Source organism: Coptis chinensis, chromosome 6 (assembly GCF_015680905.1).
Source record: "Coptis chinensis isolate HL-2020 chromosome 6, ASM1568090v1, whole genome shotgun sequence".
NCBI lineage: Eukaryota > Viridiplantae > Streptophyta > Magnoliopsida > Ranunculales > Ranunculaceae > Coptis > Coptis chinensis.
Genome location: NC_141461.1, coordinates 88,213,528 through 88,357,706, shown reverse-complemented (window position 1 = coordinate 88,357,706; position 144,179 = coordinate 88,213,528). Strand labels below are relative to the sequence as shown.

At 37.7% G+C, this 144,179-nt stretch overlaps 8 protein-coding genes and 4 long non-coding RNA genes across 20 annotated transcripts; 4 read left to right on the top strand and 8 right to left on the bottom strand.

Annotated features, from left to right (window-relative positions):
* The first annotated feature begins 22,644 nt into the window (after positions 1-22,644).
* Positions 22,645-24,323, top strand: LOC147495204 (ethylene-responsive transcription factor CRF4-like). The gene has a single exon (XM_086563809.1). The coding sequence runs from the start codon at positions 23,020-23,022 to the stop codon at positions 24,118-24,120; it is 1,101 nt and encodes a 366-aa protein (XP_086419935.1). The 5' UTR covers positions 22,645-23,019; the 3' UTR covers positions 24,121-24,323.
* Positions 24,324-33,119: 8,796 nt separating this feature from the next.
* Positions 33,120-35,017, bottom strand: LOC147495203 (uncharacterized). The gene has a single exon (XM_086563807.1). The coding sequence runs from the start codon at positions 34,435-34,437 to the stop codon at positions 33,469-33,471; it is 969 nt and encodes a 322-aa protein (XP_086419933.1). The 5' UTR covers positions 34,438-35,017; the 3' UTR covers positions 33,120-33,468.
* A 1,705-nt stretch (positions 35,018-36,722) lies between these two features.
* On the bottom strand, positions 36,723-40,575 carry PDV1 (plastid division1). Its single transcript, XM_086563808.1, has 2 exons — positions 40,094-40,575; positions 36,723-37,447 (listed from the first exon to the last, which is right to left on the bottom strand). The coding sequence occupies exons 1-2, from the start codon at positions 40,394-40,396 to the stop codon at positions 36,923-36,925; spliced, it is 828 nt and encodes a 275-aa protein (XP_086419934.1). The 5' UTR covers positions 40,397-40,575; the 3' UTR covers positions 36,723-36,922.
* Positions 40,576-59,262: 18,687 nt separating this feature from the next.
* Positions 59,263-59,871, bottom strand: LOC147495201 (uncharacterized). The gene has a single exon (XM_086568330.1). It carries the CDS (start codon positions 59,869-59,871, stop codon positions 59,263-59,265), a length of 609 nt encoding a protein of 202 aa, XP_086424456.1.
* Positions 59,872-64,504: 4,633 nt separating this feature from the next.
* LOC147495200 (mitochondrial carrier protein MTM1-like) lies at positions 64,505-81,964 on the bottom strand. 2 transcript variants are annotated; one of them, XM_086563805.1, is made up of 10 exons: positions 81,697-81,964; positions 81,246-81,335; positions 81,089-81,130; positions 80,617-80,676; positions 73,610-73,780; positions 73,220-73,313; positions 71,764-71,855; positions 71,524-71,673; positions 70,711-70,786; positions 64,505-64,936 (listed from the first exon to the last, which is right to left on the bottom strand). In XM_086563805.1, the coding sequence occupies exons 1-9, from the start codon at positions 81,871-81,873 to the stop codon at positions 70,748-70,750; spliced, it is 915 nt and encodes a 304-aa protein (XP_086419931.1). In that variant the 5' UTR covers positions 81,874-81,964; the 3' UTR covers positions 64,505-64,936; positions 70,711-70,747. The 2 variants fall into 2 exon arrangements, with proteins under 2 accessions (XP_086419931.1, XP_086419930.1); XM_086563804.1 differs by having other exon boundaries at positions 70,711-70,769.
* A 140-nt stretch (positions 81,965-82,104) lies between these two features.
* On the bottom strand, positions 82,105-84,107 carry LOC147495199 (low affinity inorganic phosphate transporter 4-like). Its single transcript, XM_086563802.1, has 2 exons — positions 83,544-84,107; positions 82,105-83,351 (listed from the first exon to the last, which is right to left on the bottom strand). The coding sequence occupies exons 1-2, from the start codon at positions 84,057-84,059 to the stop codon at positions 82,284-82,286; spliced, it is 1,584 nt and encodes a 527-aa protein (XP_086419928.1). The 5' UTR covers positions 84,060-84,107; the 3' UTR covers positions 82,105-82,283.
* A 32-nt stretch (positions 84,108-84,139) lies between these two features.
* LOC147495195 (uncharacterized) lies at positions 84,140-131,364 on the top strand. 2 transcript variants are annotated; one of them, XR_015197347.1, is made up of 3 exons: positions 84,140-84,267; positions 129,200-129,414; positions 130,904-131,364. It is a non-coding gene; the product is annotated as an uncharacterized LOC147495195 (long non-coding RNA). The 2 variants fall into 2 exon arrangements; XR_015197346.1 differs by lacking the exon at positions 84,140-84,267 and adding an exon at positions 128,778-129,010.
* On the bottom strand, positions 85,651-88,650 carry LOC147495198 (uncharacterized). 2 transcript variants are annotated; one of them, XR_015197345.1, is made up of 4 exons: positions 88,437-88,650; positions 86,795-86,853; positions 86,133-86,214; positions 85,651-85,774 (listed from the first exon to the last, which is right to left on the bottom strand). It is a non-coding gene; the product is annotated as an uncharacterized LOC147495198 (long non-coding RNA). The 2 variants fall into 2 exon arrangements; XR_015197344.1 differs by lacking the exon at positions 88,437-88,650 and having other exon boundaries at positions 86,795-86,919.
* LOC147495197 (uncharacterized) lies at positions 112,861-116,103 on the top strand. Of its 2 annotated transcripts, none has more exons than XR_015198945.1 (5): positions 112,861-113,235; positions 113,378-113,463; positions 113,672-113,802; positions 113,941-114,009; positions 116,044-116,103. It is a non-coding gene; the product is annotated as an uncharacterized LOC147495197 (long non-coding RNA). The 2 variants fall into 2 exon arrangements; XR_015198946.1 differs by lacking the exon at positions 116,044-116,103 and adding an exon at positions 114,097-114,132.
* Positions 116,343-119,109, top strand: LOC147495196 (uncharacterized). 5 transcript variants are annotated; one of them, XR_015197343.1, is made up of 3 exons: positions 116,343-117,970; positions 118,332-118,445; positions 118,555-119,109. It is a non-coding gene; the product is annotated as an uncharacterized LOC147495196 (long non-coding RNA). The 5 variants fall into 5 exon arrangements; XR_015197339.1 differs by having other exon boundaries at positions 118,542-119,109; XR_015197341.1 differs by having other exon boundaries at positions 118,332-118,734; positions 118,886-119,109.
* Positions 129,042-135,695, bottom strand: LOC147495194 (uncharacterized). Its single transcript, XM_086563803.1, has 11 exons — positions 135,651-135,695; positions 135,188-135,270; positions 135,038-135,100; positions 134,591-134,710; positions 134,207-134,352; positions 133,973-134,123; positions 133,802-133,885; positions 132,336-132,451; positions 130,415-130,473; positions 129,757-129,838; positions 129,042-129,397 (listed from the first exon to the last, which is right to left on the bottom strand). The coding sequence occupies exons 2-11, from the start codon at positions 135,255-135,257 to the stop codon at positions 129,170-129,172; spliced, it is 1,119 nt and encodes a 372-aa protein (XP_086419929.1). The 5' UTR covers positions 135,258-135,270; positions 135,651-135,695; the 3' UTR covers positions 129,042-129,169.
* A 4,926-nt stretch (positions 135,696-140,621) lies between these two features.
* Positions 140,622-141,275, bottom strand: LOC147495193 (uncharacterized). The gene has a single exon (XM_086568329.1). The coding sequence runs from the start codon at positions 141,273-141,275 to the stop codon at positions 140,622-140,624; it is 654 nt and encodes a 217-aa protein (XP_086424455.1).
* Between the last annotated feature and the right edge of the window lie 2,904 nt (positions 141,276-144,179).

Genomic DNA, 144,179 nt, shown 5'->3' with positions numbered 1-144,179 from the left:
ACACATAGGCTGAAAAAATATTCCAATGTTTCGACATTTTTTTTTTTTTGGCTAAAGGGTTTTAATATTAATAACAAAAATTGTTCTGAGCTTAAAAGCGTTTGTAAATTCTAGATTGGGAATATAATTGTCATGTTTACGCTTTCTCAAAAATCTATAGTGGGTAAGCAAAATTTGGATTTTCAAACTAGCTTGTTTTTATTTATTCCCACCATTGTTTTAAACCGTAACCGATTACATTTTTTTTGTCAAATTTTAATTGTTTTTTTTTGTTTTTTCATTTAAAGATTCAAAAGTAAATTTAACAATTTTATCAACAAATTAAAATTGTAATGGACTCAAGTATCGTCCCTGAATTGGTACAAAAATTGAATTATAACTAATCTAATTTATTATAAAAAAACTTTTCTCAAAGAGATTGGGGAATTAAGGTTTAGAAAACATACCAATAAACATACATATGAATTATTGGGACCTGAGATTTGAAAATGTTAATGTTATTTTTTCTTTTCATCTTTTTGTTTTTTCCAACAAGAAAAACACTTGCCAAAAGTGTTGTTTCTCAAAATACATAAAATTAGAAATTGTTCAAATTAGTTACCAAATTACCCATTAATTTTGGTCGAATGAGTCGTAACAAAATCATTTTCATATAAATAGTAGTCATTTTTTGGAAGAAATTGAGGGTGAGCCGTATGCACTGGCCCCCCGTTTTGTCGATCGACGACAAGTTTTGTCGTCCAATATTTATTCTTTTTTTTTTTAAATAAAAAATTCAAATGGCTCGATTTTGTACTGTTGGGCTTTTGTACCGTTGGGCTTGAAGGGATATATTTAGATCCGTTGGTCTTGTGGCCTATATATATTGTTTCACTATTTCACTTATTTTTCACCAATTCACTTAATCTTTTTCTCATCTTTCTTATTTCATTAAATGGATCACCAATTCAATAATCTTTCTCTTGCCAATTCACAAAATATAGAGCGCCATCCTCGTCTAAGACATAATTTGGAATTCATCCCTGCTGAAGATGAATTATTGTGTCGAGCACATATGGTTGCACTTGAAGGAATGAAGCGTAATATTGTGTTGTCAAATTATGGACCTAGGCGAGTTATTTGGAATACAACTTGTGAAATATTTAGACAGAACGACAATCGTGGAGGTAGAACCAATAATGTTTTATTAGAACAATTTGAGAGGATTTGTAAAAATTGTAAGAAATATCTTACCTTGCAGCGTGCACTTAGGATTGTTGGTGTTTTCAATAGCGATGAAGAGCGAAAAACTACGGCGAAACGTGTGTTTCTAGAAATTAAAGAAGTTGAATTTGTTTAAGAACGTTGTTTGGATATTCTTGGACATGTACTTGACTGGTATTAGATTATATTTTAGCGTACTAATTTATTTAAGTTTTATGTTGTAATATGTTTTTATTGTTTACGTGTATGTTTTTCTTTAAATAAAATTGTATTTTGTTTTAATGAAAGTATATTTTATTGAAAAAATGTGTTTGTTTATAAGTTGAAATTAAAAACAAATCAACTCAACTAGAAATGAAAAATATTACAACTTAATTTGAAATAATAACACAAAACATCTTATAAAATTCTACGGAATTAAAAACACATGCAAAACAATTAAAGACAATACACTACGGAATTAAACAACGTACAAATATTATATATCCAACACTTAAATTCTAAGAGGTACGACTTGTTTCTCCACCACACATTGAAGAATTGCATTGATCGCACAAGCCACACCTAGGGCAGAAATCTACTACTTCCTTGCAAAAATGACATACAGGTATGTCAACCTTTTTTGAATGATAGATGTTGATATTTGAGGGACAATTATCAACATCACACTTTAGAAATTTGTCTTTCAATATTCCATCATCATTGCTAGCTATGACCACTATCATCATGCCGTTGCATTCAGGTTTTATGGGCATTTGATATTAATGTATGGACATGAAGTAGCGTAATGACCAACTTCCTTACATTACTGACAAATCTTAGGTGTAGAAATGTGGACAATATTTGATCCGCCCATATTGGTAGTTGAAGTTGAGATAGAAATTGAAGTCGAGAAAGATTAGAGAATGAAAATGAGAAACTGAAGTGAATGAAAATGGAATGAAAATGACTTTGAATATATCCATTGGAAATAAATTCAACGGATAGAAATATATCCATTGGAAATAAATTCCAACGGATAGAAATATATCAATTGGGAATAATGCCAATGGATATAAATTGATCCCTTTATTTTAGTGTTATATAAACACGAAACATGCTTGTCTCGATCGGGAGCCAACGTCGGATGATCAACAATACTCAATCTTTGTAGAAAATTGAAATTATTTTTCGGTACGAGTTCACTCTCATTTTCCCGAGGATTTGAACTCCCCGACCCACGCATGAAGACTTCTTACGTCCAGCGCAACGGCGTTGATCCATTGCAAAAAACATAAACAAATTTGGTTGAAAAACGAAGTTTTATTTGGTGATTGAAGGGATGGGTTTTGAGTTTATCTCGCTGCTCCTATAAGGGGAAATGGTACTTGAAGCTTGTGATGAGAATTTGCGTGTTTAAAAAAAAAATTGTTTTAACATGGACGGGACAACTTTTGCCATGTAAAAAAAAATTAATTCAACACAAGACAACTATTCCCGTCCGAAATAAAAATCAAATTTTGTCCAAAACGCACTGGTTCTTCACTTGTTTTTAGAAATTTTGATGTACAAAAAATGATGAGGTGTCACAACAAAAAATAGAAATATACGTTGATGATGCTCTAAGTGATGATAAGAAATGCAATATATCCAGTTTAGTTTCATATATATTTGATGTAACGAATTTTCAAGACAACTAAATATACATTCAAATTTCTCAAACTCGACCTAAATACATAATTATCCCTTGTAAAAAAAATAGAGATACACACTAACTAAAACCCTAAGCCAATCAAAACATAATCTTTCAACCCCCACCTACATGGCAAATGTCCATTGATAGGGCTTTACTCTTTATTTGTTTAATCGATAGGGCTAATGCCTAAATTTACAATATCATAATATCATGGATCAATGTACATGCCCATTAACTAATATGTACGTCTAAAGTTGAACCTTAACTGCATGGTTTGCTATTAACGTACATTAATTTATGTCTAGATTTATTTCTTAGCAAAGAGACTCTACACATATAAATACCAAACTATTTTTTATAAAGAACTACGTTCCTGAGACTTGATCCCGTCTGATATTTGGGTACGTAGACAACCACAAGATACAGTCTCATCATTCTCTCGATCACTAACTCCACGCCTTTCTCACTATTTTTCTACAATATTCATCTTTTCATCACCACTTAGTGTTTTGATCTTATTTGGTCAAAACATAATTGGCGTCGTCTATGGCTCTAACTCGAAATCCTCGATCACATTCTAAAGAAGTCATCGACGTGATGTGGTCGTCAAATCTATAGAAGCACAGAATCATCTTATTGATTTGCAAACTGCTTTTAACAAACTCTCTAGATTCAACATGTGTTTGAATCCGACTAAGTGTTCGTTTGCATTGTTGTCTGGAAAATTCAAAAGATACATGGTGACTACACTCGAAATTGACACAAATCTAGATCAGATTCGATCTATATTTTCAAAATGCAATCAAAATTAAGTGCAAAAATCGTGTTGCCTCACAAAATAGGAAAGTTACTTTAGTGCTTATAACATTGTTTTTGAAACTCGTACAATTGAAAAGGGACATGTTTTGGCTTCGCTAATGGCCTATTTTCCATTGATCAACAACTTATGTTGTCAAATGATCTAATGAGTTTCGCACTGATAATGTCTCAGTACCTACCGATGAAGATTATGAAGCTGGCAATACTCTGGAAGTTCCTAATAAATGGCAAAGTTTCCCGCTTGTGCCTTTTGATGATGATTGGCACCTTCCAATTATATCACATATTTACATAACAACATCTTGCATCAAGACTAAGAAGTTTGTATTCATGTCAAACACGAATTTTGGAAGTATTGTATCATCTCAATGTTTGAGCAAAATAGAAAGTTTACTAGTCCTTAATGAAAGTCATCTAGGACTATATATATGAGAACCACAACCGGGGGCGAAGTCTCTCTCACAGAGTAATTACCCAAAGGTACTGGTGGCCATATATGCAAAAATATGCTAAGCATTTGTCCGAAAAGTGTGTATGTACCTTGTCAAAAAAATGATAATATGCACAAAACTTCCTGCGATGAAGCTTCATACAATCCTTAGCCTTGGGTCATTTGCAAAATGGGGTCTTGAGACTGTTGGTCTACTTTTGACAGCCCCTGACAATATTCATTTTTTACTAGTCACAATTGATTATTTTACAAAGTGGGCAGAAGTTATGCCTCTAGTACATAAATCAATGATTCAGACTTTGACAAGTTCTTATGGCGTGACATTCTTATTATCGCTACAACATAATTCGACGATATTTTTATCACTACGCAATATTTGATAATATTAATATCTCCACGATAAAATATGACTAAGCAAGTTACTATGTTTAGCCTAGTAAGTCTAAGTTTATACGTTTTTACTCTCGCTTAGTACATCGCTATCGCCACGAAAAAATCTAACTAAGTTACCACGTTTAACTTATTCAGTCTAAGTTTGAATGCTTTTACGCTCGCTAAATACATCGTTATTGCCACGACAAAATCTGACTAAGTTACAATGTTTAAGTTATTCAGTCTAAGTTTGAATGTTTTTACACTCGCTTAATACATTACTATCGCTATTGTTACGACAAAATCTGACTAAGTTACCACATTTAACTTATTCAGTCTAAGTTTAAACGCTTTTACACTTGCTTAGTACAATAGTATCGTCACGACAAAATCTGATTAAGTTACCACATTTAACTTATTCAGTCTAAGTTAGAACGTTTTTTTACGTTCATTTAGTATAATATTATCGCTACAACAAAATCTGACAAAGTTACCATATTTAACTTATTCAGTCTAAGTTTTAACACTTTTACATTTGCTTAGTACATTTCCAATTCATTAAAATAATTTTTCTTGTCGGTTCGAACAATGGTCACTAAGACTTCATTACATCCGCTTTCATCACAATATATATTTCTACAAATTTTCCGAGGAAATGATCCCTAACCGGTCACCATCAATTCCAATTCAATTATGGGAGATGTTTCTCCTTTACATTTTTTTATGCTATGCAATTATGCCAGACCTCGTTTTTTGGCTACATTATTATACATTGTTCAACTTTGCCACACACTTTTCTCTGACTTTTTACAACTTAGTTATCATTGGGGGTGTCCCTTTCTATTCATTTTAGCTACAGAAATTAACAACATTGTCAGTTTTCCACAGGTATGTTTTCTAATACAATGACAATATTCGATAGCAAACACATACTCTATTTTTCTTTTTCATCAAAAGTGTTATTTGATGTATGATATAACAATCACACAATCATTGGTTAGGGAAAATTCTATGGTTCTTTACCAGTTTTTCGCTTATACAACTAGTACAAATCTTTGTAATTTATTTTTTTGTTTTCTAGTTCTTCTCCCATTTCTGTTAAACTTTATGTCAGTTCTTTTACGAATGATTCACAATGTGCCATTTGCATATCATCTTGGCCAAGTCTCTCGTTTAAATCTTTAATTAGCCTATTATTTTTCCCTAACTCTTTTTGCGCTCATTTCAAATCCTGATCTTTAGTCGCGTGATCAACTTCAATTTTTATTACCTATGCCTTTAAGTGTTGGGGTGTTGAGGTTCTTCCATTATATCGTAGCTCTTCCTAAATTCATCAAAAGATCTATAATCCGTCTCTTTAGTTCGCTTCGATTAAATATTCGTTTTCTTATTCTATGTCTTCATTGGTTTCGCTAAACACTTTATTTTGTTTTGCCAATTTTCAAAAAATGTCTTTATCTCACTACACCATAACTGGCTATTACTAACGGCAAAAAACCATTACTACTAATTTTCGCGAATGCTTAAAATGCGTTACAAATAGGGCGTGGGTAAAGTGTTAGAAATGTTTGCAACGGCTAAAAAACGTTGCAAACAAAGGATTCCAACGGTTATTAATCGTTGCAAATATTATTTGTAACACTTTTTAATTTATACCTATTTCATATAAATTTAAAACTTTTGCAACGGTTTTTAATTTCACAAACGCGTTGTGAACGTTAGTAATTTGTTAAAAATAGTACCAACGTTTCTTAACCGTTGCAAAGTGGTAAGCTAAATTTTTAATGAAATTTCAGTTTGTTCTGCCTATTTGTTTGTAACGGTTATGAACCGTTGTTGATGGGTTGCTGATAAAAAATAATAATTTATCATATTTTGTAGCGACCATCTAAATCTACAAAAAGATGCCCCTCTTGCACCATTTACAGAAATCCTGAATTCTTATTTAAGCCAAATTTATCCTTTACACAATGCATTTTCATATCATTTTACAAAAACACCATAATATACATTGGAAAAAAAACTTATAAAGTACAAAACTAATCCAACCATATACATTCATAACTTTGAGCGATTTTCTAGACCTCACAAATTAAACTTATTGTTGGACTATCACCATAAAAGAATCTATCGTACCATGATCCTAAACAAGATATAACAGCTTGCGTTGTTGAAAACCCTACGCCCATTTACTTCCACAAATGCTCCAAAAGAGGTCCTAGCATTAAGGTAAAATAGTCAACAAAGAAGAGATCATGAAACAAATAATAAGGGGATTAAGACCAATTCAAAAACTAAATACTGATAATCTAAGGTATAGTGGGTTGAGCTTAACAGAAAAGAAAGACTATCTTCTTTATTTCTTCTAAAGACCTCATCCAATTTGTCTGAGCGAAACTTTCTGAGCTAAACTTTTCTGTAACTTCTTCTAAGATATTGTGGTGATATTTCTTAGCAAACTTTTTCGACAACTTCATTACTTTTTTAAGGCATTGAACCGATCATCCTTTTGAGAGAACTATCACCTTCATTATTTTTGCTAAGGCTGATCTTTTTAAGAGAAATTTTCCGAGTGAAATTTTTTTTTGACAACTTTATTATTTTTTCTAAGGCATTCGCCCTATCTTTTTGAAGAAAAATTTTCGACATATTCATTATTTTTTCTAGGGCATTGTCCCGCTCTTTTTGAGAGAAATTTTTCGAGCGATAATTTTCGAAAGTTTCATTGTTTTTTCTAAGACATTGCGCCGATCTTTTCAAAAGAAATTTTATGAGCAAAAATTTTTCGACTGCTTCTTTATTTTTTTAATACATTGCCCAAATCTTTTCTAGGGAAATTTTCCAAATGAAAATTTCTGACAGCTTCATTATTTATTTTTTTCTAAGGCATTACCTCGATCTTTCGAAACGAAATTTCCGACAGATTTATTATATTTTTCAAGGCATTGCGCCGATCTTTCTTAGCGAAACTTCTTTAGCTTCATTTATTTTTCTAAGGCATTGCACCGATCTTTCTTAGCGGAACTTTTCAAGCGACACTTTCCAACAACTTCTTAATTTTTTGAGGCATTGCGCCTCCGATTTTTCAGAGTGAAACTTTCTGACAGGTTCGTTATTTTTTCTAAGGAATTTCATTGATCTTTCTGAGCGAAATTTTTCGAGCGACGTTTTTCTTCAACTTCTTTATTTTTTCTAAGACATTACAGCGATCATTCTGAGCGAACCCCGATCTTCCTTATTTATTTTTACTCACTTTTATTTTCCTGATCATATCCTTGTTGGTCATTTCACTACTACAGAATAACACATTTACCACGGTAAGGAAGAAGTTTTATACCACTGTTCTACCAAAAATAGTGGCTAATATGGTTATACCACGGTCGAAATTTTGTTTGTTATTTGTTTATTAGTTTACACCACTGTTTCGTGTAAACCGTGGGGTCTAGTTTGCCATAAGCCATGGTTCCAATTATTTATGTATTTTAAACTACATAACCCTACTGTTTCCCTCAAACAGTGATTTATAACTTTTTTTTATTTTGGACAAAATAATTAGCTACCGTGGCTTTTGAAGTTTTACACCAAAAAACCTCACTCTCTCAGAACCGCCTTGCGCTATTCACTCTCCATTTCTCCAACTTCTACTATTCTTTTTAGAAACCATTTTAATTTAACTGTGTTGAGCATCTTTCAATCGTCGATTGAAGTGGTTCTGGAGAGACGAAAGTAGAGGCTTGAATCCCACTAATTTAATTTACCTCTCAACTGGAGCTTCAAAGTGAATCAGAAAAGAATTGAATCGGTTAAGCCTTATATCTCGAACTCGATTTCTATCTCAAATTCTCTTCCGCCAAGGCAAGCTATTCTGGGTTTCTCGTTTCTAAATTCATATTTGTTTTTTTTTTAATTGTGATTATAAAGTCTATCTATTAAATTTCTGAATTTTACCTCAAAATTCATGCTTATTTGTTCTTTTGAGGAAACCTCATGAGTCTTCTTAGCAGTTAAATTAAATAGGGTTGGACACTTAATTAGGGTGGGTTTTCTCTCTGTTCTTCCTTGTTGCTTTCTAATGATTTATTTTAGCTATACCAATCTGCAAGTTTGATTATATGTACTCTAAGTTGCTTGCCTTAAACTGTTTGATTGAACGAGTATGTTGGTTGGATGATGTGTCTCGAAGCAGGCAACAACAACCAAGTAGCAGCTTATATCTGTGTTTTCGGTTTATTGGTTTTCGGTTTATTGTCGATATATAAAGTGTTTGATAAAATGTCGCAATAATGGGGATTTTATTAAGGGTTAATAAATTGTCTCCCCAAGGTATTTGATTAATCATTTCAGCACAAATTTAGAAGCAAGATTTAATCAATGGTTTAATTATCTTTGATACTAGTATTGTTTTGCATAAAGCTTTCGCTTTGCATCGTAAATTTTTATATGGATATAGTAGCTCAATGAAATAAAATCTACTAGCATATCAACTTTGCCTAGGATGATAACCTATTACTTGTCGGTTTCGTCTTTATACCTTTTGCGCCTCTATTACATTTGACTAGAAATGGCCCCACTTATAATTGATTTTGGCATGTAGAAGCCCACCTGTGCTCATTGTTAGCCAATATTGTAATTGCTTAGGATTAGACTATATAAAGTATTTAATTTCTTTGGAGTTAAGGTTATGTAGTTTAAAATCTAAGTTGGTAGATTTGTGTCTTAGCATGTGGTATTAGTGTTTTTGTTAATCATTGGTATTAACATAAAGGCTTTTAGCTGTAAAAGTAAATCACTTCACCTGTTTAGTTTAACTGAAACTAATTATGGAACTTCACTATTTTTTTAAGCAATTTCACAAATACCTTTAACTGGTTATCTTATTGTTACTTTAGATTGTTCCTCTTGTTACCTCGATCTATCCTTGTGTATCTTGTACTTAAGCATAGTATAAATTGCTTTGGGAATGTCTAAGCGACTTCCTTGCAGTATGCATTTGGCTATGTGGCTTGCATTTTGCAGATAGAGGTACGTGAAGTGTTATTGGATTTCCTTTCCCTTTCATCAGTATCTTTACTGTTTTCTGGTTTTTATTTTTTGTAGTACCTGTATAAGCTCGACCTTTGTGATACTTGTATCTATGCAGAACTTGAAGGTTCACGAAAACAAAAGGCAATTGTTTTCCTCTTCTGCTTCAAAAGATTCCGCAAGTCCTTTTGTTCGACAACGTCCACTGGCGGCCAAGACAGTTGCAAATGCCTTAAACCCCCCTCCTCCCCCATGGGCCTATGGGTCAATGTCATCATCCAATTAATTATTTCTCAGGTAAGTGCATGTTCTTTCCTTTTAAATATTTTAGTAGATATTAGCAACTAATGAGAAAGTATCTTCTGTTCTTAGTTTTAATTGAGCCATTTGAGGGTTGTAGAGGACTAGGACCACTTTATCAGTAAGTAATCTTGATACATATGACTTTGGTTAGTTGCGACTTTGGTTAATCTATATTACAAGTACATATGGCTGTAGGCTGCTGGTAATTGGTATGTGTGTTGTGTTGTGTAGTGCTGGTGGAGGTGCAAGTGCAGGTGTGTTGTGCTTGCGAAGGAAGAATTTGTCCACATTCTTCATCGCCATGCATAGCACTGGATTCGCAAGGGGGAGCTCCAAATACAGAGGTGTCACGCTTCACAAATGTGGTCGTTGGGAAGCTCGTATGGGGCGGTTCCTCAAGAAGTAAGAAATCTCCAACTCAACTCCATACATTTACAGAATGTCTGTATGTAGCTATTAGGCCTAGCTATTGGGCCAGTTAGCAATAAAAGAGGGGTTTTGTTCTTGGTGTTGTTCTTGGTGGGATAAAAAATAAGAAGGAAATGGAGTTCTTGCAAAATACTAGAATTTCATTTGTGGGTATTGTTGTATGTAGCTGTTGTTGCAATTGTTGCTGGTGCTTATTATTTCCACTTTTCCAATTCAAAGGTATATAAAACCACTATTCTTGAGCTTAATGTTGTTATTTCCTTATTTTGGTTTGTTGAAATGTTGTGTATGGTAGCTAGAATTTTGAATGTGTTTTTTATTCAATTAATTAATTGCATTTGCAAAGATTACCTTTCGTTTGGGGAATTTTATTTTATTTTTTTTTAAGAAATCGATAGACTATATAGGCTATGGACAATTTGTTTTGAAGTCTCATTATGAAATTATGCAAACTCATTCTAAACTTTATCGCAACTTTCCAAGCATTAAACTACAAATAACTTAGTTTTCCCCACCATGCGCTTTACTTTTAAGTGAGATTTTATACTAAGAAATGACCACGCACTTAACCCCCTGGAAATAATCTATTACTTTATACTAAGCCTATAGGAATTGAATTTATAGGCTCTCGAAAGACGGGATACTAAGCCTATAGGAATTGAATCTCAAGAGTACACGTAGGTATTACATAACTCTTTCGTTGTCAGTGTTTTTTTACTGGTTATATGTTGTGACTTGCCTTGTTATAAATCATTAAGGCCTTTCTTGTATTTAATTTTGTGGTGCAGATGGCAACTTGGATAGAGATGAAGGATACTTGAAGCAATTAGTAGTCGGCTAGGGTATACGTAATCCCCCTGGTTAGTGTTTTCTCTTAGCTATCTGATTCATGCCTGGATGGAGGACAAGGTAAAAAAAAAAGATTAGCTGATCACGGTAGTGTACGCGAGCCCTTGTTTGCTATGTAAGTTTTTTGCAGTCTTATGTTTTTTCAGTGGCATTTTTCTGGTCAAGTATGTTGTGATGAGCTCGGCAGCATCAATTTTTTATAGTGCTGGCCTGGTTGTGCTTTCTTTTTAAGATATATTGTTGCTAATAGAGCAGGTTTGTTTTAGCTTCCATCTGCAAATTAAACTACTTAACCGAAACTTAGGGGGTGCTTAATATATTTTCTTAACCCATGCAAACATTGCATACAGTTGCGATAGCAAATCTCGTGAGTGCAACTTCTTGTATACAATATCTTGTTCTTGCTTCTTTGGACCACGACTTCTCTTCATATTATTTAATTCTGTCCTTTCTTTTATATTCAGCAGAAGAGACTACCATATGCATCCAAGAGCTTCGTATGTTGTTTTTAAATTTATGAGAATCTGGCGTACTAAGTCTTAGTGTTGTAGTGATCTCATTTTGCAAACCGGTTACTTAACTACTCTGGCATTGGTCGAGACGGTTAAGTTAAGTAGCCGGGTTAATCAATGAGAAGTATATATATTAAATTTTCAGGTTATGACATGATTTTTATTTATGAAATGTTGAAAATACTGAGAGGAGATTCTCGCTAAAAAAATTTTCCGAAAAAGTCATGTATCTTAGGTATATATAGTTGTTTGAGATTTGGGGCGTGACACTTTCCTAGCTCGACAGATCATTTTGTTGTCGTTGAGTGTGTTGTGTAGGGAATCAATTCGATGAAGGGGGAAAAGCAATAAGACCAAAAAAAAAAAAAAAATTGCATGCTCTCAATCTGACGATCATCAATATATTTGAGTAAGGTATTATCCGGGTTCTTTATGCTTATATTATCCGAGCTCTATGTACTTGTAGCATATTTATTTATATCATGCATTCACTTACCTTCGTCTGTTAGAAAGGTGTCAAATGCTGCATTTTTTTTGTAAGCTTGCTTGTTAAAGAGTCCACAGGGGGGTAAATTCCTTGAATGAATATATGCCACCGATTTTAATTGTTTTGATCCTTGAATGGGTACTTTTTTATTTTATTTTTTTAATCACTTACTATTTTTTTTGTAGGGTGACCAAATTTTGTTTAATCTTGGCTGAATGTTCTTGGGACGAGAATGCCAACATAGAGGAGGATGTTCTTGGTGAAGTTATTTCGAATACAAAACAAAATAGAATAAGTTGGTTTGGAGGTTTTTTATACTATATTTGTATTGATTATAATTTGGATTTTCGATTGGGAATGGATTGTTTTCAAATTGTGTTAGCAATTCAATGTCTTTGTGTTGGATGTGTAAATTTATTTATTTTGTTTGTATTGCACTATGAATTGTTTATTTGAGCAATGTGTTTTTAAATCCAGTGTGGATATATATGGTGAAAATGGGCAGGTTGCAGGTTGAATAAATATGATTAGAATCAAATAATTAGGGGTTTTAAAAAAAAAAAAAAAAAAAAAAAAAAACTATAAACCACGGTTTGATAAGAACCGAGGTATAAGCAATTTATATAACCCACGGTTTGATAAGAATCGAGGTATAATCAGTTTATATAACCTACAGTTTGTATCAAACTATCGTATATATTATCACTATTTCCCACAGTTTGTAAATATAAAACCAAACTTTTCGGACTATTAACCACGGTTTGTAAATCCTAATACCACTGTTTTACTTAAAACCGTGGTATATAAGAGGTACTTTTCCCCACGGTTTTGTTAGAAGTATTTGTCACGGTGGTTGTTACCACGGTATAAAAACAGTGGCTAAAGGCTTTTTACCACTGTAAATAACAGTGGTATATGAGCTTTTTCTCTGTAGTAGTGTTTATTTTTACTCACTTTCATTTTCTTAGTCCAACTCCTTATTCTAATTTCTCTGCACCATCAATTCCAACTTTAAGTTCAACAATCTTTCAATTATTTCCACACTGCATGTCTACATACACACAAATTAGTTTGCGACTCTTTCTTTTTTCATCCTTACTTCTTTATTTTCATTTTTATGTCATTATTTTTCCCTCTCACTGCCACATTAACTTCTTATTTGGCGCCAATATTTCATCTACCGCCTTGCAAATCATTTTTATTTGCTAATTTTATTACAATTTTCCTTTACCTTTTTCTCTTCTTTGCCTTACAGACTTTGTCCAAATGTCAAAGAGGGGGCAATGTTTCGACCCCTAGCCACCTACGTCCATTGGTAGAAGTTTACTCTTTGTTTGCTTAATCAATAGGGCTAAGGCCCAAATTTACAATATCATGGATCATTGTACATGCTCATTAACTCATGTGTCTAAGGTTGAACCCTAGCCACATGACTTACTATTAACATACATTAATTTATGTCAAGATTTATTCCTTAGCAAAGAGATAATCATCAATTAATAATCATATTCAATTATAATTATTTGAGCTGCGCTATAAGAACTCTCTACTATACAAATATAAATACTAAACTATTTTTCATCATAAATAACTACGTTCCTGGATACTTGATCTCATTTTCTACTTGGGTACGTAGACAATGCAGAGTACAGTCTCATCATTCTCTCAATCACCAACACCTTTCTTACTACTTTTCTACATTATTCATTTTTTTATCACCACTTAGCTAGTATTTTGATCTTATTTGGTCGAAACACATAACCCAACCATTTGCTCGATTTACAAATATTATAGGAACAAAACAAAATTAATATTCTTACCACGTGTTCATATAGATAACCATTTTTTGTTACATCAAACCTCTTGAAATGGTATGTACATGCAATAAGTCCAAACAATTACAATGTACAATAAGAACCCCTAAAAAAATCAAATTATAAACAAAACATCATTCTCCAACAAGTGCACTATCCTCAACTCGATCATTCTTGAGTAATGCATTTACTCACCCAGGGTTTTAGTACAAAGCTTATGTGAGTGGATTATTATTATTATTATTGGGTAAAATTGAACTAGGATTAATAAATTTCTAAAACCCTAAAACTTGGGTTTGTAGAGTTCGATGTTAATATAAAAGAATTGATGTATTGTTATGTTAAATAGCATATTAACGTAGTTTTGTTTGTCTTTTTCCTATTTGATTTGTTGCGCTGATCAGACTGTGTGAATTTATGAGTAGGAATTAGGGTTTGAGGCCTAAATAGAAGTTGTTGAGTTTATTATTTTAGGTACGAATATTATTTTAGTTTCAATCCTATAATATTTGTAGAGCTAATAGTTGGGTTTTGTTTTGATCGGCCTAGGGTTTAGGTGGTGTCCTTTTCTTTATGATATCCTGTCTTTAGGATAACTAGGTGTGTATTTAGATAGATCAAGTTTGAGAAATTTGACTGGATATTTAGTTGTCTTGAAAATGTGGTTCTTGCATTGATGTACGACTAAACCAACACAAAATAATATCCTATCACAATTCTATCCACCACTTTAAAAGTGTGTCGTCTTCAGCTCTGATACCAATTTGTAACGACATATCATATAACAATAATCAATATTGTTCCTATTTACCCAAATGCCCAAACTTAGTGGTGCCCATCCATCGGTGTGAGGTCTTCTTAGAAGATATTGACACAAGCAAGGCAGATCTATTCATAGACCAGATAGGGCCTAGGCCCCACCTGAACTTTGGATTAAGAAAAAAATAGTAGTATTAAATTGTGCACAGTCTACAGTCCAAAGCCCTAAACAAGAAAGAAAAAGGGAAAAGCAAGTGCAAAGAGAAATTTTTTTGCTCTTACATTATTGTCCTATAGGAACTAAACACATAGCAACTATTTTGCAAATCTTAGTAACGTGACTAACGTAAACAGAGACAAACGTCTGAGGAGAGAGAGAATATATCTCCATAAAATAAATAACAAATTAAAAAGAAACTCATTGAAAAGAAAATAAATTTAGGAAAATACCTCAAAAGTACTTCGAATTTTCCCTGTATTCTTCTCTATTTGTTATCATCAATTGTCCATTAACCCCAATTTTTATACTCATTTGCAAATTTTCATCAATATTCTTGACAACAACAAGAAAAGAAGTTCATATTTATGCAAATCAAATGAATGGTTTGGACATTGTAAATAATTTCTACTCAACAATTTCAATTGGTATAGCACATTTCATGGTGTCCTACTTAGGTGAAATTCCTAGCTCCGCCACTGGACACAAGTGGTGAATCATACAGTACATATATCTAGACTCTAAAACAATAATTCTAATTTGATTTTTTGGTAATTTGATGTGAGGCTAACCCGGTATCCCAATTCCAGCAATAGCTAGGAGCGGATTACATGATGAAATCTTCACATATCTTAAACAAAGTTCAAGCGCACATTTCTCTTGATTATTTCTCTTGATTATTTGTATGTGTCAATCCAAAGTGACATTTTCCTCTAATTTTTGTGAAATTCGTTATGTATTTTTTTAGCTACGTATGCCATCCTTGAAATATATAACAAATCAATCGTTCAGAACAAATCAATCCCTACTATGACATCTTGCCAACCGTGCAAGGGCAACAAAACGAGAACTTGAATGAGCCTACCATTGCAAAACAACAAAGGATGCATACACATGCACAGTCACGTACGAACACCGCTCATTTACACGTAGAAATTTGGCTTATAGGACTTGATGCAATATTTGATCAATAGTGTATGATTAGTAGTAATGACAAGTGAAAAGGCCATCTAGGACTTAATGCTTTAATTTGATAAATAAGCCTAAAGCCTAGACACAACTTGCTACATACTATATAAAATATGTTTAAGAAGCCAATGAAACGTCACTATCGTTGCTATATACTTGAACAAAAACCAACCACAGGTTTGTCGAGCTCGATGTACTTCTTCACTTGTTTCATTTGTTTATATTTCATGCACAAAGCTTTAGGGTGCCATAAGTCCAGGAGAGATACAGCTTTGATTTGTCTTTGTTGATCCACATATAATACAACATTTACAACCATCTTCTACTTAGCATATCTAATTAGTCACACTTCTCCATAAGTTGAAAAAATGATTATTTTTCAATTAGTTATCTAAGGAAGCTAGACCTCGTTTGTAGTACACATCATAAAGGATTTTCCTCATAGTTCCCCTATCTCAAGGTAATATTGGTCTTAGTGAAATGTATACATATATAACGAAATTATTCTTTAATTGATTTGAGAGCTACTTCGAAGCGGTTACCCTTCACCGAAAACATGATAGAAGAAACCTCTTCTATATGTCTACATAGAAAACCGTATATATTTTTTACAATATCAACTTGATTGCATTGTGAGGGCCATGTGGCACACTACTTGCTAAAATGCCTAGGATGAACAAATTTTATCAGCCATAAAACAAAATTTCTTCTAAGAGAGTAATTTCGGAATCTACAAAATTCGAACAATTAAGCTGGAATTATAAAGTTTTCACCAAACTTTGATAATATATAGTTACAAGTTTAGTATAGTGAAAAGAAGATCTATAGGTTTATCGATGCGAGTACCCCGCCGAGCATCCACTACTCCTGCTATAACCAAGAAATGGTGCTATAACCAAGAAATGGGGCTCAGCTCCTTGGTTTTAATCCGGATGAGTGTAAACCCCTTCATATCGGCCCATACCACATAATCTCTCTATTTATCAGCTCATATCACAAAAACTCCCTGCTTTCCAATATCAGCGAAATTCCAGTCCGATTTTTATTTCCTATTTTATTTTATTATCTTTTTTACCCTTCTTCCATATTTGGATCAGATCTCATTGCTTGAAGCTTCTCATCCAAATTAAAAACCTCCTTCTCCATTTCAATCGACCTCTTCAAAGATCATTTTTCGCTTCCAACTTCTCAACAAATTTCGCATCCAACTTCACAAATGTAATCGTCATCACCACTTATGATCACCGTGACTCACGCGATTTGAACAAGCCAATTATAACACCAAGAAGAGAAGGCCAAGCATGAGGAGTACCGTGTGCTTTAAGAGCGCACTTTGTTAAGGTTAATAGGACACATCATGAATTTCAACAAAGAAGGTAAATCTTCCTCAAGTTTACCAGTATTACTAGGCCAATTAATCAAATTGGGTGATAAGGAAGCGAATAGTGTCGGTAATGTCTTTAGCAGAAGGAGGAGTTGGTTTGTTAAAATAAAGTTTGGAATATAACGAAAGATAATTTCTTATAGTACGAATGGCAGAAGATTGGTAAGACCGGGTCGAAGAATGGAACGTTAGACATACAACCAAGTGAAGATGACGGACGATTGGTACCGTAACTGGCATCGGAATCTCGGTTACTAGAAACGATATATTGACTAGGAGTTTCTTGTTTTATCTTTAGATTGAGTCTAGAGAGAAGATCTCTGAAAGTGACCAGAGTTGTGAACTGAGACAGATTGCTGCTCATGTGGATACCTTTGTTAAAGAAGAGATTCGGACTCCATAAATAGAAAATGTAACCAATGCTATCTCTTTTTCTGCTAATGAAGAGACAGAGAGAGAAATTAAGAATGGACAGCCTGATACTTCAGTTGTAGCTGAATCGGAAGAAAAAGATTCTTGTAACTTACATGTTCCTGACGCCAGTGTGAACATTGATGAAGGCTATAGTAGTCAGGATGTGGTCAAGGAGCCTGAAGTGCTGGAAATTCAGGATAAACAAAAGAAAGAAGAGTCTCATTCAATTGGGGAATTGCACGATTCTGGTTTAAATAGGAACCCCGAAATTCTACCCGCCAGAGAACACCGTTTTCAAGCTCCTCTTTCTCGTCGTCCGGGTGGCCTTGGTGGCGCCGCTCCATTGATTGATCATTTTGATGTTATATAGACACATTTTGTAAAACTATATTTACATCCACCTAATTTTTATAGATGTTTTTTGACATTTGAACCAGTCTAACCAGAAATATGAATTTACATATGGGTTATGGAAATATGAATTTACATATGCAAATATGAAATTTCATAGACGTTTTTTCTGACATCTGACAGGTGACACAAGTTATGTAAATATGAATTTTCATATGTAAATATAAATTTACATAGGATGACGTTAGCCCGGTTTGTCCTTAAGTCGAAATTATAAGTAAAGATTGATGACGTCAGCCCGGTTTTTATAGGGGTATTTTGGTCTGTTTTGGCTTTAATGTTATGTTTTAAATAATATGGAGGTTTTATGCATGTGTTCGGTTAGAGGGGTTTTTATGCTGGTTATGTATCAACTAGGGAGATTAAACCCAAAATCTATGCTATAACAGTGTCTTCCGGACTTCGTTAAATATCTAAATATCGTGGAAAATATTTATTTTTCCGAAAATTTTCAATTATTAAAATATATTGCTACAAATTTGTCAAAACTGCTTAGACGTTAGACCTACTTTATGCAACTAACTCTAATAAGCAACACAAAACAAAAACTAGAACTATGGTGAAGATTTTAAAGAAGTTTCTATGGAATATCATGTAAAATTAAAACTTTAAAAGTAAGTATTTTTTATTTGTTCATTTATGTAACAAAAATATTTTGTATCATTGACTGCAATAATGTTGTTATTGACCTGCCTGCCTACAATTGTTCAAATTTGCTTGTATGTATCTACAAAAGTTATTGTCAGCTAATTAGAATCAGAACAACCTTAAAATAAATTCAATGGAGACAGAGATGCATATGAGAACTAGAAAACGGGTAATAAACCAAGAACCAAGTAAAGAACAAACCGGCAAATGATACGAAACGAACCTAATTCTTGTTCTATTCTACAACGATAACTTGTCAACCAACTTTCGATGCGGAGAGCTTACCCACCAATCATTGAGTGACACGTACGCCATCTTTGGACGGACAAGAAGTTTTGAAGTCTCGTTCTAACTTCTAACTCCTAAGTATAGCGCGGCATTTTTTAAATAAATTAACCTCATTCAAAGTTGTATGTGGGTTGAAACACAACACGAGACGCACCCCAGAATATCAGAATATGGCTCTTAGCCCCTTGATAGGCAGCAAGGTCTTTAAGTTAAAACCTTTAAAGTACGCACCTCCTAACACGGACACGGCATAGACGCGCGTCGAACGTGGTCAACAGAGTTAAGATGCAGTCAATTAAATCGGACGCGGATCAAAACACAGTCAGGACGCAGATTTTGGCTTAAAAAAATAAAAAATAAATCAAAATAATATTAAAAAACTCATTTTTTTATTTTTTGTTTTGTTAAGACTTATAACATATTTTTAAAGTTTGATTAGAAAATATTAAATTTAATTTTGTAGTTATATATATTTAATAGTTTTGAATTTATGAATGTTGATACATTTAATTTAGTTTTAAAATTTTAATTTATATAAAATAAAATTATAAATATTAATTAATTTCTGCGTTCTATGCCGCGTCTGCAACCTATTTTTAAAATATAACCGAGTCACTACATCAGTGTCCACGTCTGTGTCCGTACAACATAGGTTAAAACTATTATTAGGCATTTAGGCCTAGCAGCAGTTTGGATAGCAAATAAGCTCCACTGCGTATGGAAATAACAGTATCATCACGCTATCACGTTTCGCTCTAGACGAGTGTCAAAAACCACGAACCATCACGAGCGAGCCAGAAGGCACTAGCCAAAGACCCAAAGCCCACAAGCCCCACCAATTAGTATTATTATTTTATAAAAATCTTATAGCCATACCTTATGTACGGAATACAGTATATATCTTTGTATCTTTGTACTGTCAAGCAACACTTGTTGAGAAAAGACATATGGGTGTTAGCTTCCCTGGCCTACATACCACATCATACGTTGAAAACATTAAAAAGAGGAGGCAAGGCAAGTGGGCTGGGAGTGGGGAACTGTAAATCTGCCACAAAGCCCTGAGTCGTACAAAAAACAACTTATAAATGGCGGCAAATTCAAGAGTATTCCCAGGGAAATCTTAGCTGTAAATCGAAAGGTAAAAATAGTAAACCAAATCACGGTAACTTTTGGCAAAATATCCTCCAAAATCTTTTAGCCAACCCCACATCGTTACTGTCACCCATATGCTGAATAACCATTATACCCTTGGTAATTAATTAAACTACGACATGAGTAATTAATTGGACGAGTCACCCAACGATTTGACCGACTTGTTTAAGTCACGAGTTCACGTGACCTACTGCATTGCTGAATCAGCTTCGAATTTAATAAATTATTATATGCCACGTGTAGCAATCCTGATAAACATCTAAATGCGGCGAATGGTAAAGAATCTCCCGTTGTGGACCAAAACATGGGTAAGGAGTTGTACCATAAAAGTCCAAATACATAAATTCAAATAAATTCTATTAAGATTCTAATTGTATTTGGGGCAATGATTCACTGCAATCTCATTTGAAAGCGGTAATCTTACTAACGTGCAAAATTCTACTTCATTTTTTTTGCTACTTTTTATTTGCAATTATTTTGTAAAATTGATGTTAAATTAGTACTATATTATGATTATTATCTCTAAGGTCTCTCAAAATTTTAATGTGATACTACTTAATTGTAGAGTTTTAAAAGGTGGAGTATTTGTTTCAAGAGACCAGCTATGGGTAATAAGGTACTGAGACCATATACCTATCCATCTATTTAACACACTAACGCGTTGTTTTTTATTTAACAAACAAAAACACCCAAATATAAACTAAATCTTCGTAAAATCATATCGTCTTCCTCCAAAGTCTCAAACTCAAAATAATATAATATTTTTTCATCTTAATATCCAAAATCAAACCTATGAAGAGGACAAAGGAACTACTACACCAAAAAAAACTCCCTAAACTAAAAAAAACAACTTAAACGGCAGTAATTGAACAACCTAAGACAATATTTGGTGGGTATCGAATATATAGACTAATACAATATCTCTTTACTCATCAAAATTCGTATTGAGCTCATATTTGACATTCATGGTTTCTAGCCATCAAATTCTTAGACTCATATAGCAACATAAAAGTCGGATGCAATCAAAACTTATAAATAAATGACAAACGATCTTAAATTAAAGCCTTAAACTTATGGGTGTCTTACTTTCCAGTAATGTGCGTGAATTTCATTTGTTCTCAATCACTCATTACATTATATTGTTTTATCTAAAAAATCCATTTTGTTAGAGGAGAAAGATGAAGATGTTTTGGGTTTGTTTTGGAGAGAGACATTTGGGGATTTATGTGTTTTGTTTAGTTCGTGAGAATGCTGAATGTAGCATATTTATTTATTAATTTTTTAATTAAGTAAACAAAGAGATAAAGAAATAGAAAAGCGGGAGTAACGTCTGTTAAATGTATAGACAAGTGTACGGTAGATTAATGCGGTTATTGAGATTTGATCTTAGTATCCGGTTATTGCATAGGCGAACTCTTATTTCAATGTCAACCATATTAGCTTCAGATAGTAAAGCAATTGGCATCAACAAGCTACTCTCCTCTAATTATACAACCCAACACAATATTTTTTGAGCAACATACATTGAACGTAAAAAATTAGTGGCTCTCTACGTTATAAATAGTGGAGTGCTCTTGATGGCCAAATAATTTAACATTTTTACCTATAATGCCGCATAATTTTTATCATTTACAAAAACTATTTTTTCCAACTAATATGTTATGTGTATTGATAAGATAAATGTATAAGTACAATCAATTAATACTATTTAATATTAAATTTGTACTTTTAATTTGGTTAAAAAAAAAAAAAGATTCGCTAGTCAATTTGGTCATTGAAACGTTAAACATTTATTCTTTGACAGAACATTTGCTGGAATACTTTTTTTTTTTTGGAAACCTGTCATGCCTTTTTCTCTCACGAGATTTTTTTTCCAACTAATACATTGTGATAAAAAAAAAATGTCCGTTTAATATTGTATGATTATTAAAATACTATATGACAATAAATAGTGCAATCTTAAATGAACGTTCAAAAGTAAAATTAGACACGTTGACGCTAATTTCACATTGTTTTTATTTAGCAACAAAATATTCGTTAATACATCTGGCCATCTAAAATTTAAACGAGGTTCTTTTCTGACAAAAACATTAGCTGGAAAATTCATTTTCTTTAGAAGATTTGTCAAGAAAAACGTGTTTTCCAGCTAATATGCTATGTGTTAAAGATTGACCGTTTAAACTTTTATTTTCTTTCTCATTTAAATGATAATAAATACTAAAAATTAAATAAAGATTAGGAAAAAAAAAATGCAGAAATTTATGTTGATTATAGAAACTAGTGTACTTCTACATATCTCAATATCTATCAAAGGCAGTCTTAACTTTCTTCCAGTGAGGTAGGTCTTCCAGATCACTCCTTAATAATTTTCTTAAGAAAAAATTTGTAGATATTTAGAAAATAATAAAAAATATTATTCCATAAATTTCGATTTCGGCTGTTGGGATCCTATAAAACAGCCGTTTCTCTCAGTGTTTTGGTCTCCACTGAACTCTCTTTCATTCATCATCTCTTGAAACAACTGTTTCTCTCCTCAAACTCTATCTCCTTCCATTTGATTCAAAGCAGAAACCAACATCAAACAAGAAAGAAACCTTTGAACCTTACTCCATTTAGAATATATTCATTTCTATTCTTCTTCCTTTGTTGACAACGAAACCTCACTCTCCCCATTTGGAAAGATTTCACACTTTCCTCTTTCTCTATATACAACTTTTCTTCTAAAATCAAAACTTCCCCTTTATTTCTCACCGCTCCTTGTTGGCTCTCCCTCAAATCTAGAATAAATTTCTTGCTTTCATCCTCTTTGTCTTGAAATCTCTGATGTGAAGATACCCAACCATGGAGACAAGCTTTTATCCACCTATCAAATACACAGAACACAAAAACATTACAAAGAAACTCATCAAACCTTCTGTTAAAAGAAGCCCAATCACAGATTCATCTAGTCTTTCTAGTAAAAGAGTTGTTAGATTTTCAGTAACCGATAACAACGCAACAGATTCGTCTAGTGATGAAGAAGACGAGTTCTTTACTCGACATAGAGTCAAACGTTACATAAACGAAATCGATATTGAGTCTTGTACTCCCGAACCAGCTAAAGTGAATGTTGGTTTGAAGAGTAGATCAAAGAAGAGTCTTGAAAACAAAGCAAATAAAAGAACGAAGCTAGTTACTACTGGTGGTGTTGAAGGTGGTGTGGTGAAGAAGTATAGAGGAGTACGACAACGTCCATGGGGTAAATGGGCAGCTGAGATTAGAGATCCTGCAAGGCGAGTACGTTTATGGCTTGGTACTTTTGATACAGCAGAACAAGCTGCTTTGGTTTACGATAAGCATGCGATTAAGTTACGAGGACCTGATGCTTTGACCAATTTCGGCCCCAACAGTCAACAACAACATCAGAACCTAGTACAAGAACATGAGCAAGAGAAGAAGAGGAAGAAGAAGAAAACATCAACAACAACGACAACAACATCTTCTGTTGTTGTTAAACCAGAGATAAACCTTTCTTCAGTTTCTGGTTACGACTCTTCAGAAGAGTCTCACAACATTTCATCACCAACGTCTGTTCTTCGTTTTCGATATTCTTCTTCTTCTTCAACTTTAAAAGAAGATGGAGAACATCAACATTTGAGTACACTGAAAGAAGTGAAGAAAGAAGTACAAGAGTTTCAAGATGAGACTACTGCAAATAGTTCGGATGGTGGGTTCGTTGGCGATTATTTGCCGTTAGATGTGCCGTATTTTAACGATTTATTCGATTTTGGACCACCTCTAGGAGATGAGTTTTTTGGTGATTTGAGTTTACCACATCTTGAAGATAATTTTGTGGGTGATAATAACATTTATTCTGGGTACAAGGAAGATTTCAAGATATCAAGTATACGAGTTGAAGATTATTTCGATGATGTTTTTCCTTATGAGAATGTATTAGCTTGACCGATTTATCGGCAAACAGTTTTGTACCGACGGGAAGAGTGAGATATCGGTAGCATTTTTGTTTCCATGTTTCTATTTAGTAATTAGTATATATAGTTTAGTATTATTTATGCCAATTTTTTTGTTAGTGTTCTCTATTGAAATTAATAGAGAACAGAGTGTTTGAAATTTTTGGAATAGAAAGAGCGTGGTTATCTTTTTTTGATCTTGTGTTGGTTGATAATTTTGTGGTGTGTCATTAGGCGCGAGAATCAAGTGTGAATAAGTCATGTTTTTCTTTAATTTTGCTGTTCTTTGCCTTTCGGCAATTTTAACTTTTTGTTCAACGTTTTTCTAAACAAGTTGTTGCTGCACGCGGCCATAGATAGAAGGTACTGAAATCTCTTGCCGTGGAATGCGTTACACAAAGTAGGCAATAAATCAAGCCATTAGTTGGATGTTAATTGGAAAATAATATTACTTTGACTTGTAAAGTTGTGTTTCTATTTTTGGTTTGATACTGTTGGATGTTGTTGTCTTGCATCTTTATGAATCTAAATCAGTAAATCAATCCTTGTTCCTCAAAAGTAACCATGGCTTCAGTTTTGTTTGACTGAGAGTCAACTTAGTCGTGGCTGCGACGAAGCAATTACCAACTTAAAAGAAAAAAAACAAGCGAAAAAGCCACATGAAATGGCTATATATATGTGAAGAAAAATTTGCGTGTACAAATTCCAATGTACAAATTCGTTTCCAAATTCCAATGTAAAATTTCGATGATTTTGCAAATCAAATCAGAATGGTGCACATGTTTTTGTGGAGAAAATCAAATCAAGGAATGGCAGCCAGATTTTCAGTAGTACGTGTGATGATACGATGGTAGAATAGACTATAGAACTTACAATTACAAGTTTATTTTTATTATGGAAAAAATAATAATAATAGAAATTACAAGTGAACTTCGGTAGTTATTACCCTTCTTCATAAAGTAGTTTCTACTAGAATGGTACAACCAAACAACAGTCGGCAGCACTGAACCAATCTTAGTTGTAATTTAGTTGTAAAAAGAGTTGACTGTTAGCAACTCAGTATCAACTATCACATATCAATGTATCAAATCGGATATGAACGAAAGAAGTAGTTCTCATTTTGACCAAATACTAGATCCCATGGCATGCTAATGTAAGGCCCATTCAGCTACGGGCCTCTCAAACCAAAATCCTATTAGTCTAACTAAACTAAGCGAAGTCAAACCTCAAAAGAGCTATTGTTATATAAAAGATACCCAGAGACCATGAGTGTGAATTCCTATCATGGTCATCATTGGTGATTTGCTGCTGAAATCTCTTGAAGTCGAAATGGTACTCATAACTAATTATCGACAACACCTTCCTCCCATATCCGTGTAAGAGTTGAAAAATATTTGAATAATTATACGTCAGAGTGCGACAGTGGCACTCCTTTCCTTCTAATTAGAATTGGGCAGGCAGACTTTTGTTCAGGTATGGTGACGAAGGACCCCAATGTGAGCTGGTCGGTTGGTAGAATTTTGGAGAAAAGGGAACCTGAGTTGCTAAATTTTCCCATATGGGTTAAAGGGAACCTGAGTTGCTAAATTTTCCCATATGGGTTAAAATTTATTGGTGTGAGTTGGGGTCTCAAAAAAATAATTTGTGCGACATTAGTAGTAACTGACTAGGTCACGCGTATGAAAAACAAACCTGTTTTTGCTCAAATGCCTTTTAAAATCGATTACCTCTCTTTCTTCAAAAGAATGGCATTGCTCTTACTATGTTTCCTATTGATTTATTTTTGGAATTTTTCTATATGCTGTATACACATTTATTTACGTTTTTCCTTCTTAATCAGGCATGTTTAGCACTTTATATTATTGTCTAGTGAGTTTTATTGTACATTAATCAGACATGTTTAGCACTCCACGAGTATCTAATCTGTTCTGTTCTGTTCTGTTCTGACTTCTGAGTCTTTTTGGTAATAACTGTAATGAACATATCCGTTTTCCACAAATTTGGTCTTCTTAGTAATAAATATGTTACAACAGCGTGTTGCAAATTGCAATAGTACCTTACTACCTTTGATCAAAATCAATTTTGGAAGAAGAAAAATAACCACATCTGGAGTGCGCCGTTTGTTTGGGGGTGCTGAAGGCACGGACAACTCCTATACCACAGTATACAAAATTCTGTTGAGCCGTACAGAACTACAGTTGTTTCACCCCAAAAATGAGAACATCAAAAAGATTATGTACTGCTTCAAATTGAATTTTGACTGCAATCCATATCTTATTCTTAACTCAGTAAGAAGAAAAGAAGGAATGCACTATGTTTTCAGCTTATCAAATGGAACTTAAACACGTGCATTTTTAGTTATGAAAGAAATGATAGCATAGCATGAGAAGATCTGCAGACATTAGCAAATGCTAATCATCAAGAAATGATTTTAGGTATGTGTAAGGTTATTTAATAAGTTATCCACTTCAATGTTGTTCCTCTATTGGTTGGTTTTAATGATGCATACCTTCACATGAACGATTTCTTCACATGAAACACTTGGATAGTTTGATGTCTTTCTCTGTTCCAAGAGCCATTTTCACCAAGAACAAAGTCAAAACAATAATAATTGTGGTCGAAACTGACCACTTTTGGCAATTTGTTTTAAATCAATTTTGTCCCCCATGCCATTTTGTAAATAACGTCACTGCACTCATGGATCACCATTTTGGACCCATACTAGTAAAACCAAGGGCCACTACTTGGTGCATCCGACACAAAGGTTTAAATTGAACAGTCATGCGTTGTCACCATCTCTATGCGGTTCTCATGTCGCCCAATTTCTAACATTTGTGTTAAGAACATTAGTAACGAATTTGGTGAGTCAGTTTCATGTACGTCTTGAATTAATTTGCTATTTTTCAGTTTTTAAGTGATTCTTACCATGGATCGACAATCATAATCAAAGAAGTCTTCAAGATTGGGTAAGATCTTTCAATTGCTAAACCATTTTAAGGCAAATGCTTCATATAAATATAAATTATAGAACTTGGTGGTTTTAGATATATTTTACTAGTCTGATATGTATTTTTGTGCCAACTAGTAAAGTTAGTAAAACTTTTGAGTGATGATACCAAATATTTGATAAAATCCTGCAGGAGTTATTGATCTCATTTTTAGCTAATGATGACATGGTAATTTTATAAAATGTTATCAACATTCTCTGTAGACATTGTGCTCAAGGGGTTTAAGATTTTAAGCATCTTTTTTTCGTCCATGTTGAACTACAACTCTGCAACTAACTTATTCGTTGGGCTGTATTTGAGGTAACAGTTGGGCTTCTGTCCAACTTTTTTTTTTTTTGATAAATTGCTTCTGTCCAACTTTAGTAGTTCTACACTGTATTTTTTTTTTCGCTAGAAAATTCTACACTGGAATAAATATCTTATGTTCGGGGTTTAGGAAATGTCATTTTCAGTAAACTTAAAAGCTAAAAAAGATGTTGGTAATGTGCAGGCTTTAGAATAGAGAAACGGTGGCTATATGAAATCAGACCTCCACTTGCAAGGCCTGCAAACTTGGTCATACTCTGAGCACTTGTCTTAAACCAAATTTAATGAACAACGACAACACCTGAACTTACTTCAATATATTTGGTTCATTGGTTGATTCTCTGGGTCTTAATTTCATGGGATCTAAATTATGGGTTTTGGGACCACATCAGATGCAAAAGAGGTCCCATTCTTAGAGCCATGCTAACTATCAGCTCCACCATTCAACAAACGTTCAAACCAGACAAAATTTTCTAGCTGTCTGTCTTTCTTATTTGGTTTGCCAAACTTTCATACTTAAGGGAAGGATTCTGAGACCCATTATTTGACTTGTTTCAACCATACTCCAAAGTGTTATACATGCCGAAATAAATGCCAGTCCTTAAAATCTCAGATTCTCAGAACACACCAATATCCCAATAACATGAAATCAACATAATGATTATTGTTTAGACAGACATTTTTAAGTGAGGAAATTCATTTTCATCAGCTCCTCTATTGTGCAAGTTCTGATGTCTCTTTGATTTGGGTTTGACTTGTATTTTTGAGGAAGTCCAGTTGCAGGCCTTGGGGATTGGGCCTATACCAAACTCCAAATGCAAATATGACTTTCAAATTGGATCGTAGTCATCTAGAATTCTAGATCCGGACATTGATTGTTGCAAAATGCAAATTGATGGGGAAAGTTGGAGTTCATGTGACATTTTAAAAGAGCTAAGGTATATCATTCTCAATCGAGGAGTTCATATGCTGAGATGCATAATTTCTTCCACAAATACTTGGATCCAGTTCATCATAAAAGGTCTCTAATCCTTTTTTAGCAGACTCCACCTTCTGACCCATTTCTCATTCAATTTTTTTCAAACTTTTTATGAAGCCATCAGAAGCACTGCTAAGTCCTGACTTATTGCCTCACTTCCTTTGCATAATATTTTGTTTATCTCAAGAAAAAGGTACATTCAATTGGGCCGTGAAATTGACCCATTTAGTTTGATAGTTAGATACATTGATAATTGATTCAATTCAAACGGGAAAGTTGGGCTTAGAAAAACTAACAAATTTAAATCCTTGTTTGGAATTTCAAATTGTATTTGGGCCAGTACGCTAGCTGAATACGTTTTTGGGTTTTAGAAGCTGTTACAACTTACAACTTACAAGTTGCATTTGGGTTTTGAGTTTTGACGTCTTTCACTCCGCGTTTGGGCTTTAGAAGCTACTAGCCTCTTTTATGAGTAATCCATCCCAATAATTTCCATTTTTTTTCCATTTAGTGGATCTACCTAATTTAGTTTATTTTTCTTTAATAATTTATAGATGTAAAAGTACAATTTAACCCCTTCAAAAAAGACAATATAAAAATAAAACCAAAATAGCATAAACTGTAATATTGGTGTTTGGCAAGAAGCAAAATAGGAAAAAAAAAATTTAATGTCGTAATGAATTTTACTGTAGAGCCCCGTTTTCTTTTTAAAGTAAGATTTATTACTATTTCGGGTAATTTACGATGAGTTGGTCTATAATTTTACCGATTGTCACCATTCATTAGCATCGTGGCCCTTCTCAATTTATATAGCATTCGAATAGGTGCTTAACCACTGGTCTGGTCTGGTCTGGTCCCAACTCCATCATCACTCATCAGACAAGTGCAAAGCTTTTGGTAGCATTCTTTAATTTCCTAATTCGGCCGTTTCAGAGTTGACGCCAAATGAATCGGCTTATGGGCTTTAGACGCACTGAATGGGTCCAAAAGCTATTTCAAAATTCAAAATGGGCGGGACAAGCGTACAATTTGAGTTTCAAGCTTCCAATGAATTTCAGTTTGGGCCTTGGGGCTTAAATTTTACTGAATTGGGTTGCAAAAGCCCGGCACATTGACCACTTGCACTTTACAGTGGCCTCTATACGGATGTGGCTGAGTAACTCCATGGAAGAGACTAAATCAAAGCCCAACGCTTGTTTTGGCTTTCTACGTAGTACGTTCTGCTGGTTTTCTTCTCGAGTTCCATGGGGTTTAGAACTTCAGCCGTTGTTAATACTTCTCTTTTCTTACCCCTTTCTTGCTAAAGCTTTCCTTAAGCAGTCTTCCAAGTTCCAACATTACTAAAGGCTTTATTGTAATGAGGAGGAACTATTTTTTTTTTTGATAGAATGAGGAACTAGGAACCTTCTTTTGATTGAGTTATCATATCCAATAGGAACCTTTATGTCTGAAATTCGTATTTATCCGTATAGGAATTTCATATTCTACACAAGAAAAGTAAACTACGAAAAGCAAAAATTAAAAACCCAACCCCTAACTCGTGAATAAAGTTGAGTATGTTTTTGCATTCCACAGGCCATAAGAAAGAACTTGTTTTATAAGCAAGGGGATTTGTGGTGCAATTCCTAAAGGAGAACTCATTGGACGATACCTCCAAAAATGCCACTGTAACAATCCTTTTGGTAGACGTTGAGGCAAGAACCACAGTAATAGTCATTTCGGAACTATGGTGTATAAGTAGTCGAGTATCTAACTTTCAAATGAATCACCTCTAGGAAGTATCCAACAAGTACTATATTGCACCGGAATTTAAACTATTTATAGCTTTCATCTGTTGCCTTGATTCACACATTTCTACGATCGGATTTCTAAAAATATACTGCATCACATGTTACAAAGGTTTGAAAAGGTAGAATTCGTGAAGAGTTGGATACTAGCATTCCGTATATTCGTGACAATTTCCTTTGTCCATCAATGATAAAAAGAGGTAATAGCTCCTAACTACTCTCAACGTAAACAACACTCATCACATTCTTGATTCTGAATAGACTGATATAGCTTAAGAGATGTTAGACCAATTAATCATGTCCAAGAGTGTGGGCCTCCCCGAATTGAATAGGCTCACTTCAGCAGTTCAGCCATGGTTTATGAAGGATCCATATTGTGCTTCTTGTTCGTAAAGTTTTTAAAATGGACAGCCGTGTGAGTAGGTCAGAGGCATGAATGAGCACTCCAAGATTCTCTCAAGCTGTATATATACCATACTATTTTTTCTTTAATATTCCTATATTTTCAAAATTTTCCACTAGATGCATATAGAACTGCCAATTGGTCTACTAGTCTGGACTCTGGTCTTTCGGTTCCAGCACCATTATTCCTTATTCCAACTGTCTTGTCTCCTACCGATTTTGCTTTCAAAAGTGAAGTACCTACCTCTATATATATTTCTCTGAGATCAATAAATATTTATCGACTCTATAGTGGGCTGGTGGTGTTTATATGAACCCCCTGTGCTTGACTACCATCTCAAAAACTTGCCTAAGACCAACCCAGGCATCTGTTGCTTCAAGCTTTGTTTCTTCCCATGCGGAATAAACTGGATACATATGCTGATGCCAAAAGATCTTGTGTTAGATGACCTTAATTATGTTATGTTGTAAAGAGCTTGGGCCCAATACTTCGACACACATTCTTGAGAATCAAATTACGTACCTAAGACTGCAAGCAAAACTCATTCATGGTAGGAGACCCTGGCTTTAAGTTGGTGGGGACTTTGCTACACAGAATTACAGAAGCACCCCTATACAAGTTTATAGAAAGTTCTACGTCCCCACCTGTCTGTCGTTAATGGAAATTCAAGGTACTTACGATAGGCATCAATGTTGGCTCATTGACGAAATCTACAGACGTCTATTATTTTGGAGAATTGTTCCACTCTCCAGGCAATGACATACATTCAGCATATAAGTATGAAACCACTGGAGCAGTCACATCTGGAAAGGTTATTTTTTGTAAGGTTAGTAAACATTACCTGAAGAGTCTCAACTCTCAAGGAACAAAATGGAAATTCAAGGTACTTACAATAGGCATCAATGTTGGCTCATTGAAGAAATCTGCAGATGCCCATTATTTTGGAGAATTGTTCCACTCTCCCTCCCGGCAATGACATACATTCAGCATGTAAGTATGAAACCACTGGGGCTATCAAATCTGGAAAGGTTATTTTTTGTAAGGTCAGTAAACATTGCCAGAAGAGTTTCAACTCTCAAGGAACAAAAAAAGAGAAAGTTAACACAGAACGCGCAATTTCAATAAATCATATAGTATTCAATCAATGTGAAGCATAAACAGCGACTCCTGTGATTAGTACAGAAAAAGGACAAATATCAGCTGCTTACTTTCATATTTGCAAGTTCACCAGGATCATGCTACAATGGCTTCTTTAACCATGTTTTACCAAGCAAAAAAGTTGTGTAGTATACACTTGATAGTGTTTTAATATTCTCTGAAAATTCATCTGTACTGTCTTTGTTCATGGTATAAGCTTATATAAGTAAATAGAGATCATTATTTCAGATAAAAGCTCATAAAAATTTAGTAGAAAATGATTATACCGTCGGAATTCCTCTTGCCCATCCTTCCATGGTTCACAGAAAACCTCCTCCTGGACTCCCGGTATGCTCAAAGTTCTGCATTTACCATTTCAGTAATGGAAACTTCAAAACAGTAAAATTAATAAATAACCAACAGTACATACATATGTACACACATTAGGTACAAATAAGAACAAAGGCTTACTTCGTAGAATGCAGAATTAATTCCCCCATGAGGACTCAAATCCTGCAGTAATATTGGTTACACTGAAACAAATCCAAATCTGCGAAGTGATTTCCTTCTTTGAAAAAGAACATGCCAGTGCCGCTTGTTTCCATGACTGCAGTCCTACTGTACCTTTCCAGAAAGGAAATCCAAAAATATGGTTTTGATTCATTCTATGAGAAATGATCGAGAAACAATTGGGAAAGATCGAGGGATTTACCCGGCACAAATATCTATAGTGGGTGCTTATTGTCCCAATATTGAGAAATTTACCTAATAATATGCAGAAGGAGACAAAGGGAAGGACTGAGTAAGGCGTGCCTATTAGAGGGAGGGACTATTGCCATGGTAGCATGGGACTGCTGATGCCACCCATCTTGGGTGCTTACTGTCCTTCGGTATGTAACAGATGATCTGTAACCCTTTTCCAGAAAAAAACTGATTACCTGCAACCTCTACTTCTGCTTAATATTAACAACAATCTACATAGATTATTCAGATCTACAATCTGTGATAAAGAGAAATGCTAACCCGGCATCTTTAAGGAAACACAGCTTGCATATGTATAGTATATATGCAGCACAGGACCCATTTCTGTTTGGTCAATATAATTACCGTGTAATGACATGAAAAGTTTGTGATTATTTAGCCTTTCACCCCAATATAATTTATGCATGGCTCTTCAAGCACAATGCTCTGGTTTTGCTAATTAGGCAATTAAGTGATGACCCAAAGGAGTGTACATGAGTGATAACACCACAATTCGCATTATGCAACCCTCGAATAAGTTATGTCAAGCAAAACAACCAAATATTTCTAAGTTGACATGAACCTGGTATAAGTTAACAAAAGCAGACTCACCATTTAAACAGGTGTATCTGTGCACAAGTCCACAATTCATCCTTCTTTATTGAATCTTTTGGCATATAGAATGCCTTGTGTACAATGCGAAACCAGAGTAAAAAGTTTACTGGTTTCTACAAAGCAGAAAACAGATGAAGGAACATATGCACATATCAACAAATTCTAACTCAAAAGGCATAGTAGAATGCTAAAAGTTAATTCTTGTACTAAATGTATCATGCTAGCAGAAGCACCAAAACCAAAGAAGATACAGTTGAAGGACACAGGAAGAAATCACAATTTCAAGAATTAAACTGAATATGAATGGTAGGTGGGTTGTACAAAAAGAAAGGGAAAAAGAAAAAAAAAGAAAAGAAAAAAGAATCTAAGGCACATATTCATTCTCCAGTACCGGTTGTGTTCTCGTTCCCATTGCAACTGGGGCTCTTGTATTCCCAACTGAAGCCATGTGAAGAGCTTCCCCCACTTCAGCTGCCTTTTCCATCTGGTGCATCTTCTTTCTGCTCTTATATCTTTGCACCCAAAAGCTCAAGAAACCCAACAATACCAACAATACAAACCCACCAACCACTGAACCCACAATTATCCACACCTTAGACTTGTTTCCCTCATTTCTAGTACCACCAGTTGGCACGTTTGGCACTTCACCAGTAGGTGAAGGAGACACTGGTGCCGGTGACAGGGCAGTTTGCTCAGCCACAATTGCGAAATGCCCCTGATTCAAAGTTGAACAGACATTGCTTGATACTGGTTGAGTGAATTGTGGCAAACCATTAAAATCAATCCAAACACATTGCGCACTTAACCCATCGGGCACTGATTCCACTAGACTAAAATTGATCAAGATTGGCCTACCCCGTGCACTCAAATTCAATTCGGGTAAGTTGACAGCAGATAAATTAATAGCATCATAAGCAAGAACACCCACCACTGGAGTCAAGTAAGTATAACCGGATAACGGATAATAACTCAAAGACAAATTCCCCAAATTTTGATAAACAAGAACAAGCCTTTGAACATAAGGCCTCACAACCACTGCATTTGGAATCTCAAACTCCCAATACCTCACACCTCTGGAATAAAAACTCCCACTCCTAAGCCGCATTGCGGAAATCCTAATACCAGTCAAATTCGAAGGAACTGTCCCATTGTACACATCACCCGTCTTTACCCTCGGACGATCAAATGCCCTATAAGCATAATCCTGTAGAAGTACATCAAGTGACCGACCCGCAACTCCAGAAGTACCAGGTGGAGATTGTGCTCTAACCTCAATTAACCATATCATCCAAAGCAATGAAACAAACATCGAGAGACTCAGTAAAAGCCTCATCGATGACTCTACAATCCCAAATTCAACTCCAAGAAAACAAATTAAACAAAATAATGCTCACCCATCACACTACTCCCAAACTTGTTTAACCACTTTGAATCTAAAGAATATAACAGATCTCAATTTTTTTTACCAACGGCTACTTGAACAATAAAGCAGCTAAAGAACAATGATTCCAAAAGCAAAATAAAAAAATTATCTTTTCTATTTCCAACACAGCATAAAGTTGCACCAACCAACAAATTAGAGTTTACTATAAGATCTGATCAAATGTTAATTTCAGCTACTTACATTTTGGACTAGACCGAAAATCTCTCCCAAGTCCCAACGACAAGTCTAGGGAGTGGAGTGATACAAAGTGTAGAACAACAAACAACTTTTGCTTTACCAGCTACGATTATTATTATTATTATCCAAAAACTAAAAAAAAGAAACACTATATACTCGGAGAAAAATGAATTTTTAGTATTTACAGACTGGCAAAACACACTCGATTTGTTTTGTTGGTGTAGGTGTGTGTGTGTGACTGTGTGTCAGTGTGTGTGTGTGTGCTCAGTTCAGTTCACACAAAATAGTGAATGGAGTGATAAACACCACAAGGAGTTACGGAGGTTTGACTAAAGTACCCTTTTAATTTTTGGGTCAAAGTACCGTGTTACCGTATTCTTGTCTACTAACGTTGTCATTGTCGATGAGTTAAAACTTAAGACTTAAGATTCTTATTGATGACATTAACATTACTCGGGGGGTTCAGTTTTGTTTAATACTTTGATTATGATTAACCGTTTTTTACATTGCGTATGAGAATTGTGTTTACACTCATTGGTGTGGGATCCATATATTGATTTTATATTGATTTTGAAAATCAGAAAATGATTCGGAGTTTAATGTTTTTTCTAAAATGGTCTTTAGGAGTAGTAAAGAGGAAGTATAATTGATCAGTTCAGATATGTTTTTATGGCAATGTAATCAACTTAGTAACAAACTTAGTAAGACTTGAATACTTGTTACGACTGTTAGTCTCAGTTGTGAGTTGTATACTTTCTACTTGTTTTTTGGTCGAATATACTGTATCTTGTAGTTTGCAATTTTGTATACGTGCCCATTGCGCTAACAATAACATTTTCTGATCTAGAGATTTTAATTCTTCTTCTAATACATTCTTTAGAATCTGAAAGCACAAATTATGTCTTTTTAGCCTTAGAAGTTTGATTTGTGTTTTCTTTTCTTTTTCGGTTTCTTATCTCTAAGACTCGAACGAATGTCTGATGTCGTATTTTGTTTCTGTTTACATCAATCAAACTGGGAATATAAACGTGCCAGATCATACTTCATTCTTTTTAAGCACCTTTTTCTTGGTGCACACTTATATATAATATTCCTTCGCAGAGCCATTAAAATATACGAAAGTACAGAACTACAGATTGACATTCTTGGCGTGGGGCGGGCACTATTTTGTTGGGGTATCTGCTTCTATTGACTACTACATTTAAAAAGTTAATGCTTTCATAACTCACATTAATAATTTGGGCCTAGTCATCCAAGGCTCCAAACCAGACCCATTTAAAGGCCTAATGAAATTATTAGTTTATAGTCACTATCATCCTATCTCCATTCTTGGGACATGGAAGCAACTCATTTAGGCAGTTGCGCAAATTTCACCAAACAATCCTACAATAGGACTATAGGAGATGACATCTCGTTGTGCCAACAAAGAAAATCACATGGTCTACCTGTATACTTGATATTTCTATGGTTGTGAATGCTCTGATTTCTTCGGTAGGTAGGACCATTAAGGTATGTACTGTCAGATTGTGAAAAATCAGTTTCATCGAGGTAGCAGTATAGCACCAACTTTATCTCTTTCAGTGTGCTGCGGAGTAGGAGTTCTGACTTTTTAAAATCACATGCGAGCTTGGTCAAGTGAAAACTTGCAGCTATTATTACAAAAGTCCAATTATCAGTCCTTGTCTCCACACCGCAAAAACTTCTTCAAAGATGCCAGTACCCATCCTAACAAAAAGAATAACAGATATACGCATAAAAAAATGTTACGAGACCGAGAAGCAACAACCTTACTAATCTATAGCATGCAACTGTCAACCCAATACTGCAGAGAAACTTCTACCAAGTATCTGGTCTTGCTAGTACTTGAAGAGAATTCTTCTATACTGTGACTCTGTGAGTTCCACTCAGCGTCCACCTAATGTCACTTGAGCAAAAGAATTATACACCTAGAGGGTTTTCGAAGAATGCATTTAAAAATCCATAATGGGGAAAAAGAATTTAACATCAATTATGCCTTCATATCGCTTCGAAATTGGAAGTGTCCTAGACCACAGCACACAATATTTCGTGGTAAAAAAATCCATCAATAACAAGAGTAAACTTCATTTGTACGCAACACAACACTACACCTATCTGTTAAGGTCAAAACAACAAAAACAAGCACAACTTGTCACCAAAAAGAGAAAGGTTTCCTAACTTACCCTCGGGCGGCTAGCACATCCAAATTCTTAACAAAACCATTAGATGAAGAAACCTCCCTCTGAGATATTTTACTACTCTTACCATAAAAGATATCCCCTTCCATCTGTGGAGATTCTACAACAAAACTATTTCTGGAGGATACTTGTTGAAACTGCAACAAAGCAAACATGCTCACAGCCACCAATGCAGCATGGCCTAACACGCCACCCATTTGCTCCAAGTTGAGAGATCTCTTAGCAAAGGTAAAACTAGATGACAGAACTCGCATCAGAATGCTAGACCTCTTCCTCTCGTGACTCTTCGAGATATCACCAGATTGACTTCTAGGTGATTCAAATAGATTTTCTGGTGAAATAAAACGGCCAGCATTTTGTACATCACCCACAAATGCCAGAGCCTCTTCAATGACTTTGTACTTCTTACCATGGTGATCAGCTAGTCTCATTGCAAGAACAATGCGGCTCTGCTCTAACCGTGCAATAGCAGCATCTCTTTCGGCCCGCTGTTGCAACTGAACAGTCTGCACATTATAGAACATTTATACTTAGCGTAGAATCAATACCAAGCCAGAAGAGAATGTAAAGCATTATAGATGTTAAACACTACTACTTGAAGGAAGACCCTGCATTAGAAGCTAACTCTCGCAGCTGTAGCATTGCGTTATAGGCAAGTACTGAGATAAGCTAATACCATGAAAGTAATACGATAGAAAAATAACAACCCCAGGAAACTTAATAACATAGAATGATTAAAGCATGTGATCAATGATACAAAAATTTCTGCCAATGGCCAAGGAAATTACAATTAGTGAACACATAGAAGGAAAAGTGTGAAGGGTAAAAGAAGGGGGTGAAGGAAGAATTGGTAGAATCCTGGTGATGACATGCTTCTTCATATATGAAATAGTAAATTTTGATAATATTTATCTGAAAAATGATATGCAGAACCATCACAAATTTAAACTAAAACACAGGTGCACATATAGTCATCATAAACAAATAGCGCAGTCGCAGATTGGTCATCCAAATTCCAATCAGAAGAAGTCAAATGATGTAGGGTCAACAACCAACTTTTGTTACGTAATAACTAATAAGTACACAACCAGATAACATATGAAGTACTTTGTGTCATGTATTCTCCATAAACACGACTGTGTAAACAATTAAGATCGTTAAAATGAAATATCATTAAAATAATGAAATCAGGTCGACTACAATAAAATAGACTATTGACTATCCAGAAGTTGCATGCATACAGCCTGAATGGGAGCCCAACTACAAGCACTACCGCCTTTACAAGGCAATAAGGAAGCGCTACCGCCTTTACAAGGAAGGTAGAGGCGTAGAGCCCAGGTACACAAAGATGGTACTCCAAATGACAAGAACAAAGAATCCCAACATACACCAAGAAGACACAAAGAAATAACCTAACCAGCTAAGTTTGTGCAGGGAAAAAACTGATTAGTATAATCATAAAGGTGGGATCTGAAACAATCCTGCAAATAATAATTACAACATCATCGTCCTTTAAGATTAAAAAAAAAACATAACTACTCGCCCAATCTGCATCTCATCATAGGAAACACTTAAGCAATTATCTTACCTTTCAACGCACTGAATTACTAAAGATCACTATATCAAGGAAACAGTAATTAAGAGAAAAATCAAGGACTTCCTTCTTCATTCATTAGTCTTAATCTCAAAAGAAGTCTTTCAAAAGATATCAATTACAATATGCAGATAATAACAAGGTTTAACATCAAATTAGATTGTTGATCGTATTCCCTGCGAGAAATATAAAAATTATCATAAACTATGAAGTCCCAAACTCTCAGCATTCTTGTTTATATATTTTTTTCTCATCCTCAAAGGTGGCCTCCAGATATAAAATATCCTCTCTTCTTCTATAGTTTTTTTTTTTGGATAAGTAGATTTCAGTAGAAAGGAAGTGCAATGCACGGTTACAGATAGTGAGTGAGAACATCACAAGTTCTGCAACCAAAAGGAAGCAAACAGATAAAACAAAGAAAATTACATCCCTATAATATAATTCCCCCGGAGTCAACCATTATCACACGAGGGCAATCCAGTACCAAATTCCTGAATTGGTATTGTCGCCTTTCCTCTCTTCTTCTAGTTGTACACAAATTGTAAATGAAGAAAACAAAACGCATGATCTGTAAATAATAGTTGGTCATTAATTTCTTTGCATCTGATGTGCTTACCAAGATTTTCCACTGTCATTTCTTCAAAGTTTACATCAACACCGACTTCATTCAACCCAAAGCGGGTTGAGTGATCAAAAGTGACCCACATCATCATTCATCACTGCACAAAGCTGTGAGAATGTGCATTTCAGGTGTAAAGGAAATCATTTATACTTCTTCTCAAAAAATCTCTAAATACCGTAAGGTTTGATCCAAAAGTTGGGTTCTATTTCTTTTTTATTCACATTTCACAGTAGCACAGACCATTATCCTTGATACAATACAATTGACCCTATGGTAGAAAAGAATTTAACTCTTTCATAATGCAAAATGGCCACTTAAACGCATTCTCTTTTTAAAAAAGGACAGGCATTCTGGAAAGCACCCTTGAAGGTCTTTGAAATGGCACCAAACTATCAATAGAACAAAAGTAGTTTGCTATGTGACTGCTTGAGATGCGGGTAATGCTATAATTGTTTAGGAAATCACCGGATTTCCAGAAGCAACCTAAGGTGCCTCGGCTATCATTTGTTCCATGGACGATCTCAATATTCAAATAAGTTTCTAAAGTTCTAGAGATATGAGCAAACAACCTGATATGCCTTAATTGAGTCGGGAACTCAGGATGCATTTTACAAACTCCAGGAGTACATACAAAAAACTCTAGTTGGGACGATGAAATTATACAAATCATAAAACCTTGGCAATTAATGAAATCATATGCAACTTGATCTGTTAGTTGCTACCAATATAACCGCTGCATTCTTTTTCAGTGGCCAATTAACCAAACCATTCAAACCAGTGATTTTTAAGCACACAATTCTAGACACATACATTTGAATCTATTACAGTAAACACATTCACTACAATAATATCCGACCGCTCATTGAACACACAAAAAGAGCAAGATTTTAAGTACATAAAAAAAAAACAAATGAAGCCTAGAAAGAAAAAACTTACATGAAAAAACTCAAGCTGGTCTTCAAGATTCTCAAGAGCAGTCCTAATAGCATTCAAACTTTTGGCTTCGGCAATTGCTGACTCATCAGCAACCATTCTGACATCTTTCATAAACACATACCCACTACTCCTATCACGAGATTTATTACTTTTATCGGTAAAGAAAATATCGTCGGTTTTTTTAAGGGTTTTGACAGTGTTAAGGAAATGAGATCTTGAAATTGAATGAATTGCATCGCTTAGTTTGTCATGTATGTCCCATATTTTCTCTAACACTGCTTCGATTTCTTCACTTGTTTCCATCTCTACCCCTCGCTATCTAGCTCATAGAGGGGAGAAGGGTTGAGGGGGAAACCGGGATTTGGGAAATGTTTTAGAAAAGTTTGAAGAAGAATGAGTATGGAACTGGGCTTGTTTTTTATTCCTTTTTTTGTTTTTATCTGTTATTAATTACTTAAGAGAGGGCTATGATTTTGTTATCTAAAACTGGAAATTTTTAAACGTTAACAAAATGTTTAGGAAAATCTCGGTTTAGACTTATATCCCGACACCACGAACCCGGTTCCGGCAGATATCGCAATATATCGTACTAGCGAGATACGTATACTTTACGTGGTATAACTACCACTCAAACCACTATTTCTCAGCTTCTAACCTAAACAAACTCGACGTGACTATGTCCCTGAGACCACTCAAACCATTCAATTCATAGGTAGTCCAATCTTTTGTCAACCACCCTATAAAGCCCTCACATGACTAAAGCCCCTATAGAGTTTAGGAGCAATGTTCTGGGCTTAAGATTTTAAAACATAACCGATAAGCCCTAACCAGTGACCCTTTGGAACTTTACATACTATTCACTATAAATCACAATACCATAATGTCCAACTCTTTTTGTTAAATATTTTCAATTAAAATATTTTAACTCATAATTTATCAAGTAAGATCCTGATAACTTGTTTTATATAACAAAAACTTGGATGATAAAAGGAGATGAGCACTCGTTAAAAATAATACTTTTATTCCTTTAATCATCAAGTCAAAGTCCATAACTTATTGTTAACAATTTCTTTTCTCACTTATTTATCTTATAAATTATATTTTTATTCACATCCAAGCCAAGTCTAAAACTAAAGGTTTCCTTCCGTTCCACCACACCAAAAAAGAAAATCTCCAAAACCGACATTTTGTACATATAACCAAAAACACCCTTTGTCGATAAAAAATGACATTTGTAATCTCAAACCTTTCTCCATCACTTGTTCAAAATAATATTTTCATTTCCATATACAAAGGGAATCACTTTTAAATTAGAAGAAAGGTAATATTATATTTGTTTGAATCTATTATAAAAATAATTTATGATATTACAAATAGTTTAACAACTTCCATGACCCTATCAACCAAAACTATTATGTTTTAAATGACCGGATATCTATTACTTATTACAACCTTAAAATGATAATATAATTATTTGTCTATGTATTTCATTAAAAAAATGTAATTTGTTTTAGGTTTGAGTAAAGGAAGAACAAATTCGAACTCTTGTACTTGATTCATTAGATTGTGGATGTGCATTTTAAATTTTTGGACTTATCCAATTATTACTAGAAACTTGGACTTTGAGTTTGTAGATTATTGTTTCCTTTTAGAATATAAATGAGTTTTAAAAGCGATGTAGTAAAAAAAAAATATATAGGCCCGCCCAAAGCCCGACCCTAAAGCCCTTAAAGAGGGCTAGGGTCGTGGTCGAGAAGAGAACACTTGTGACCGACCGATCAATTACAATATCCGAAGGCTTTAAATGTTTAGGGCCGGGCTAGCCCGACCCGGCCCATTGCCCACCCCTAACTCAAACCATTCAATTCATAGGTAGTCCAATCTTTTGTCAACCACCAAAGTATTCCCTTCATGAATTCGCGTATAAATTTCTTTTGGAGCAATGTTCTGGGCTTATTGAGAACCGATAGAAATAGTGACATTTGGAATTCATACAACTATATCTCGAAACATTTGTAAAAGAATATGAATATGAATTTTAACTCATAGATCAAGTAAGATCCTGATCCTAATTGGTGTATGTGGGGATGATAAAGGAGTTAGTGTCGTTATGGGTCTTGAATTAATTTTAGCAGCTAGTGTGAGGGAGTGATATCCTCATTCAGGAATATCAAGCACGTGTCCAGCATAGTGGAAATACCACACCGATTTCTATTCTCGTTATCTGAACTGCCTTCAGAGCAACCTACATCATTAACTCACACACCCGAACTACGAGATCGCTCCAGAATAGATCGACTCGCACATCCTCACACAGAGTGTTCTATCTCGTGACACAACCTATCTTCTAGAAGCAATCATTGCCAAAGCCATACTTACACATTCCATCACTGCAAATTATAAGCCACTGTAACCACTCTCCATCATTATAGAATTCCTACCAACACCATTCCAATACTCCTTCTCAATCTCAACCATATATTTGTGTTTGTCAGTACACGTGTTGGATAGATCTCCACGTTCACCAGTTATAAATACCCCTTACATGAACTACGCCAGACCTAATTATTCTCTCCCCCCAAAATCGAGAGATAGATACGTAGGCAGTTTGCTTAACAACGAACTATGTCTTTCCCATTTCCAAACCCTTTCTTTTCCCTTATCACATTTTGTAAGGGATAACCAAAATGCTCCTTTACATTGGCGTCGTCTGTGGTCTTGATTTCTTGAGAAATCACTTTACAAAAACAAAAATACCCAAGCCCACGAAGCATGGCAAGCCTCGAAGTTCAGATCCAGGGGTTAGCAAATCAGTTAGGAACAATGAATGAGCACATCACCTTGCTTAGGCAGGCGAATGTTGCTTTGAAAGCACAAGTGGACGCACAAACTCCACCTTGCGTTAGCAGAGGACGGTATCAATGAAGTAAATCAGCAGATTAACGAGCTTTCACAAAGAATAGATCAGAGCGCAATCAAGAAGGACGCCACCCAGATCGTTCAGAAGATGTTAAAGACATACCGCGCATCTCTTTTCACAGCTGAGGTACTCAGTAAATCCTCTCCTCCAGATTTCGTCTAACAAAATTTCACAATGTACGATGACAGCACGTGTCTAGGTCAACATTACATTCAGAGCCTCGCCCTCTATAATGCCCAGGAGTTCGATCATCTCTATTGTCGTTTGTTTCCTATCAGCCTGCAAGATGGCGCTCTCGATTGGTTCTTTTCACTCGAGCCAGACTCGATAAAGAACTTCGAGAATCTCACTGACCTATTTGCTAGCCAGTACGTCCATAACAGGCGTAAAAAAACAGATCTAGATTTACTATTCTAGCTTTCACTTGGTGAAAATGAAACAATCCGCGCCTTCTTAGGTTGGTTCAAGACCGAACTACTTGGCATGGAAAGCGGCCTCAAAGAGTCGTTTGCCACATTGGCATTCTCCAACACCTGCCGAGTGCGCAACACAGTGCTATCCAGATCGCTCATGAAAGAGCGACCATAAACTTTGTCTGAGCCGTACGCTCGAATAGACAAGTACATCAAGTTACAAGAATGCCTGAAACGTCATGGTTTAATAGAAGAACAAGAAGTTGCAGCGATCTCTGATGACCACCTAGCTTAAAAAAAGCGACCCAGACAACAATGACAGAAGACTGGGAACAGACCAAGCAACAACCACGAGTTCGCTGTACTCACCCAATCTCCAAGTTACATACTGGACAAGATCAAGAGAGCTGCATATTACCAACCTGACGTACGGCAACCAGGAGATCGACCTGACAAGCCTTACTGTGCCTTCCACCGAGCAAAATGTCATGAGACCGATGAGTGTTGGGGGCTCAAGCACTACCTCCAAGACCTCATCGAATCAGGGCATCTCAACCATTACACCAATATTGCTGATGGCGACCTGCGCCATAAGCTCATGGCTCGCAGGGAACAGAGTAGATCTCCACCTCGCCATAATCGCCTAAGTGTCCAAGCTCGCCCTCATAGCGAGGGGCCCCGCTGGATCAACCGTTTCCGCCATGGCGCAAGTAGCACTTGTCGACGCAGATATAATGACGAGCGATACATATGATCACGTTCGGGGATGATTACATTGCATCCTCTAGAAAAAAGGAGGCGTGGCTTTTTTCAAGAAGTCTACCGTTCTCTTCCGCAGATCGCACCTGCCCGCGCATTCGGTTGTCGTGCTTCGGTGATATAATTTTCACAGAGGCCGACCTCAACAAGGTTTGCCTTCCTCATAATGATGCCCTAGTGGTCCATGTCAAAATCAGTGACTGGACAGTTAAACATGTCCTAATAGATCCTCGTAGTTCGTGTGACATCTTGTTCTACCATACCATCAAAGAGATGAACCTGCCTAAATCAGTCTTCATAGATCCAATAGCTCCTCTCTATAGGTTCAATAGCTCTAAAGCCAACCCAATTGGTGACATTATACTCCCAGTCTCTGTTGGATCCAGGGAGGACAAAGTTAGCTTCAATATACGTTTCAGCGTTCTAGACATCCACTCGTCCTATAATGCCATCTTAGGACGGCGTTGGATCCACCAAATGCAAGCTATACCATCACCACTACATCAGGTACTCCGCTTTCCTAGCCCTAGGGGTATGATAGAGCTTCACAGCAATCAGCTCGAGGCTTATCACTGTAATTAGATGCTCTCAGCGAACAAGTCCACTGACCCGTCTATCAGCACTAGGAGCGAGCCCACCAGCTACACAATGGCCAAAGATTTAATCGCTGAGGTTAAATCCAAAGCACCAAAGCAGAACACTGGGGGATTTATCAAAAAAGTCCATTCGTCAGTCAGGACCCCAGAGGTCGCCCATGTTCCTGTTAATCCACCAGTCAGGACCCCAGGGGTCACCCCAACACTTGTTAGCTCACCAGTACATATTCCAGAGGTCGCACCAGCCCCTGTTGTCATGACCACAGAGGTCATATCAGCCCCTTTTGTCGTAACCACAGAGGTCGCTCCAACTCCTATTGCCAAGACCTCCATTCCTCAAATCGACAAAACACCACCAGAGACCAGTTCCCCAGAGGTTGCCTCATCTTCAAAAGAAGCAGTTCAAATTGAAGAAAAGGAGCGAGTGAACTTAGGAACAGAAGACGGTCCCAAGTTCGTCTATATGGGGGCTAACCTTGACCCTACACTCAAGGCCTATCTTGTAAACTTTTTATCAATGAATAAAGATGTTTTCGCTTGGTCGTATATCGATGTGCCTAGTTTAGATCCTAGTGTTGTATGTCATAGGTTAAATGTCAACCCTAATGCTAGGCCAGTTCGGTAACGACCTCAGAAGTTATCCCTGAGATTTCAAAAAGCAATCAATGATGAGGTCGACAAACTCAAACAAGTCGACTTTATCCGGAAGGTCAACTACCCAGAGTGGATCGCTAACATAGTAGCAGTTCCAAAGAAGAATGACACAGTTCACCTCTGCGTTGACTTTACCAATGTCAACCCAGAAACACCTAAAGATAGCTTCTCTTTACCTAGAATAGACCGACTTGTAGACCAGACCTGCGGCCACGAGCTCCTATCATTTATGGATGCATACAGTGGATACAACCCGATCCCACTCGCTGAAAAAGATCAAGAGAAAACGTCATTCATCACAGAATAGGGAATTTACTACGACACGTCCTCCCGATCGGCCTTAAGAACACTGGAGCGACCTATCAATGACTCGTCACTGACATGTTAGGTGACACCATGGAAGTCTACATAGACGACATGGTGGTCAAGAGCAAGAAAGCGGTTGACCACCTCACTCACCTTGAGCAGACATTCTCCAGATTACGCCGAACTCAGATGAAGCTCAATCCCGAGAAATGCCTTTTTGGAGCTTCCTTCGGAAATTTTCTTAGGTATCAGGTATCACAACGAGGGATCGAGGCCAACCCAGGCCAGATCCGTGCGTTCTTGGAAATGCCCGATCCAAAGACAAAGAAACAAATACATAAACTATCAGGAATGGTTGCAGCACTCAACCGATTCATATCAAGGGAGTCAGACAAATGTCGACCTTTCCTGCAGCTTCTCAAAAAAAGAGAACAGTTCTTGTGGAACAACCAGTGCTACCAGGCGTTCTCTACTCTTAAAGAATACTTGACAACACCGCCTGTCCTAGCAAAATCAATAGACGGGGAAATGTTGGGGCTTTACCTTGTGGTGTCAGACTTTGCTATCAGTTCGGTTCTCTTCAAGGAGGACAACAATTTAGAAAAACTGATCTACTTCACAAGTAAGACATTAACACCAGCTGAAAAAAAACTACTCTTACATTGAAAGAGTAGTACTTGCATTGCTATACTCCGCGAGGAAGTTCAGGCCATATTTTCAAGCACACCCAATCAAAGTACTCACCGACCTTCCCACTAAAGAAAATCCTTCTTAAAGAAAATAAGACAACTCGCATGGCAGTATGGGCAGAAGAGCTCGGGGAACATCACATCGAGTTCGTCCCATGCACTTCTTAGAAAGGACAGGTCATTGCAGACTTTCTAGCAAATTTTTCTATCGATGACCTGAATTGAGAACCAGAAACAGATATCCCATCCATGAAAAAATAGGACAAGTCCATTTGGTCACTCTTTGTGGATGGTTCTAACAACCCCGGAGGAAGTGGAATCAGAGTCGTCTTAGTATCTCCAGATGGAACTATGGTGGAGAAATTAGTTCGCATCGACTTCACGACCTCTAACAACGAGGTAGAGTACGAGTCACTAATCATGGGGTTCAGAATGGCACTACAGCTCGGTGTAGAGGAACTTCAAGTCTTTAGTGACTCGCAACTGGTTGTTCGCCAGATTGCTAAAGAGTACACTACCCATGAAGGTAATCTTTCTAAATACCTTCAAGTTGTTTATCAGTTACTTTCTTCTTTTAAGAAAGCCACCATACACCACTTCTTGTATGACGAGAACCGTCATGTAGACAGTTTAGCTTATCTGGCTACTCAAACACCGAACTGCGCCCCTAGACAATTACTCATCAAAGTAATTGACCGACCTGCTTACCAAACTGAACACATCTTGGAAATCAGCGATCTGTGCCCACTCTCTGATAGTCAGATGAGTCTAACATGGATGCAACCCCTCATAGAGTACATCCAACATGGTACAATCCCAGCAGAATGTAACAAAGCTAGACAAGTTCAATATCAGGCACGTTGTTACTACCTAATCAACAACAAACTATTCAGAAAGTCTGCTGGCGGACCTTACTTGAGGTGCATAAGCCTAGAACAAGGTCAGTTGATTTTTGCAAAAATTCATGAGGGCAAATGCGGGAACCATGCTGGAGGTCACTCCTTGGCTCACAAAGAGATCTCCCAGGGATACTTTTGGCCATGAATGCAGGTAGATGCCAAAAAGTATATGCTCAAATGCATCAAATGCTAGACTTTTGGCCACAATATTATCCAAGTAGCTCGCGAGTTAATCAACATTACCAACCCTTGGCCATTTCGCATGTGGGCTTAGATATCATGGGACCATTCATCCCACAAAAAAACACTGGCTTTTGGTTCGTCTTGGCCGCAACTGATTACTTTACTAAGTGGGTCGAAGCAATCCCCTTAGCTCATGTCAAATAGGCCCATGTCAGAAACTTCATATGGACACACATCATCACCAGATTTGGCTTGCCACACACACTGGTGATGGATAACGGTTCCCAATTCAAGGGAAAAACAGTGAATGAGTTTCTGGCCAAGTGGAAAATCGTTCATGCATTTTCCACTCCCCAGTACGCCCAAAGCAATGGCCAAGCAGAAGCTAGCAACAAAGCAATCCTCAAAAATTTGAAGAAGAAGATTAAAAAGAACAAAAGGCAAGGGCCGAATCAGTTGGAAAACATCTTATGGACTCACCGAACAACAGCTCGCTCTAGTATAGGCGAGTCGCCATTTTCACTATGCTATGGCATGGAGGTTGTTATTCCTACCGAATTGACAGTCACAACGACCCAGTCAGAGCTCGTCGAATCTGGGCAAAATGACTCTGTCCTAGCTCGAGAGGTCGACCTACTGGAAGAATGCCGCGACCTAGCAGCCATCAAAGTGGCATCTTACCATCAGACTCTAAAGAAGTCATACAATAAGCGATTCAATCCTCGATCCTTTTAACCCAGTGACCTAGTTCTGAAAAAGACTCAAGATGACTCTAAGCTAGCACCAACATAGGAGGGTCCGTAGATAGTGGAACGCGTTGTCGGCAATGGAGCATACTGGATCAAGACCCAAGAGGGGAAACCATTACCATGTCCTTGGAACATTTATTTGTTAAAGAAATTTTATCAATAAAAGTGTAATATTTTGCAATCCATGTTTCTATTTACTGCAAATTTTGATATAATTTACTTATGTGTATTATTACAACCTACTCCGTTCAAGCTCATCAACAGACATGGAACTCGCACTGAAAGAGCCACCAGCATACGCGAGCCACAAATACGCTCTTCGCGAACAATACACTTTCTTAAGCTAACACGCTCTCCACGAGCAATACGCTTTCTTAAGCTAACACGCTCTCCGTGAGCAACACACTTTCTTAAGCTAACATTCTCTCCGCGAGCAACACACTTTCTTAAGCTACCACGCTTACTCGAGCTACCAAGTTCCACATCCTAGGCTATGAATACCAATTGGCGTAGCAGAAGTGTTGCATTGTAGATCACGTCTTACAATTCGATTGTTATCCTTGAATCCACAAGGAACACTCTTGACATATCAAGAACAAATAATTTTAAGTTTCTGGAATTTTATTGATAATTGCATAAAAAAAAATCCATTACAATGAGAGTGTCTAGGGACTAAATCACATAAATAACTTACTAGGGACACTTGGCAATCTATTATAGACTGCATTCCTAAAAACAGATAATTCTAACTACTAATAATAACTACGAGTAATTGAATTCTATTAGCAATTAGTCTGCTGATAATTGAATTATGCCTGAATTCAGTCTTAACCTACATCATTGGGTATCCAACACCTTAGGGTGAGACTGGAATCAAACCAACATAGTTATGGGGTTGGCTTTTATAGGCGTTAGGAGTTTGTAGTTGGTAGAATACGTGTGGTGGTATGGACATGTATACTACTAGGATGAGCGACACGTCCTCACAAGGTGATGGTTCCAAGTACGTATTATGTTGTTTGAGCTCGTATAGGAAGAGTGTGGTTAAAAAGATAATGATGGTAGTGATTTGAGTGTTGTAGCGGATAGAGGTCTGATACCAATGATAGCAATGATGAGATAATAGGTGGTAGTGTCACGAGATGGAGTCGAGTGACAGGTCACTAGTAGTGAATTGTTGTCGCCGAGTGTGCGACTGCTTGCATGTCTAGAGTCGAATAACATTGGTGGAGTGTTTGCATGTGTGTGCGTCACGTGCATAAGATGTATTATGAAGTGGTATGTTTGGAGTGGTTATGAGTTGGTGGAGTCATCGTGCATGTTGGGATCGATTTGGAGTAGGAGGTCCCTTACACAGAGCATCAAAAACATTCATATCATTCATGCAAACCCGACAAGCAAGAGATCTGTATACACTGTTATTACAACCTATGAGATCACTTGTTTCTTCTCCTTACTGTTCTCTCTTCTCTTCTCTCTCTCTTCTCTCTCTGTCTTCTTTTCTTTTTTCTCTCCCTCTTTTTCTTCCTCTTTCCTTTTATCTCTCTTTTCTAACCTCCTCCTCCCTGTTCGTTGATCTTCCCTCCATCCAATGTCTCTTCGCTCTCCATGTATCGCGGCAGTTATCTTGCGGTTAGGATTCCACTCTCTCTCTCCACGTCTCGCAGCGGTTCCAAAGCAGTTAGGATATCGCGGATATGATCCCATGCAGCCCGCTTCCCCGTACTATACCACATCCGGTCCATTTGTCACCACTAGCCTTTTAGGTCATGAATATGACCCCTACAGATGTCCTCTCTCGGTCATATTGATGGGCCGCGGACAGCGATGGGGCCGAGAACTACATTTGCTCATTCCATACACCCTTCGCGGCATATCTCTCTTCCTTTCACTGCCACCCCCTATTATTTTACTCTTTTCCCACAATTTCTCTTTCTCAGTACGTGCTCCACGTGCTTCCTCTTTATTGTCACGTGGAAATATGGGCGCACACGCACGCGCATCCAAATCTGCCTCTTCGATTTTCGAGATACCACGTGTCCCAATTTCTCTGGTTCTTATTCTTTCGGTAAATCCCCTTTTGCCCCTCCCTCTTCAAATCCTGCTCAAACTTATTACTTCTCTCAAAACCCCAAACCCTCACTTTCCCTTCAACTTCTCTCCCTTCAACCCTTCCACTTTGTCTCTTCTATTCTTCCCTCCGGTGGATATCTCCAGCTCCGATCGTGCTCTTCACCTTCCTCAATCGCTTTGGCTTCCTCCTATCGCAGGTTTGTTTTTCCCCTTCTGTTCATTTTCTTTTCCTCTCGTTATTTGTTTTAGTATCTTTTGGGTGTTGCTCCATCACTTTCTTCTTTTCTTGCATTGCAATATCTCCCTTTGTGTGAAACCCCCTTTTTGCGCTGATTCCATCATGTCTGGATCGGATCGGCGGCTACCTCCGCCACCAAATCCGGCCGATCTGGATTGACTACCCCCAGATCTAGCCATCCCTCCGTGGACCGATCGGAATCCCCCGCTTCTGACTCCACCAGTCTAGCCACTGTTCCATCTACTTCTGGGAGGAAATCATCTCTTCCTCCCCCGCCGTCGTACTACCGTAGACCCAACTTAGATGCCGTTAAAGCCACTTATGGCATACCCAACGACGTGATTCTAGAACACGTGTATGGTGTCACCCACTTCCCTCACTTGGTAACTCCGTGACCTGGTTATCTCGTCACTACTGTAGGACCAAATAGCGGCAGGTTTGTGTTTTCCCTTAACTCTTCTTGACGTCGAAGTATGTAACCATTTCAACATTCTGCCATGTCAAGGCATAGGTAATTTCTGGCGTGTTATGTACGCCGCCAACCATTACAACGCGACCTACTCCCCCAAAATCCAACTCCGCGATATACTTGCCCATTTTTATATAAAGAAAAGCATTAAACTTGGGAGTGTGGGATACCAATCCTTCTGCACTCGTCCGCAAAAGAAGTCTTTTATTCTTCACATCACCACTTCTGACAAAGTGTGGCACTATTATCCGTTGTATGTGTCTAGGAGTTTTTTATCCACGGACCTCCCTTCGAAAGTTTCTCTGAGGCATCTCCATTTCCTTACAAGCGGTAAGTAATCCATTTAGAGTCGCAATATTTATGTCCAACTTGTTTGTAATTTGCCTTTATTTTTGGTGATCCAGGTTGGAGACCCGATTCGCGATCACAGATATATAGCGACGTTTTTTCAGAGATTTTCCAATCCCTTCGCGATTTGGGGAGTGCCCAGTGTGAAGTCCTCGGTATAGATCCCAAAAAAGCCAATCCTCTCCTACTTGACCCTTCTTTGAAAGACATCGACAAATACCAAGGCCCCCTCTATCGACTGCCGCCCCCCAAAGAAAGAAAGCCAAAACCTTCCCCACCCCAAAAAAGAAAACGTCCAGTTCACCGGTCTTTCAAGTATACCACCAAAATCTCTCACTCTTGTGTTGCTGCTCAATGGGCCACTGCTACCAAGGCCTCGACTACAAAAGTTGTCCCACTTCCTCCTTCATATTCTCATGTGGCTGAGTGGGAAGACGACTTTGCCCACAATCTTGATCCAACTTCTGCCCCCGATATGGATGTAAATAAATACAAGCTTTGGGACAGCGACTCTGATGGCGATGCGCCTATTGAAGTTTCTAATAAGAGTCCTCCCGTGAAAAAGGCCAAAACCACTTCGCATTCCAACACTAGTGCCCGTGCTGAGCCTTCGCGGTCTATTGCTCCCACACGCCGCTCCAGGCAGGATTCAACTCTAGTGAGTCCATTAACATCCGGCCAGGTTGAAGTCTGGCATCCCAAATTCAAGGCTAGAGACCGCGATGTCAACACTCGTGATTCAGCTTTGGAGAACCCAGCTGTCGCAGCATCTCTATTTTTCAGCTCCCATCTCCCTCGGGATCAAGCCTATGGAGACTCTGGCACTGTCGCTTCCCATAGGGCTTCCATATATACTGGTTGGGAAAAGGTGTGTGTTATTAATTTTAATTTCCCATTATTTGTCCTACTACCTTTGATTCCAAATATGTCTCTCGCGGTGAGCACGGATATTGGCTCGTATTAGCGCGACCTAACCAAGATCTTGTGGAGAATCTGGATGCTGCGAAGCAAGAGATTGATTGCTGGAAATCAAAGTATGCTAAGTTGGAGAAGGAAAGGGATGTATCTCAAAGCGCGGCACACAAGTCACAGAAAGAGCTCCAGGTTGCTGAGGATAAGCACCGCGACTACGTAGCGGGGGTAAATTCCAAACTGGAAAGTTTGAAAGAGGCGGAGAAACTTGCCTCTCAAGTTGCTTTGGACAAGGCAGTGAAGGAAGCCGCGGAGAGATTCCGAGGTTTAGCTGGAAAGAAGATTGCTCGTGAATTGCAGCAACAACTTGACCAACTTACCGCGGTTGGACGTCTTCTTCCCCCGCCACCTCCAGTTTCAGATACCCCATTGTTGGTTCCCTCGCCTACGAATCGTGAGACTGCTGAGACGACTACCACTGATATGCCTATCAATCCTGCCAGTGCTGACACCTCCACAATGGAAGTGGATGAAGATGACAACACCGTTGTTAGTGAAGAGGCAAATCCCTCTCAGGAAGAAGTGAATACTGAACCTCAGCAGTAACACATGCCGGCTTTCTTTCTTTGTAGTTGATCCATCAGATTTGTAATATTTTGTGAACAAATACTTTTGCTTGTGTTTGAACGAGTATTTCTCCGAACTAATACATTTGCATTGCAGGTGTCAATCTAAGTTGTTTAATTTTCCCTTAGCACTTTTATTATTGGCTGTTATAATTTTAGATTTTTCCTTTATCAATTCACTATGCCATGAAGTCATTTAATTAGGAACTCTAATCTTGATACTCCTTTCTTAATATTCGTTGGGGCTATTTTGATTTGCCCTAAGTTGATATGGGTTGTCACTACCGTCCACGAAGGTCTCCTCCCCGCTCTCTTTATCCAGCTGTGAAGCTAGTCAGGGTTGCCCCCAGTTTGATTCGGACATACAGTCCGCAAAGGGCTCTCCCCCCCTGATAAAATGATAAAAATGATAGTTTACCTACGAAATGAACGATGAAACTCAAAACATAAGTAAACTAAAACTTATTACGAGTCTATATTTATCAAGTTTTCTACTCTCAATTCTATCGAAATAGAGTGGAGTAACAAATTCGTTCCACTCCTAGTTCTCTAGCATGGAATGATTTCATAGTTAACTAATCGGTCTTAAGTCTAATGAGAGGTTTACGAGGGGAATTCTATACTACGAGGTGAATTAAATTAACAAGTTACGAATAACGAAAAGAGAGAATGCTAAGGGTTTGAATCTAGATAAAGAATTAAAGGGAATTGAATCCACCTTAACTCGACTTAATCCTACTAACAAAGACTCGTCGTGATCCAAATTGAATGCTTAGCATATCAAAAATAGTAATTCTAATCCCTAATTATACATGGCATTTCTACCAATTCATAACTAGCATGTGAGCGATTAAATCCATTCTCATGGTAAATTAATCGTTTCTAGAGTGGAATAATTATCACGATGATTTCTAAGTTTAACAAAGATCAAACGTCATCAAGGCTTCTTCAACCCCTCTAATGGAGGTTTAGCCTTGATTCATACCACTATCATTTCCCATTGATTTAAAACTAAACATCATACCAAAATTCTACTTAGCTAATTTAACTAACAATACTTCAATCTAATTTAACAACTCAGAAATGATACTCAACAAGAATTAAAATTAGATCTATAAATTGAAATGACAAAAATCGAAATTAACAAACTAGCTATTTTATTTATCAATACTAATGAAGAACAATGATTCTAAGAGTTTAATCTAAAACAAGAATATAATTGAATTTAAACTAAACTTAATTTTATTTAATGAAAACTAGATCTAGAATTATCTATTGTTTTAGGTCTAACTCTCCCATTAACAAAGAGCTAAGCTTTTGTTTTTATATGTTCATATCTAAAAATCGTGCATGGGCTTGGAGCCATGTTTTGGGCTAGAGAATCAGGCCCAAAACCCAATTCTTTCAGTCCAAAAAGGCCTCTTCAGCTGCAGTTGGCTTCAACAGACTTTTTGTCCACTTCTGCTCCTCTGATTGGGTCAAAACTTAGACCATTGGAAAGCTCTTTCCGAGCCGGTCGTTTTGACATAAGGTAGGCCCAATTCAGTCCGAGTCCAAAGATACGACCTTCGGAAGTTACTGTCTTCTTTGAGTCTTTGTTTACGCCCGTCGACTTTTCAGCTTTTGACCGGGGGCTTTAGAAAGGCTTTGTCTTCTTGAATCTTGGCCTTTAATCACGAACTCCTTAGTAACCGACCTTTGCTCCTTTATCTCTCTAAAGTGGCACATTTACGCACATAATGGACTTTGAAGCCCGAAATGCATAAAACACGAATCGAGTATTAACTTTTAATTATTACTCACATAATTGGTCTAAAAGTATGGATCATTCTGGGGGTTAAAACTACAGTTTTGGGCTCTTATCCCCCCTGCTCTCTTTAAACAGTTGTGAAGCTATTCAGGTTGCCCCGGTTTGATTCGGACATATAGTCTCGAAGGGCTCCCACGAAGGGCTCCTCCCACGGCTCTCTTTTTATCTGGTGTGAAGCTATTCAGGGTTGCCCCAGTTTGATTCGGACGTATAGTCCGTGAAGAACTCCTCCCCCTCTCTTTATACAGATGTGAAGCTATTCAGGGTTACCCAGTTTGATTCGGACGTCTGATCCCATGAAGAACTCCTCCCCCCCAGGCTCTCTTTATACACAGTATGTGAAGCTTGTTTGGGCAATTATACTCGTTCCAAAATTGATTAGGGTTAGTTAGACTTACCCCCCCAATTTTTACAAAAATATTAGTGATACCCCCAATTGCAAGATCCAACGGTTCTGAGATGATTTTTTTTTTTCAGATGAAGAAATCGTACCGTTGGATCACTCAAATGGGGTATAACACCCGGCTTTTTCTTTTGTTTTCCTAGTATAAAAATAATAAAAATAATAATAAATAATAATAATAATGAAAATAGATAAAATGGATAGATGATAACTATTAGTTAAGGATAAAAGTCCCGTAAGTAATAGATAAGTGTTGTCCTTGTTTTTCGGAGAGTTTTCTCATGTAGAGTTTTTGGGGAAAAACAATGAGAGTTTTATCTGAGAAAAAGCGGGATTTTACTGAAAGAAGAAAAGGAAGGTTTTTCTTGTAGCTGGCTGATAATCCGAGAGCGCCACAGGTGAGTAGATTTTATCTTTCACTAATTTTTATTTTATCGAAAGGTTTCTCTCGAAAACAAAAAGTTTATTGTTTATATAATTATATATAGATACTGTGTAAGGATTAGAAATTTTGAATGCTTAAACTACTGTGGAGAAGTTGTATTCAGTTCTGTGCCATCTCATTGTTCTTATTCTCTATCAAATTATATGCGTGCTGTTAAACAAAAGTGTTGATAACAATTCCAACCACTGGTTTAAGCTAATAGTTATATACTATCGAAAAAAATGTTTATGCGAAATAAATTGAGTTTCGTAGGTTATTATGTTGCAGTTGATTGGGTTGGTTGAATTGGTTGTCGTTGGTGTTAGGTTGATGTTGAGGTGAACTAGTTAAGTATCTATGCGTCTTAGTGAGTTGAATTGACGGCGATTTGTTGGTGTCGCAAGATGGGGCTGTTGAAGCTCAGGAGGAGCGATAATAATGCATGAAACAAAACCAAATTTGTCATGATTTTGATTGTTGGAATGTTTTGTTTTGTTGGTTTTGTTGTAAGGTTAGGCTGTAGCTTTGATTGTTGATTGATTGTTGAAGGGAGATTAGGTACTGGAGAGTGTGAAGGGAAGCTTTTGGAGACATTAATGGCGTAGGTCGCGACTTTTTACAGTATAAGGAAATGGAGAATTGTTGGCATAGGTACATGGGGTTTTTCTCCATGAACCAAACTGCTGGGTTCTTGTTGAATATGGATGGCCGGTGGTGGCTGCATAGGTGGTGGAGGCACTAGTGGAGGTTTTGGTGAGGAAGGAAGATGAACAGTGCGATTTTTGTTTTGTTGGGCTTGGGCCCGAATTTCGTGGGTGGGCTTATGTTTTAAATTTTAGATTTTATTTTTTTAGACTTTGGGCCTTTGACTTTGGGCCTTTGACTTTGGAGGGATTGACTTTAGGACTGGTTGACTGCTGTTGACCCTTGGCAGGTCGACTTTGACTTTGACCAGAGTTGACTTTTGACTAGGATTGACTTTGACCAGTTGACCCATTTTGACTTTTTAACTCGGATTATGATTTGGGTTATTAAGATAGGTCTAGGGCTATTAGCATGCTTGGCTTTAGGCTAAAACCTTTATATATATGTGTGTATGTGTATTAACTACTATGTGATATTTCAGTTTTATACACAACGTTATGACACTTAGACATCGGTAAATTAATAACGCGTAAACCAAAAATACATGAAACAAGATACTTCTACGTTCTCTGAAATAATATATGCAATAAGGTTCAATAATGCGTAAACCAATTTACCACCTCTTTTAGAACTCTCTACGCCTCAAGTTTTGGAATTTAGTTTTATGACTGCTGATGTCATATGGTAGGTGGGCATTTATTGAATTTGCCATAAATGATCCGTTAACGTTATATATGGGTATTCATTGAATGTGCCATGAATGACCAGATTCTTTGGACTGCCCTAGAGAGGAACTAAGGTATTCGCCTTGCGGGTTAGTTGTATTCTTTGATTATGAGAGTGTTTGGGTTTACTTTTGAATACCTAATATAATATCTACATATGTTATATAGAAGTTCTAACTTTCTTTTGCAGGAGGGTAGGACTTAATAACATTTTGTGTAGAGACGCGGTCCTACCTTTATACAGCAGTGGATATCGGTAAGTTTTAATTCAATGATTTAGATATTAAAACAAGTTATTAGAATGAGTTAATATAATGGAAGTTTTGCTTGGGAAGAAACTATGCCGGTTGAAATGACGGAACTACCCGTCTTCCAAGCTGAGAATGATTCAGTAATAGGAAAATATAAAGTGATTGTTTGGATAATTAAAGTATGATAATGTTTATATGTGGTTAGTCTACTCATACCAGCAAATTCCATTTTTGCTGACCAATGTTTGCTTTGTTTTGGTAACGTGGGTGTGTTCTTGGGAACATAGGTGGAAGGCAGTGGAACTGCGGCGTGTGATTTGGATTCTTGCCTGGAGCAGTTCGGGAGGTTATTTTATTAGGTCTGATCTTTTGAAAGTATGTAATAACGTAGTTTTCTTTTGATATGACATGAAAATACGATGTTGAAAACCTGTTATTATATTCTTAGAGTGGTTTGATGTTTTATTGGGACGGAAGATAGATTTTTATAAAGTAATAAAGAGAATTTTTGGAGATTATTTTTGTTGTTAAGATTCTTTTATGATGTGGGTTTTGGTTTTGGCTTCTGTAGTATCCACCTCGTCATAGCCTGGGTTTTTAGACAATTGAATATAGTGATGTTTGAGATATTTATATTTCAAATATTCATTTTTTTAATTGTTTAGAAATTTGGGCTGTGACAGGGGGTATCACTAATATTTTTGAAAACGGGGGGATAACACTAATTGCAACTAGTAATGGGGGGGGGGTTAAGTCTAACTAGCCCAATTGATTATTTATTATCTACTGCTGATTCGATTGAAAGAAGTGCATGTTTATTTCATAGACATAATAATAAACAATACAAATAGTGCGCTATCATAAGCTCTTTCTTAAATCTGCCATACGAAAAGACTAAGCACAAACCCTAGACATGGAACTTTTTCAACATTCTGACATTCCATGGCCTCTTTATCTTTGCCCCTGTCGTAGTCTATAATCCATAAGTTCCAGAGTTACCCTTCTTACTGATAACATAAGGTCCTTCCCAGTTTAGTCCCAACTTTCCTTCGTTTTCTTTCTTGGTGGCAGGAGTAACTCGTCGCAGCACAAGGTCACCCACCGCAAAACTTCGTGGCTTTACTCGTTTATCATACTGTCTCTGTAGAGTCTAATGGTATTCCTCCAACCGAATACGAGCTATCTCTCTTCTTTCTTCGATAAAATTCAAATCCGCAGCTAATATTCTCTCATTCAGTCCTCTTTCAACAGCTTGGGTTCTGGTTGTGGATTCTATCATTTCCACTGGTATGACGGCCTCTACTCCGTACGCCATTGCGAATGGGGATTCATTAGTGGATGTTCTCGGTGTGGTCCGATATGCTCATATCACATGACTTAACTCGTCTGCCCATGCACCCTTCCTCTCCTCCAACTTTCATTTTAAATTGTCCATTATTATTTTGTTAGATGCCTCTGCCTGTCCATTTCCCTCAAGGTTGTAGGGGGCTGAGAACCCTTGCTTTACTTTAAATGCCTAAAGAAACTCTTGCACTTTTCCCCCGGTAAACTGAGTTCCATTGTCCGCGATTACTGTATGTGACAGCCCAAACCTGCATATGATATTCTCCCACAAAAACTTCTTCATGTTTTCTTTTTAACCTTGTTGCAAAGCCATGCCTTCCACCCATTTGGTAAAATAGTCAGTAGCGCCTAACATAAAGCTCCTTTTACCGCTCGCCATGGGTAGCGGTCCTACAATATCCAGTCCCCACATTGCGAACGACCATGGGTTGAACACATTATGCAATGGCTCAGCTGGTGAGTGTGTGAATGAAGCAAATCGTTGGCATTTCTCGCATTTCTTGGCATACTCTATGGCGTCTCTTTTCATATGGGGCAAAAAATACCCTTGTGATATCAACCTATGAGTTGTAATTCGCCCTACGCAATGACTACCGCAATCTCCTTCGTGAACCTCTGCCAGAACCTTTTGCGCCAGCGGCGGACCTATACATTTTAGCAATGGTCCGTTGAAATTTCTCCTGTATAGTGCACCTTCCAGCAATGTGTACCTCTGACTCAACTGTTCCATCCTTCATCTGTCCTGTTTATTCTCTACCTCTACTCCCTTTAAGAAATTCTTTATCGGTGTTATCCAACCCTGATCTCCCTCAGTAATGAGCAAAACCACATCCTCATCTGATGTACTTGGTTTGCTCAACACTTTAACTTCAATATACCGACCCTCTGATCCGGGTAGAACCGCCGCCACATAAGCCAAAGCATCGGCATGTCTATTCTCTCCACGGCCCAGATGAGCAAATTGTATTTTGTCAAACTCGCTTGCCTTTCGCTGTAGGACCTCAAGGTATCTTGCCATCTGAGGGCAGCGAGCCGCAAACCTTCCATTCACCTGACAAACTACCAAATTGGAATATGAGAAAACAGACAACTCCTTCACCCCCAGATCCTTGGCCAAGTCTAATCCAGCTATCACATCTTCATATTCAGATTCATTATTTGAAGCCACGAATCCCAATTTCATAGATAGCTCAAGGCGATTGTTCTGAGGAGTCACTAACACAACCCCTATTCCATTTCCTGTATCTGTAGCAGAACCATCCGCGAAAACTCTCCACCCATTACGCATATCCCAAGGATCCAAAGGATCGCTACTGACCTCCCCTTCAGATTCCATTACCATTTCCTCTCCCCAAGTGGGATCCTCTGCCGGAAATTCAGCCAGAAACTCCACCACGACTTGTGCCTTTTCCGCTGTTCTGACTTGGTATGTAATCTCCTAAGAACTGAGCAATACCGCCCACTTAAGCATCCTACCTGACTTCTCGACCTTCAACGCTTGTCTGAGAGGCAAGTTTGTTACTACCACTACAGAATGTGCTTTAAAGTAAGGCTTCAATTTAAGAGCTGAAAATATCATAGCCAAAGCATACTTTTCAATCCTACTGTGCCAGGTCTCTGCATCCAGTAGGGTTTTGCTTTGAAAGTAAACTGGCCTTTCTATCTTGTCGATCACCCTCACCAGAACTGAACTTATAGTGAACTCGCTAACACCCAGATACAAATGCAGCTTTTCTCCCTGTTCTGGTCGTGATAGCAAGGGTGCCTGCCCTAGGTAGCTTTTCAACTTTTGAAAGGCTCCTTCGCATTCCGCAGTCCAATGGAAATCAGGAGTTTTTCTCAGCAAGCGGTATAGAGGCCGGCATTTGTCCGACGACTTGGAAATGAATCTATTAAGGGTGGCGACTCGTCTAGCCAGTCATTGTACTTCCTTCACATTTTGCGGAGATGACATCTCAATCAACAATCGAATCTGCTCTGGATTTGCCTCTATTCCGCGGTGGGTGACTATGTAGCCCAGAAACTTTCCTGAAGTTACCCCAAATGAGCATTTCTCGGGATTGAGTTTCAGTTTATGCTTGCGCAGTATGCAAAAAGTCTCATGGAGGCCTTCTAAGTGTTCCTTTTCCGACATGCTTTTTTCCACCATGTCGTCAATGTATATTTCTATCCCCTTTCGAATCTTGCCTTCGAACATCTTTTCTCCCAACCGCTAAAAGGTAGCACCCGCATTCTTTAAGCCAAAAGGCATCCTAGTGTAACAATAGGTACCACCCTCCACCACAAAGGTGGTTTTCTCTTGATCTAGCCCGAACATCGCGACCTGATTGTATCCCATCGATGCATCCATAAAGGAAAACACCTTGTATCATGCCGTTCTATCAACTAACTCATCTACCCGGGGAATAGGGTAACAATCTTTCGGGCATTCCTTGTTGAGGTCTGTGAAGTCGACACACATTCTAACCTTGCCGTTCTTTTTCGGTACCGCGGCCATATTAGACAACCACTCTGTAAACTCCACTTCCCTTATTATCCCCGCCCCCTTCAGCTGTATAACCTCTTCGCGAATCCCTTCAGTGTATTTGGGCCTTATGTTTCTCATCTTCTGTCGTATTGGTTTAACATCTTCATTCATATGCAAACGATGACAAACATACTCTGGGTCTAAGCCCGTGATATCCTCGATTACCCATGCAAATATATCGGTATTATCCGTCAGAAATTGCACCAACTTACCCTTCCATTCCTCCGGCAAGTCAGCTCCAACCGATGTAAATTTTTCCTTATCTCCCACCCCAAGGTTCACTACCTCCAACTCATCCAACATTTTCGGTCCCAATGGAGGCTCGTACCCTTCTGTTTCCGCTACCCCCTGTAATTGCTATGCTGATCCTGGTTCGTTTGACGACCCCTCCCCTTTTGTTCTGCGGACTATACTTTTTACAGTAACTTGATGGATATTCTACACTGCTACTTGGTCCCCTTTATTTTGTATGTCCCCCCATTAGTAGGGAAGCGGATCACTTGATAAAATGTCGAGGTGCTTTTAACTGATTTTTTCCGATATTCATCTCCTCCATCACCCCCTTAAATAACAAGTCCACTGAACTGCCGCAGTCTATCAATACTCTCTTTACCAGATAATTGCCCATTGCTATAGTAATTACCAACGCATCCTCATGCAGGAAAATCACTGACTCTAAGTCTTTTGAGGTGAACCTTATGCTTTCTCACCCACTGCTGCTCCGCGAATTAACCGCGGTATGCTTACCACCTCATTCACTTGTTGTAAACTCGTTGTCTTTCTCATCTTTTCTCGGTGTGCATTTCTTCCCAGGGTTTCTCCACTAAAGATGACATTGATGGTACCTAAAATTCTAACCGGAGCTGGCACCCTCTCTTCTTGGTGAACCTCTGCGACAAACTCCCTGAGCATCCCCTTTTCAATCATTCTTTCCACCAACCATTTCAATGCATAACATTCATTAGTGGCGTGATTCATGATTTTATGATATACATAGAATGGTTTCCCTTCTATCTCCACAGGTGTATTTCATGGACTCTCAAAGTACTGCTGCCCCTTAATCAGTGGCAAGATTTCCTCTAAGGGCCTATTGAGCGGAGTTTGTTCGATTTCCCGGTATGGCTTCCTCTCCTGGATATCCCTTCGGTCGCTGTCTCCCGTCCTATCCGGACCTCGGCTCTCTCCTCTGTACGCTCCTTTCTCTTTTTCCTCTATTCTACTTTTTCCCTTGTTGTCATCTCGATCGACGGTCTGCACTGCTTTCCCTGATCTCTTCTATTCCTTCGCATTTCTATGCATTATATCCTCGTAGCGTATGTATTTTCTACCTTTGGATACAGAGCATGCAAAGAAGTGATTTCGATTTTGGAAACCGACTCATGAACTCTAGTTCCCGCCAAAAGCCGTCTTTGAAGGCTATGACATGGTATGTTCCTCCAAATTTTCCACCCGGCAATGTCTCCTCCTTGAACCTACACAGAAACTCTCTCAATGACTCCACGGACCTTTGTTTTATGTTGAACAGAGTTGCAATGTCAACCTCCCTTCTTTTCTGGTGTATGAAGTGATCAACAAACGTGCGCTCCAGTTCTTCAAACCTTTTGATGCTCCACGAAGCCAACTTGTAATACCAATCGGAGGCTCCCCCCTTTAGACTGGCGGGGAACATCATGCAGCGAATCCCATCATATTTATTCTCCTGCCATAACGGCATATGTTGTCGAAAATGGTGCAAGTGATCCGTCGGTCTCCCTTTCCATCATACCTCTTAAATCTTTACTTGGCAAACCTTTTAGGCACTTCCGAATTCCATATCGAATCTGCCAGTGGATTTTTGTTGAGGCTTGCAACCTCCTTCTGCGTAGCACTCTGGTTCGTTTTTTCTGCTGCGCGGTTCATCTCCCTATCTTTCTCAATCATAGCCTGTACTACCTCCAATGTGATACCCACCGTTTGTTCAACCTCCTATGGCGGGTACTCCTCATTCTCCCCGTCCACTTCGCTGCTTCGATGATCATCCCACCCCATTTCACCATGTGTAATCTCTCTCTCTCTTTCCTTAACTCGTCATTCTCAGTCCGCAACCTAACTATCTCCTCCTGGAGAAGTCTGGTAGCGTCCGCCGCCGCGTTAGATACTTCTTCCTCTCCTACCCCTTCTTCTCCTACCCTTTCCACTTCCGTGCTCTCTGTTTCTTCGATCATTTCTCTAACCATTGCTTTCTTAGGTCCCCTTACTCCCCTTTTCACTACAGTAGCCATTTTATCTCAGTTCCCCACAGACGGCGCCAAAATGTATACATTATTATTACAACCTATGAGATCACTTGTCTCTTCTCCTTATTCTTCTCTCTTCTCTTCTCTCTCTATCTTCTTTTCTTTTTTCTCTCCCTCTCTTTTTTTTCCTCTTTCCTTTTATCTCTCTTTTCTAACCTCCTCCTCCCTGTTCGTTGATCTTCCCTCCATCCAATGTCTCTTCGCTCTCCACGTATCGTGGCAGTTATCTTGCGGTTAGGATTCCGCTCTCTCTCTCTACGTCTCGCAGCGGTTCCAAAGCGGTTAGAATATCGCGGATATGATCCCATGCAGCCCGCTTCCCCGTACTATCCGCATCCGGTCCATTTGTCACCACTAACCTTTTAGGGTATGAATATGACCCCTACAAAATCATTCACTATTCTGATAGCATCCGGGCTTGTTGTAGGCTTTTCAAGGGAAAAGTTGTACAAGGATACTTCAATTATTAAACACATTACTTACTCGGGGCTATAGCTTAAATATGTGGATGACATGCAACGCAGTGACTACATCTATTAATTCATTCGTCCTCAATTTTTCATGGAATTCAAAGAAACATCGAAAGGTGGGGAAAAGTGGTTAACATATCGTATGGACCATGTTGTGTGATTTGGTACCAGGTTTGGTGAATCTGACATCAACACATTGGTTTATATACAATTAATTACGAAAAGTGAACGGAGGTGTAGCTCAAACAAAAAAACATAAAAATAAAATAAGGTAACTTCAAATTTGATCAGTGAGGGTTCGACTCCCTCCATCTCCTACATAAAAGTTTTTAATAGAATTTATTTTTTTTATTTTGTTTTTCGATAATCTATTTATAATAGAATTTATTGAAATACACTGGTACGTGCATTTTGACCCAAAAAAAACCGAAAGAAGCCTAAATACGAAAATATTTGTATGACTTAGCGTCAGGAAAAGTAAGCTCCTTGCCTGTTTATTACTCTCTTTAACATTTCTGTTCGTTCTGCTCTTGGCATGTTAGACTAGCTTGGCGCAATCGACTATCCAAATTGTCGAGACCTTCCTCACATTTTAAAATCTTGTCATAAAATTTTGTCGAACATATAACCCTTAATAGTGACCGAACAATAAAACCCTTGAACCACATCAACTATTTAAAGGAACATAATGAAATTCAGAACTCCGATAAAACCATCCGTTTCATTTTTTTTTTTTTTTTTTCTGTAAGTAGTTCGATTAATTTGAGTAACAACTTTCTTGTGGCGAAAAAAGAAGGGGCAGCTTTTAATGAACATATCATATACAAATTCAATGAAATGGAAGAATAAGAAAAATCAAGTCTGCTGCTGCTTCAACCAATATTGCGTTTTGTTGTTCCCCGTCAGACCTTGCAATAGGTCCTTCAAGAAGATTTTCTTCTGTGTGTAAGTTGCCAATTTTATATGAAAATCTAAACGTTAGGTCAAGAAATCTCTTCTGATAAGGAGACTGCGTGCCTTCGATGCAGAACATACTTTACAACCTCGTAAAATGATACAACAAACCCAACTGATGGGCCGGCGCGAGCAACACGCGGTGCCACGCCTGTAAAGAGCCCCTTCATTCTTCCATCCCTGTAACAGTCAAAGAGTTTATGACCACTAGCTTCTCAGGAAAGTCTTAACAACATCAAACTTGCATTACATTTACAAATTCAGATACTACACCCCTCCACATAACTTATATTTCAAAGGAAGAACCGAGGCTTTTATACAGATCTCTGAGACTCTGACATTAACTGACAGGATATAATTAGAAGAAATTGTTGATTTATTACCCTACACTTGACTCTTCCTAGCTTTGTGTATTTATAATGGCATGGGGATAGCAGCAGCATTGGATTGGATTTTGAGCCATAAGGTGCTAAAATGACTTTAACACCTGTTTTAGCATGTGCACCGGACTTGCTCTTAGCAGAGTATTCTAGGGCTCCATCTATCGCTACATAAATTTATTTTCTTGCTTAACAAAGAATGAAAAAAGGGGCAAAGAAAAAGGGCAGAGGGATCTTTTCTTGCTTTCGAGAGAATGCTAGTGAGAATTTGAAGAAACTTATATATGTACATGTAAAAGTATGTAAGATATCCATAAGATAGTAGGTGCCAGCTAACTTGGTTCGTAAAACCTTTGGGTGCTGATACCGGACAGTATTATATTGTTACTGATCTCCTTAAAAATAGGCTTGTCATTCAAAAAAATAAAATGAAATAGAATATGCGTATATCTTGTAAGCAGGGATAGTATTGTTATTTCCTTTTGTTAATCCTGTAATTGCCTTATTGCCCTTCTAGGTTCCTCTTAAATTTGAATAAATAGAAAGTAATGTGAAGAAACTCACACTTCATTTTTCTCCTAAATTAGCTTCTGCATGGTATCAGAGCCAAATTTAATAGCTCCACAACCTCGCTGAGGTTGCGATTGCTTTTTTAATCTGATTCACGCTGCAGCCGCTTTCTCTGGTTTCGTTTTTTCTCAGATTTGTACATCTGTGTCTCATATCTCTAGTAATGTTGTTCTGCTCGCAACCTAAGCTTCCGCACTTTCTTTTTTGTTTGTTTCTTGTTTATTATTGTTGAGGTAATTTAATTTATCGAGATGGCTACTGACGATGTGTCTAGTATCTCGACTATTTCTTCAGTTGGAACGCGTGAAGATGTCCAGTTTTTCCACTATGTTCATGATAATCCGAATCTCAAAATTACCTCACAGCTACTAGATGGCTTGAACTATGTTCGATGGGCATAGTCTGTAAAACTGTTTGTTGGAGGTCGTGGAAAGATAGGCTTTCTTATGGGCACAGAGAAAGCACCTACAAAAACTGATTCTAAGTAGTAAGTATGCTAAGTGGTTCTCAGATTCTATAGTGCGGACTTGGTTGATTAATTCAATGCAACCAACGGTTTCTACTGGCTATTTATTTACAAACACAACACATCTTATTTGGGAATCTCTTCGTAAGGTATACTCTCAGAGACAGAATAATGCAAGGAGTTTCCAACTTTCTAATGAGATTGGAAATTTCAAATAGGGTACCCAATCTATGGGGGCGTACTATGCGAGACTTCGATCTGGTTGGGAAGAATTATCTCATTATGATAGCTTCATTGAATGGCCAACTAGTGCACCGAGTGAAACAGTTCCATCTCCACCTACTGCAGCAGAGATTTATGCAAAGATTGTGAAGAAGAATAGAGTATTTCAATTTCTTGCTGGACTTGATCCTGAGTTTGAGTATGTTGTTGTTCATCTACTCGACAAGTTTCCGTTCCCAACTCTCGAGGAAGCACACACATACTGTCTCTCTAATCAGAGTCGTCGAGCACCTATGCCTCATACTCCTGGTCTTCTGCCCGAGACTTCTGCTATGGCAGTCCGTTATACTTATCTATCACCATTGTCAGTTTCTTCACAAACTTTCCAGGCACCACTATCGAGTCTTTTGCTACTGCCAGCAACCTATGGTAGTTCTCGTCCTCCGCAAAAGAAGTGTGATCATTGTGACAGATTTGGGCATGTAAAGGCAACGTGTTATAACATGGTTATCCTGGTTCTCAACAACGCTCATCATCTCAGTCATCAACACACCTATCTGCTGACTCTAATACACCAGGGTCTTTTGCTTCTGGTGTTCTTTCTCCAGAAGAGATCAGCAGATTCCGACAATTTCTCTCTCTGTCTTCTCAACCGGGGGTTTCTCATGCAGGTAACTTTGCATCTACCAATAGTGCTTCTGCATCCCAGACTTCACCCTGGATTGTTGATTTTGGTGACACTGATAATATGACCGGTATGTCCTCTCTTTTTCGGACTTATGCATCTAGTTCTTGGAAACGGATAGTTTGTCTTGCCAATGGGGCTGAGACTCCTATTGCAGGGAAGGGTTGTATCTCTGTTACTGCTAAGTCAAGAGTTCTTCATGTCCCAAAGTTAACCACCAATCTTATTTCTGTTAGTACACTCACTAGAGATATAAACTATAGTGTAACATTTTATCCATCTTACTGTGTTTTTTAGAATCTGGTGTTGCAGAAGGTGATTGGTAGTAGACGTGAAGAGGGTGGCTTATATGTGCAGGATGGACCTATTTCTTCTGTCTCTCCTCATGCCCTCCAGTTAGAATCTTCGTCTCATACTGAAAATGTCAAGCGGGTGTTACGTTGGCATCACCGCTTAGGTCATATTTCTTTTGAGTATCTACGTTGTTTGTTTCCATCTTTTTTTTCCAAAGTGTCTATGTCAAGTCTATCTTGTGAGACATGTGAACTGGCTAAACATCATTGTAGCCCTTATCCGTTGAGCAATAATAAAACTTCGTCTTTGTTTAATATTGTGCACTCAGATGTTTGTGGTCCTGCCCCAGTCAATTCTATTTTAGGATTTCATTATTTTGTGTTATTTATTGACGACTTCTCTAGGCGTACTTGGGTTTATTTAATGAAATCCAAAGATGAGGTCTCCTCTATTTTTCAAACTTTTACAGCAATGGTTCGTACTCAGTTTGGTACAACAGTTAAAGTCTTTCGTTCCGATTAGGGTGGAGAATTTATGTCTTATTGTCTTCAAAAGTTCTGCGATGCCAATGGTATTTTGCATCAAACCTCTAACACTAAGACTCCACAACAAAATGGCAAGTCAGAAAGGAAAAATCGTCATATTCTTGATCTTGCTCGTGTATGTCTATTGGTATGAATGTTCCTTCGTGTTTCTGGTCTGATGTTGTCCTTACAACGCGGTGTACCTCATTAACCGATCTCCCTCTCGAGCTCTCAGCTTTTGCACCCCGTATTCTATTATTCATCCTGATCGTCTTGCTTTTCAGGTTCCACCTCGTGTCTATGGGTGTGTCTGTTTCGTCCAAGTCACTAGATCTATCTCTAAATTAGATCCTCGTGTCTTTAAATGTGTGCTATTGGGTTACTCTCATACTCAAAAGGGCTATTGGTGTTATCACCCCTCATCGCGTCGAAGTTTCACCTCCATGGATGTTACCTTCTTCGAACACGCTCCGTTCTTTTCAGACGATGTTCTATCTCAGGGGGAGTGTTTTCCAGTTCATCCTTTTCCTACCATGGATTTATCTCTGTGTCCTATTTCCTTACCACTTCTGCTGAGCGTTCAGCCAGAGCCTCTGGTCTCTCCTCTAGTTCTACCTTTGGTTCCACCTCTTTTACAAGTCTATACTAGATGATACCCAGGGCGCCAACCTCTTCCCCCAGACTGTCGGGCCCCTTCTGCCTCTCCAGGTTCACCACTTGCCATTGATTCACCTTTTCCAGGTATTGAGCTCTCTCCTACTCCTACTGTACCAGTTCATATTGATATTGATTTACCAGTTAGTGATAGAATTAATACTCCACCTATTGTTGTTCGGAAAAAGAAGCGCACTGCAGGGCTGCTTGCTAGACATTGTAATACAGTGGTTTATTCTATTATTGATTATACTTCAGATCATCGTTTGTCTCCTAGTTACAGATCTTTTCTGGCATCTCTCTCCTTGGTTGACATACCACGTACAGTGGTAGAGGCGTTGGCCTAACCTCATTGGAAGGCTGCGATGTTGGAGGAATTACATGCCTTGGAGGTTAATCATACTTGGGCATTGGTTTCTCTTCCGCCTGGGCGTAGCGCAATTGGGTGTAAATGGCTTTTCACAGTGAAACAAAATCCAGATAGAACAGTTAGTAGGTACCAAAGCTCTGTTGGTTGCTACGGGGTATGCCCAGATTCATGGGGTTGATTATCAAGAGACATTTGCTCCTGTGGCCAAGATGAATACGATCCGAGTTATCTTTTCTCTTGTTGCATCCAAGTCCTGGCCTCTTTTTCAAATGGATGTGAAAAATGTCTTTCTTAATGGGACTTTACAAGAAGAGGTTTATATGTCTCCACCACCTGGTTTTCGTTTTTCTTCTTTTTCTGCTTCAGGGTTAGTGTGTCGGTTGAAGAAGTCTATCTATGGTCTTAAGCAGTCTCCTCGTACTGGGGCTGATACATTTGCTGCAGCCATAACTGCATATGGATATGTTCAGAGTCAAGCTAACCACACCCTATTTCTTCGACATTCTGGTACGAAATTTGTTGTGTTGCTTGTTTATGTGGACGGCATGGTTATTACCGGCGATGATGTTCAGGGTATTAGTGACTTGAAATCCTATCTCAGTACCCGCTTTCAAGTGAAAGACCTTGGTCCCTTGCATTACTTCCTCAGGATTGAGGTTGCACGCTCTAGTTTTGGTATTTTTATCTCACAGAGAAAGTATATTCTTGATATTCTCTATGCTTCAAGACAACTTGCTTGTCGTCCTGCTGAGACACCTCTTGAACAGAACCATCACCTAGCCGACTACGATGGGGAGTTGTTGGAAGATATTGGTCAGTATCAGCGGCTTCTTGGGAAGCTCTTTTATATTTCTATTACTCGTCCTGATATTACATATGTGGTTAGCGTTCTCAATCAGTTTATGCACAAGCCGCGTCTTCCTCATGTTTAGGTAGCTATTTGTGTGCTCCGTTATCTTAAGGGTTGTCCTGGACGTGGCATCTTATTTCGAGATAATGGCCATTCTCGGGTTGAGGCGTAGATTGATGCTGACTATGCAGGTTGTAGATCTGATCGTCGATCTACTTCTGGATATTGTACCACTATTGGTGGTAATTTGGTTACATAGCGGAGTAGGAAATAAGATGTTGTTTCTAGGTCTAGTGCCCAATCAGAGTATCGGGCAATGGCCTAAGGTATGTGTGAGCTGATATGGCTCAAGCGTCTTCTACGAGATCTCCATCTACATGTCTCTCTTCCTATGACGCTTTACTGTGACAACCAGTCTACTCTTAGAATTTTGGCTAATCCTGTGCAACATGATTGTACCAGACATATTGAGGTAGATTGGTACTTTCTACGTGAGAAGGTGACTTCTGGACAAATTTCTGCTTTATATGTTCCGACGTCTAAGCAGCTTGCAGATTTTCTCACAAAGGCAGTAGTAGTAAACTATTTTATGATGTTTTATCCAAGTTGGGCAGGTGTGATATTCATGGTCGAGCTTGAGGGAGAGTGTAAGCAAGGATAGTATTGTTATTTCCTTTTGTTAATCCTGTAATTACCTTATTGCCCTTCTAGGGTTCCTCTTATATTTGAATAAATAGAAAGTGATGTGAAGAAACTCACACACTTCATTTTTCTCCTAAATTAGCTTCTACATATCTATATATATCTGATACAGCCAAAAGAGGGCCGAAACAAGGTATATACACATTCTATGAAAAAAGTAAGATCTAGAAGTACCAAAAACTAGATAACCAAAAGAATAGTCGGTAAAAAAACAGTTGAGAAGGGAAAGGAATGTACCTCCAGATCTCAACTAATGTTTTCCAGGTTGTCATGCTCAACACTCGAGAAGGATCCTTCTGAAAATCAGCATCCGCTATGAATTAAGAGTATATGGTAAAGGCAAAGTGGAAAGCTCTATCATCTACGAGTTTCTAAAATAACATAAGAACATAGTGGTATCAACATATAACTGGGAAAATAATTTTCCCAAAATATAACTGGACAGGAGAGTGCTAATTACAAACATCCTATCCCTCCCCCCTCCCCCTTCACCTCCAGCACCCCCAAAAGAATAAAACTTTCCATCATTTGTTTGCCATAAATAACATACCCTGCTCTGTGGTGTATAGTTGCACCACCTTGGCTTCCCTTGTTTAAAGTCATGAACTTCATGAGTAGGTTCAATACCATCACATAGAATACAAAGGCCTAAGGCTAGTAGAGTCAACATTCATGGGCTCCAGACAGAGATGCGTTAACAATGGATCTTTGGCACTTTTCAACAGGACACCATCCTTAGATGTTTCTAAGCCTTGTAATCACATACACGTGGTGCTGCACTGCTACAGTTATACATCTTTCTGCAAACCTCACTCAATACGGGTGGAAATGTCGATCAAACTGATTCTTGTGAAGATGATAATTTCCATTTCAAACATATCTTAGGAAGAGAGAGAAAGAGGGGGCAGGGGGTGGGTGGCGCTGTTGGTTGAGGAGGATGAGGATGAGGATGACAAATTAGCATTAGCTCCTCTCTCTATATGAGACATTGGGTGCCATATAAATATCCTAGCTCACATATGTTCATCAATTTCAAATTTAAGGACCAACCTCGATTTGTCTCCTAGTTTTTGCAACATCTAGAGGACAAGTAGCAGCAGCAGCTAGACTTCCAGCAACAAAACCTGCTGAGAAATTAGCCCCAACAATACTTGCAGCATTGGCATCCTCACCCACCAAACCAAGTATCCTTCTCCTGATCTGCATATACCATCACCAAATTGGATTGATTGCAAAAACACGAGAAAGTGCAAATAGTACTCATGAAAGTGCTTCACAATGAAAAATCACCGGCTCAAGGGTTGACCAGCAGATTGCAGAGAATGGAACATCACGAGCTAGTTGAGCTCCAACACCTGTCCATAAAAGGCGGTAGCACTGCACTGGTTGTAGCAACAACATTAGTCAAAATGCAAAAAGATTACACATCAGTCTCGATATAAATATGAATAAGCAGGCTCACATAATATAAATAAGCTACACATTGTGAAATCCCATACTGGTTAACAAAATACCCACATATCTACAAATCTCTACATCCACAGAGAGAGAGAAGCCAGATAAGAGATAATATATGGACCACCTTGGCCTCATTTAATAAAATAACTTTCTGTGGTCTAACTGTCTAAGTGAACTTCCACGATAACTTTTCTCATTTCCAATGGATCTGTCCCAAGAGCTAAATGTTCAAAACCATTGACATGCCCAGTCAAGAAGCAAGTACAGTATGGAGGTTAACACTAGCTGTAATGCAGTAGTAAAAAGGCTACCTATCATTGATACACAACATGCATCTAATGGATATAACCAAGAATCTGTACAGTTAAAAACTCCCCCCCAAAATAAAAAAACACGCACACACATCTGTTCAATAAAACTTCTTCAAAATTCTTTGAATCAGTACAGTATGCATCAAGTGAGAGCCATATGAGAACCTGAACTTCATTTATCATTTTATGCATCCTACCTTACCCTAGGACTCACAGAAGATAAGAGTTTACAAGCTTTCACCTTAGATTAACATCCATGGAAATCCCACCTCCTCCATTACCAAATGATTAATAACCCAACAATATGTATTTCTCTTCAAGGCAAAGAACTTGAAAAGTATCACTCATTATAGCTTAAATCTCTAACTTAGTGTACTAGATTGTGTAAGATAAAGAAACGAAAATAAACTCTATTTGACAGTAAACACGCCTTAGCCCATCCATTGATGCATTACCAAATGAACTTTCCAATTACTCTGCTCATCGCATCTAGTCAACAGTCAACACCATTAAGATTTATATATCCGATATGGCTAGTTCATCCAACTAAGGTTCGCTTTACAAAATGTTCCGAATTTCATCACAACATTGCGAAAGAAGTTCACTTTTAGTATCTCTCTGCCTTAAATCATCCAAAACTGTGACCATCAAACCTCTTGGCCCAATCCAACATAGATGCTAGTCCAGGCTTCCCTGTCCTTATAAATTTTAAAAACATCTAAAACAGTTGAGTCCTCAGCTATGGGTCCTTTTCCCACTTTTGGAGTCCTAATTCTCATATATGATAGTTGGTAAAACCTACAAGAAACGGTATTAAGTGTTGCATGTACCTATTGACTAGTCCAGTAACCATCATCCATATACATGATTAGCACAATACCATTTAATTATAGCTACATTCTATAAAAGAACATGAAAAAATCACAGAAACGTCAAAACTAAACCAAACACAATGTAATCTACCATAATGAACTTACAGTTTTGAATATTATTTGCACTCCTTACAGGAGAAACAACCCCAACTAAAGTTTTCCACACTCCTGGAGGTTTCAAACCAGATTCTTTAAATGCCTGCAATAAGAAAACAACATAGAACATAGGGTGATATCTAGAATTCATCTGGAATCATAGTAGTGATAAAACGAAAATTTAGTCCGAACTTGGAAAACCATCACAAGCATAATAATATTGTAAAGTGAATCTTATCACTATTAAGATTTGGTATGTAACAGGTTATAGAACGTAAACTGACCCATAAGCCTCCAAAATATGTACTAACGCTTATCATCACACACACACACACACACAATGTAAATCAATGTTTGCCAAAAATAATAATCACAACATCAGTGTATAAAGTTAAATACCTGCATGCGTGTTCTTGCAAGCTCAATCGGATAACAAGATATACAAGCTATTGAGCGTGCCAGGGAGCCTGCAACTAAGGGAGCATATGGTGTCATATAAGGAGCATTTTGGATTGTGAAATCCTCAATCCAATTGCGGAAAATGTCATAGCAAGGTAAGTATATCCCCACCTGAGAAAATTGAAACCATTTAAAGAAGCTCCTTAACAGTGTACTAATTGATAAAAAGGTAAATGAATAACAAAAATCGACCCCTTTATGAGTCTCAAAAGTCTGATGGGCTATCACTGCCACCAAGGTGGTGTTGGTTAGGTTTCAGCCTCTTTTTCCTTTTTCTGTTTTTGGCATCTATTGGTCCTGTTAGACTTGTGTTTTCTGTTTCTGTTTCTTCGCTATTTGGGTTTGGTGGTACCTAGGTGGGGGGATACTGGTGTACCAGGATCTTTTGTTGGTCCATGAACAGCAGGCAGTTACTGTTCTTGGTGTTGATGTAAGACCTTCCTTCAGTTCCTTGTATCAATATACTACCTTTTCTTGACCCAAATGCATTAACGCCATAGGCCAGCACAAATAGAACTCACCCACAGGCCATGCAGATTTGAGATCCATCATCCTGGTGTATCCACAAATCAAGTTGGAGCACATGAACTTCATAACATCAGACCAATAGAAAATGATCAAACTATTTCGGTAGGTCTAGCATGCATAACCTAAATATATGTACAGTGCACTCAGTGGAAATGTATTTCACACTTCACCTGTCAACTTGCAAGGAGATGGCACTCCTCTTAAAAGGATAGCTACTAGCATTTTTTGTTAGGAATATCCAACTTAATTGTACTTACTCTTTACCAATTACCAAACTATACAAACCTTTTGTCTTGTAAGTATCTTGTACTTCTTAATTAAATCCGAGCCTAGTGTAGATACACTATGTTCTTAAGACAGATTTTCCCCCTCACGGTGTTTGAAGGTTGATGGGAAACTATCTCCCAAGATAGAACGGATTTCCTTCTATAGAAAGCTAGCACTTCAATTCTATAGACTCAGCGAACACAACATAGTATTTGACTAAGAACAGAGGGAGAAGAGAAAGATCAGAACTCTGTGTGATCTGGTGTCCTTTTCCTCTCCAAATTCATCCACTATTTATAGGTGAGTGGTGCCTTTTCGAAACAACACAGTGACTCTTGGGAAAAAGTAAGCAACTCTTTGAAAAGTCACATGTTTCGAAAGGACACACCATTTCGCATATAGCAATCAACCAAATTATTTCGAAAGGTTGCACCTTTTCGGCATGATACACAAAACCAAAGGCACATTTCGAAAGGTCGCGACCTTTTCGCATAATGCATTGTTTCAAACAAATGCATCATTTTGAAAAGGTTTTTCTCACATTACGCATCGCTTCAAGAAAACCCATTTCATCTTAAGTGGGGTAACTTGGGAGACAAACTACTCATTCATATTTAAATGGATTTGAGCAAATCATTTTTCTAACAATCCCCACATGAATGAAAATTTGGCTTCTTCTATCATAAACATCGGATTTCGCTCTTTTACAAATGAAAAAATACCGCGTTAGGTCAAGTAGCATGGGAGGCCTTGAACTTGCCTTTAGTGAAAGACGATCGGATTTAATCGACGATCGCGACTTTTTTAATGTCCTCAATCACCGCTTGTATAAACCTGAGACAATCATCTTCACGCAGCATCCGCCTCAATCATTGGTTCTCACGCTTTGTGTTCATTTTGGCCTTGAACACTTCTTGGTTTCAGATAGTGCTTTTGAGACATTTGTCTTTAAAATTCTCATAGAAGCGCCCCACTTCTCGCACTAACATAGGTGATTTCTATAAAGAGTATCCCGCAATACTCCACTTGATAACATAACTTTCCAAGATATAGTAAATCATTAAAGCTCGACTTATCCCGGTTCTCATGGCCGGATATGTATCGCCTTTATATAGGAAACGGGTTAGAGTATAATATTACTCTCCGCTAACCGAGTCACAAACATAATTCAGTTGGCCCATCAACCTAGATCTTGGGATCTCCAAGAAACTAGGTTGGTTTTCCATTATGATGACTCTTGGTTGATTATCTCAAAAAAGCTTTAAGCCCATTCCCTTGATAATCTTTCTACTTGCTCTCTTTGTTAAACCTTTTGTAAGCGGATCCGCAATGTTATCTTTTGACCTTTACATAGTCGATTGAGATAACTCCATTTGAGAGCAATTGTCTAATCCATTATGTCTTCACGACGTATATGTCGAGACTTCCCGCTATACATGCTACTGCGGCTCTACCAATAGCAGATTGGGTCACACAAGTATACACACCGCCGTTAATGTGTTTAGCCCATTTTGGAATATCCTCTAAGAAATTTCGCCCACTCGCTTCTTCTCCAAAATTGTCTAATGCTATGAATTCTGATTCCATAGTGGACCTCGCTATGCACGTTTGTTTTGAGGATTTCTAAGAAACAACAAGACTCGAAGTGTAAAGACATATCCACTTGTGACTTTGAGTCTTTAGTGTCGATATATCCACTAAAGATCGCAGCATTCCATCGAACTACCGGATATCTTGTATAGTGTAAACCAAAATTCGAAGTATACTTTAAGTATCCCAAAACTCTCAATATGGCGTCCAATGATCACGCCAGGATTACTCGTGATATCGACTTAGCTTGCTCATTGAGTATGCTATGTCGCCTTGTCACAGCTCATGACATACATTAAATTACCAAGTATACGAGAGTATTCTAGTTGAGATATGCTATCTCCAAAGATTTTTGGCTAAATGAAGATTTACGTCCCATGACCTTTTTGTGTGATGTTATATTTCTTGAACTTGTCAAGAATCGCCTCAATGTAATGAGATTGCGATAAACAAGTCCATCCTCTATCCTGAGATCTTAATTCCTAGAATAACATCAAATGACACCTAAATCTTTCATGTCAAACTTACTAGACAACATTTGTTTGGTAGATTTTATGACATCCATATTACTACCCAAAATTAGCATATCGCCTACATAGAGACAAACAATGACACTTCCCTTTTCGAAGCTTTTTACATGTATTACACACTTGTCACACTCGCTTATTTTGAAACCGCTTTAACAACATTGCATTGTCAAATTTCTCATGCCATTGTTTAGGTGCTTGCTTTAATCCATATAAAGATTTAACAAGCTTGCAAACTTTCCTTTCTTGTCGAGAGCAATAAACCCTTCGGGTTGTTCCATGTATATTTCTTCATCTAACTCACCATTCAAGAATGCCGCCTTTACATCCATTTGATGTATCTCAAATCCATGTATTGATCTTATCAAGTATTAGCATCCTTATGGAAGTTATTCTTGTAACCGGAGAGTAAGTGTCAAAATAATCCAATCCTTCCTTTTGTTTAAAAGCCTTTGACCACAAGTCTAGCTTTTATACTTGTCGATTGATCCATCACTTAAATTTCTTTGTGAATATCCACTTATATCCCAAAAGTCTTGGAACTCCGTGGTAAATCTACCAATTCCCATGTATGATTTTGCATTATGGATTCAATCTTGCTATTTATCGCTTTTTCCAATAAGTAGCTTCGGAGATGACATTGCCTCCTTGAACGTTTGAGGATTATTTTCCAACAAGTATGTTAGAAAATCAGTCCAAAAGACGCGTTGACGTCCTCGACCTTTTGCTACGCGCCTAGGTTCCTCCTCAATTTCGCCAGGTAGATGGTTACTAGTTGTAAGATCTAAAGTTCTCTTTGTTGAACTTGACTCTATACACATGTTATACAAACGCCTTTTCAAAGAATGAAGCATTCCTCGACTCTATAATCAGATTAACATGTATATCTTGAATCTCTAATTTATGAACCGTAAAACGATATGCACTACTATTGTTTGCATATATCCAATGAATACACAATCAATAGTCTTGGGTCCTATCTTCACCTTCTTAGGTTTAGTGGACTTCCACTTTAGCAAGACACCCCCACACTTTTAAGAATTGTAGGAAGTCCTATGACCTTTTCCACAATTCGTATGGTGTTTTAAAGCGTCTTCTTGTTGTTGAATCTTGTTGAGAATGTAATCGCGTAAAAGCAAAAGCTTCCCTCACAAATTTTGGGGTAAACCGTAACTTAACAACATAGGCCATCATCATCTTTTTAGAGTTCGGTTTTTATGCGTTCCAATACCGCTTGATTGAGAATAAGGAGTCAGAGTTTTGATGAATGATTCCATGTTCAAAAACAAACCTTCAAAAGGTGATTCATATTCACCTCCTATCACTCCTTATAGCCTTTAATCTTTTGCTTAGTTGATTTTCAACTTCATTTTATAGTGTTTGAACACTTCAATTGCCTCAATCTTTACTTCTCAACAAGTAAACATAACTATATCTAGTCTATCGTCAATAAAAGTAATGAAATATTTTTACCACCTCTAATCACGCATTTCTAAGATCACATATATTCACAGATATTAAAGTCTAGAGGTTCAAGACTTCTTTCAATGGAATGAAAGGATGATCCGTCAACTCAACTTGATTCTACACAAGTTTCACATTTATGGTGTGGTTCTATTTTTAATTTTGGTATATAGTCCAAATTAATTAATCTACGAAAGTATCATAATTAACATGTCCTAATCTACCATGCCATACATGTGAAGACTCAATCAAGTAAAATGTAAGATTCAACTTTATTGGCGCTTTTGGCGTAATAGTAAAACAAGACATCCTAAAGAGCCCATCCCGAAGATAGCCCTTTTTCCCACCTAATACATCATTCTTAGTTAGTACAAATTTATCGTAAAACAAAGACTAACTTAAAGCCATTCTTGCTTTCAAGAAATGAATCCGTAAACCAAATTCTTGCAATGTCGTGCACATAAAGCACCTCATTCGAGTTAGTTCCTTTCCGTAAGTCAACCTCATCACCACCTTTCCTTTGCCTTCAACCTCGATGTAAGAAGAGTTTCCCATAAATAGTTGTTCTTCCTTTTTCACAAAGATGATAAGTGGTGAACATCGACTTGTTGAGCATATGTGGCGAGTAACACCAAGATCCACCCACCATTCCCTTTCATTTCCAATCATGGACATTAAGAAACCACAAAGCAGATAGGTTCATGTCATTAACATTGTTAGAAAGCGTGTCCATTGTCACATCAAAATTTTTTATACTTATACTTCATGACATTCACTTGCCTTTATGTCCAAATTCTTCCCACAATCAGAAGACTCTCGCCTCAACTTAGTAGCGCATTACTCTCTTTCACCTTGAGCTTTGTCTTGGTGCTTCCTCTTTCCCTTAAGACTATCCTTCCACAACATCGACCTTTGCCACCATGGGATCCTTGCCCTTCTTCCTCGATAGGCGGTTATCTTCCTCTATCCTGACGGACAATCGGGCTTCTTCAAGATTCATATCTTTCGCGTTTATGCTTAAGATAGTTCTTAAAATCCTTCCAAGATGGTGGTAATTTCTCAATCATACAGACTCTTGGAAAGATTCTCCTGTGGTCATTCCTTCAAAGAATGACATCATGGAGGATTACTTGAAGTTCTTGGACTTGGCTTATGACGGGTCTTACTATCCGTCATTTTGAAATCAAGAAATCACAACTATGAATTTCTTCATGCCAAAGATCTTCACTCTTGTATTTCTTGTCCAACTAATCCCAAAGTTCCTTAGCGCTTGAACACACTATACACATTGTATAACGAGTCACCAACCCACTCAAGGACGTAATTTCTACACAAGAAATCGGATGAAACCAAGCATCCTTTTCCAAAACCTTTCTCCTTTGCGGTTTCATCGTGGCTTACATCAAGAGCCTTATCCCATGTAAACCTTGCCAAGTTCAGTGGTAGTCGATAGAAGAGCATCTTCGTTGCCGCTGGAAATCGGTTCCATCAACTTTTCGTGCTTCTCCCAACGAGGAACGTAATGGGAAACAACAAGAGGAACATTAACAAATAGAGTAACTAGTGGTGTTGCCATATTCTCAAATATAACTACACTTTGTTATTTCCTTAAACCAAAAAGAAAAGAAAACAAAACAAATTCGCTCGGTAAAAGAAGAAGAAGAAAAAGAATCATCGTCTTAAGTTGTTAGGAATATCCAACTTAATTGTACTTTACTCTTTACCAATTACCAAACTATACAAACCTTTTGTCTTGTAAGTTGTCTTGTACTTTTAATTAAATCCGAGCCCAAGATAGATACACTATGTCCTTAAGATTTTTTTCCCCACACGGTGCTTGAAGGTTGATGGGAAACTATCTCCCAAGATAGAATGGATTTCCTTCTATAGAAAGCTAAGACTTCAATTCTATGAACTCAAATGAACACATAGTATTTGACTAAGAAACGGAGGAGAGAAAGATCGAACTCGGTGTGATCCGGTGTCATTTTCCTCTCCAAATTCATCCACTATTTATAGGTGAGTGGTGCCTTTTCAAACAACACGGTGACTCTTGGGGAAAAGTAAGCAACTCTTTTGAAAAGTCACATGTTTCGAAAGGACACACCATTTCGCATATAAGATCAAGTTCAACCGATTTTATTTCGAAAAGGTTGCACCTTTTCGCATGATACAATGCTTCAAACCAAAGGCACATTTCGAAGGTCGCGACCTTTTCGATAATGCAATCGCTTCAAACAAATGCATCATTTTGAAAAGGTTTTTCTCACATTACGCATCTTGTTTCAAGAAAAACCCATTTCATCTTAAGTGGGGTAACTTGGGAGACAAACTACTCATTCATATTTAAATGGATTTGAGCAAATCATTTTTTCTAACATTTTTGTCATAGTTACACAGGAAATGAATAATGACCCCCACGCAATGTTTAAGGTGGCAAATGGTTAAGAGAGAGTGAGAGTTAATCCCAAAACTAAGAAAATAACAGAACAAAATGGCAAAAAAAAAAAAAATGTAATTACAAAACAGAAACATAAAAGTATCTTCACCATGGTACGATAGAGGACTCACTGTAGGTATGGCGAGTGCTAAAGCTGCATTTGTGCCTCTCCATAACCTACCATATCCTTCCTGTCCATTGTATCAAATAGAAAATAAAATTTTAGTATTTACTGATAACGTAACAAAATATATTGATCCTATAACAGCTAGTAAAACGGAATTGACGGGCCAACTAAGAATGAAGCCAAAAAGATGTAACTTCTCCAGTATATAGTTTCACTGAAATGAGGTCATTGCAGTAACTTGAATATCAAAGCTGCAGTGATACGCATATCTAATGTCTTTCGAAACCACAGTGGCTACCATATGTATCCTTTTTGACACTGATATCATAATTGCTTCTAAGTTACATGTCCATTACTGATAATGGGTGTCCTAGAAGTATGCATGCAAAATCTCACATCATATCTTGTACATAAGTATATAACCCTCTAGTCAAACTACAAGTTAACTACACGCCGTACAAAAAAAATGTGCAAACCTGTCTAATGATTTTGTAGAAGACATCCAAAGTTCCACTGTACTGAAAAAATCAGGGCAAATTGGTTCACTATTAATAAGAACTTCCACGATAATCAGCAAAAACCAATACCTTACTTTATTGAATATAAAAAGAATGAGAATCGTCATACACTTACCGTGTTAGGTCCAAGAGAGGACAAGTGACCCCTGAAACGATGATGTGAATGTGAATAAGGAACTCCAGCAGCCTCGGCTTGCAACCTAGTCTGTAATATAAACAGGGAAATCATATTATACCAATCACTGCTGGTTAGTAATACTTACAACTTAAGCATCACTCCCGGAAACACACTAGAAAAAAAGGAATCAATGCAACAATATGAGACAACAGTTAAAATGGAATCTAGTAGGTCATAGTTAAAACAAAGAAACAACACATTGCCTTATCATTCCTATTCACATATGAGACTTTGCTATCTTTTTCTCTGAAAATTAGAAGGAAAGGAAAATCTTCATTTCATTTCTAGCTTCCATCATTTAACTAGAGAGAGTAAGCATTTCTGAGAACACCCTTTCAAACATATAAAATTAAAATTTATTACAAATGGGCATCTTCTAGAATCTTACCTTGGCAACATCAAGAGGGTTAACAAGAATAGCAGAAAGAACAGCAGCAGCAGCAGCAGAAACAGAACGCTCTGCAAAACTTAAATGGAAATCCTTAACTGTGGGCAGAGAAGAAGAATTTTGTCCCTCCTTGTTTGTAACCATAATTGAAGGAAGACTATGTCTAGAATCTACCATTATGCCAATTGCCTTTATATATAATATCTCTTTCCAAATGAAGTATATATTAATTATTAGGATCGGATTCTCCTTTTAATGAATAACGGAAAGAAAACTAGAGAGAGAGGGAGGGAGGGAAAGAAACAAAAGATTTATTAGAGATTTTCAGCTGTGGTTATGACACGTGTCGTTATGACAGTAACGAATAATTGCATTATGTATGAAATTTTAGTTTAAAAAGACAAATCATGTCATAATCCTTGTTTAAAAGCTCTCTATTAATTTTATTGGTCTGCAATTACAACAAACAGCCACTTTTGCACACATTTTTATTTGATCAGACCTAGTACAACATACATATATAATATTAGCACAAACCTAAGCATAATAAACTGAACAAACGTAGTACATACAGCACAGCAGTACATCTACTCCCATGGTCTATCCTGTTCCTCTTTATGAGCAGACGTTTCATTTGTAATCTTTCCATCCCCTCCATCCTCACCTGATATCTCCTCCAAAGATCTTCCTTTGGTTTCTGTTACCAAGAAAGTACAAAAGAAACCAAGCATGTTTGTAAACGCCAGAATATACATTGCCTTCTTGATCTTGCTACGCTCTCCTTTCAATGTATAAGATTGCACAACAAAAGCTCCAACCAAGGCACCTGCTTTTCCTGCTGCAGCACTGAAAGCGTGACAGGTCGATCTCACTCGTGTAGGGAACAGTTCAGCCGGAAGAACAAAGGTGGTACTATTTGGACCAAAGTTTGCAAAGAAAAACGTCAAGGCATATAATGCCGCGAACAGTCCATGGTTTGTATCCTTCAAGTAGTCATACTTGACTCCTATAATCAACATGAATAGTGACATCATGAAGAATCCAACAAGTTGGATTCTGAAACGACCGATCTTCTCAATAAAGAAAACTGTGAACCAGTATCCTGGGAATGTGCCGCACAAAGCTATTATGAACATAGCCTTAGATGTTTGGAACACTTCTCTGATTGCATTCAGTGTTTCGGCCGGGTCAGTAAGACCAATCGCGGGGAATATATCTTTCTGGGTTAAATTCTGGCTGTAAAATGCAATGTCTAACAGGAACCAGGTGCTCATGGTACCAATAAGATGTCGACCGTGTCGATTCAAGAACATCATAGAAAGTATCGGGTACTCATTTTGGGCTTTAAACTGTGCTAGCTTCTCTTGATCCGCTTGGATCTCTATGTCAAGTACTTTCCCCATGTCAATTGCTGCTTGTTTTGCATTTCCTTCAATAACGGCAGTGTAACGACCGGTCTCTGGCATTTTCATTCGCCAGTAATATGTTAGTATTGCTGGTAACGCACCAAGCATTAGAACAATCCTCCAAAGAAAATCTCCCTCTTGTTGCGTAGACTTTCCTCGGCTAACCTCATATGCAGGGGCCGGGTAGTAGTGGAGAAAAATTGCAGAAAGGGTCATGGAGACCAATCCTGCTGCAATGATACCAACACCCTGCATGAAAGGCATAAAGTGAGATAGAAGCATATTTCCATATACAAATCCAAGTTTTATCAGTTGTACATGCCTAAAACCACATCTCACCCATCTCCGACCATGTCTAAGCGTAAACATATTGAAAAATAATCAAGATTAGCTAAAAAAGGACTCAAGTGTATAATGTGATCATTTTCCATTATATGGTACCTGCATAGCAAACACTGCAGCAATGAATGCACCACGGGTCTTCTTGTTGGAATACTCCGACATGATTGTTGCTGAGAGGGGATAGTCACCACCTATGCCAAACCCAAGCCAGAATCGGAAGAACAGCAGAGTTCCAATTACAGCTTTCCTGGTAGAACCGAAGGAAAGGCCAGAACAAATAGCACAGATGACCATAAGTATGAGGGTGATCCCATAGACCTTTTTCCTACCAAGCTTGTCGCCTAGCCAACCGAAGACTAGTTGACCCATCAAAGTTCCAATAAGAGCAACCCCTACAACTGCATTGTTGACACCTTGGGGGAGTTTACCTGTCTTACCTTGTGAGACATCTGTGTAGTACAATCGACCTAAGAGTTTGGAAACTGTGGAAATACAGAACAAGTCGTAAGCATCAGTAAAGAAGCCCATTCCAGCAATCACAATAGCTGTGACATGATACCATTGAGTTTTAGCAGTATCAAGTGCATTGAGCACAGCAAGGTTTGATGAGGCCATTGCTTCTCAACCTTACTTATTTAGTTTTGTTGCTGCTATCATATGCTTGGATCAGTTTTATAGTTGTACTTTCGAGGGAAGTATAGGCACAAAAATTAGTTAAACATGGCTATAAAATAAGGGGCGTGTCTATCAATGTTTATGGGAGATAACAAGAGAGAATAGAGGGGTATCAAGGATATCCCTCAAGGTTGTCAAAGAATTTGAGGTATTAACATTTCTCATCCTATTGGTTCATTGGTTATTTCTCTTTCATGTTTTGTTTTGCATATAATGGTTAATTAGGATGAGACAATAAGCTTCGATTAGATGCAAGTTTTTCAAATTGACTTTTTGTGTTTTCATCCCCTTGTTCCAAAAAATATACTGAAAGCCAAACGATATTTGTGTAACTGCTTTTAACTCTTTAAGGGATGAAAATCAGTTCTGAAATCATATATATGTGTACATCTTAAAGTTAATTAATGTACTGTACTTCATCTGTCATATGCAAACACCCAAATGATCTTTGGATATTAATTTCAAGAGATAATAAAACAAGGTCTCAATCCTTCTGTAACATTTTAATCATACGGGTGATTTTGACATCTGAGTGTAACAGCTTTTACAACAATTGTCAACCACTATGGCAATTGTCGCAATAGTGAAAAGAAACAGGGAGAGCCAATTTAGCAGAAGTCTTATCTTTGGAACAAGGACAGAAGGACTGACTACCCCATCGTGTTGATCCAAACTATATAGAAACTTACCATAGGCATGCATTTTATGCTTAACATACAGAGTGATTCCAAGAACAGAGGATGGAAATTTTTGCCGTTTATTATCTTCCTAATTATACTTTCATACTCTATTCTTTTCTGATTCTCCACAAGAACTAAGAAGCTGACCTGTCGAAGCAATAAAGTTAAAAAAATGAGAAAGAAGATAATGTTTGGCCTGACACTTCGTTTCTTTTAACTTGCTATTTCCATCCAAGTCTTATTTAGATAAGGATTAGCTGGGCACATCAGATTAAGGAGTTCTTATACACTAGCATACCTCTACTGTCGAGACGATAACCACCCAGGAAACATGATAAATTCACATTTTCCTCTCTTTTTCACTTCGATTGTCCATGTAGCACTACAACAGAAAAATGCTTTTTATATAGGGATGTAGGCACATTAGAAATGGTTAAACTTGATGCCCTCATTAGGTGTCTATATAAAGTGCCGGGTACAAACTGCAAAGATGTCATTCTATTTACAACGTACAGTACCCATTTAGCACAGATTCACATCTTGTCCTAGACCTAAGCCACCATTAACGGTGACTGATCAAACTTTCAACTGTAAGTTTTACTTGTACTCAAGTACATACCATTTTAACGCAGCATGAATTATCCTTTGATTTACTTGTATATATATCAACATACTGTAATCAAGAAATAACAGAACAGTAAAAGGACAAAATTGCTTCATTTATCTAAATGTATATATGCCTCCTTTAACTAACTGAATTCAGCAATGTCAAACACTAGCACTTGTTTATCTTCTGAACCGAGACAAGAAACTTCCCATTGGAAGAAATAGACAGAGACAGAATGGTCTTGAATGATCGCTGAACGCCTTTACAAGACATCCAGATAAGCTGTCAATTATTAATATTTTCCCATCAGCACAGCCAGTAGCAATGTACTGTGATGCGCCCAACCATACCAGGCAACTTACATGAGCCTGTGACAAAAAACAGGTATTCATTAAAAGAGTTTGTAACTTTCACATTTAGGTTCCATTTGGCATAATTAGGTTTAAATAATTGCTCTAGTGTTTATAGCATGTGATACAATTTATGATGTTTAGACCAGTATATCCCTTTTAAAGAGAACATGACAACTCATCAAGGCCTTAGCTATGAAGGGGTATGATAGGAGAGTAACTTAACTGAAAGGATATTCTTAAACTCCTAAATGAGTTGCATACATTCTAGCTACACCGAATGCTAAAAGCCAAATGACGTGGTACTCCACCAAGTTTGCAAAAACTTATATAAAGAAAACAAGTGCAATTGACAAATTGATACTAAGTAACCAACCTCAAAGACCACACGAAACAAACTATGAGTTATTTCCCAAATTATGAGTTCTTTCCCACCTCCTGTTGCAACCAAAGGTAACCTGCACAAAAAAACAGATATATCTGCAAGTTCAAAATGAAACCAAGGCTGAGGCATACATAGGCATATGCTCGTACATGAGAGCACATCCAATCATCCATGATGAAAATAGCTGTTAGAATTATTTTGGGATTGAAGCCTCAGCTGAATAGGGCATTGCAAGACTTATCTTGTAATGTCCTATTCAACAAAGTGCCTAAATAGATATAACAACTATCATATACTCAACAATGCACACCTGCACTGAATACAAACATGTGGGATCATTATTCTTCTTTTGCTTATATTTTGTAATTAACCTATCCCGATCTAAATATGTTGTGCTTGAGCAAAATGTCAACATTTAAGTTACCACCCAAAAAATTGTTGAAAGAGAACTTTACTAAAAAACATTATGGGTTTAGTTATATACTTATATTTGGACAAAAGCAGAAGAGATTTTTTCTGAGATAATTGTTAAGGCGGCAAAGACACTAATGCAAAGCAAACAAAGAGGAATTAGAGAGAACAGCGTGTGGAAGACATTTCATGCTTTTATTCTCTAAGAAATTATGTAAAGTACTTCAAGGTACTTTCAATACCTTGGTGAAAGTCCAACACATTGAATAAGGTCCTCATGAGAAATCAAAGAATTGACTACCTATATAAAGATCACAACATGAACATTTAGCGCATTTCACTTTAGAGACTATTTAAACCATTAATTACATTACTAAACAAGTAATCTAGATCATATGGATCACAAAGAGATAGAGACAGATGAGACTTGAGAGTTGATCTTAAACAAACTACAAATTAAATAAATAAATAAATAAAAGAGGTGATAGACCACTAGCACAAGTAATATGAGAGTTCAGGAATTTGAGAAACTAGCACAAGTAAAACTTCTACACACGAAAAGGCTGTTGCTAACATTCCATGATGAGACAGCGTCAGCATCAGCAGCATGACCAAGTGAGCCCAGATTCTATGTAACTAACTGTTGGACCCTATAACACCTCCGTAGTCACCACCATTTTGTGCAAGATTTATCTTATAAGTCAATGTTAACAGAATGCTACAACCTCTGCAGCTACTGAGTACTTTGAATGCATGTACACTTTCAACTATCCAACGCATTCCTGGCAGTGGCCTGAATGGATATTAGATTCCTGAACGATGATAATTCTGTGATTTATGATGGTTTCTAATAGTACTTTACTCTGTTGTAGTTGACTTTTTCATCAAAGTATAGTATATGGTTCATTTAAGTTTACAAGTTATATTTGTGTATGATCAGGATGAATTGTGTTAATCATGTGTAGCATTCAGGTCTTTTGCTCGATAATTGTATTGATAAGTTAGAACATAAGATGAGATCAAATGACAAACAGTGGAGGGGATAAAAGAACTTAAAGAAGAACTCTTCAATGGGCATGTGCTTGTCCTACTTTTAAGGGTGTACATTTCCATGTATTTTCGTGTAATTGGGATTCACTTGTTTGAGGGAATGAGATATAATTGTGGCTGTTCCATCCGTTCATCTTTACCACAATGGGGCGAGGAGTGGTCTTTGTTTTGTAAGCAGCTTCGACAACTTTAAAAAAAAAAAAAAAAAAACTTATTAATCTTGATATATTATTGATAAAAAAGCAAATATAAAATTAGACCATCTGTTGCATTCTGTCCCAATTAAGGATTAATCTATATATTCTAATAATTGAGGGAGCCTTGTACGAATGTAACAATAAAATTTAAAAATTGGGAGAACCTAGTACGACCTTGAAACTGAAACTCAACTCTTCTCAAGGTGAAAACACATAGGGTAGGTTGGGATGTCCCCCTTCAAGAGCTCAGCTACTAAGCCAACCTTAGTTCCTAGCCTATAGCATAAGACATATAGAGTGTATGCCCTCATATAGTACCCTATTCTTAGGTAAACCATTAGGTGCAAAACAACCACCTAACCTTTATCCTCGGAGCCTTTCCAACAATAGTGATTTTCCTTCCATACTATATAATTCTTAATGTTTCATGTTTCTTCTTGCTTTTTGTTTGCAGATTAGCTTCTCTTAAACGTGACTTTTTAGTAACTAGAGCCTTACATTTCTTAGTACATATTGGAAAAATTGAAGTATTGACCAAGTGGAGGTAAGGATTTAGACACTGCATAAAAATCAAAATCAAACTAAACCAGGAACCAAAAGTAAACACCAAATGCTAAACTCTTGAAACTTAAGCAACCTGAGATGCTGAGAGCCATTGGTAAACTCATGTCCTTGAACTGTATATATAGTCATATCTTCAGTTTTCACAACCAATAGCAAAATGTTCTAGGGACTTCTTAATATTAGGACTTCAGTAAAACTGTAGATATATTTAGACGTCAATAAAAAAATGTTCTAGCAAAATGTTTTTTGATACCTAAATATTCACCAACATAAGCAGAGGAAGATAAGGCAGAAAAGAAATCATAAACCTAAAAGGTAAAAGGGGTAGAAAAAGGATCCAGACCTCCCCCGGCCCCATTATGTTTACTATACGGACAGAACAATCCGATGAACCAGTAATAGCAAGAGCAGAATCAGGAGTTATCATCAAGCACGTGAGTCCCTTAGTGTGATACGAATGACCTGGAGGAAAAGAAAATATAGAGAACCCAAAACAGTTATGTAAACATGCTTAAAATATCAAATTATTAAGACATGCGATTACTGATTAGCTGTTCATTGGTCTGTTAACATCAACACCATAAGCATAATTCCAGCTTGGTTGTGCTTCTAGTAAAATATAGAGTGGCAAATCCTGAACAGTGTAAATTTATATGGTCCCTGGACAAGCTAACCCCATCTCAATAATAGAGAAAGACTCTTTGGCTTGAGTCTTGGGCATTGGTTGAACAGTTACAGATTATCGTAGACAGTGACTCTGACGGAGGAAGGTTCGAAGAGAGCTAATTATTTAATAAAAAATCCCTTCAGTTGACAAGTATCCATAGTCAACCCCAGATAATTGGGTTGAAGTACGACAACAAGGACACTTGACGATCATTAGCACATCATTCAAGTTAATGCCTCTGGCCATATTAACAGAAGTTGAAACAGTTTTGCAGGCACGGAAATGCTGCATAAACAAGGTATTCAATACCAATATTTAAAGGTGTCCAAAACAAATCTGCCTCACAAGTTATAAACAGCCTATTCTTATCATCTTTATCTGTCCATCGAGTGTCTCCCAAACTATGACAAAACCAATCTGAGAAGTGAAAATGATATAAAGAATCTAAAAGTAGCTCCAAGTAGAACTTGATTAATATCATATAAGATGATTTGGTCATGTACATATGATATATATAACACTACTGCTAACTGAGAATCTAAAATACTTTTCTATATCACGGACCACCCAGGAATTCTGACTACTTCAGTAAACCTCCAGTAAATTTAGTTCCTTCACATCGTTTTAAGCTAAGTAGGTGAGGATACTAACAAAAACAGCATAATAATGAAAGGCACCAAATACAGTTAAAATTCAAAAATTAATAGCTACTTAGTTTACAAAGTGTTCCTTATTCAATGATATCACATTGAAACCCCGGCCCGTCGATTTGATGTCTCTAAGGGTCTGCTTCGCATTCAAAAGATTGCATAGCATAGCATAGCATAGCGAACTTTGACTAATTATTATGTGCTAGGCTTTGAGGGGAATACGGTGCCATCATGTCCTAGTATAAGTTTTACTCGGAATTCAACAGATGGGGGAGATATTTTGTCAGATTCACCAGATCACATTTTTAACTTGAATTTTGTCCAGCATACTTTTATTAAACTTGCATTCATACCAAGTCCATCCTAAAAGAAAATGTATGGTAGAAGAGATACAAGTATCTTCAAGGCCTCCCAAATTCTAGTACTTTTGTGCTATACATATACTTAACATTACCGGAGTCGGGACCTTAGATACAATACAATAACCCAAATGCATACCTTAAACAACATGTATGTTATTTCCATCTTCTGGATTCCATATTAGCGGTGATGCGTCATCAGAACCTGTACAAATTGTGCTAGCTGCAACATTATCAAAAGCTGATTTAACTATACATCCTTAGGTGTAGAACAAAACACAGAACATTTCCCAACACGTAATGAAAGTACCATCTGGGGTAAAATCGCCACAAGTGACACCACATTCGTGACCAAAAACGATATAGATAGGCATCTTCATCAATATCCCACAACCAAACCGTGAAAATCATCCATGGAGCCAGCCAACACAAAGTGGCCTCTTGGATGCCACCTGACCCACTAAGTACATAGATCAATATTACAAATTCAACTATCATGTTCTTTAAATTATGTAACAAACAAACCTACTTTCAGGACCTCACCTCAATATCTTCAGGACCATCGAATGTGCACTTATGACTACTTGAACATATGTCCCACACTTGAACCCGCCCTTGACCCGTTCCACAGGCAAGAAATTTCCCATCAGCACTAAAGGCTACACTAGAAACAGAATCATCGTTCCCTGCAGACATCAAAATTTTGAAAAGTATGTTTTAGCGAAAAACCTTGTCCCTTCGTTGATTAGAATTCAGGAATTGATTTTGATATTATATAAAAAGAGTGGTAAAACAAAAACCAAAACCCACGGGAGAAAAAAAAAATTGGTACTTCAGTTTTAGTCAAGGGAAAGCCGGTAAAAGAGAAATTTGGAACCTTAGATCAACTAAATTGTTAATAGTTATTTTATTATCACTGATATACCTATAATCACTTGGCTGATCTCCTTGATTAATGTTCCACAGAAATGCTCCTGTGCCACTACCTCCCCGCAACCAATGTTGAATCTGTAGGACTACAAGCAACTGCACATATCCCCTGCCACAAATTTAATGCCTTTGATTAGCCAAAGGAGCAACTAATTTCCTTGCAAAATCAAACTACCAAGATTATGCAATATCTATTAGTGCAGGTAGTCGATGAAAAAAAGAAACCGCCTTGTGTTAAGTTGGCCAGTTGGCATTCATTAGTCAATGTTTGCATCAAAACCATTGATAAAAAAAATGAGATGGACTCAAACTCAAAATGATAAATCTCACAATTAGAAGCAGTTCAGTTAAATTGATTTGAACTCAAAACTTCGCCATGAGTAACAAATAACACATTGCATGCATTTTTCCAACTACACGGTTAAATAATTATATTAATGGAGCGTACCAAAATCAGAATCTGAGTCAGATTCAACATCTGAATTTGATTCATCGTCGACTTCAGGAAGTTCTGCACCAAAAGTTAATCATAACAAATAAAGGCGAGTGAGAAATTAAATATGAAGTATACATAAGACGAGTGAAGGGTCGAGCAGACCTTCTTCATCAATGTCTTGTTCGTCAAGAAACACTTCTTCGCACTCGTCTTTGTTTCCCTCACTGTCCATCGTTGTCTTTCTTCTGTGTAGTAGAAAGAGTTTTGTTAAAACTGTAAATAAAAAGAAAATGGCTCTTTTCTTTTAAGAAAGAGTTCATATATAGAGAACAGAGAACTAGAGAGGGAAAAATAATCTGTGTGATCATCATGATTTGCATTGTACCAGTTTTGGCAAGTATTTTTTCGTATTTATGTTTTTTTTTTGGGTCAAAATGCTATTATTTCAATAAATTCTATTATAAATAGATTATGGGAAAAAAAATATTCTATTAAAAAAAAATTATGTAGGAGATGGAGGAAAAAAAAAAAAATCTATTAAAAAGATTTTATGTAGGAGATGGAGGAGTCGAACCCTCAATGATCAAATTTGAAGGTACCTTTTTTTTTTCTTTTTTCCTTTTCGTTTGAGCTACACCTCCGTTCACTTTTCGTAATTAAATATATATAAACTAATTGTGTTGACATTCCATACGAAATGTTTCCCACCTTTCGATGTTTCTTTGAATCCCACGAAAAATTGAGGACGAATGAATTAATAGATGTAGTCACTGCGTTCCACATATTTAAGCTATAGCCCCAAAGTAATGTGTTTAATAATTGAAGTATCATTGAATAGCTTTTTCCTTGAAAAGCCTACAACAAACCCGGATGCTATCAGAATAGTGAATGATCTCTTGCTTGTCGGGTTTGCATGAATGATGTGAATGTTTTTGATGCTCAGTGTAAGGGACCTCCTACTCGAAATCGATCCCGACATCTACGAAGACTCCACCAACTCATAACGACTCGAGACATACCACCTCACAATACATCCTATACACGTGACACGCACACAAGCAAACACTCCGCCAACGTTATTCGACTCTAGACATGCAAGCAGTCGCGCACTCGCCGACAACAATTCACTACTAGTGACTTGTCACTCAACTCCATCTCGTGACATTACCACCTACTACCTTCATCATTGCTATCATTGGTATCAGACATTTATCTGCTGCAACACTCAAATCAAAACCATTATTATCTCTTTAACCACACTCTTCCTACACCAGCTCAAACAACATAATACTTTTAAACCATCACACACGCAACTTGTGAGGGCGTGTCGTTTATCCTAGTAGTACACATGTCCATGCCACCACACGTATTCTACCAACTACACACTCCTAGCGCCTATAAAAGTCAGCCCCAGAACTACGTTGGTTTGATTACAATCTTACCCCAAGGTGTTGGATACCCAATGATGTAGGTTAAGACTGAATTCAGGCAGAATTCAGTTATCTGCAGACTAATTTCTAATAGAATTCAATTACTAGCAGTTATTATTAGTAGTTAGAATTATATGTTTTTAGAATGCAGTCTATAATAAACTATCAAGTGTCCCTGGTAAGTTATTTATGTGAATTAGTGTCTATTATATATAAAGACACTCTCATTGTAATGGATTTTTTTTATGCAATTATCAATAAAATTCCATAAAATTAAATTATTTGTTCTTGATATTTCAAGAGTGTTTCTTGTGGATTCAAGCCTAACAATCGAATTGTAAGACGTGATCTACAATTCAACACTTATGCTACGCCAATTGGTATTCAGAGCCTAGGTTTTCTCCTGGTGTGATGACTTCTAATGGTGGTGAGAGGGTTTCTTCCAACGTGGTTCGAAGAACTCTCGACATGGTTGAGCGGCTAGTAGAGTCTCAAATGCAAACCCAGCGTCAAATTCAGGCTTTGGTGGCGGGTTTAACCAACCTTCCAACACCAGATCTGCGACTACCACAAAGGGGTGTCAATCTTGGAGTTCATAGGGAAGAAGTAAGGAATGAAAATGGAGTTCGTAGGGAAGAAGTAAGGACTGAAAATATACGTGTAGTGTTGTAACGTATGGCGGTGATTCTAGTGATGAGGAATTGAAAATTTTGGCAGAACTTCCGAGAAATCAACGATGGAGGAGGAATTTTCAAAGAGATGATTACTATAGAGAAAGGGGGAGTGAATTCAAAGTGAAGATGGATCTGCCTTCATTTAATGGGCAACTTCACATGGAAGATTTCATTAACTGGTTGTCTGAAGTAGAAAAGTTCTTTGAGTTCAAGGAAATTCTTGATAAAAAGAGAGTGAAGTATGTTGCCTACAAATTGAAGGCTGGCGCTTCAACATGGTGGGATCAAATTTAATTGTCTCGTACTCATGTTGGCAAACCTCCTATTAAAACTTGGATTAAAATGAAACGGATGTTACGTGGTAGATACTTACCTATTGATTATGATCAAGTCTTGTTCTCACAATATCATAATTGTCGACAAGGTTATCACATGGTGGATGAGTATACTACTGAGTTTTATAGATTGGCTTCACGCAATGACCTTAGTGAGTCAGATGCCCAACAAACGCAAAGGTTCATTAGCGGATCAAGTACACTATTCAAGATCGGATCACCTTGCGGATACATTATACCTTGAGTGATGCTGTTAGACTAGCTTTAAGGGCTAAAACCATAATGGAGAGACCAGTAAACCGAAATCCTAGCCTTAGCATACCATATACACCTCCCATTCAATCTAACCTTGACCAAAATCATGGCCCTAGCATGCCATACACACCACTAAATCAACCTCACATTGACCCTAACATTAACAACACCTCCACCTTCCAAAGAATGACCGGGAAAAACACCCATGCAAAGAATCTACTCCACCAACCCAAAAATTTCCAACCAAAATTTACACCGGGACTAGTACTTCGAAACCACCTAACCACTCTACCAATCCATATTCTCAATCATACAATGATAAATGTTATAGGTGTGGACAGCCCGGGGACACCGGTCAAACCATTGTCCCCAAATAGCCCAAGTGACTTTAACCACGCATGACCTAAGAACATGAATTGGATGATGCTGAATTGGAAGAAAAAGAAGAAGTAGTACATGCTTTGATGATGGAGTTTCATTTGTAGTTCGAAATTACTCCTTACCCCACATCATGGATCGCACACCCACAACGCCATAATATTTTCCAAACCAGTGTACAGTTAATGGGCGGGTTTGTAACTTGATCATTGACGGAGGAAGTAGTGAGAATATTGTCTCCAAGGAGATGGTTGATAAGCTGCAATTAGCTACTGGAAAATACCCTTCATCATATTCAATTGGCTGGATCAAGGATGTTGGCGAAACAAGGGTAGATTCTAGGTGTCAGATTTCCTTTTCAATCGGCGGTCGTTATAAGGATGAAGTCCTTTGTGATGTAGTGGACATGAATGCATGTCATATGTTGTTGGGAAGGTTGTGGCAGTATGATGTTGATTCAACCCATAGGGGGAAACATAACACTTTTATATTTTCTAAGAATGGCGTTCGGGTTGTCCTTGCTCCAATGGGAAATCCAGTTGGGTCCAAAGCTTCAAAAGAGAAGGTGCATAATTTCTTAATATCTAGTAATTTCTTGAAATATTCCAAAGAGACTGGAGAAATTTATGCCCTTGTTATCAAAGGAAACAATAAAGCCAATGATGAGCGGTTTACCCGAAAGTTCAGACTATGGTGGAGGAATTTAAGGACTTAGTACCAGAAGATCTTCCAAGTGTTTTACCACCCATGTGGAACATCCAACCCAACATAGACTTGGTACCAGGCTCAAGCTTGCCAAACTTACCACATTATAGAACGAGTCCAAACGAGAATGCAATACTTCAAGTTCATAAGTTGTTGTCCAAGGGTATGATTTGTCCAAGTATGAGCCCATATGCAATATCGACTTTTATTGACTCGAAAAAAGATGGGACTTGGAGAATGTGTATAGATAGTCGCTATCAACAAAATCATAGTTCACTATCAATTTCCTATTCCAAGATTGGATGATATGTTGGATGAGTTAGAAGGTTCACAAGTCTTCTCAAAGATTGATTTGAAGAGTGGGTATCATCAAATCCGTGTTTGGCTTTGGGGATGAATGGAAAACTGCATTTAAAACCAAAGACGGCTTTTGTATTAATGGTTGGTTATGCCATTTGGCCTCTCAAATGCCCCAAGTACTTTCATCGCCTCATGAATCAGGTATTAAAACAATTTATTGGTCTATTTTTGTAGTTGTGTACTTTGATAATATCCTCATTTACAGCCATAACGAAGAGGGCCACTTGTATCATTTGTGGGAAGTTCTCAATGTATTACGTGAGAATATGTTGTATGTAAACCTCAAGAAGTGTAGTTTTCTCACGGATAGCCTAGTCTTTCTTGGAAATGTGGTGTCCTCTACCGTATATATATGAAGAGAAAGTTAGAGTCGTCAAGGCTATAGTATGTGTCGAGCCTTAATCTTGTTTGATACCTTGTTTCCTCGAGATTGAGGACTTACGCTATATGCTGCCATTACTTCATTATTTTGGTCATTCATTAGGACTTTGGTTCTAGATGTCGATACCACCATTTATGATGGGGTTACTTGCTCCGTGCCATAAGCTAATGTAAAAGGAGATTCACCCGTGGTAGTTCGAGGTGTCGTTCTATAAGTCTATAGAACGTTGTTTAATTCATCCACCCAAAGACCTTTCTTGTCTTCCAGTTTCTTCTTGATATTATCTATAATGGTTTTATTTGTTGCTTCTGCTTGCCCGATACCCTGACTATAATATGGCGCAAATGTAAAATGCTTCACCTTGTATGACAAGAAAGCTTTAACTTTTCCTCCTTCAAACTATGGCCCGTTATCTGATATAATGGCATATGGCAATTCATATCGACATATTACTCTTTCGAAAGGAAAGTTTATCACATCTTTCTCCTTTATGTGCTGTAAGGCTATGACCTCTACCTACTTGGTGAAATAATCTGTGACCGCGAGCATGAATCGTCTTTTACCTCTTCCAGGTGCTAGAAGACCAACAATATCCATGCCCCATAGCGTAAAAAACCATGGGTTCGATACACAGTGCAACTCCTCAGCTGGAATTAATGTGTATAGCATTTCCATGTATTTGGCATTGCATACACTTTTTTGCATAACGAAGACAATCTCTTCGCATCTGAGGCCAAAAATATCTTTGCCTCGTTATTTTATTTGCCAATGATCTTCCAGCTTAATGGTTTCCACATTCTCCTTCATGAAGTTCTGCAATGATTAACTGTGCATCCTCATGTGATATACATTTCAGATGCGGACCTCCATGATTCTTTCGATACAGCTCATTATCAATCAATACATATCTTTGCGACCCAGACTTGATTCTTCTGGCTTCATTTTTCTATTCATGTACTTTACCCTCAAATAAGTATGATATATATGCTTCTATCTATGACGCCCCCAGTGTATCGATTTCCATAACCTCTGGTTCTTCGACATCGATGCTTGGCCTCTCTTGGACACTGATGTGCAAAGTGCGGCCCTCCGTGTTTTCTAGCATCGCTGCCACATAAACTAGGGCGTCTACATACCTGTTTTCATTTCTATTGAGGTGTTGAAGCCTTATTTTACTAAAGTCCCTCAACTTAGTTTTTATAAAACTCAAGTAATCCACTATGTTATCACATTTTGCTGAATATCCTTTATTAATCTGGCTGACAATGAGCATTGAATCACTAAATATTGATAATTCTTTCACCTTAAGAGATTTGGCCATCTCGAGTCCGGCGATTAAAGTTTCGTACTCAGCCTCGTTATTCGATGCATGGAACCCTAATGTTACTGCTGTTTCGAGCCTTTGATTTTTAGGTTTAACCAATACAACCCCGATGTCACATCCCTTACTCCCAGATGATCCATCTACAAATAATCTCCAATCATTTGTTCTAGCCCATGGATCATTTGTATCAATAATATCCTTAGGCTCTTGCAACGTTGAGAACTCCTCCTCTTCCATGCCCCAACTAGCATCCTCACACGGAAAATCAGCCAAGAAATCGGGCTAGTACATGACTTTTCTCCGATACTTTCGGGTTTTGATACTTTCGGCGCCAAATTCGTTTATTAATCTTGACCATTTAGACATCCTTCCTGATTTAGCTGTTTTTGCCAGAGTCTACTTTAATGGGAGATTCGTCATCACAGACATAGAGTGTGATTGAAAATACAGCTTCAGCCTCTGAGATGAGAATAACAAATAAAAGCATATTTCTCGGTTTGAATACCGTGTCTCTGCCTTGAGCATTGTTTTGCTTTGAAAATACACTTGTCTTTCAACACCCTTTTCAACTTTTACCAACACTGAACTTATAGCAAATTCTAACACGGCCAAATAGAGAAGCAAACTTTCTCCCTCATCTGGCTTGGTAAGTGTCGGTATTTCTTGAAGATATTTCTTTAATTCCAAAAATGCTTCTTCACATTCTTCATTCCAACAAAATTTAGTATTCTTTTTAAGCAACTTAAAAAGCGGCTTACATCAATCAGAGGTTCTGGAGATGAATCTGTTGAGCGTAGCTATTCTTCCAGTCAACCTTTGTATCTGCTTTCTAGTTGTTGGTGATGGCATTTGCTGAAGTGCTCGTATCTGATCAGGATTAGCATCGATGCCTCGCTTTGTAACAATGTACCCCAAAAATTTGCTAGAGATGACCCCGAAAGTACATTTTTCTGGGTTAAACTACATGTTTAACTCTCGCAATATTCGGAATACAGTGTCGAGGTCCTTCACAAGATCTTCAGCTTTCATGGACTTTATGACCATATTGTCGATATAGACCTCGACAATTCGTTTGATGAACTTCTTAAACATTTTTTGTACTAACCATTGATAAGTGACTCCAATATTTTTCAATCCAAATGGAATTCGGATGAAACAGTATATACCTCCATTAACGATGAACACCGTTTTTAGTTGGTCTATAATAACCATTAAAATCTAAAAATATCCCGAATATCCATCGCAAAAACTGATTAATTCAAAACCAACCGCTTTGATCAACCAACTCATCTATCTATGGCATCTAGGACACTTCTTATTTACATCGGTAAAGTCGTCGCAAATTCGAAATCTACCATCCTTCTTGGGCATTATTACTATGTTTGCCACCCATTGAGAATGCTCCACTTCTCTAATTATGCCATTATTTAACATCTTTTGTATCTCAGCTTGCACCGCTTCTTTGTACATTGGTCTAACCTTTCGATGTTTTTGATGGACCAGAGTTGCATTTTCTTCCATATTCAGCTTGTGTGAACATATAGCTGGGTCGATACCGATGAGGTCTGACATTGACCATGCAAAAATATAATTATTCTCTTTCAAACAGACTATCAACTCATTTCTTATATTGGTAGTCATTTCTGTACCAATGAACGTATGACGCTCACTTTCTCCTGTACCAATATTAATTTTTTCCACCGTCTCTTGTGTGAACTTTACCTGCTCATGTATCTGCATATCGGAGTCGGTAGGTAAAGCTTGCTATAACTGCTCGTTAGAGCTTTCCAAGACTCCCCCAGTGTCTTGACTTTTTCCTTTCATCATCCCTTTTACAGTGACGAAATTACACTTTTCTGATTCCAACTGATCCCCCCTAATTTCGTGCAAACCATACACTGTGGGAAATTTGAGTACCTAGTAGAATGTACTTGGAACATCACGCATATAGTGTATCCACTTTCTGCCAAGTATTGCATTGTGATCGGAGTGATGCTTTATGACCATAAACTTCGTCATCACTGTCTGAGGTCTCGCTCGAACTGGCAATTTTATTTTCCCCACCGGACTTGGTAGAGCTTCCATTAAACCCGAACAAACCTGAATTGTGGTGGCTTTAGATGAGTCTCATTGAGACCCATGCCTATGAATGCTTTCCAAAATAAAATATTCACATAATTACCACAATCCACGGTATCTTTTGCACATCATATCTAGAGATACACAAAGTGATTAATAATGCGTTATCATCGCGGCAACATAACCTTAGACACATGTCATCAGTACGAACATAATTGCTCCTGGGATGCTAGCCGATACCGGACTCTGACTTACTAGAACAGGCTCGACATTGACCTCAAGCACTTCTTTTACTGTTAAAATCTTTCTTATCGCGTATTGTTGTTGTTTCTGCAGGTTTGACATTAGCCCTAAACTCTCGCAAGTTCCCATCCTTCATTAGCCTATCAATTTCTTTTAATAACTGCAAGCACCTGTTTGTCTCATGGTTCTCAATCTTGTGGAATTGACAGTAAGGCCTGCCCTTCATCTCCCTGAGAGTGTATTTTGGCCAGGTCACGAAAACTTCTTTTGCTATCCTCCTTAATATATCTTTCGGTGTGGAATTGATGGCGATAAAATTACTGGGATCTAGCTCTTCTTTCAGTGTCCTCTCATATTTCCTTCTTTATTGTGGTTAATTATCCCGATTTGTATAATGCTCCTAAGGTCTTTTGGTATCTGACCTCGAGGGATCTCGACTCTCATGTCGATCTCCATTATCTTTGTCTCTCTTTCCTGTCTCTGACACTTACAACACAGATTGCACAGTGGCTGCATTTATCCCTTCTTCCACTCTAATATCTCTGTCAGTTTTATCTTACAACTCTTGTAGACTTTTCACTTCTTTTCGCAAGAGATATTTGTGCATATATGATCCAGGTATCACACCTATTTGGAAAGCCATGACGGATGTCATTTCAGAATCATTGAGCCTCTCGACCGATTGAGTTTCGGCCTTGAACCTCGCCAAGAAATCCTTCAAAGACTCCTTTTTCCCTTGTTTCAATTGGAATAAAACCAACACTTGTTTCGGCTTCACCCTCTGATGACCATAATTGGTGAGGAATCTTTCTTCGATTTCTCGAAAACATAAAATGGTCCCCTCAGATATTGTGCATAACCACTTCAATGCTTTGCCTTTAAGGCTCGAAGATAATGATCGACATAGTACATAATCCCAATACTTCATTCTATGGTATATTGAGAACTGATGTCGATAGCTAAAAAGATGGTCCATGGGATCAGCGATCCCATCATACTGGGTAAACTTTGGATTCTTGAATTTCGGAGGTAATGACACCCTCTCTACTTCCTTTTTCAACGGGTTTCTAATTACACCATCTGCCAATTTACGAATCGAGGCTGATACCTTTTCCAGGAGCTTGTCCCCAAATTGCCTCTACATCATCTCCTGTACCATTTCCTTCGTAATTGGTGTTTTTACCTCTTCTTCTTGCACCACCTTTGGTGTCGATTTCGCTACTGATTGCACCTCTTCGAGGTGGGTTTTTCTCACTTTCTTGATTTGACTCTTCCTCACCATTGGAGTGCCTGAACTCGACTCCTAGACATCTTTCTCGTACATGGCATCTACTGCACGCTTCTCATTATCTTCTCTCACAGCTTTGTTTTCAGCCATTAAAACTTTATTCTTCTTTTCCAAATCTTCCAACCTTCTCAACAATACTTTTAAAGATACCTCTTCTTCATGTATCGCATCTACTTCTTCCACCATACTTTCCGATCGCCTTGTTCTTCTTTCCTCACTCTTGGATGCTACTTAAGAAGTACTCCCTTCATTAACCATCATCATTTTACTTACTGTAGTACACTATGGAGGCATCTTGACAAGAAAATGAATATCTCCTTACACAACTTCACTGATCTTAACATAATCTTCTTGAACACACTCACTTATTCGGTATCTCAAAACTTCTACCCTTGGATTCGATCTTCAAAGAAAGAAGAAAATAAAAATCTTTTTTTGTCTTTGAATCACAGACGGTGCCAATGTAGTGTTTTGGGAAAACTCTCTAAGATCACTAAAATTGAACTAATGTTTGAATAAATATTCAAGATTGAAATGATATAAAGCTAAGCTCAGCTAAGCTTTTGTATTGATTAACAATGGCGGATACAAGCTCTCTCTCTCTCTCTCTCTCTCTCTCTCTCTCTCTCTCTCTCTCTCTCTCTTTTTTACAAATATTTCTCTAATGAATCGAATCTGTTTTTTTTCTCGATCATCACTTTATATAGTCCTCCGGTTATAGTGGTGCCCAATTCTATCCGGCGTGTCCATTCCCACCACTCTTCTCCTTCCTTTTCCCTTATTCACTGCAACATATGAACTTATCGCCAAGATATCTCGAGCTATTTATGATACTAGCCATTTTTCCCAGCTTTTAGCGGGGCTACTACATTTATAGTGGAAGAGGACTGTTTTTATTAAAAGATTATTTAATTTAAACATTAAAAGACTAAGTTATCAGTTATCACATATGATTTTTGGTCAATTGGTCTTAAAAGTATGGCAACAACAAAGAACTGCATGTTTTATTGGTTTTGTGCTAGGCGATAATAAGTAAAAAGATCAATGTAATTATATAACAAAATGGTAATTATTTACACAGAATAGTAAAAGAGTATATCTTTAGTCCATATAATGTCATGCTAAGATTATGAATGATCAATTAAATAAAAGTTTCTCATTACAAAATATAACACAATTTAATAAACAATATAAAATATTACATAATGTGCAATATATGGAAAACAATAACACATGATCTCTTGAGGAAAACAAATTTTCCATTAACTAATTTTTTTCGATTTTTTTTAGTAATACATGTGTTTAGAAATGCTTGAGACGCATCGATATATGCTTGAGAAAGTGGTTTCGTCATCCATGTTCACTAAATTTTGCCAGAGAGTTTTCCACAACTATGCTACGTTAATACCCACTCCTATTATCACCTGATTATCAAACAATTTCATAAACTTAATTAAAAGACAACAAATCTACCATTAATAAGAACATTTTAAAATCCAACTGAAATTTATGTGATCACATTTTAAAACACAATACAGGATCACGCCTTTAACTACAAAATTTCACTATTTTGAGTAGAGGACCTTACTTTTCTTTACTTGTGTATAATCACAGGCTCATCATCCGAAGTTGAAGCCTTACTAAATCCACCATTTTCAAAACCAAAAGTACCTGAATGATTGAAAAGGGTTGATGGTGCCACTACCTATTGATGTCCTCACTGTGAACATAGTGAGAAAATCATTTATACATTCAGTTAACTATTCAACAGAGAGAGAAATTCAGTTAACCATTTAACAAAGACGAACAAAGTGGAGGGCAAACATAACCCAAATAGATGCTCTTTAGCTTACAACCTTACATAATACATATATAAGATACGTTTGTTAACTAATTTTTCCTTGAGTTCGAATAGATACTAAATACATTAAAACCCTAAGGCCCTGAGCAAACAAAACCCATAACCTCTTTTAAATCCTAATTTTAATAGTAGATTTTATGTCATTCATTTATTAAGTTTCTTAAGCACATACATATATATACAAATGATTGCAATATGAGCTAAATTTAAGTCTCTTTAATCATCCACAAAAACCTAACATCTATTATCTAAAGGAAAAAGCAAGACCAAAAGCTTCCCCTAGTTTTCTTGGGTGACGCAGACTAACTACCTTTAGCAAAATGCGCAAATATCTCAGTCAGCTGTAAAAGTACATTAGCAGATGACTCTTATAATAGTAGACAGACGGAAGTCACAGAACTTACTAATTTGGAATTGGGTTCATTTGGAATTTTGAACCTCGTTAATTTACTCTTAGCAGATGACTCCAATAACGCTCATTTAAATTAGTACTCAAATCCAAATATTGAGAAAAGCAAATTGCAATTGAGTTTTTCAGATAGATACGACAAATCATGATAGCATTAGAGACAACATACTAAAAGATCCAAGAGTATATACCATCAAAATAATTCCTCAATACAAACCATAACAAACGAACAATAAGGAAATTTTTTGATACATAGCAAACCCTTGCAATATAAAATCAAGTATCAACAACAGGCAACTAATTTCAATGAGAAACAACATTGGTTAAAAACATGAAAAGTAGAAATAGTAAAAAATTATCTGAATGTGACAATCAAATTCTCATAAGTTCAAATGCAATGACAAAAAGTGCAATTTTTTTTTTTTTAAGTAAAACTTACTAAAATCAGTATTCCATTTACTAAAATAGTGGGTTTGCTAGCGTGCGTGTGTTAAGGACCAACCTATTGTACTCGGTATTCTCCAACAGTTGCAACTTAGCAACTTAACTGTTTTCAAATTTAAAGTTTTATCTACTTAGAATGACCTAGAAACAATTTCTCATTCGCTCCTATACACCAGCTACTTCCGCTAGAGTAATAATTCCTTTTATATTATTAGTGCCTTGAGAGTAAGTCATGTCCTTAACAACTCTCCTACTCAATACCCCGCCCATATGAGGAAGACCCACTGCGCAAGTAGTATTTGTGCTAAATCAGATTCCAACCGGACCATCAGAACCTGTTTGAACAGTCCATGCAGAAAGAATCAGGGAACGGTAGATACATTTATATAATGAAAACTCAGAATATGAAATATGATCATTTTCATTTGAGGCTGTGATTGTGTTTGGCTTGGCAAGAAATTGTGGTCAATAGACACTGTAATATGTATAATTTTTTTCTTTTTAAGTTTGGTGACTGCTTGGCGATGAGAAAAACATCCGGAAGTACAATTCCCAGCACGACTTCATGATGTGTCACCTTGGCATATGCGAGGAGTCTACCATAACGACAATCACATGTAAGGCTCTTTCTTTGATGGGAACAGTGCCATCACAGTTAGAAGTTAGAGCAACTAATCGACCATATAATTTGTTATAACTTCTTTGCACAAAGAAAGGGTTGTGAGCATCCTATCATGCCGCAAGCCGATTCATACTTATGATGGATTTTGAATATGAATGAGTTGCCTTTTGACCCAGGGAAATTCCTAGACCAAGCCCATATAAGAGCAGGTTCATTACCTTGCATGTATGGTGGCATCAACTCTAACATTAGTACTTTTTCAAGAACCTTGACAATAACCTGGATGAGATAAGTTAACTTAGGGTTATGACTAACCCCGGCACTCGGATCTCCAAAACACACATTGTACTTTCGATTAGTTTAGGTGCTCCTGTTTTCTCAATCATGAGCCCTACATACAAGACCCCAACAAACTTGCAGCCTTCAGCAGACATTCCTTTCACTGTTGGTAGGATTATAACACTCATAACCAAAGACTTCAGCTCTTCTGTTAATATTAGTGCTGGCGAGTATGCACCCATTCCACCCGTATTGGGTCCTGTATCACCATCCCCAACGCATTTATGGTCCTGAGCTGATTCAAGAGGTATGGCATTCTTACCATCCACCAAGGCAAAGAACGAAGCGTCTTCTCCTTCCAGAAATTCCTCAATAACCACAGAGCAACCCGCATAACCAAATATACCCTCGATCAACCAACATTGAATCAACATCTTCATATGCCTCCTCCAAAGTCATTGGCTCCCCGAGGCGTTGGGCTCTGAGAGCGTTACGCCGCGACGCGAGGCGTTTATAGCCCCCCGAGGCGTTGGGCTCTGAGAGCGTTACGCTTTCGCATGAGGCGTGTAGCCTCTGAGGCGTTGGGCTCTGAGGCGTTACGCTTTCGCCGCGAGGCGTTATAGCCCCCCGAGGCGTTGGGCTCGAGGCGTTTATAGCCCTCCGAGGTGTTGGGCTCTGAGGCGTTACGCTTTCATGAGAGCGCGTTATAGCCCCCACGGGCGTTGGGCTCTGAGCGTTACTCTCGCCGCGCATGAGGCGTTATGTAGCCCTCGAGGCGTTGTGCTCTCCGCGTTATTAGCCGCATGAGGCGTCGACGTAGCCCCTGAGGGCGTTGGGGTGCGATTGGCTTAGCTTGGAGATTTGAATACACAAAAACCGCAGTTTACGATGATAGTCTTTAGTAACTCACACTTGATCGTGTAATACATGTAGACATGAATTACAATAGATAATGTCGCTACTGGTAAAACAGTTTTAGTAAGTATGTGTTCCAAGGTCGTGGCAGCGACTTCCCTTCCTGGGTTTTAATCCAATACGCTCCATTGCCAACGACACGTTCTACTATGTAAGGGCCTTCCCATGTTGGTGCTAGTTTAGAGTCATCTTGAGTTTTCTTCAACACGAGATCGCTGAGTTGGAAAGATCGAGGATGTACTCGTTTGTTGTAGGACCGCTTTAGGAATTGTTGGTAGGATGCTACTCGGATGGCTGCTAGATCGCGTCGTTCCTCAAGGAGGTCGACTTCTCGAGCTAAGACTGAGTCATTCAAGCCTGACTCGACAAGCTCGGATCGGGTGGTCGTGATTGTCAGCTCGGTAGGGATGACGGCTTCTGTACCATAGCATAGGAAAAATGGTGATTCGCCGGTGCTGGAGCGAGCTGTAGTGCGATGAGCCCATAGTATGTTCTCGAGCTGATTTGGCCATTGGCTCTTGTTCTTTTCAATCTTTTTCTTCAGATTCTCTAGAATGGCTTTGTTGCTGGCCTCTGCTTGTCCATTGCTTTGGGCGTACTGGGGTGTAGAAAAGGCATGAATGATCTTCCACTTGGCCAGAAATTCTCTGATTGTTTTGCCTTTGAACTGGGAGCCGTTGTCCATCACCAGTGTGTGTGGTAGGCCAAACCGGGTGATGATGTGAGTCCATATGAAATTCCTGACATGTGATTCTTTGACGTGGGCCAACGGAATTGCTTCGACCCACTTAGTGAAATAATCTGTGGCAGCGAGGACGAAGCGGAAGCCGGTACTTTTCTGAGGGATGAATGGTCCCATAATGTCCATACCCCACATGTGGAACGGCCAAGGGCTCGCGATGTTGATCAATTCGCGGGCTGGTTGGATGATGTTGTGACCAAATATTTGACATTTGACACACTTGAGGACATACGACTTGGCATCGATCTGCATACGAGGCCAGAAGTATCCTTGGGAGATCGCTTTGTGGGCCAAGGAGCGACCTCCGGCATGATTGCCGCACTCCCCTTCATGGATCTCGGCGAAAATTAACTGACCTTGCTCTGGGCTAATACACCTTAGATGAGGTCCTCCTGCGGACTTGCGGAATAACCTGTCATTTAACAAACAATAGCTGCGTGCCTGGTGAGGGACTTTTCTAGCTTTGGATTGCTCATCTGGAAGTATGCCGTGTTGGATGTACTGTATAATAGGCTGCATCCAAGTTTGACTCATCTGATCTTCAGAGAGTGGGCACAAGTCGCTGATTGCCAGGACATGGTTCGCTTGGTACGCTGGTCGATCGACCACTTCTATGGTCAGTTGTCTAGGGGCACAATTCGGTGTCTGAGTGGCTAAGTATGCTAAGCTATCTGCGTGACGGTTCTCGTCACGCAAAAAATGGTGTATAGTAGTTCTGCTAAAGGAAGGAAGCAAATCATTAACAACTTGAAGGTACTTGGAAAGGTTACCTTCACTGGTAGTGTACTTTTTTGCGACCTGGCGAACGACCAGTTGCGAGTCACTAAAGATTTGGATTTCCTTGACATCGAGCTCGATTGCCGCCCGCATTCCCATTATTAGTGCTTCGTACTCCGCTTCGTTATTAGAAGTTGCGAAGTCGATGCGGACTGCTTTCTCGACCATAGTTCCCTCGGGGGAAACTAAAACGATTCCGATACCACTGCCGCCTGGGTTGTTGGAACCATCGACGTAGAGGGACGGTTTGTTTTATGTTAAACTTTGGTGGGTGCGACTTACGTTTCGATTCCCGGTTAGGGTCGACTGGAAAATCTGCTAGGAAATCTGCGACGACCTGACCTTTCTGCGACGTACGGGGGACGAAGTCCATGTGGTGTTCTCCCAGTTCTTCTGCCCATATTGCCATCCGAGTGGTCTTATTTTCTTTGTGAAGGATCTTCTTCAACGGGAGATCGCTGAGTACTTTGATTGGGTGAGCTTGAAAGTAAGGTCGAATTTTTAGATGCGAAATTATAACAAAGCAAGGATTGCTCTCTCTATGTGGGAGTAATTCCTCTCTGCTGGAGTGAGTGTTTTACTTGTGAAGTAGATCGGCTTTTCTGAGTTGTGTTCCTCTTTGAACAGGACCGAACTGATGGCGAAATCCGATATTGCTAGATAAAGGCCCAAAGTGTCACCGTCTGTCGGCTTAGCTAAGACAGGGGGTGTTGTCAAGTATTCCTTAAGAGTGGAGAATGCTTGGTGGCATTGATCGTTCCATGAAAACTGCTCGCCTTTCTTTAGTATCTGTAAGAACGGTCGGCATTTGTCTGATGCTCTCGATATGAATCGGTTGAGTGCCACGACCATACCTGACAATTTTTGTATCTGTTTCTTTGTTTGCGGGTCCGGCATGTCGAGGAACGCCCGAATTTGGTCTGGATTTGCTTCGATACCTCGCTGCGAGACCTGATAGCCGAGGAATTTTCCGGATGACGCTCCGAAAAGACACTTCTCTGGGTTCAGCTTCATTCCGGTTCGTCGTAGTCTGGAGAACGCTTGCTCGAGGTAAGTGAGGTGGTCGCCTGCTTTCTTGCTTTTGACAACCATATCGTCGATGTAGACTTCCATGGTGTCTCCTAACATGTCCTGGAACATGTCAGTTACCAGTCGTTGATATGTCGCCCCTGCATTTTTCAATCCGAATGGGAGGACATTATAACAATAAATTCCTTGCTCAGTGATGAATGAGGTTTTCTCCTGATCTTCTTCAGCGAGTGGTATTTGGTTGTACCCACTGTATACATCCATGAATGAGAGTAGCTCATGCCCACAAGTCTGGTCGACTAGCTGGTCGATTCTGGGTAGTGGGAAGCTGTCTTTTGGAGTTTCTTGGTTGACGTTGGTGAAGTCGACGCACAAGCGGACTGTACCATTCTTTTTCGGGACTGCTACTATGTTTGCGATCCACTCTGGGTAATCGACCTTCCGGATGAAGCCTACTTGTTTGAGTTTATCTACCTCATTGTTGATTGCTTTTTGAAAGCGTAGCGACAGTCTCCTAGGTCGCTGTCGAACTGGTTTGGCACCAGGATTGACGTGTAACCGGTGGCATGCCACGTTAGGTTTATTCCAGGCACGTCGATATACGACCAAGCGAACACATCTTTATTCATGGATAGAAAATTTACAAGATGAGCTTTAAGTGTGGGGTCGAGGTCAGCCCCGACGTAGACGAGTTTAGGGTCGTCTTCAGTTCCCAGATTCACTTGCTGCTTCTCTGGAGTCGGTGTTTGGTTCTGCGCGTTCTGAGTGCTCGCTGGAGGATTGCTATTTGCCAATGCTAGGCTGGTCTGATAGGTGGTTGGAGTGGCCGTAGGAACTGGAACGTCTTCTGTGGTTACGACAACAGGGTCAGAAGTGACTGCTGTTGCTGTGACAACAGGAACTGGGGTAGTTCGCTGCGACTCCGATGGTTGTATGGGAGCTGGTGGTGCGAATTCGAGACTTTGTTTGCATGTGACGTTCGCCACTGGGGCGACCTCATAGGCTTGCACTGCGGGTACGTCTACTGCTTTGGTAGTGGTCGAGATCGGGGCTGGTGAACGGAAGTTCTTGTTGGAGCCCCCAGCGTTCTGGTTTGGTGCGCTGGCTCTCACTTCAGCCACTAAGTCTTTGGCCATTGTATAGCTGGTGGGCTCGTTGCTGACGGTGATGGGAGCTTCAGCGGTCTTGTTTGCTGCTATGATCTGGTTGCAATGATGGGCCTTGAGCTGCTTGCTTCGAAGTTCCATCATTCCCCTTGGGCCAGGAAAACGGATGACTTGGTGCAACGTGGATGGTACGGCCTGCATCTGATGTATCCACCGTTGTCCTAGGATGGCGTTGTAGGACGACTTGGTATCTAGAACGCTGAAACACGTGTTGAAGCTGACCTTGTCTTCTCTGGAGCCCACTGAGACGGGGAGTATGATGTCTCTTATTGGATCGGCCCTGGAGCCATTGAATCCGAAGAGGGGTGCGAGGGGTCTATGAAGACCGATTTTGGCAGGTTCATCTCTTGGATCGTGTGGTAGAACAAAATATCACAAGAGCTGCCGGGATCGATCAACACTCGCTTGACGGTCCAGTCGCTGATTTTGACGTGGACCACGAGTGCGTCGTTGTGCGGGAGGCAAACCTTGTTGAGGTCGGCCTCGGAGAAGGTGATATCTCCTGTTCTACGCCCTGAACTGCGTGGCGTGGGTGCAGCTTGTGAAGAAAAGTTGTACACTTCATGGAGGGCGCCCACGCGTCTTCTTTTTTCCCGTGAACTGGAGACGGAATCATCCTGGAGTGTGATCATGTGGATGGTTCTGTCATTCTCGCGACCTCTTGATGTCTGACGGCGATCTTGATGGACGCGTTCTCTGGAACGTCCTCTGCTGTAGGGGCGGCTTCGCGACTTGGATAAACCGTCGGGTGGGGACACGCCCGGATTCTGCGGGCCATGAGTTTGTGTGGCGCAGTAAGCGTCGGTATATTGGTGTCTTGCTTGATGTGCCCAGCTTCGACCAGGTCTTGCAAGTAATGCTTGAGCCCCCAGCATACGTCGGTCTCATGGCAATTGGCGCGATGGAACGCGCAGTAGGGCTGGTCGGGGCGATCTGCCGGCTGCCTAATCTCTGGTCGGTAAAAGGCAGCTCGTTTGATCTTCTCTAGTATGTAACTAGGAGATCCGTGAGCCAAATAATTCTCGATCATTTCTTGGTTTGGAGTGCGGGGGTTGCCCTTGTTGTCGGGGTCGTTTCCTGGAGGATGATGCTACCTCGTAAACCTCTCCTTCTTCTGTTTCTTCTTCTTCACGGTTACGCTTTTGCGGTCCTCCTGCAGTTTGATGTGTATTTATCTACTCGGCGCATACGGCTTCGCCGTTTTGGTCGGTCTTTCGGGAAGCGATCGGTGAGTGAGGTCGGTGTTGCGGGTGCGGCAGGCGGTTGTGAAAGCCACTGCGGCGAATGATTCTTTGAGGCCGCTCTCCATGTCTAAGAGTTCTGTTTTGAACCGGCTTAGGAAGGAGCTGTAGGTTTCCTCCTTGCCAAGAGCGAGCTGGAAGAGTGAATTGAGATCACCCTTTTTGCGTCTGTTGTGTACATACTGGCTTGCGAACAGGTCGGTGAGTTGTTCGAAGTTTGTTATGGAGTCAGCCTCGAGGGAGAAGAACCAATCGAGTGGGCCATCTTTTAGGCTCGCCGGAAACAGTCTGCAACGGAGATGGTCGAACTCTGGTGCGCTGTAGAGTGCAAGACTTTGAGCATATCGTGCTATATGCTGGCCTGGGCATGTGCGACCATCGTACATCGGGAACTGTGGTTGGACAAAGTCTCGAGGAGAAACTTTGTGAAGTACTTCAGCAGCAAATGGAGATGCGCGGTAAGTTTTTAACATCTTTTGCACTATCTGGGTGGAATCTTTCTTAACCGCATTTTTGTCGAGCCTTTGGTTCAACTCGGTGATCTGTTGACTGACGTTGATGACGTCGTCGTCTGCGGTGACTCCCAGTGGGTTCTGTGTGTCTACTTGTGCTCGGAGTGTGATGTTTTCTTGCCTGAGCTCAGCGATCTGCTCATTCACTGTCCCAAGTTGGCCTGCTAGAAGGTGGAGTTGAGCTTCGAGGCTTGCCATGCTTCGTGGGCTTGAGAGTTTTGGCTAAAGGTTTAGGTTGAAATAGTGTGGTTACTCAAGTAATCGAGACCACAGACGGCGCCAATGTAAAGGTGTGATTTAGTTTTCCCTTACAAACAGTCTCGAAAGGGGGACTGAAATAGGTTTTTGGATATGACCGAGTTCAACTTGAGAGCGAACTGCCTACGTATCTTACTCTGGGTTTTGTCCTCCAGAGTAGAATCAGGTCTGGCGTAGTTCATAGGAGAAGTATTTATAGAGATTAAGAGTGTATCCTTGCTCTCCACGTGTAAAGGATGTCCTAAACGAGGGGTTGAGATTAAGATTGCACGTGGGAGCTGTTCTTATAGGTCTGCTGTAATGATGTGGAGTGGCAGTCTGTACAAGTAGCTTGCGGCCATGGCCAGTGGCTGACGGTCAGGGTATGTCCAAGTACATCTTTAGTCATGATTGCTTATGGATAGGGGGTCTGTGTTACTTCCTGGAGTAGTTCGCATGATATTGCGATCTGTCTGTAGCGTTCTACTAGCTCACGGATGCGACCTGGATCCATAGATCGATGTGTTATTTCCACCATGTTAAGCGCGTGTTGGATAGAGAATATCAATCCTCTACAATGGTGTTCTTGACGATCCCAATTTTGTTGATAGGCACTTTAGAAAACAATGGATATCCACAATCATTATGAGTTCGTAAAAAACACTTAGAAAATTGGAAGTTGTATATATAGATATTGCCAACTCAGTTGCACCTTTTCACATCTCTGAAATTGCCAATGAACTTAATCTGAACTCTCAACACTATGATCTATATGGTAAATATAAGGCTAAGGTATTTAACTTTATATCAAGAACACACCCCATTTTGTTTTGTTTTGTTTTTCATTAGATGGGTTGGTTTTTCATTTTTGAAGTTTTTGGTGCATGTGCAGGTGTTGTTATCTGTGATTGATGAGTTGAAAGGGTCTGGAGATGGGTATTATGTGGTTGTTGGTGGGATTACTCCAACCCCACTTGGAGAAGGGAAGTCTACTACTACTTTTGGTCTTTGTCAAGCTTTGGGAGCTTTTCTTGATAAAAAGGTACTTCCTTTTATTTCTAATTTTGTTTTATTTTTGTTTCTGTAATAATGTTCATTGTTATTTGTGAGAAATTCTTACTATAGTAGTTGGAGTTGTGTGTTTGTGCAATCAGAATTTAAAAAGCATTTATTTGATTGGGCGTTTTCATTCCTTATGCATTGTGTTGTGCTAGATATTATTCTGTAAGACTATATGACAAAGAAGCTCAAAATTCCTAAGCCCATGTCTGTAAGGCTATAAGCAATAGATACTTAACATGTTGAGATTGATAGGCACCCACGTCAACCCCCCTTTTTTCTCTGAGACTGACACATCAGATTTTGCAGAAAAAAAGTAATTCTACGCCCTTGTTTTGCCAATTTCAATTATTCGTTGTTCAAAATAGCTAAAAACCTCTTTCCATACTCTACAAAACACCTCCAATTCTACAAAGAAAAAGTCATCTCTTCAAACCCTCATAATAACAGAAGAGAAATCATCTTCTCCATAAAAACATCAACAGAGTCTCATTAAACTAAGAAATTGTTCAAGATATGCGAAATTAGATAATCCCACTGGAGTTCATGAGAAGAAATTGCTTGAAGAAATGGGGCATTCCAAGGAGAGAAAAAGAAGAGAAAGAGGTTTAAAAAAGAGAAATAGGTTCTACTTCCTATTGTCTCCCCTTATTTTCATCAGTCGGCAACAACAAAGTTGTGTGACCAAGAGGTACAGGTAAGCCCCCCTTTTTTGTCTGAGATCGACACATCAGATTTTACAATAATTCGGCATAAAAAAAAGCAAATCTACCTTCTTTTTTGCCGATTTCTAAAAAACAAAACCCTTTTTTCCATACTCTCTTTTCAATTCTACGAAACACCCCAACTCTAGAAAAAAAAAATCATCTCTTCAAACCCTCTCTCTTGCCAACATTATTGAAGTTTCAAGTCTCTCTCATACACAAAAAAAAAGATGCAAAAAGTCAACCGTTGTTCGCCCTCCCAACCTCTCTCTTCCTCTTATCTAACCTCTTCAAACTTCACCAGACTCAATTTAAACCAGAAGCTTTTCGAATCAATCATCGAGTCGAGAAAATGGGAAGTCAACATATAATGATAAGATGTGAGTTCATGTTGCTCTATAAACACTATGTTTTCATTGTAAATGTTAGAGTTCTAAGCCGAGACATTCCATATTGTAAACCGACTATTTTTCCTATATAAATAGTATGGAAAATGATGTGTGGTTGCATTTGATTCAACAGATTTGAAGACTTGGTGAGGAGATTTGAAATTCCAGATAGGTGAAATAGGTGGGATTCTCCACTTTTTGAATTATGGCCATCTAAAGGTAACTTGCTTTAATAATATTCTATTAATAAGTCATGAATCTTGGATTTACCATCTTTTTTCAAATTGACCTTGAATTTGTGGTGGTTTTGAGGTAATGAACTTAAATTTGTGGTGGTTTATATTTTAAGCTGCAACTAATGATGTAAGTTGTTTATATATTGCTATTCTCTTGCCTGATGTCAGCTTCTTTGCTTTCACCTGGATAGTATCGTGTTTTACAGCTGCAACATTAGAGCTTTCTCAACCAGATAATGAGGAACGAAAAGCAAAGGCTCTAGCAGCAGCAACCACTGAGTTGGAAAGGCTCTTCAACAAACAAGATTTTGGTAGAATGAAGGTTGTTGGCCACTTCGTTTACATGTCATCTAATAGCTTCTGTTTTGTTTTATCAACTAGCATTTTTACTTGAGTACATTTGATCTTCAGTCAGCCGATATCACTGACGACATGGATACCTCTTTTGTTTCTTTCACAGGTCATTGGGCAGTTTAATCTTGGCTTTATCATAGGGAGGTTAGATCAAGATCTATTCATCATAGATCAGGTAAGTTCCTCAATGTGTAACTATGAATACCCATCCTACTTATCGGTTTACCATGTTTCTGTCTAAGCTATAAACCTACTTTGCAAGGATGAGGCATTTGGATGGTGACGCTGATGTATGTTCTTTGTATGTTGTATGCCAATGTATGTTCTTTGGCGATCATCAAAGATGTTGATATCCTTAGTTGCTTATATGGTGTTGCATGATGGAGAAATATCTTTTATACGATTTCTAATAATGTGACACTTTATTAACGAAAATATTGCGACACTTCATCAATAAATCCTGTTACATAGGACCTGAATTCATTTTATCTTAGAGCAGTCTATTCTAATATTTCCGTATAAGATCCTTAACTAAACTGCAGGTTTGTCTTTCTTACATAGATGACATCATCTCTGTCTTGGCATAAACCAATTTTTTTTTTGCTAAGTTGGCATAAACCAATGGGTTGTATTAGAAGGCTTAATCACAATGCAAATAGAGCGTTGTGTTTAGCTAGGTAAGCTTGAAGTATAACAAAAAAAAAAAAAAAAAAAAAAAAGGTACAAGGTTGTATATATAGTGAAGGCAATAGGGTGCCCGGATTCACTCGAGATCTTGACTCATTTATAAGAATGAGCTAATTTACGTTCATTTACATCTAGCAAAAATTTCAAAAGGGTCCTCCCACTTCTAAATCCAAGGGGGTCTACCTACAAAGATTACTGATTCAATATCAAGTTAGGTTACACCAGCTTTTGCTTAGGCATCAGATATGAAGTTGGCCTCTCCAAGTAGTCAGAATCTTCGTGTCTTCGCAGATGTCTTGAGCAAGCTTACACTTTGACCATCCGGCTGTAACTCCAAAGGGATATTTCCACTTCCAAAAGCTACCTGCAAAGAACTTCAAATCGGTCTCTACCCATATATGCCTCCAAACTAGAAGAATTGCTTTCTCAATGCCTTCAACAATAGCTACAGCTTCTGGTCTAACGTTTTACCATTACCTAAATTTTTCGATGGTTATTTCGAACTCACCAAGATTGCCTCTATAGGAATAGCAATACCGGAAGTTCCGAGGTTCCCCGCAGCTTAACCATCGGTATTTAGCTTTATAATATTATTTTATGGAAAAATCCAACTACAATGTTTAGTTTTGGAGATTCTCTTGGTCTAGGCATGACAATCCGAACCTAAAAGAGTTGTTTTCCTGCAATGTGTCGAGTTATGAGCTTTAGTAAGATCTCTGTCCTCTTCACTTGAGTTCTCGATGTACAACTTACACTCCCCGTAAAGCTGGCTACCTTACCATCAAAGTTAACGATATTCCTTTGTTTCCGGATGTTAACCATGCCGAATCAATTGATGCCGCCCAAAGATGTTGCAACCTTATGCTCCGGTTTGTAGAAATTTTCGGAAAAGTCTTTGAATTCCCAAAAACTGAAGAAACCCACTCCCACACTAGCTTAGATGTCTATCTGTTTCCGCCTCTTCTTACATTGTCTCCGCAACGGGATGCTAATGGAACCCCCATCTTCAGAGCCCGACATCGGTAGGAATGCCTCTCTCAATGATCTTCCATGCTAAAGCGCACGCCTAGGGTGTATATATTGGTTCCAAATGTATCTGATCCCTTCATCTTCTACCAGCAAGTCACATACTTTGGCTCTGCATCCCTTGAATTCTTCTCTGCTTAAGTTGAGTAGCTCCTTGAGTGAATGCTGCCAGTTACTCCTCCAAATTTCCACTACTGTGATCTCCCTTCTACCTCTTTCTAGACCAGTTTTGATACCAGTCCAGATTGAGGTGGGTTTATGATAACAATCTCTCCAATTAAAATACTTGGCAATCACCATTGTGTATCTCCCAAGTTTCTTCATTAGGACTGTTCTTATATCTCCTTTAATCTTCTGGTGCCCAGCCCACCTTCATTTGCATACCCCATTTTCTTTTTGTTATTATTTTCAATCATTTTACTGTAAATCCCTTTGTAGTAGCAGTAGCACAAAATTCAATCCAGATTAAACCCTTATATTATTTGGATTTTTTCAGATAATGAAAGCTTCATATAGATCTTCTCTGCCGAAGAATTGGAACAAAAACGAAAAGAGAAATAATCGAGAGACGAGATGGGTAATATATTTGGGTGAACAGTTGCACATATTTTTACGACAAGATGTCTGTTCGTAAAAAGGTAATGCAAATTTTCTTTGTTAAGTAGGAGTTGTTTATATATTCATGTTCTGTTATCTTGAGTCAAGTGTTTAACTATCTAGACGAGCAATATTATAGTTTGCGGCTTAAAATGTTGAACAGGGATAGCTATTTGTGAAAAATGATGGAAAAGAATTTGAAGTTCCTCCCATTCCTGCCCATATATTTGTCAGCATGTATATAATTATCCCGTCGACTTTGTCATTGCCTGGAAATGACAAGTGTGATAAGAAGCGTTCTTCGGTTGGAAAGACATGTGTGTTTCTGCTTGAGACTGGGTGCAATACTGAAAATCAGGTGGATACATCTAATGAAGCATTGACGTACAAAATTTTGACACACAATAACCCCCATCCGGGTATGAATGTTGCTGATGTTCTTCCAAAGATTAGAACTATTCGAAACAGATATGAGAGTCCACGAGATTCTGGACCTGCAAAGAAAGTGGCCGAGTTAGTGGGAAAGAAACTCATTTCTAAGTAAAAGGGGGTAAATTGAGATGAGAAACAGTGACAACACATCTCCACTCCCTCTATCCTGCCTAAGGACAACACTCTTACACTTCAGAAACCCGAAATTCAAGGATTGAATAAATAGTTGGACAATCCCCAAGTAGCTTTGCTCTAATCACCATTTAACTGTTACCTACCACAGGTTGCTTACGAACAGGACATGGCCGTTGCTGGGGCAGTTGCGATCTTCCTTTAAAGGCCATATTACTGAAGAGAAAATTCTTTTTTTTTCCATCATTCCTTAACAAGTAAACAGGTTGATAGAGTTGTTGGCTAAACTCGTTATGTCGTTAAGCATATGTCCAATAGATACAAAAGAATTGATAGAGTTGTATAAAAATTCGTTATTGATAGAATTTTGACAGCATGTGTTTAAGATGGAGCAAGACGAATATACAAAAGAAGAAATTGACTGGAGCTACATACATAGAGTTTGTCGACAACCAATATGTATTGGATCTTACCGAGAAGGTTATCACTGTCCCTTAACTGCAGCATTTCCAGACTAGCTTAATATCTATGATGCAAAATTCAATTACATCGACTAGCTTTATATTTGTGAAGAAACCTGGAGGAATCATTGCGCTTCTGGATGAAACTTGGTATGGAAGCGCTAATCTCAAGTTCTTGAATTCATAGCCTAGAAGGATTTTTTAATATTCTACGTTCTTCTAAAAAATATTAGTAGTAATGCATTTTCGATTTGTGGTACTTTTTGTGCATGTTGTTCAAGTAGTGGGAATGGGGTAACATTATGTGATTTGGTAGAACACAGTTTCAGCGTTGTTGCTAAATAACTTTTAATAGGGCATGTTGATTTCACTTTGCATATTGTGTATTGGATTTCAATGACCATGTTTTAAGTGTCGTGTGTTCAGAAACTAAAGAAGAAAGAAACACCTATTAAACTTCTTTTGCATAATCTCAACGAATCAGGTCATCAGGTGTCAAACCCTTATATTCATCTTTGCTTCCTATTGCTATACTTACTGTATGACAACATTTAGTAAAAAAAATTCGACGCAATAAAACCAATATGACGTTCCATATATATATTCATTAATTGAAGGACCTATGTTTGAATACTCTTATATGTTTTTGTGTCTAGGATAATCCCTGCACTAAAAAGTTTACTAAAGCTTGAGTGCAAGGATAGGACATCATCAGCCCATTCAGTAAGTATACAACTAAGGTGACCATGGGTTTACCATGATGAAGTCCAACTGAAGTGAAGTAGCAGCTTATATTCAAGAGTAAGTTGGTGAGAGCCTTATAGGTATCATTTAGTTAGTCCAGTGTATATTCAAAAATTAACTCTTAAAATGAAAAGTTAATAATATTAGATTAGGAGAATTACATGTATTCCAAAAAAGAATTTAGAATATAGGAATATTTATATAGATATCAACCATAACTTCTACTCTCGCTTCCATCCAAGATTGTGATACTCGGAGCCTTCATTAAGGTAGGACTGATGAATATACCTATGATGAAGTATATGCTAAAATGTGTATTGTTGAGAGCTAGAGATTAGTTTTATCTTTTTTAAAATTATAGAAATGAAGTATTTAAACTAAGTATCTTTTTTCTCCAATCTATTCCTCTCTGCTACAGGTTGAATACTGGCTTAATAATCTTTGTGAAGAGTTGAGCGAACGAATTCAGTCTGACTTGGATCAAAACAACAGGGTCGCTCACACACTTACACTTAATGCTACAGTGTACAAGGTGTATATGTTATTTCTTTCTTTTAGACCCTTTCTTCAAAGGAAAAGTTAAGTACACATCAGTTCATAACTATAGTAAATTGATGTTATTTGGTAGACCAATGATTCAGATTCATTCAAGAAATTTCCTTCCAAATCTTGCCCGTTATAGTATGGAACTGCAAAGATTCAAGAAGATGCACTGAAATTGTTTAATTCTGGGCTACGTGAGTTCTTAGGTTCATACAGAGCCGAGACCTCTGGAAATCAAAACAATAAGTGGGAAGTAACAAGTCTATCTATTACGGCAGGTAAAATATTAGTTACACCACCATCAAATGGCATCATCTCAAGTTTAATAGAATTCTTGGTTCATGAAGTTCACAGTTTGGGTGTTCTGCTTCTCAGCTTCTGTAGGTGGCAGAGATTAAGATTCTTTTGCTTGCTTTATGCGTTCTGCAGGAACAACTTCTATGTTTCAGATGCTAGATGTAACGGATCTTAATGCATGCCAATGGTGTTTGTAATTGACAGTGTCCTAGATTATGTTGTTGGTTGCTAATGAGAAGCTTTAGTATGAACTTAATTTCGTCAATTAATTAAATGTAAAGAAATCAACGTTTTGCATCTAAATATAATTGTAAACTGTGATTGCAGCATTGCAATATGCGATTGGAAGTACGTTGATTAACAAGTCCATCACACCATTTACGAAGTATAACATTCAAATGCAGGGCCGTCGTATACATCCTTAAATAAGAAACTTGACCTGGTTAAAAGCAACTTATATGCCTGGAAAACCTATCTATATGACCAGCTACTAGAAGCAAACAGCAGGAGATACAGTGATGTAAAATGCAAAAATATATATGGCGTTGGTGTTTTATGCTACAGATTCACATTGATACTAAATTAATATAATGTATCTGTAACTTAAAAGCGTCCTCTATCCACCACCCTCTTCCACCTCTTCAGAGGACTATCCCTTATTACACAATAAATACTATTGCTACAATTTCATAAATAGCTCCTCTTCAACCCAACAACATTTACTTGACCAACTTTATTACATTGACAAATACAAATAAACACTGCAGAACTGAGGGGTGCAAAGGGTAAAACTTCCTTCCACCAAGCTACTCTGCATATCACCTGATGGAGTAAAAAGATTGGCGCTATAGTAAGATTCATGCATTGCCCGTCTCTGAAATTGAACATCTCTATATAGGAAATGGCAATAAGTCAATTAAGGCATCATCACTGTGGGTAATGCCAATTGATAATGCTTATCAGCATATCATTTGGACTTTCTGGAAACATGAAACTGAAAATAGCTATGTATAAAGAAAAAACCAATAACCATGGATACATACTCTGACAGGTCTAATACAGTTTAAATGCATAATTTACTCAAAAATCTACTACCAAATCACATAGTCTTTATCATAATGTACGCAAATAGATAAAACTAAAATTAAACATTACAATGTGATCAACATAAGCTAGAAAATAATTTATCTGACTGAAACACACAATCTTGCAAAGTATCAAGACATTACAATTCAAACCGAAAAAAACAGCCATACAAACACCAAAAAACTAACACCAACTTTTTAAAACAAACAAAATATCAGTAGGTCTTTTTTAAAAATATCCACAGCTAGCCCTTCAGTCTAAGACTTTTCTATCCATTTATGTGTTCGCAACAGCGACACATTTGTCTTCCCTATCCATACTCTGACATTTTACTCCTAACGCAAGTTAACTACTAAACCTGTCAAATCAAACATAAAATATTAATTCAGCCAAAACAAAAATTAGGATAAAAACAAAAAAAAAGCAAGTAGGTGATATAAAGGGAACAACCTCTTCATCATATTCATCCAAATCAATATACTTCGTAAGAACTTCAACCAAATATTCCATACAGTTCAAGAAACTTAATCCTTCAAAGTTTTCCCATTAATACGCACATAAATTATCTGCTTCATTATTTACCCAAAACATCTTTATAGCATACGAACGAACACCAACACTTCACAAATATATATATATATAATAAAAAACATCAAATTAATAACATTATAAGTAAATAAATTACAAATAAAAAAAATAAAAATAAAAAAATAAAAAAAAAAAAAAAAAACTTACTCATCTAATGTGTTCCTCATCCTTAGAACCGACTGATGAGTTTCACTATTCGCGTAAACATTAGATTGACCACGGTGTATACAACACCTCTTTTGCTTGATTTTTTTAATGAGATGTTCAAAAAAACCAAAAACAGTAATGCACTCATAATTATATCGAGCATACGATTTGGCAGACCATTTGTCTTTTGGAGAACAAAAAAAATTACGAAATTTACAAGAACAATCTCTACAAAACATTAAAAAAAAAATAAGAGAAATTAGTAATCATAACAAATATAAACATTTAAACATAAAACAAAAATTACTAAACTTACACTTCCATTTTGAACAAATTGCAAGAAAACCTGAAGAAAAAAAAATAGTACATTCAATATATCATGTATCAACATAAACACATACATTTAGTTTAGGATTCAGGAAAATGTTTTATGATGTTCATACATAAATATTCTGGCACACACACACAGCATACCTTCAAATATATAAGTATAGGAAGAATAAAAGATAGAGGAAACCGGAAGAGAGACTCCCAACAATATTTGCTTCAGACGACTAATGGGTTATCTAATGGGTTTTTTTGAAAAATAAACAATGAGGTCCAAACAATTTAAAAAGTTCAAAAAATTAATGGACTATAGGCCCCATAATTTGCAAACTTTGGGCTTTTCACATTGTTCATATATTTTTTAGGTTGGATACGCTATTCGTTTTTACTATAAACTACTGTGCAAATTTATACATTAACACAAATTTCTTAATACATAATACTCTGACCAAGGACACGACTATGGGCCAAAGTTTGGGCTTTAATAAAATAAATACATAATTAAAAGACTTTGGGCTTTTGACGTTCTTTGCACATTTTTTTAACTAGATACGCTGTTCGTTATTACTAGAAACTCCAGTGCAAGTTTATACATGAATAAAAAGTTATTAATAAATAATACTCTGACCAAACATGACTATGGGCCAAAGTCTGGGCTTTTGTAAAATACATACCTAATAGATAGATATAATAAAAATGAGAGAGAGAGAGAGAGAGAGAGAGAGAGAGAGAACGTATTAATGGAAAGAAGATTCTTTGTACATTTTTTTAACTCGATACACATAAACTACACATGCGTTGATAAATAATAGCAGATAAATAATAGTTTGGGCTTTTAACGTTCTTTGTACATTTTGGGCTTTTGTAAAATACATACCTAATTAGATTAACGTTTCAGTATGTAACATCAAGTTTCACTTCAAGAAGCAATAAAATAGGGAATACACGTATACTATTTAGAAAATTCCAAGTAGAAAACTATTTGGGTTAAGGTATTGCTTGAATGTCCAAGGTTCAACATATGCAAAAAGTAAGCATCCAGCATCAACTATGGCATTTCTTTGGGCTTACACTTGTAAAGATGCAATCACATTTTTTCTTCATGCTTTACAATTTCAATTTGATACACCTAATTAGAAGACTTTGGGATTTTAAAGTTCTTTGTAGATTTTTTTAACTGGATACGCCGTTCATTTCCACTATAAACTACAAATACGTTGATAAATAATAGCAGATAAATAATATTTCAGTATGTAAGTGCAAGTTTACACATGAATTAAAAGTTCTTAATGGCTTTCATAAAATCAATTCAGTATGTAAGTGCAAGTTTCACTTCAAGAACACAATAAGATAAGGAATACATGTATACTATTTCATACAAGTTTCCAACAATAAGAAACATGACTATGGGCCAAAGTCTGGGCCTTTGTAAAATAGATACATAATTAGAAGACTTTGGGCTTTTAACGTTCTTTGTTCTTTATCATGCAATTTCCTTATTTCTTGAGCACGCAACCAATCCAAATGTCACTGAAACACATGCTTTTGGAGTGTGTGAACAAAAACAAGAGTGATATTCATTACCTGATCTCCACTTATCACTATGGCTTATGCAATGATCTCTAGTGTGTTGACCAATTGGATACGATCCTCCAAATAGAGGTGAATCTATTAGAGGGTGTACGTAAAGAAACCAAAAAAACTCAATAATACACTATCTCTTTGATGCTGGCGATGTATTGGACGAATGGAAAACCGAAATTCTCTGCTCACAGATCCAACAATGATCTTTTGGCGGTATGAAATCTTTGAGTTTGTTTACCCGATTATTTTTTTTTCCCTCATTTTACTGCTGCATTTTTTTTTTATTGTCAGTGCATGTCATGTATTAATTTAACTTTTCAAGTCCAATTCGTAATTCTGTACATCATTTGAAAGAAACCCTGCATTACAAGAGACACCAGTTGTGACTCCCATCACTTAACCCTTAGCTCCTTTGTAATCCATATTTATTCCATCTTGATTTTGTAGGCGTTTCAAAATTATATTTTAAATATTGTTGCTACGATGCTTGCTGATTTCAACTTACATGTACTTTCAAATAAATCTTTGAGTTTGTTTACCCGATTATTTTTTTTCCTCATTTTACTGTTGCATTTTTTCTTATTGTAACTACATGTCATGTATTAATTTAACTTTTCAAGTCCAATTCTTAATTCTGTACATCATTTGAAAGAAACCCTGCATTACAAGAGACACCAGTTGTGACTCCCATCACTCAACCCTCAGCTCCTTTGTAATCCATATTTATTCCATCTTGATTTTGTAGGCATTTCAAAATTATATTTTAAATATTGTTGCTACGATGCTTGCTAATTTCAACTTACATGTACTTTCAAATATACTATACATATTCGTGATATAAGAATACCATCTTTGCCATTTTCGCTTCAGGCACTCATTTGTTGAGTTGATTGGATCAATTATAAGGTATTTAAGTTTAGTTTGTATTCAATTTAGGGCAATAATCATTTGACAATCAAGAAAGCATTGACTGCGGAAGTCCAGCGACTGAATATTACTTACAAAATATGAAACAGGAAAAAGTAAGATGTGAAATGCAAACAATTAAGATGCAGGTTTAAGAACAGTTGATAATGGGATTTCTCCTTCAGTCCTTAAGCTGAATATTTAAGGATCTGCTTCAATCAATGTGCTCCAATAGTGCATTGCCCACAAACACATCTGTTTACACATGAACTAAAAGTTCTTATAATGGCTTTCATAAAATACTTACATACTTAAAAAATGTCCAAGGTTCAACATATGGCATTTTTCTGAGCTTACCCTTGCAAAGATGCAATCACATTTTTTCTTCATGCTTTACAACTTCAATTTGATACACCTAACTAGAAAACTTAAGGCTTTTAACGTTCTTTCTACATTTTTTTAACTGGATACACCGTTCATTTTCACTATAAACTACACATGCGTTGATAAATAATAGTTCAATTAATAAAAAAAAAAGGGTCCTATTACTGCCGGACCCCAATTTGTGTTGGGCGGACTCCCACAAAAAAAACAATTATTACAAGTGTGCCATTGGTTTCAAAAAATCCAAAAAAAAACCATTATTACAAGGATGCCACTGGTTCCCAAAAAATTGAATTCAAAACCCCAAACTTAAACGACCTGGCTAGGTCGTTTGGACTAAGTCCCAAACGACTTGGCCACACCGTTTGGGACTTAGTCCAAACGACCCGGCCAGGTCGTTTGGACTAAGTCCCAAACGACTTGGCCACACCGTTTGGGACTTAGTCCAAACGACCCGACCACACCGGTCAAGAGCCCAAAAAACAGAATTTTGAATTTTTTTTCAAAGTTTAAATCCCAAACGACATGGCCACACCGTCTGGACTGAGTCCAAAACGATGTGGCCATGTCGTTTGGGATTTGGACTTAGAAAAAAATGGTCACACCGTTTGGACTTAGAAAAATCCCCAACGATATGGTCACACCGTTTGGACTAAGTCTCCAACGATATGGGCACACCGTTTGGACTAAACGGTGTGGTCATGTCGTTTGAGATTTGAACTTTGAAAAAAAATTTAAAGTTCTGTTTTTTGGGCTCTTGACCGGTGTGGCCGGGTCGTTTGGGACTTAGTCCAAACGACCCGGATTTAAAGTTCTGTTTTTTGGGCTCTTGACCGGTGTGGCCGGGTCGTTTGGGACTTAGTCCAAACGACCGGCCGGGTCGTTTGGACTAAGTCCCAAACGGTGTGGCCAAGCCGTTTGGGACTTAGTCCAAACGACCTAGCCGGGTCGTTTAAGTTTGGGGTTTCGAATTCAATTATTTGGGAACCAGTGGCATACTTGTAATAATTGTTTTTTTTTGGATTTTTTTAAACCAATGACACACTTGTAATAATTGTTTTTTTTGTGGGAGTCCGCCCAACACAAATTGGGGTCCGTCAGTAACAAGTACCAAAAAAAATCGTTCTAATTCATTGATTCTTCTTCCATCACAACTTAACGTTTCAGTATGTAAGTGCAAGTTTACACATGAACTAAAAGTTCTTAATGACTTTCATAAAATACATACATACTTAGAAAATTTATTCAACCATATATTGGACTATCAAGCTAGCAGGCCCTACCATAGGTCGGGCTTAATGGCTAGTTTTTATAAGAGTCCGGTTCCTCTATAACCGGGTACAGAGATGGAATTTCTGTAACTGTTATATATTTTGTGCCACCTGTCTACTTTAATAGCCCCATACCTTCCGTTAGTTTCCCTTATATTTTCATTTTTTTCTCCCTTTAATATCTAACTAAAAAAAAGTTCATAACTTAAATAAATAAACGATCCATCTCAGCAGGGGCGGATCCAAGGGGGGCGGAGGTAGGGGTGATAAAAGGGTTGGGTCGGGCTAGCCCGCTCCTCAAACCATAAAAGCCCTCGTGATTGAGGGCCGGGTCAGCCCGCCCCTATTTTGTATTGAGGGCCGGGTTGAGTAGGGTCAAACATGAAAACTCAAGCCCTTAACTCGACCCACATTTTTGAGGGCCAAATAAGGGTCGGGTCGGGTCGGGCCCGATCTAATTATACTTGACTAATTTTTTTTTTTTTTTTGGATTTTTTATTTATTTTTATCATACTTTGATTATATATATATATATATATCAATTTTAACTAAGTATACAAAACCAATTGTTATGTCTTTAGAAAATAATAATAATAGATAGAGATGGTGGAAGAGATGATATTCTTAAAACATCTATATTTTTCATACTTAACTATGTTATTACTTGTTATGTTGGATTTGCTTTTATGTATGACTTATATACATATCATTAAATCAATTACAAAAAATGCATATGTTATGTTATATTATAATTTATTATCTATTGAAAACTAATTTAGTGATTTTTTTTTATACAACTTAATTAGATAATTAGATTATAATACATAAATATAATGTAAAATAACAAGAAAACGTAAGAGGGCCAAGTGAGGGCTTAATGAGGGCCGGGCTCATGCTTCATAATCTAGGCCCTAGCCCCTATAAACATGAGGGTTGGGCTGGCCCGCCCCTCAAATCTGTGAGGGCCAACTTTTGAGGGCTTAAATATGCAATTTTTAGGGGCGGATCGGGGCGGGTTGAGGGCCTGAGGGCCAAATTATCACCCCTAGGGGGAGGTGGGCTGCAACCAGTGTTCATGATTCGATATAGAATATTGAAATTCTGTCCAATATTTCAGTACCCAATATTTCGGTTTTCCAAAAAAAGGTAAAAACCAACAGGGTCAAATATTGATGATTTCAAAATTAATCGAAATTCCGAATATGACATGGGTCGAAATATTATGAATTTCATTTTTTGGATTAGGCGGAATTCCGATAATTCTGAAATCCCGAACTATAGCTGCAGCTAGAGGTGCAGACGAATAGGTTCGGATTCGTATATGGATGTATCCGAATCCGAACTTATGCACTCATATCCAAATCCGAATCCGATCCAAATCCGATGTCCGAATTGGATAATATCCGGTCCGACAAAAAATATCACAAAAATTCAAAATAAGATTAAAATTAATAAAACTCCAAAGTTAGATCTGTCTATTCATTCAAATAAGAAAACTAAATTATAAACAACATAAAAGCAATTACCTCTTCCACTTTCAGCAAGTAGTAACAATTATCATATTCAATAACAATTACTAAATTATTATTGAATATGCTGGTGGTGGTGGTATCATAGTTTTATTTTAAAAAACATTTGGAAGGATTCATCGTTAAACTAGATCCAGACTTGCTTGTTCTTGTTCTTGTTCTTGTTACTAATAGGTTGATAATTTGATAGAGGAAGAAAATGTGGGTGTATTTGATTCGCACGGGGAGATAGAGAAAAGAGATGCTCTTGTGAGCCGTGGTGGTGTGTTGCCTTCCAGAAGTTCAGAACTTGAGGAAGAAGGGGACGGAGTGGTGTACTGGCGTATTGAATGAACCTAGAATTTCACACTTTCTCTTTCTAAAACACTGGCATTAATAGTTACTGTTATTGGGATAATGGACCAGATTTTATAATAATACTTAAGTAGTTAAGTAAGTGTGCCAGTATATAAGAATGAAATATTACATTTATGTTATAAGAAATCGGATAGGATATTATCCGATGGATATCACTTGAATCCGCATCTGTATCCGAAACTTCTTCGAATAGAAAAATTTATCCTAATCCGAATCCAATATCTGAAATTTTCTGATAATATCTTATTTTTCGAATACAAATACGAATACAAATCGGATTTGGATTTTTGGATATCCGACTGCACCCCTAGCTGAGCTGCAGCACACCCAACTTTTCCGTCGAAAAAGAAAACATTTATAGCGTATGTTAGTTGTAGCAGCCCCTTTGAATGGCAATCCTAGATCCGCCCCTCCATCTTAGTGACTTAACATTTTTTCTTTTTCCTCTAAATCCAGTTAACCTCCACCCCACAGCCCCATTCATATCATTTTTTTTTTTTAGGATTCATGTCATTTTTAGGTCAAGACAAACCATACTAGTCATTTGATCATCTGGTTTGAAAAGTTGGGTGTGCTACAGCCATAGTTTGGGATTTCATAATTATCGGAATTCTGACAAATCCAAAAACCGAAATTCATAATATTTCAACCCATGTCATATTCAAAATTTTGAATAATTTTCGAATCATCAATATTTTGATCCTATGATGTTTTTTCCGATTTTTTGAAAAACCAAAATATTGGGCGGAATTCCGATATTCCGTTCGGAATCGCAAACAAACACATGCGACCCACCCCGCCCCTTGGATCCGCCTTGATCCGCGAGATGGGTCGGGTTTTTTATTATTATTTAAATTATGAACTTATGATACGTGAGGTTTTTTTAGTTAGATATTAAAAGGAGAAAAAAAATAGAAATACATGAAATGGGGTTTTTTTAGTTAGATATTAAAAAGAAAAAAAAAATACATGAAAAAAGAAGGGAAACTAACGGAAGTTATGGGCTGTTAAAGTAGATAGGTGGCACAAAATTTATAACAGTTACAGAGATTCCATCTCTATGAAGAGATTCCATCTTTGTACCCGGTTATAGAGGAACCGGACTCGTTTTATAATCTTAGCAGCACAAATGGCCGGATCAATAATACCAATACCAATCGATTCTCCACTACACAGATAACTTATATTTGAATACAATTCAACTCCAATCAATAATCTAAATATTCCCTACAACCAAACTAACATGCCTTAAACAACTATTAATAACAAATAATAATGTAAAGCAGTAAAAGCAAACCACAACACAAAGATATACTGTGGTTCGACCAATGATGCCTACTTCCACAAAAGCTAGTCCTTTATAAAGTGGGAAGGAAGATTATAATCACTCCTTGCAGTCTCTTACCTTACTAGATCACTCCTCTCTCTTTCTGTGGTTTGTATCTCTCAAAGGTTATCTCTCAATCTTGATAGCTATTAAGATTGAGTTTCTCTCTTTGTTCTTGTGTATTTTCGTGTCTCTTCTAAGTATTAGATTTTGCCAAAAACTCCAACCGTTATTGCAAACTCGCGGTCCACAATAAATACAATTCTCCGAAAAATAGGCATGGGCACAAAAAAATAAGAAGCTGACCTGTCGAAGCAATAAAGTTAAAAAAATGAGAAAGAAGATTATGTTTGCCCCTGTGACACTTCGTTTCTTTAACTTGCTATTTCCATCCAAGTCTTATTTAGATAAGGATTAGCTGGGCACATCAGATTAAGGAGTTCTTATACACTAGCATACCTCTACTGTCGAGGCGATAACCACCCAGGAAACATGATAAATTCACATTTTTATCTCTTTTTCACTTCGATTGTCCATGTAGCACTACAACAGAAAAATGCTTTTTATATAGGGATGTAGGCACATTAGAAATGGTTAAACTTGATGCCCTCATTAGGTGTCTATATAAAGTGCCGGGTACAAACTGCAAAGATGTCATTCTATTTACAACGTACAGTACCCATTTAGCACAGATTCACATCTTGTCCTAGACCTAAGCCACCATTAACGGTGACTGATCAAACTTTCAACTGTAAGTTTTACTTGTACTCAAGTACATACCATTTTGACGCAGCATGAATTATCCTTTGATTTACTTGTATATATATCAACATACTGTAATCAAGAAATAACAGAACAGTAAAAGGACAAAATTGCTTCATTTATCTAAATGTATATATGCCTCCTTTAACTAACTGAATTCAGCAATGTCAAACACTAGCACTTGTTTATCTTCTGAACCGGAGACAAGAAACTTCCCATTGGAAGAAATAGACAGAGACAGAATGGTCTTGGAATGATCGTTGAACGTCTTTACAAGACATCCAGATAAGCTGTCAATTATTAATATTTTCCCATCAGCACAGCCAGTAGCAATGTACTGTGATGCGCCCAACCATACCAGGCAACTTACATGAGCCTGTGACAAAAAAACAGGTATTGATTAAAAGAGTTTGTAACTTTCACATTTAGGTTCCATTTGGCATAATTAGGTTTAAATAATTGCTCTAGTGTTTATAGCATATGATACAATTTATGATGTTTAGACCAGCATATCCCTTTTAAAGAGAACATGACAACTCATCAAGGCCTTAGCTATGAAGGGGTATGATAGGAGAGTAACTTAACTGAAAGGATATTCTTAAACTCCTAAATGAGTTGCATACATTCTAGCTACACCGAATGCTAAAAGCCAAATGACGTGGTACTCCACCAAGTTTGCAAAAAATTATATAAAGAAAACAAGTGCAATTGACAAATTGATACTAAGTAACCAACCTCAAAGACCACACGAAACAAACTATGAGTTATTTCCCAAATTATGAGTTCTTTCCCACCTCCTGTTGCAACCAAAGGTAACCTGCACAAAAAAACAGATATATCTGCAAGTTCAAAATGAAACCAAGGCTGAGGCATACATAGGCATATGCTCGTACATGAGAGCACATCCAATCATCCATGATGAAAATAGCTGTTAGAATTATTTTGGGATTGAAGCCTCAGCTGAATAGGGCATTGCAAGACTTATCTTGTAATGTCCTATCAACAAAGTGCCTAAATAGATATAACAACTATCATATCCTCAACAACACACACCTGCACTGAATACAAACATGTGGGATCATTATTCTTCTTTTGCTTATATTTTGTAATTAACCTATCCCGATCTAAATATGTTGTGCTTGAGCAAAATGTCAACATTTAAGTTACCACCCAAAAAATTGTTGAAAGAGAACTTTACTAAAAAACATTATGGGTTTAGTTATATACTTATATTTGGACAAAAGCAGAAGAGATTTTTTCTGAGATAATTGTTAAGGCAAAGACACTAATGCAAAGCAAACAAAGAGGAATTAGAGAGAACAGCGTGGAAGACATTTCATGCTTTTATTCTCTAAGAAATTATGTAAAAAGTACTTCAAGGTACTTTCAATACCTTGGTGAAAGTCCAACACATTGAATAAGGTCCTCATGAGAAATCAAAGAATTGACTACCTATATAAAGATCACAACATGAACATTTAGCATTTCACTTTAGAGACTATTTAAACCATTAATTAGGTACTAAACAAGTAATCTAGATCATATGGATCACAAAGAGATAGAGACAGATGAGACTTGAGAGTTGATCTTAAACAAACTACAAATTAAATAAATAAATAAATAAAAGAGGTGATAGACCACTAGCACAAGTAATATGAGAGTTCAGGAATTTGAGAGACTAGCACAAGTAAAACTTCTACACACGAAAAAGGCTGTTGCTAACATTCCATGATGAGACAGCGTCAGCATCGGCAGCATGACCAAGTGAGCCCAGATTCTATGTAACTAACTGTTGGACCCTATAACACCTCCGTAGTCACCACCATTTTGTGCAAGATTTATCTTATAAGTCAATGTTAACAGAATGCTACAACCTCTGCAGCTACTGAGTACTTTGAATGCATGCACACTTTCAACTATCCAACGCATTCCTGGCAGTGGCCTGAATGGATATTAGATTCCTGAACGATGATAATTCTGCGATTTATGATGGTTTCTAATAGTACTTTACTCTGTTGTAGTTGACTTTTTCATCAAAGTATAGTATATGGTTCATTTAAGTTTACAAGTTATATTTGTGTATGATCAGGATGAAGTGTGTTAATCATGTGTAGCATTCAGGTCTTTTGCTCGCTAATTGTATTGATAAGTTAGAACATAAGATGAGATCAAATGACAAACAGTGGAGGGGATAAAAGAACTTAAAGAAGAACTCTTCAATGGGCATGTGCTTGTCCTACTTTTAAGGGTGTACATTTCCATGTATTTTCGTGTAATTGGGATTCACTTGTTTGAGGGAATGAGATATAATTGTGGCTGTTCCATCCGTTCATCTTTACCACAATGGGGCTTAGGGAGTGGTCTTTGTTTTGTACACAGCTTCGACAACTTTAAAAAAAAAAAAAAAAAAAAAAAAAAAAAAAAACTTGATATATATTATTGATAAAAAAGCAAATATAAAATTAGACCATCTGTTGCATTCTGTCCCAATTAAGGATTAATCTATATATTCTACTAATTGAGGGAGCCTTGTACCTAATGTAACAATAAAATTTAAAAATTGGGAGAACCTTTGTACCGACCTTGAAACTGAAACTCAACTCTTCTCAAGGTGAAAACACATAGGGTAGGTTGGGATGTCCCCTTCAAGAGCTCAGCTACTAAGCCAACCTTAGTTCCTAGCCTATAGCATAAGACATATAGAGTGTATGCCCTCATATAGTACCCTATTCTTAGGTAAACCATTAGGTGCAAAACAACCACCTAACCTTTATCCTCGAGCCTTTCCAACAATAGTGATTTTCCTTCCATACTATATAATTCTTAATGTTTCATGTTTCTTCTTGCTTTTTGTTTGCAGATTAGCTTCTCTTAAACGTGACTTTTTAGTAACTAGAGCCTTACATTTCTTAGTACATATTGGAAAAATTGAAGTATTGACCAAGTGGAGGTAAGGATTTAGACACTCGTACAAAATCAAAATCAAACTAAACCAGGAACCAAAAGTAAACACCAAATGCTAAACTCTTGAAACTTAAGCAACCTGAGATGCTGAGAGCCATTGGTAAAATCATGTCCTTGAACTGTATATATAGTCATATCTTCAGTTTTCACAACCAATAGCAAAATGTTCTAGGGACTTCTTAATATCAGGACTTCAGTAAAACTGTAGATATATTTAGACGTCAATAAAAAAATGTTCTAGCAAAATGTTTTTTGATACCTAAATATTCACCAACATAAGCAGAGGAAGATAAGGCAGAAAAGAAATCATAAACCTAAAAGGTAAAAGGGGTAGAGAAAAGGATCCAGACCTCCCCCGTCCGTATGTTTACTATACGGACAGAACAATCCGATGAACCAGTAATAGCAAGAGCAGAATCAGGAGTTATCATCAAGCACGTGAGTCCCTTAGTGTGATACGAATGACCTGGAGGAAAAGAAAATATAGAGAACCCAAAACAGTTATGTAAACATGCTTAAAATATCAAATTATTAAGACATGCGATTACTGATTAGCTGTTCATTGGTCTGTTAACATCAACACCATAAGCATAATTCCAGCTTGGTTGTGCTTCTAGTAAAATATAGAGTGGCAAATCCTGAACAGTGTAAATTTATATGGTCCCTGGACAAGCTAACCCCATCTCAATAATAGAGAAAGACTCTTTGGCTTGAGTCTTGGGCATTGGTTGAACAGTTACAGATTATCGTAGACAGTGACTCTGACGGAGGAAGGTTCAAGAGAGCTAATTATTTAATAAAAAAATCCCTTCAGTTGACAAGTATCCATAGTCAACCCCAGATAATTGGGTTGAAGTACGACAACAAGGACACTTGACGATCATTAGCACATCATTCAAGTTAATGCCTCTGGCCATATTAACAGAAGTTGAAACAGTTTTGCAGGCACGGAAATGCTGCATAAACAAGGTATTCAATACCAATATTTAAAGGTGTCCAAAACAAATCTGCCTCACAAGTTATAAACAGCCTATTCTTATCATCTTTATCTGTCCATCGAAAGTGTCTCCCAAACTATGACAAAACCAATCTGAGAAGTGAAAATGATATAAAGAATCTAAAAGTAGCTCCAAGTAGAACTTGATTAATATCATATAAGATGATTTGGTCATGTACATATGATATATATAACACTACTGCTAACTGAGAATCTAAAATACTTTTCTATATCACGGACCACCCAGGAATTCTGACTACTTCAGTAAACCTCCAGTAAATTTAGTTCCTTCACATCGTTTTAAGCTAAGTAGGTGAGGATACTAACAAAAACAGCATAATAATGAAAGGCACCAAATACAGTTAAAATTCAAAAATTAATAGCTACTTAGTTTACAAAGTGTTCCTTATTCAATGATATCACATTGAAACCCCGGCCCGTCGATTTGATGTCTCTAAGGGTCTGCTTCGCATTCAAAAGATAGCATAGCATAGCATAGCGAACTTTGACTAATTATTATGTGCTAGGCTTTGAGGGGGATACGGTGCCATCATGTCCTAGTATAAGTTTTACTCGGAATTCAACAGATGGGGGAGATATTTTGTCAGATTCACCAGATCACATTTTTAACTTGAATTTTGTCCAGCATACTTTTATTAAACTTGCATTCATACCAAGTCCATCCTAAAAGAAAATGTATGGTAGAAGAGATACAAGTATCTTCAAGGCCTCCCAAATTCTAGTACTTTTGTGCTATACATATACTTAACATTACCGGAGTCGGGACCTTAGATACAATACAATAACCCAAATGCATACCTTGAACAACATGTATGTTATTTCCATCTTCTGGATTCCATATTCGCAGTGATGCGTCATCAGAACCTGTACAAATTGTGCTACCTGCAACATTATCAAAAGCTGATTTAACTATACATCCTTAGGTGTAGAACAAAACACAGAACATTTCCCAACACGTAATGAAAGTACCATCTGGGGTAAAATCGCCACAAGTGACACCACATTCGTGACCAAAAAGCGTATATAGATAGGCATCTTCATCAATATCCCACAACCAAACCGTGAAATCATCCATGGAGCCAGCCAACACAAAGTGGCCTCTTGGATGCCACCTGACCCACTAAGTACATAGATCAATATTACAAATTCAACTATCATGTTCTTTAAATTATGTAACAAACAAACCTACTTTCAGGACCTCACCTCAATATCTTCAGGACCATCGAATGTGCACTTATGACTACTTGAACATATGTCCCACACTTGAACCCGCCCTTGACCCGTTCCACCACAGGCAAGAAATTTCCCATCAGCACTAAAGGCTACACTAGAAACAGAATCATCGTTCCCTGCAGACATCAAAATTTTGAAAAGTATGTTTTAGCGAAAAACCTTGTCCCTTCGTGATTAGAATTCAGGAATTGATTTTGATATTATATAAAAAGAGTGGTAAAACAAAAACCAAAACCCACGGGAGAAAAAAAAAATTGGTACTTCAGTTTTAGTCAAGGGAAAGCCGGTAAAAGAGAAATTTGGAACCTTAGATCAACTAAATTGTTAATAGTTATTTTATTATCACTGATATACCTATAATCACTTGGCGCTGATCTCCTTGATTAATGTTCCACAGAAATGCTCCTGTGCCACTACCTCCCGCCGCAACCAATGTTGAATCTGTAGGACTACAAGCAACTGCACATATCCCCTCTGCCACAAATTTAATGCCTTTGATTAGCCAAAGGAGCAACTAATTTCCTTGCAAAATCAAACTACCAAGATTATGCAATAGCTATTAGTGCAGGTAGTCGATGAAAAAGAACCGCCTTGTGTTAAGTTGGCCAGTTGGCATTCATTAGTCATTGTTTGCATCAAAACCATTGATAAAAAAAATGAGATGGACTCAAACTCAAAATGATAAATCTCACAATTAGAAGCAGTTCAGTTAAATTGATTTGAACTCAAAACTTCGCCATGAGTAACAAATAACACATTGCATGCATTTTTCCAACTACACGGTTAAATAATTAAGCGTACCAAAATCAGAATCTGAGTCAGATTCAACATCTGAATTTGATTCATCGTCGACTTCAGGAAGTTCTGCACCAAAAGTTAATCATAACAAATAAAGGCGAGTGAGAAATTAAATATGAAGTATACATAAGACGAGTGAAGGGTCGAGCAGACCTTCTTCATCAATGTCTTGTTCGTCAAGAAACACTTCTTCGCACTCGTCTTTGTTTCCCTCACTGTCCATCGTTGTCTTTCTTCTGTGTAGTAGAAAGAGTTTTGTTAAAACTGTAAATAAAAAGAAAATGGCTCTTTTCTTTTAAGAAAGAGTTCATATATAGAGAACAGAGAACTAGAGAGGGAAAAATAATCTGTGTGATCATCATGAGTTTGCTTCATTGTACACTACAACTTTCTTTTTTGGCCAAGTCATACAAATATTTTCGTATTTACGTGTTTTTTTTGGGTCAAAATGCATGTACCAGTGTATTTCAATAAATTCTATTATAAATAGATTATGGGAAAAAATATTCTATTAAAAAAAAATTATGTAGGAGATGGAGGAAAAAAAAATCTATTAAAAAGATTTTATGTAGGAGATGGAGGGAGTCGAACCCTCGATGATCAAATTAGAAGGTACCTTTTTTTTTTTCTTTTTTTCCTTTTCGCTTGAGCTACACCTCCGTTCACTTTTCGTAATTAAATATATATAAACTAATTGTGTTGACTTAAGATTCACCAAACCTGTTTCCCACCTTTCGATGTTTCTTTGAATCCCACGAAAAATTGAGGACGAATGAATTAATAGATGTAGTCACTGCGTTCCACATATTTAAGCTATAGCCCCAAGTAATGTGTTTAATAATTGAAGTATCATTGAATAGCTTTTCCCTTGAAAAGCCTACAACAAACCTGGATGCTATCAGAATAGTGAGTGATCTCTTGCTTGTCGGGTTTGCCGCATGAATGATGTGAATGTTTTTGATGCTCAGTGTAAGGGACCTCCTACTCCAAATCGATCCCGACATCTGCGAAGACTCCACCAACTCATAACGACTCCAGACATACCACCTCACAATACATCCTATAAACGTGACACGCACACAAGCAAACACTCCGCCAACGTTATTCGACTCTAGACATGCAAGCAGTCGCACACTCGCCGACAACAATTCACTACTAGTGACCTATCACTCAATTCCATCTCGTGACATTACCACCTGCTACCTTCATCATTGCTATCATTGGTATCAGACATTTATCTGCTGCAACACTCAAATCACTACCATTATTATCTCTTTAACCACACTCTTCCTATACCAGCTCAAACAACATAATACTTTAAACCATCACACACGTGCAACTTGTGAGGACGTGTCGTTTATCCTAGTAGTACACATGTCCATGCCACCACACGTATTCTACCAACTACACACTCCTAGCGCCTATAAAAGTCAGCCCCAGAACTACGTTGGTTTGATTACAATCTTACCCCAAGGTGTTGGATACCCAATGATGTAGGTTAAGACTGAATTCAGGCAGAATTCAATTATCTGCAGACTAATTTCTAATAGAATTCAGTTACTAGCAGTTATTATTAGTAGTTAGAATTATATGTTTTTTAGAATACAGTCTATAATAGACTATCAAGTGTCCCTGGTAAGTTATTTATGTGAATTAGTGTCTATTATATATAAAGACACTCTCATTGTAATGGATTTTTTTTATGCAATTATCAATAAAATTCCAGAAACTTAAATTATTTGTTCTTGATATTTCAAGAGTGTTTCTTGTGGATTCAAGGCTAACAATCGAATTGTAAGACGTGATCTACAATTCAACACTTATGCTACGCCAATTGGTATTCAGAGCCTAGGTTTTCTCCTGGTGTGATGACTTCTAATGGTGGTGAGAGGGTTTCTTCCAACGTGGTTCGAAGAACTCTCGACATGGTTGAGCAGCTAGTAGAGTCTCAAATGCAAACCCAAATCAAATTTCAGGCTTTGGTGGCGGGTTTAACCAACCTTACAACACCGGATATGCGACTACTGCAAAGGGGTGTCAATCTTGGAGTTCATAGGGAAGAAGTAAGGAATGAAAATGGAGTTCGTAGGGAAGAAGTAAGGACTGAAAATATACGTGTAGTGTTGTAACGTATGGCGGTGATTCTAGTGATGAGGAATTGGAAAATTTGGCAGAACTTCCGAGGAATCAACGATGGAGGAGGAATTTTCAAAGAGATGATTACTATAGAGAAAGGGGGAGTGAATTCAAAGTGAAGATGGATCTGCCTTCATTTAATGGGCAACTTCACATGGAAGATTTCATTGACTGGTTGTCTGAAGTAGAAAAGTTCTTTGAGTTCATGGAAATTCCTGATAAAAAGAGAGTGAAGTATGTTGCCTACAAATTGAAGGTCAAAACTTCAAAGATGGTGGGATCAAATTCAATTGTCTCCGTACTCATGTTGGCAAACCTCCTATTAAAACTTGGATTAAAATGAAACGGATGTTACGTGGTAGATACTTACCTATTGATTATGATCAAGTCTTTTTCTCACAATATCATAATTGTCGACAAGGTTATCGGACGGTGGATGAGTATACTACTGAGTTTTATAGATTGGCTTCACGCAATGACCTTAGTGAGTCAGATGCCCAACAAACGAGCAAAGGTTCATTAAGCGGACCAAGTACACTATTCATGATCGGATCACCTTGCAGACTGCACATACCTTGAGTGATGCTGTTAGACTAGCTTTAAGGGCTGAAACCATAATGGAGAGACCAGTAAACCGAAATCCTAGCCTTAGCATACCATATACACCTCCCATTCAATCTAACCTTGACCAAAATCATGGCCCTAGCATGCCATACACACCACTAAATCAACCTCACATTGACCCTAACATTAACAACACCTCCACCTTCCAAAGAATGACCGGGAAAAACACCCATGCAAAGAATCCTCTACTCCACCAACCCAACCTAGCCAAATTTCCAACCAAAATTTACACCGGGACTAGTACTTTGAAACCACCTAACCACTCTACCAATCCATATTCTCAATCATACAATGATAAATGTTATAGGTGTGGACAGCCAGGACACCGGTCAAACCATTGTCCCCAAATAGCCCAAGTGACTTTAACCACGCATGACGAAGAACATGAATTGGATGATGCTGAATTGGAAGAAAAAGAAGAAGTAGTACATGCTGATGATGGAGTTTCATTTGTAGTTCGGAAATTACTCCTTACCCCACATCATGGACTGCACCCACAACGCCATAACATTTTCCAAACCAGGTGTACAATTAATGGGCGGGTTTGTAACTTGATCATTGACGGAGGAAGTAGTGAGAATATTGTCTCCAAGGAGATGGTTGATAAGCTGCAATTAGCTACTGAAAAATACCCTTCACCATATTCAATTGGCTGGATCAAGGATGTTGGCGAAACAAGGGTAGATTCTAGGTGTCAGATCTCCTTTTCAATCGGCGGTCGTTATAAGGATGAAGTACTTTGTGATGTAGTGGACATGAATGCATGTCATATGTTGTAGGGAAGGTCGTGGCAGTATGATGTTGATTCAACCCATAGGGGGAAACATAACACTTTTATATTTTCTAAGAATGGCGTTCGGGTTGTCCTTGCTCCAATGGGAAATCCAGTTGGGTCCAAAGCTTCAAAAGAGAAGGTGCATAATTTCTTAATATCTAGTAATTTCTTGAAATATTCCAAAGAGACTGGAGAAATTTATGCCCTTGTTATCAAAGGAAACAATAAAGCCAATGAGCCAGTTTACCCGAAAGTTCAGACTATGGTGGAGGAATTTAAGGACTTAGTACCAGAAGATCTTCCAAGTGTTTTACCACCCATGTGGAACATCCAACCCAACATAGACTTGGTACCAGGCTCAAGCTTGCCAAACTTACCACATTATAGAACGAGTCCAAACGAGAATGCAATACTTCAAGCTGATAAGTTGTTGTCCAAGGGTATGATTTGTCCAAGTATGAGCCCATATGCAATATCGCTCTATATTGACTCGAAAAAAGATGGGACTTGGAGAATGTGTATAGATAGTCGCGCCATCAACAAAATCATAGTTCACTATCAATTTCCTATTCCAAGATTGGATGATATGTTGGACGAGTTAGAAGGTTCACAAGTCTTCTCAAAGATTGATTTGAAGAGTGGGTATCATCAAATCCGTGTTTGGCTTGGGGATGAATGGAAAACTGCATTTAAAACCAAAGACAGCTTGTATTAATGGTTGGTTATGCCATTTGGCCTCTCAAATGCCCCAAGTACTTTCATGCGCCTCATGAATCAGGTATTAAAACAATTTATTGGTCTATTTTTTGTAGTTGTGTACTTTGATAATATCCTCATTTACAGCCATAACGAAGAGGGCCACTTGTATCATTTGTGGGAAGTTCTCAATGTATTACGTGAGAATATGTTGTATGTAAACCTCAAGAAGTGTAGTTTTCTCACGGATAGCCTAGTCTTTCTTGGAAATGTGGTGTCCTCTACTGGTATATGAAGAGAAAGTTAGAGCTGTCAAGGCTATAGTATGTGTCGAGCCTTAATCTTGTTTGATACCTTGTTTCCTCGAGATTGAGGACTTCTGCTATATGCTGCCATTACTTCATTATTTTGGTCATTCATTAGGACTTTGGTTCTAGATGTCGATACCACCATTTATGATGGGGTTACTGCTTCCGTGCCATAAGCTAATGTAAAAGGAGATTCACCTGTGGTAGTTCGAGGTGTCGTTCTATAAGTCTATAGAACGTTGTTTAATTCATCCACCCAAAGACCTTTCTTGTCTTCCAGTTTCTTCTTGATATTATCTATAATGGTTTTATTTGTTGCTTCTGCTTGCCCGATACCCTGACTATAATATGGCGCAAATGTAAAATGCTTCACCTTGTATGACAAGAAAGCTTTAACTTTTCCTCCTTCAAACTGTGGCCCGTTATCTGATATAATGGCATATGGCAATTCATATCGACATATTACTCTTTCGAAAGGAAAGTTTATCACATCTTTCTCCTTTATGTGTTGTAAGGCTATGACCTCTACCTACTTGGTGAAATAATCTGTGACCGCGAGCATGAATCGTCTTTTACCTCTTCCAGGTGCTAGAAGACCAACAATATCCATGCCCCATAGCGTAAAAACCATGGGTTCGATACACGTGCAACTCCTCACCGGAATTAATGTGTATAGCATTTCCATGTATTTGGCATTGCATACACTTTTTTGCATAACGAAGACAATCTTTTCGCATCTGAGGCCAAAAATATCTTTGCCTCGTTATTTTATTTGCCAATGATCTTCCAGCTTAATGGTTTCCACATTCTCCTTCATGAAGTTCTCGCAATGATTAACCGCGTGCATCCTCATGTGATATACATTTCAGATCACGGACCTCCATGATTCTTTTCGATCTGACTCATTATCAATCAATACATATCTTTGCGACCCAGACTTGATTCTTCTGGCTTCATTTTTCTATTCATGTACTTTACCCTCAAATAAGTATGATATATATTCTTCTATCCATGACGCCCCCAGTGTATCGATTTCCATAACCTATGGTTATTCGACATCGATGCTTGGCCTCTCTTGGACACTGATGTGCAAAGTGCGGCCCTCCGTGTTTTCTAGCATCGCTGCCACATAAGCTAGGGTGTCTACATACCTGTTTTCATTTCTATTGAGGTGTTGAAGCCTTAGTTTACTAAAGTCCCTCAACTTAGTTTTTATAAAACTCAAGTAATCCACTGTGTTATCACATTTTGCTGAATATCCTTCATTAATCTGGCTGACAATGAGCATTGAATCACTAAATATTGATAATTCTTTCACCTTAAGAGATTTGGCCATCTCGAGTCCGGCGATTAAAGTTTCGTACTTAGCCTCGTTATTCGATGCATGGAACCCTAACGTTACTGCTGTTTCGAGCCTTTGATTTTTAGGTTTAACCAATACAACCCCGATGTCACATCCCTTACTCCCAGATGATCCATCTACAAATAATCTCCAACCATTTGTTCTAGCCCATGGATCATCTGTATCAATAATATCCTTAGGCTCTTGCAACGTTGAGAACTCCTCCTCTTCCATGCCCCAACTAGCATCCAGCTCACACGGAAAATCAGCCAAGAAATCGGCTAGTACATGACTTTTCTCCGATACTCGGTTTCGATACTCGACGCCAAATTCGTTTATTAGTACTGACCATTTAGACATCCTTCCTGATTTAGCTGTTTTTGCCAGAGTCTACTTTAATGGGAGATTCGTCATCACAGACATAGAGTGTGATTGAAAATACAGCTTCAGCCTCTGAGATGAGAATAACAGCGCCAAAGCATATTTCTCCAGTTTCGAATACCGTGTCTCTGCCTTGAGCATTGTTTTGCTTTGAAAATACACTTGTCTTTCAACACCCTTTTCAACTTTTACCAACACTAAACTTATAGCAAATTCTAACACAGCCAAATAGAGAAGCAAACTTTCTCCCTCATCTGGCTTGGTAAGTGTCGGTATTTCTTGAAGATATTTCTTTAATTCCAAAAATGCTTCTTCACATTCTTCATTCCAACAAAATTTAGTATTCTTTTTAAGCAACTTAAAAAGCGGCTTACATCAATCAGAGGTTCTGGAGATGAATCAGTTGAGCGCATCTATTCTTCCAGTCAACCTTTGTATCTGCTTTCTAGTTGTTGGTGATGGCATTTGCTTGAAGTGCTCAGATATCGATCGGGATTAGCATCGATGCCTCACTTTGTAACAATGTACCCCAAAAATTTGCTAGAGATGACCCCGAAAGTACATTTTTCTGGGTTAAACTACATGTTTAACTCTCGCAATATTCGAATACAATTAATGAGGTCCTTCACAAGATCTTCAAATTTTCATGGACTTTATGACCATATTGTCGATATAGACCTCGACAATTCGTTTGATGAACTTCTTAAACATTTTTGTACTAACCATTGATAAGTGACTCTAATATTTTTCAATCCAAATGGAATTCGGATGAAACAGTATATACCTCCATTAACGATGAACACCGTTTTTAGTTGGTCTATAATAACCATTAAAATCTAAAAATATCCCGAATATCCATCGCAAAAACTGATTAATTCGAAACCAACTGTTTGATCAACCAACTCATCTATCTATGGCATCTAGGACACTTCTTATTTACATCGGTAAAGTCGTCGCAAATTCGAAATCTACCATCCTTCTTGGGCATTATTACTATGTTTGCCACCCATTGAGAATGCTCCACTTCTCTAATTATGCCATTATTTAACATCTTTTGTATCTCAGCTTGCACCGCTTCTTTGTACATTGGTCTAACCTTTCGATGTTTTTGATGGACCAGAGTTGCATTTTCTTCCATATTCAGCTTGTGTGAACATATAGCTGGGTCGATACCGATGAGGTCCGACATTGACCATGCAAAATATAATTATTCTCTTTCAAACGGACTATCAACTCATTTCTTATATTGGTAGTCATTTCGTACCAATGAACGTATGACGCTCACTTTCTCCTGTACCAATATTAATTTTTTCGACCGTCTCTTGTGTGAACTTTACCTGCTCATGTATCTGCATATCGGAGTCGGTAGGTAAAGCTTGCTATAACTGCTCGTTAGAGCTTTCCAAGACTCCCCCAGTGTCTTGACTTTTTCCTTTCATCATCCCTTTTACAGTGACGAAATTACACTTTTCTGATTCCAACTGATCCCCCCTAATTTCGTGCAAACCATACACTGTGGGAAATTTGAGTACCTAGTAGAATGTACTTGGAACATCACGCATATAGTGTATCCACTTTCTGCCAAGTATTGCATTGTGATCGGAGTGATGCTTTATGACCATAAACTTCGTCATCACTGTCTGAGGTCTCGCTCGAACTGGCAATTTTATTTTCCCCACGGACTTGGTAGCGCTTCCATTAAACCCCGAACAAACTGAATTGTGGTGGCTTTAGATGAGTCTCATTGAGACCCATGCCTATGAATGCTTTCCAAAATAAAATATTCACATAATTACCACAATCCACGAGTATCTTTTGCACATCATATCTAGAGATACACAAAGTGATTAATAATGCGTTATCATGCGGCAACATAACCTTAGACATGTCATCTGGTACGAACATAATTGCTCCTGGGATGCTAGCCGATACCGGACTCTGACTTACTAGAACAGGCTCGACATTGACCTCAAGCACTTCTTTTACTGTTGAAATCTTTCTTATCGCGTATTGTTGTTGTTTCTGCAGGTTTGACATTAGCCCTAAACTCTCGCAAGTTCCCATCCTTCATTAGCCTATCAATTTCTTTTAATAACTGCAAGCACCTGTTTGTCTCATGGTTCTCAATCTTGTGGAATTGACAGTAAGGCCTGCCCTTCATCTCCCTGAGAGTGTATTTTGGCCAGGTCACGAAAACTTCTTTTGCTATCCTCCTTAATATATCTTTCGGTGTGGAATTGATGGCGATAAAATTACTGGGATCTAGCTCTTCTTTCAGTGTCCTCTCATATTTCCTTCTTTATTGTGGTTAATTATCCCGATTTGTATAATGCTCCTAAGGTCTTTTGGTATCTGACCTCGAGGGATCTCGACTCTCATGTCGATCTCCATTATCTTTGTCTCTCTTTCCTGTCTCTGACACTTACAACACAGATTGCACAGTGGCTGCATTTATCCCTTCTTCCACTCTAATATCTCTGTCAGTTTTATCTTACAACTCTTGTAGACTTTTCACTTCTTTTCGCAAGAGATATTTGTGCATATATGATCCAGGTATCACACCTATTTGGAAAGCCATGACGGCTGTCATTTCAGAATCATTGAGCCTCTCGACCGATTGAGTTTCGGCCTTGAACCTCGCCAAGAAATCCTTCAAAGACTCCTTTTTCCCTTGTTTCAATTGGAATAAAACCAACACTTGTTTCGGCTTCACCCTCTGATGACCATAATTGGTGAGGAATCTTTCTTCGATTTCTCGAAAACATAAAATGGTCCCCTCAGATATTGTGCATAACCACTTCAATGCTTTGCCTTTAAGGCTCGAAGATAATGATCGACATAGTACAGAATCCAAATACTTCATTCTATGGTATATTGAGAACT

What these genes read in the sequence shown, in the direction of transcription:
- LOC147495194 (XM_086563803.1), bottom strand. Translation starts at nt 135,257, where the DNA reads ATGGACAGTGAGGGAAACAAAGACGAGTGCGAAGAAGTGTTTCTTGAC. An exon ending in ACAAGACATTGATGAAGAAG is followed by an intron (nt 135,101 to 135,187) that starts GTCTGCTCGACC and finishes CTTTTGGTGCAG; the next exon opens with AACTTCCTGAAGTCGACGAT. An exon ending in TAAACATACGGACGGGGGAG is followed by an intron (nt 130,474 to 132,335) that starts GTCTGGATCCTT and finishes ATCTTTATATAG; the next exon opens with GTAGTCAATTCTTTGATTTC.
- LOC147495199 (XM_086563802.1), bottom strand. Translation starts at nt 84,059, where the DNA reads ATGGCCTCATCAAACCTTGCTGTGCTCAATGCACTTGATACTGCTAAA. An exon ending in CTGCAGTGTTTGCTATGCAG is followed by an intron (nt 83,352 to 83,543) that starts GTACCATATAAT and finishes CCTTTCATGCAG; the next exon opens with GGTGTTGGTATCATTGCAGC.
- LOC147495201 (XM_086568330.1), bottom strand. Translation starts at nt 59,871, where the DNA reads ATGGTAATGGAATCTGAAGGGGAGGTCAGTAGCGATCCTTTGGATCCT.
- PDV1 (XM_086563808.1), bottom strand. Translation starts at nt 40,396, where the DNA reads ATGGAAACAAGTGAAGAAATCGAAGCAGTGTTAGAGAAAATATGGGAC. An exon ending in ACCAGCTTGAGTTTTTTCAT is followed by an intron (nt 37,448 to 40,093) that starts GTAAGTTTTTTC and finishes TATAATGTGCAG; the next exon opens with ACTGTTCAGTTGCAACAGCG.
- LOC147495193 (XM_086568329.1), bottom strand. Translation starts at nt 141,275, where the DNA reads ATGTCTAAATGGTCAGTACTAATAAACGAATTTGGCGTCGAGTATCGA.
- LOC147495200 (XM_086563804.1), bottom strand. Translation starts at nt 81,873, where the DNA reads ATGGTAGATTCTAGACATAGTCTTCCTTCAATTATGGTTACAAACAAG. An exon ending in ACCCTCTTGATGTTGCCAAG is followed by an intron (nt 81,336 to 81,696) that starts GTAAGATTCTAG and finishes TTTATATTACAG; the next exon opens with ACTAGGTTGCAAGCCGAGGC. An exon ending in TAGCACTCGCCATACCTACA is followed by an intron (nt 73,781 to 80,616) that starts GTGAGTCCTCTA and finishes CAATTTTCTCAG; the next exon opens with GTGGGGATATACTTACCTTG.
- LOC147495203 (XM_086563807.1), bottom strand. Translation starts at nt 34,437, where the DNA reads ATGAGGCTTTTACTGAGTCTCTCGATGTTTGTTTCATTGCTTTGGATG.
- LOC147495204 (XM_086563809.1), top strand. Translation starts at nt 23,020, where the DNA reads ATGGAGACAAGCTTTTATCCACCTATCAAATACACAGAACACAAAAAC.